The sequence below is a fragment of the Cupressus sempervirens genome, chromosome 4 (genome assembly GCF_028749045.1).
Source record: "Cupressus sempervirens isolate cs-2001-9-10 chromosome 4, ASM2874904v1, whole genome shotgun sequence".
NCBI classification, from domain to species: domain Eukaryota; kingdom Viridiplantae; phylum Streptophyta; class Pinopsida; order Cupressales; family Cupressaceae; genus Cupressus; species Cupressus sempervirens.
Genome location: NC_143121.1, coordinates 601,361,249 through 601,505,427, shown reverse-complemented (window position 1 = coordinate 601,505,427; position 144,179 = coordinate 601,361,249). Strand labels below are relative to the sequence as shown.

General features: G+C 34.7%; 1 protein-coding gene across 3 annotated transcripts; it reads right to left on the bottom strand.

The window, feature by feature from the left end:
- Positions 1 to 48,677: 48,677 nt before the first annotated feature.
- On the bottom strand, positions 48,678 to 131,126 carry FPA (RNA binding protein). Of its 3 annotated transcripts, none has more exons than XM_089826111.1 (7): positions 130,802 to 131,126; positions 130,080 to 130,379; positions 87,016 to 87,261; positions 86,637 to 86,795; positions 85,400 to 86,451; positions 83,887 to 85,314; positions 48,678 to 48,876 (listed from the first exon to the last, which is right to left on the bottom strand). In XM_089826111.1, the coding sequence occupies exons 1-6, from the start codon at positions 130,847 to 130,849 to the stop codon at positions 83,904 to 83,906; spliced, it is 3,216 nt and encodes a 1,071-aa protein (XP_089682237.1). In that variant the 5' UTR covers positions 130,850 to 131,126; the 3' UTR covers positions 48,678 to 48,876; positions 83,887 to 83,903. The 3 variants fall into 3 exon arrangements, with proteins under 3 accessions (XP_089682237.1, XP_089682238.1, XP_089682239.1); XM_089826112.1 differs by lacking the exon at positions 48,678 to 48,876 and adding an exon at positions 57,467 to 57,985; XM_089826113.1 differs by lacking the exon at positions 48,678 to 48,876 and adding an exon at positions 83,383 to 83,543.
- Between the last annotated feature and the right edge of the window lie 13,053 nt (positions 131,127 to 144,179).

The window sequence follows — 144,179 nt, the reverse complement described above, 5'->3', positions numbered from 1 at the left end:
GAACGAGAAAGAAGAAAAAGAAAAATTTCAATCCTCCTTCTTGATTGATAGAACACCATTTGGTTGCATAGTAGGGAAAGTTGATATGACAAGGGGATAAATGAAGGCCATTATTTTGATGCAATAATATATGCTATTGGTGCTCTTATTGTAAGTGTAGTTATTCTTCCTAGAGTGTGTTATTTTTGTGAATGTGTGTTCCTGAATAATAATGGAGCCAATGGTTTTATTATGTTGTTATGATTATATGACCTTTTAATTCTAGTTTTTGCCTCATGTTAACAAATTTCATTGATTTAATTCTAGTGTTTGCATGAGCACACTTTCCATGGCCTTGTGATTTGATGAAATGTGAAATATCTTTTAGTTTATATTGAGTTTCCATCGATGATTGCATCAGTGGAGTCGAGGAAGCATTGCTCCTATTTTCATTGGTTTTCTACTTGATTACTTTTGATGATTTAATTTGAAAATGAGGGTTTACCATAGTTTATGTCCATTATAAATTTTATTTTCAAGTTATTTTCTTTAATCTCTCATTACCCTATCTTTGGTATTTTACTTTCTAAGACTTGGTTAAAATAGGAATTCATATGGTTGCATCAATAAATTGTATTCGTCATTGAAATAGAAAATACCAAAAATATATTTCTTTTGTGGTTACTTTTTCAAATAGAAATAGATCATACAGATTATCTGAAATTATTTAGAAGTAGAAAAGGCCTCCCCATGATCATACACATTTATATTCAATTAAATAGATTTTAGTAGGTCACAAGATTACTTGGAACCTTGGAGTTGATCCTCGATTAGCTTTCAAGAGATAGATTTGCAAGGATCCACGTCATTCAACATCATCCAAAATGATAGCTCAACAATAACCCAACTACCAGAAACAACTTCTTAGGAACTCTAGTTGTAAACTGTCTTCTATAAGTCTCAAATAACTTTCACAAGTCTTTAACTTTTTTCATGAACACTTAGCCACATAATTAGGAAACTCTATAGATAATTTCCTCAACTATGCTTGACCTCATCTTCAATTCTCAAGTCATATGACCTCAAACATTGTCTATTGCTTTGTCATCCTTCAGTATGTCGACATCAATGACAAACACTATCATGAATGCAATTTATAATCACACTAACATTCTCTCACATGATCCAACATTTCTAGGATGCTCACCCATAGCAATAGAATCACTATTCATGCTAACAATCTCTCCCTTTGGTATTGATGGAAACACAGATGAAAAATATCTAGGTTCCAAGAATACCAAACATACCACTCTACTACAACTGCTCCACTATTGTAGTCAACTTATTTTCAAATCATCTTCATCAATCAAGTCTAAATCTTAGGAACAACTCTCCATCAATTTTTTCGCTCCCCCATTTCCTCATGACATTAGTATTTTCTCCAACTCTTTATGTACTCTTCTCTCCCATTCGTAGAAGATACTTATCTCCCTTTCTCAGGAGATGTTTTCCATTCATTCTCTCCCCTGTTGGCATCAATGATAAAAGCATCATAATGAAAATCTACTATTCAATATCTTTAATCAGCTCAAGTGTCCAAAGACACTAGTGAAATACCAATTACCTAGATTCCTTCATGACTCATCTCAAACACAAATACTCCCCATAGAGGAAGCATCATCATTTAGTCTAGATAAATAAAAGTGTTATGTACCACTAGACTAATGTAGTCTCTATATCATCTGTTCCAAAGTAGGAAGGAACATAACCTTTAGCATACCTCTCAAATACTCAATGTATCCTTTGGTAAAGGCTTTGTAAAAAAAAATTTATCTACTCCTTTGTAATAACATATTCTAGACTGGTTTCTTTCTCGGCAACCTTCTCTCTCAAAACATAATACTTTAGAGATGTCTTCTTTGTCTTAGAATGTAACACAGGATTATTAGAAATACTTATTGTACTTGTTTTATCACAATTTATGACAATAGGCTCTAAAAACTTTACTTCAATATCCTTAAATATTTTCTTCATCCACATAATTTTTGTTGTAATCATTTGTTTCTTCTACATACTCTACTTATGTAGTGCTTTGTGAAATGCAATCTTGTTTCTTGCTTAGCCAAGAAACTAATCGTCCTCTTAAGAAAAATACTCCACCACTTGTACTCTTTTTTTCATCCATATTTCCTTCCCAATCCACATGTATATATACACATAGATTAAAGTCATTTGATCTATCATACCACAACCCAAAATCTATTAGAAAGGACAAGGTTGTTGTTGCATCAAAATATTGACCTATCAATTCCTGATACAACCAATTTTCTTATAGAACCACAGGAGGTGGTTAATCCATTTCATGAATCCTATGAGTTACATTGTCCCACTTCCAACAATCCCCCTCCCAACATCACTCATTGTGGCCTGTGAGATTCAAACCTATGACCAAGTTCTAATACCAATTGTTAGAATATACAGTCCACCACTAAAATTGGGAGGGGGCATGAATCAGTTATCCAACTATTAAAACAATTATCAACCTTGTTAAACCTTAACCATGTGAGAAATATAATCAACAACCATAACAAGATTTTCATACATGATAACACTAGATATGTTAATTGGGGAAACCCTTGATCAAAGGGAAAACCCTAGTGGGGATGGTACTCACAAGATGATATACTAATATAAATATTCCTTGTTAGAGGATGGACCCTATTAAGAGTCTATGAAAATATTTGGTACATATCAGTCCATGTTAGGAGACTTTGAATCTCTATTAGGATACTTCAACTCTGTTAGGAGTTGTAGAAGGCAGATGGAACCACCATCCAAATATCTTCAAGGGCAAGACCAATGAACCTATTATCCAAATGATCTCTATATTATTACTTGTAGAATAATAAAATGAATTGTACTTGTTTTCCTCTTCTTCTATCCTATCAACTAGACTTCTGCTCCTTCTCATATCAATACCAGATCAGCAACTTTGCATCCAATAATATGTTGGATTGCTTACTCAAGTTTATCAATTACTCTACCCCTTGTTTACACACCTCACACTTGATTCTCATCCATGAAATACTTTACAATCAAGGCCAATATTTTCCTTTATACCAAGTCCTCAAAAAAATTCCTTGAGTCAGCCTAGAGGCTTTCCCAATTAATTATAATAGGACCATATTAAGATAATTAAATATTTCACAATCACACGTGCGGCTTCAGCACTTTTTGCACTCACTGATATCATCATCAAACTTTCCTCTGTCACTAGATAACTTTGCATATCATGATTATATCTATGTTAGAAGATACAATCTGGTCATCAAAAATCACTTATCAAGTATTGTGTCTCTACACTTCTCTATGTAGATCTCACATATCTTCTTCATGAATTTGACTTATGTTATTTGGACTTAACCTCATCATCAAGACATAGTGTGGAAAATATCCTTAACTGCACTTCACTTGAACATAAACACTTTATCTATACAACCATGATCTTTGTCTATTACTCTACCATTCTTCATAGAATTGCGACTATGTTGACATCAACGACAAACAGAGAGCAATGCTTAGGATACTCCCCCAAAGGAATATTGTTAACATTCCTACTAAAAATCTCCCCCTTTGGTATTGATGGCAAGATAGATGAAAAATACCTAGGTTCCAAGAATACCAAACAACACTATATTGTTGTTCTCATATTTTCAAATCCTCTTCAACAATCAAATCTAAAATCCTCTAGAACACTACTCTCTTCTGCATCTTCTTAGGATTGGCATCAATTATTCGCATGCTAAAAAAAATTAGCTTCTTCCCCATACATCATAACTCTTCATGTTGTGTATCTCCCATATAGAGATATTACTTCTCCTTACTTACATGAATCTTCCTTTTTCTCCCTAATATAGATATTCTCATCTATCTCTCCCCCATTCATCTAGAGGATGTTGTCACATTTCTCTCCCCCATATTTCACACTTCTCTACCTCATATTTTAGGATTTTTTTTCATGAATTCTCTCCCCCATTGATATCAATGACAAAGGCCTCATTATGTCAATCATCTACTCCAAGTCTTGAAATAGCTCAAGTATCCAAAGACACTATTTAAGACTAATCACCAAGAGTCCTTAGTGACTCTAATCATCATTGATACTCCCCCATATAGGAAGCATCATCATTTAGTCTAGTCAAAAATAGTGCTTTGTACCACTAGACCGTTGTAATCTCTGCATCATCTAATATGAAGTAGGCAGGGACATAACCCCAAGCATACCTCTCAAGAACTCAAATGTTTCTTTAGGAAAGGTCTTTTCAAAGATATCTACAATCTGATCTTTAGTACTAACATACTCTAATATGATCTCTTTCTCTACTACCTTCTCTCTCAAAACATGATACTTAATAGATATATTCTTAGTATTAGAATGTAAAAATGGATTCTTGGCCATACTTAATGTACTTTTATTATCACAATATATGATAATGGGTTCTAAAAATTCAATCCCAATGTCCTTCAACATTTTTTTCATGCACATGACTTGATTAAAATTATTCATTGTTGCTACATACTCTACTTCAGTTGTACTCTATGAAATACAATATTCTTTTTTGCTTAGCCAAGAAACAAATCTTCCTCCAAGAAAAAATGCTCCACCACTGGTGTTTTTTCTGTCATCCATACTGCCTGCCCAATCTGCATCAATGCAAGCACATAAAGTGAAATCACACGATCTGTCATACCATTTCCCATAGTCAAATGTTCCCTTAAGATATTTGAATATCCTATTTAATCCTACATAATGATACTCCTTAGGGTCATCTTGAAATCTAGCTACAATCCCAATGGCATTTGCTATATCTAGTCTAGTTTGAGTCAGATATTGCAAACCTCCAATCATGGATTTGTACTTCTTCTAGTCAATTGTAGGTGTCTCATCCTTGCTACATAAATTATGACCAATTATCATTGGTGTACCAACATGTTTGCAACTTTCCAAGCCTAATATTTTTAGGAAGTATTTCAAATAATTAGCTTGTGAAATGAAAATGACATTACTAATTTGTACAATCTGCAAACCTAGAAAGAACTTCATCTCACCATTCATGCTCATCTCAAACTCATTATTCATTTCTTTAGAAGACTTATCACTTGCTTCATCATTACCTCCAAAAATTATGTCATGAAAAAAATTACTATTATCATCAAACCATTCTCAATTTCCAATGCAGGGTGTTCCCCTTAATACCATAAACTCATAATAAAAACAAAGAAACAACAGCAAATGCAAAACAAAATATGGACTTCTTATTTGCACCAAAAATGTAGAATTATAGAATTCATAAGTACAATATGTTAACCCACATGGGTGCCTTCAGTACAATAATTTGCAAGACAAGTTGTGAACGATCACCCAGAGCTATCCTAGACAATGTTCAAGCCTTTCTTAAATTGGCAGTTTTATGCCACCCGTGAAGGTTCTAAATGCTTAAACTTAATACCTAGGGCTGATAGACCCTAATAGAACATATAGAGTCAGCCAAATATGTCTTTGACAATTATTTTAGAAATTTTGGGTAGCCCAACTTCCAAAGGCATAACTTATGAACCATTGCTCCAATTTGCTATTATAACCACTTTTTAGAAATGTTGGCTCCTGATCTATAGGCTTGAAATCATGTTAGTGCCCTTCCATCAAGTTTTCAAACCTCATCCAAGCACTCTAAGGTTTCCAACAGTGAGCATGAAGATTTTTCTACAAGTTTTTCCACCAAAGGTCTGCAATGACTTATATGATACTAATGCTTGTGCAATGAGATTTTTATGGTAGGCTTACAACTCTAAAATGAACCTTCCTATAAAAAATTAGAACATTCTAAGCTCATATGACAAACTTAATAAAAATAGCAAGTTCCCATAAATAGTAACCACCCTATCTACTAGTCCTTATTAAAATAGAAAAGACTAAAAATAAAATATTTTTGTGTGATGGAAGATTGCCTTTACACCTAGGATACTCCTACATCAGACGTTCAAGGTAAGTTGAGAAGTGACCCCATCACATCTTAGGTGTTCAGAGGAAAACCAAGATGGTAAACCTCCTCCTTTGCTAGCCATGATGAATCCTCAACTAGTCCCCCTTTCCATTTGACTAGATATTCCTTATAAGTTCTATTTCTAGTACTTTTTCCAACACGACTGTCCAATATCTCCTCAATCTCCTTTGTATCCAAACTAGCTATTGGAATGCTTGACTACACTTCTGCAACTTCATCTCCATAACCTCCCTTCATAATACTTTGTCAAATGTGAAATATTCAATTCAGAAAGCAACTCCACTTCATACACATTTCCAGATTCATGCATTTTTACTATCTTGCATGGTCCAAACTTCTTCATCTTTAGCTTATTATATGTACCCACTAGAAAATGCTCCTTTCTTAAATGAACCATGAATTCATCTCCAATCTAAAATTCCTTATATCTCCTTTTCACATATACCTTAGCCTTATACTATGTGTTCATATTTATGATGTGCTTCCCCACCTCCTCATGGACATTCTTCAAATGTTTAGCAAATTCTTTTGCTTCAGCAATACTTATCTCTCCTTTATCCAACTGCCTCAATTTGGAATCATTTCTAGGGAAACTCCCATATACAATCTGGAATGGTGATTTACCAGTACTCCTATTGATAGAATTATTATATGCAAATTTTTCCTATGGTAAAATAATATCCCATCCTTTTGGTTTATCTCCAACCAAGCATCTTAGCAAATTTCTCAAACTATGATTCTTAGCTTCTATCTATCCATCAGTTTATGGATGATGTGATGAATTGAACTTCAAATATATCTTCAACTTCTTCCACAATGTATGCCAGAAATACCCAACAAATTTGGTATCTTGATCTAAAACTATACTCTTTGGCAAACCATGTAATCTCACCACTTCTCTGAAAAACAACTCTGCTACATGAATAGCATCACTAGTCTTCTTGCAAGGAATAAAATGTGCCATCTTTGAAAACTTGTCAACCACCAAAAAAATAGAATCATGCCGACATTGTGTCCTTGGAAATCGAAGAACAAAATCCATGCTAACATCCTCTCATGGCCTCTCTGGTACAGGTAATGGTTGATACAACCCTATATTCTACTTCACTCCTTTCACCATCTGACATACTCTGCAACTTTTTACAAACTTCATCACATCTTGTTGTAACTATGGCCAATAATAATTTTCAGCAACCAAAGCTATGGTTTTATTTCTACCAAAATGTCCAGTCAATCCTCCACTATGCTTCTCCTTGATAAGATTTTCTTTCATTGAACTTTTGGGAATGCATAATTGGCTTACTTTGAACAACATATTATCTTGGATCATGAAATCCAACCACTTTTTCATATCAAGTGTAACAGGTTCTATAAAAGCCTACCACGCTTCACCAAAATTAGGATCATTTGGATACAATTTACTAAGTTCCATGAACCCAACCACCTCTATCTGCATTTATGTTAGCAAAATTTGTCTTCTACTGAGAGCATCTACAACTTTGTTAGACTTCCCACTCCTATGTTTTAAAACAAATGTATAACTCTACAAAAACTCAACCCACTTTAAATGCCTTTGGTTCAATTTTCCCTAACTATTCAAATATTGCAAAGCTTGATGATCAGTATACAAAATAAACTCCTTGGGAAGAATATAGTGTCTCCACTTCTTCAATGTTTGAACTATGGCATAAAATTCCTAATCATAAACAAAATATTTTCTTTTTGTCTCATTCAACTTCTCACTAAAATAAACAATAGGTCTACCTTCTTGGCTCAAAATAGCTCTTATTGTAGTACCACTAGCATCACGGTCTACTTGAAACACCTTGTTAAAATTAGAAAGTGCTAAAATAGGTTGCTCAGTAACTTTCTATTTCAACAGATTAAAACGGGTATTTGCTCCTATAGTCCACTTAAACTCTTTCCTATCTCCTCTCATTGTTTCAGTTAAGGGTTCACCAATACTGCTAAAACTTCTTATGAACTTTCTATAAAATATAGCTAGTCCATGAAAAGATCTTACCTTTGTTGCACTCCTTAGAGTAGGCTACTCAAGGATAACCTTCACTTTCTCTATGTCCATTTTCAAACCTTCTCTAGAGACTAAAAATTAGAGGTACACCAACTCTTTCTTTACAAAATTGCACTTCTTTAGGTTTATCAACAACTTTTCTTCCTTCAACTTTTCAAACACCTTGTGAATATGAATCAAATGCACCTCCAATGTCTTACTAAAGATCAATATATCATCTAGGCAAACAATGGCAAACTTACCTAGAAACTCCTTTAGTACCTCATTCATGAGCCTCATGAAAGTGCTCAGTGCATTGGTTACCCCAAAAGGCATGAATAACCACTCATATAGTCCTTCCCTTGTCTTGAAAGCAATCTTCCACTCGTCACCTTCTCTAATATGAATCTAATGGTACACACTCTTCATATCTATCTTTGTGGAATACTAAACTCTGATCAAACAGTCCATAATATCATCCATCCTTAGCAAAGAAAATCTATACTTGATAGTGATCTTGTTGATAGCACAAGAATCTGTGCACATCCTCCATTCTCCATTCTTCTTTGGTGCTAACACTACTGGTATAGCACATGGACTCATACTCTCTTGAATCAACCCCTTTTGCAACAACTCATAAACTTTCCTATTCAACTCTTCAATTTCTATTGGTGTCATTTTGTGTGCTACTTTGTTTGGAAAACTGACTCTTGGAACCAAACCCATCTAGTGACTGATCTTCCTCACTGGGGGCAATCCATCAAGTGCATTATCTAATACAATATTAGAAGACTCTACAAACATATCTGCAACTTCTAAAGGTAGCTCCTCTACTTCTTCCTTACTATCTTTAGGAGATATAGAAAAACACATATGCTCATGCTTCATACCTTTAAGAAACTCTTTTCCATCAAAAAAACGTATTTTGATAGCACTACATATCTTTTCTTCTTTATCCTTCAATGGCTTTAGCTTGTGTTTCACTCCATCCTTAGTTAGAGTGTAGGTATTTTCTCACCCATCATGTATAGCATGCATGTCGAATTACCAAGGCCTACCTAACAATATATGACATATGTCCATAGGTATGATATCAATAGTACCTCATCCTAGTAGTTTTCAATCTTGAACTTCATTGAGCACTGCTCATTACCTTGTGATCATCTTGCACCCAAGCAATATGGTATGGACGTGAGTGTTTCTATCTCTTTAGCTTCAACTTGGTGACCATTTGTTTCTTACACTAGATTGTTAGTATGCTCACCATCAATTATCACATCACAACACTTATCCTCACATCTACAGCTTGTGCAAAACAAGCTCCTTCTTTTTTCAGGTTCATTCTCACCACTCAGCATGACTCTCCCATTAACTAGGACTTCTCCTCTTTCAGCATCTTTAGAATGTGAGGATCTATAATCTTTGTCAACATGTGTAACTCTAGCTTGGCCTTTTTTTCTTCAATCTATCCTTCCTTGTCATTGGCTACATTCAAATGCTCTATGCCCTTCTTCTCTGCAGTGAAAACATTTCCCACTAAAGCCTCCTCTCCCAGATTCTTGTCCTCTACCTCTTCCTCTCTGATCTCTATAGTTTTGATCATGGAACTAATTGGAATTGTTTCCTCTTTGGTTTTGACTACTATTTCTAGACTCATCCTTATTCTTTTGATCATCATTATGACCATCATAAGATCATCCACCAGATCTTCCACCATGACCTCTTCCACAGTTCTTATTGTCAAACTTCTTACTCAATTTCTCCTTGACTCTTAGAGAAAATTGGCATGCCTCTTTAATACTTCTCATTCGAACCAGACTTAGCTCATCCTAAATATTGGGCCTTAACCCATTAAGATAATGGGCAACTTTCTCCTTATCAGCTTCTACATGGCTAGTTCTAATGAGAACTTGATAGAACTCTTTGGTATACTATTGAACAAATTTTCTTTCTTGCTTCAACCCTTGCATTTTCTTCAACAAATCAAGCTCATAATCCATGGGAATCAATTGTCACTTTAGTTTATCTTTCATCTGATCCCATCTGGTGATTTTATCCTTTCCCTTTCTATTTCTCTCCAACTGAACCTCCTACCACTAGATCTTTGCATGCCCCATCAATTTTACCTTCGCAAACTTGACCCTACTAGGATCTTCAATATCTCCATATTCAAAGTACTCCTCTATTTCATTGATCAAATCGATCAACTCCTCCGGATTAAGACATCCCAAAAATGTGGAAACTTCAAACTTTGATATTTTTTCAATCTTGGAGATGGCCCTAAAAATCCTCTCTTCCTCTGGATTTTGAACTGCCTTTGCTTCGACATTTTCTTCTACTTCATCCTCATCCTCTCCTTCATCTCTTATAGGAAGATTTATTCCTCTTTGCATTTGTTCTTCTAATGCTTTCATTTGCCTTTGGAGGCTCGAAAACCCTTAGGTATAGCACCTACAGCTCTTTTACCATGCTCCCTTCGTGGAGGAATTTTTGTGCTTCCACTAAAACCCTAGTGCAAACTACCTCACAATAGGCAATTTGTATACATAGTCAGCCCATACCACAGTCCTAGTGAAAATTGCCTCACAATCAGTGATCTATCCACACACTCAAGAACTCTAACTTTGATACCACTTGATGTAGGGTGTTCCCCTTAATACCATAAACTCATAATAGAAACAAAGAAACAACAGAAAATGCGAGAACAAAATATGGACTTCTTATTTGCACCACAAATGTGGAATTATAGAATTCATAAGTACAATAAGCTAACCCACATGGGCACCTTCAGTACAATAATTTACAAGATAGGTTACGAACTATTACCCAGAGCTATCTTAGACAATATTTGGGCCTTTCTTAAATAGGTAGTTTTATGTCGCTTAGGAAGGATCTAGATGCTCAAACTTAATACCTAGGGCTAATAGACCCTAATAGAACATATAGAGTTGGCCAAATACATCTTTGACAATTATTTTAGAAATTTTGGGTAGCCCAACTTTTGAAGGCCATAACTCATGAACTGTTGCTTCGATTGGCTATTATAACCACTTTTAGGAAATTCCAGCTCATGATCGACAAGATCGAGACCATGCTAGTGCCCTTCTGTCAAGTTTTTAGACCTCATCCAAGCACTCTAAGGTCTCCAATGATGAGCCTGAAGATTTTTCTGCAAATTTTTCCACCAAAAATCTGCAATAACTTCTCTGATACTAATTCTTGAGCAATGAGAATTTTATGGTAGGCTTACAACTCTAAAATGAACCTTCCTATAGAAAATGAGAACATTCTAAGCTCATATTACAAACTTACTAAAAATAGCAAGTCCCCATAAATGGTAACCACCCTGTCTACTAGTCCCTATTAAAATAGAAAAGATTGAAAATAATTTTTTTTGGGTGATGCAAGATTGTCTTTACACCCAGGATGCTCCTGCATCAATTTCTTTCAAATACAAATTACTATATGTCATGCCATTAGCAAATGCAAGCTTTGCCAAATACTTGTCCAACCTTGCATACTAGGTTCTAGGTGCTTGCTTTAAACCATATAGATTTTTCTTCAATCTTCATATCATATCCTTGTCTTCTATCAAAGGAAATCCTTCAAGATGCTCAATGTATACCTTTTCTTCAATTTCTCCATTTAAAAAGCCTAATTTAACATCCATTTGATACACTTCAAATTTCTTATTTGCTACATAAGGCAAAAATATTCTCACTACTTCCATTCTAGCTACAGGGACATATATTTCCTCATAATCTATCCCTTCTTGTTGTGAATAACCTTTACATACCAGTCTAGCTTTATTTCTTACAACTTCACCTTGTTCATTCATCTTTTTTCTAAATACCCATTTAGTTCCTATGACATTCCTATCTTTAAGCCTAGAAACCAATTCCCATGTGTCATTCTTCATAATCTGATCTAGTTCCTCCTTCCTTGCTTGAATCCAGTGATCATCTTTGCATACCTCATTTGTACTCTTCAGTTCATCATGAGAAATCAAACATAATTCCTCATTAACTCTATTTATTTTCATCACGCCTTTGTCTTTGCTTCCAATTATCTGCTATAGAGGGTGGTTCTTTGTCAAGTTCCTATTAGAAGTAGGAGTTGCTAACTCAACTCTTATTTCATCTCTTGGTTTAGATCTCTATTTTCCTCTTTGCTCAACAATTCGCACATCATTTTTCAACTCATTGTTAGTCTCAAAGAAAACTTCCACATTCTCTCTAACAATTCTAGTATTTTATTCTTCATCATCAAAATTGTCATCCATCATATTTTCCTTAATTCCAAACTTCTCATCAACTTTTACATTTTGTACACCAAGGTAAACTTTAAGAAAGCTGCCTCCAAAAAAGATATAAAATATTGGTGAATCTTTTATTATTTTGGAAAAATAAAATTATTTCTATTGGTGAATCTCTCAATTATTTATTCTAAATATGATTAATATTGGCAATTATTTTCAAATCATAAATTTTTTGTATAAAATATTGATGAATCTCAATAATAATAGGAAGTTCATTAATAACCATGGAATATTTCAAATTAAAATTGAACATTATTTAACCTCATGGAATATTATGAGGATAGTTACATATACTTTAAATCAATAGTGGAAACTAAATATTGGTGATATATCCCTAAAATAACTAATAATTATGATAATTATTGGTCAATTTAATTTAATTTCTCCAATAATATGTTATATTTAGGTGACTAAAATCTAATCATGTAACGAATATTGTGGCGAATATCTGAGTTAAAAATTTTCAATAAAATAAATTATTGAGTGATTTTAAAGATTCTAGAACTAAATTTTATAAAACTATGGCAAATTAGGTTGTATCAAATCTTAAATTATTAACCAAATTACTAGCCAAAAAAACCTAAAATTAGCCAATTTGTGAATATTATCCACTAAAATATACCTTGTTGTACACTCAACTATTATCTTTTTCTATGGTTAAAATGTCTATAAGCTTTTATTTTAGTGAATAACCAAGAAACATACCTTCATCACTTCTTGGATCAAACTTACAAACATCATCTTCTCTCTTTATATAATACTTTCTTCCAAAGATTTTGAAATACTTTACTGAACATGTATGACCAAACCACAATTCATAAGGAGACTTATTCATAAATTTTCTTATATGTACTATGTTCATGGTGTACACTATTGTATTGACTTCTCTCCAAAATGTCTTGGATACATCCTTCTCAAACTGATCTATTTCTAATAATGATATGTTTCTTCTTTCTGCAATTGCATTCTTCTTAGGGGTCTTAGGTGATGATAAATGTGTCTTAATTCCATTCTCTTCACAAATCATGTTAACTCTCTAGAAGTAAACTCTCTTCCTCTATCTAATCTCAAACATTTACTATTAACACTAGATTCATTCTCAACTCTATTCTTAAATATCTTGAACTTCTCAAATGCTTCATATTTCTCTTTAAGAAATGCCACCCGCATCATTCTAGTGAAATCATCAACAAAAGTCATAAAATACCTTTCTTCGTAGAATCTTCTTATCCTGTTAGGGCCACTTAAATTTGTATGAACCATTGTTATTTTCTCTATAGTGGTGAACTTCTTACTAGGAAATGATATCTTCTTCTACTTAGCCATGATACATTATTTGCAAACATTATTAGTAGGCTTCATTATCTTAGGAAAATATCTAACTATAAATGTGTTATTAACCTTCACTATGTTATCAAAGTTTATATGACAAAACCCTATATGCCATAACCAACAATTGTCCACCTTTGCAACCAAACATGTAATCTTAGTAGGATTTAACTAAAATACATTACCTCTTGATCTTATATTTGTATCTATCATCTTCCCATCTTTTTCTTTGATAGTGCAAGTCTTCTCTGTGAATTACAACTAGTAAACTTTATCCACCAATTGTCCAACACTCAACAAGTTATGCTTTAAACCATCAACAAATTAAATATCATCAATGTTAGTTTTTCCATTGATATTAATGGATCCTATCCCTATGATGTGACATGCCACATTTTTACCAACTCTAACAATACCTACATCATGATTCTTGAATTAAAAAACTTGTTCATATCACCAATCATGTGATGTGAACATCCAATGTCTATTATCTAGTTAGATTTCTTTTCTACCTACAAAACTAGAACCTTCTCTTCTCTAATTTCTATATCAAAATTATCTTCTTTTATGGCTAAAAATCCTAGCTCATCATCACTTTAACTTTGAACTCTTTCGTCTCCTCATCTTTATTTGCATACAAACAAATTCTAGGTCTTCTAGACTTAAAGTTTCCTTTATACTTTTTTTTAATCTTTTAATACACTTAGATGAATAATGACCAAATTCATTACATGTTCAACATTTAAATATTCTCTCACCATCTGGTTCTCTTCTTACAAGTAGGGCTATACCTTCTTCAATCTTTCTATCTTCTTCAGATATGGTTTTGTTGCTGCTAGAAAAATCCCCATGAGTGCTTGCACTTCTAGATAAGCATGGATGAATACTTAATTCACTAAAATCTATCTCCACTCTTGTCAATTCTCCAAATTGTCTCAAACCAGCTTTTTTTGCTTCCAATCTTCCAAGAAAAGTTTCCCTAGTGAGCTTCCCTATATAGGGTATCAAATTTCAATCATATCTGCTATTTTCTTGAATGGTGGTGTCAAAGATTTCACAATCTTCCATACAACCTCATCTTCTTCCTTGAATCCATAGTATGACTTGATTCCTGCAATAATCTCAAATATCCTACCAACATAGCTTCTTATAGATTCATCTTCCATCATTTTAGCATCTTGAAAAAAACATATCCAATTCTATATTCTTATCCTTTTGTATGTGTATTCTCTTCAAAAGTAGATTCTAAATCTTTCCAAATTTTATGAGATTTTTCTAGTGTCTTTACCTAATTGTATTCATTCTCAAGAAGAGCTAACTCTAAGGCTTCTCTAGCTCTCATATTGCACATTAACATATCTCTTTCTACTTTATTGCATTCCTCAAGCTTGGCTTCTTCCACAATCTTTTTGTTGTCCTTTGTCAAAAGCCAATATCTTGGACCCATACATAGTAGATGAGCCCTCATCTTTTCTTTCCAAATATCATAGTTAACTCCATCAAACTTAGGACTATCTTTTTTGAAGTGACTCAGCATTAACCTCCCAAAGTTTTGAAGCTTTCCCTTCAAGGTCTTGAATCTCTGATATCGATTTTTAGAAAGAAGGGTTTTTGTTGCACCAAAAGATCAACCTACAATGTTTGATACAACCAATAGTCTTATAGAACCATAGGAGGTGGTTAAGCCATGTCATGAATCCTACGAGGGATGATGGCCCACTTCAAACAAAATCAAGTGTACCCTTCAAATATCTAAAAATCCTCTATATTTTTGCATAATGTGCTTCTTTAGGGATCATCTTGAAATCTTACAATAATTTCAATTGCATTAGCTATATATTTTCTTGTATGTGTCAAGTATTGAAAACCTCCAATCATTGATATGTACTCCTACTCAATTTTATGTATTGCATCTTTTCTAGATAACTTATGACTAGTTACCATAGGTGTACCAATAGGTTTACAACTTTCTAAACCAAATATTTTCAACAAATCTTTCAAGTACTTAATTAGTCTGTGATAAGAAGATACCTTCACCATTTTGTACAATATGAAAACCCAAGAAATGCTTCATCTCACCAATCATGCTATCTCAAACTCCTTCATTTCACTAAAAAATGCTTCACTAGCTTCATCATCTCCTCCAAATATTATGTCATCCACAAATACTTCAATAATCAGCAAATAATTCTCAATTTCTTTCAAATACAAGTTACTTTTTGCAGTACCTTTAGAAAATCCTCATTTTTCCAAATATTTGTCTAACTTCACATACCAAGCTCTAGGTGCTTATTTTAATCCATATTGTGCTTTCTTCAACTTGTAGAACATATCTCCTTTTTTTAAAGGAAATCCTTTAGGATACTCAATGTAAACTTCTTCAAGTTCTCCATTTAGAAATGTTCACTTCACATCCATTTGATACACTTTGAATTTCTTGTTACCCACACAGGTCAAAAACATTCTAATTTCTTCCATTCTAGCAACAGGTACAAATTTTCCTCATAGTCAATGCCTTCTTGTTTTCAATATCCCTTACATACTAACCTTTCTTTATTTCTTACAACCTCACCTTTTTCATTCATCTTATTTCTAAAAACCCACTTAGTTCATATAATATTATTGTCCTTAGGTCTAGGAACTAATTCTCATGTATCATTCTTCTCAATTTGGTCTAATTCCTCTCTCATAGCTTGAATCCAAAAGTCAGCTTTACTAGCTTCATTTGCACTTTTAGGCTCTACCTAAGAAATAAAACATAGTTCTTCCCTTTTTACCTTGTTTCTTGTCATCACACCTTTATCCTCGCTACCAATAATCTAATCATCAGGATGATTCTTTATCAGGTTCTTACTAGAAGTCAATGTTTCAACTCTTACTTCAACTATAGGTTCGCTCCTTGATTTTTCTCTTTGTTCTACAATTTGTATATCATTCTACAATTCGGTATCACTCTCAAAAAACAACTAAACATTCTCTTGGTTAGCCTTTGGATTAGTTTCCTCATTAGAATCATAGTCAAGTATTCTTTCTTGAATTCCAAAATTTGCATTAACTCTAACATTTTTTCTCTCAACAATAGTATTAGTTCTCTGATTAAAACATCATAATGCTTTACTTTTCAATGAATAACCAATAAACATATCTTCATAACATCTTGCACCAAACTTACCAATATCATCCTTTCTCTTAATGTAACACTTACTTCCAAAAACTTTGAAGTACTTAACAAATGGTGCATGTCCAAACCAAACCTCACAAAGAGTCTTACCAATTACTTGTCTAATTTGAACTCTATTCATTGTATATATTGTTGTGTTGACTATTTCTCTCCAAAATGTCTTTGAGACATCATTCTCAAACATCATAGCTCTTGTTTCTCTTTTTACTAATTTGTTTCTTCTTTATTCTATACCATTCTACTCGGGTGTCTTAAGGTTTGAAAGGTATCTTTTAATACCATTTGCTTCACAAAAATTGTTAAACTCATTCAAGGTAAACTCACCACCTCTATCTAATCTTAAATAATTAATATTTAACCCATATTCATTTTCAATTTTTTTCTTAAACACCTTAAACTTATCAAATGCTTCATATTTCACTCTAAGAAATACTACCCACATCATCCTAGTAAAATCATCAAAAAGAATCATAAAGTACCTTCTACTATAGAATGCTCTTTTTCTTGTAGGACCACTAAAATCTATATGTACTCTCTCCAACATTTTTTTTGCTGTAAAATTTTTCCCTGGAAAAGAGATTTCCATTTGCTTTTCCATAACACATTCCTTGCACACCATGTTAGTAGGTTTTACTATTTTAGTCAAATTCCCAATAGCAAGTGTACTGCTCACTTGCATAATATTATCAAAATTTATATGACAACCTTTTGTTTCATAACCAATGTTATCAAGTTTAGCATCCAAGCATGTCATCTCTATTTGGTTTAGCTAAAAAACATTACTTCTTGATCTTGTGCTAGTACCAATCATCTTACCATTCTTTTCCTTGATAATGCATGTCTTCTCTGTGAAATGCGACTGATATCCCTTCTCAACTAGTTGTCCAACACTTAGAAGTTTATGTTTTAGACCATCAACAAAATCAACATCATCAGTATTAGTTTTACCATCAAGAGTAGTAGATCATATCCTCCTTATGTGACAAACCACATTGTTTTTAACTCTGACAATTTCTCCATCAAAACTATTGAACTCAACAAAATTATTCATATCACCAGTCATATGATGTGAACAACCATTGTCTATCATCCAATAAGATTTCTTCTTTTCAACTTGTGATCATAATTCCTTTTCTTCTCTAACTTCTTCCTTTTCAGGACATTCTTCTTAAATTATGGTAAATCCTAGTTCATCACTATCATTATCACTTTTACTCAAAACTCTTTCCACACTAGCTTCCAAATCTTCATCATTTGCATAAAGGCATTCTTTAGATCTCCTAGACTTGAAGTTCCTCTTATACTTCTTTAATTTCTTAGGATATTTAGAAGTATAATGACCAAATTCGTTACAAGTCCAACATTTAAAGATTTTCTTACCTTTAGGTTCTCTTGTCACAAGTAGGAAATTTTTTCTTCAATGTTTCTATCTTCTTCAATTCTTCTATTGCTAGCATAACCTTCACTAGTACTTTTTATCCTTGCCAATGTAGGTATATCACTCAATGTATTGAATCTTGTCTCAATTCTAGGAAAATCTCCACTCTATATCAGACTTATCTTTGCTACATCTAATCTTCTAAGAAGATTCTCTCTTGTAAACCTCTCTACGCAAGGTATGACCTATTCAATCATCAATGTTGTCTCATTATATGCAGATGTCTAAGTTTTCAAGATCTTCTATACAATTTCATCTTCATCCTTCTTCCCATCACAAGCTTTAATTCTTGCAATAATTTCTAATATTCTACCAAAATAGCTTCTTACAAAGTCATCTTCCATCATCTTATCTTCTTGAAACAAACATATCAAATTATGTAATCTAAACTTCTTAGAATCCTTATTACATTCTTAAGTATATTCTATATCTTTCCAAATTTCATTTGATACCCTTAAAATTTTTACCTGGTTGTATTCATTTTTAGGAAGGGCTAACAAAAGTGTTTCCCTAGCAATCATATTACACATGAACAATTAGCTATATCTTTCAGTACAATCTTCAAGCTTTTCTTCTTCAATCACTTATTTCTCTCCCTTAGTAATCAACCAATATCCTAGACCCATGCATAGAAAATATGTCTTCATATTCTCCTTCCAACTTTCATATTTGGTTCCATCAAACTTCAAAATATCCTTTCTAAAATGACTCACTGTAGATCTCCTTAAGTTGTGAAGATTTTCCTTCAAGGACCTAACACTCTAATACCAATTGTTAGAAAGTAAAGTCCAGCAAGACAATTAATAGAGGGGTGATGAATTAGTTGTGCAATCAAAATAACTTTTTTTATCCTTATTAAATGTAAAAGACATAATAAACAAGTACAATAACCACAAGAAGATAATGATACATAATAACATCAAATTTTTTAACTAAGGAAACCCTTGATCAAAGGGAAAATCCTAGTGGGGATGGTACCCACAAAATGATATACTAATTTATAAGTTCCTTGCAAGAGGATGTACTATATTAGGAGCCAATAAAATACATTCAATGCATATCAATCCCTTTTATGAGACTTTGAAACTCTATGAGGAGATTCCAGCCCTATTAGGAGTTGTGGAAGGTAGAAAGACTTGTTGTCCAAACACCTTCAGTGGAAAGACCATTGAACTCATTGTCCAACTAGTCTCTGTATTATTCCTTTTAGAAAAATACCAAGATATCAAATGTCCACTAGCACTCTCTACCAAATATAATATCTGTGCTCATTCACTATGCATCTTTTGCAACAAATACTTCTCAAACCTCAATACTAGATCCACAAACTCACATCACATAAATCGCTTAGATTTCTTACTCACATGTAATTCATACTTACAATAATCACACACACTTAATCATAAGGAATATAACTTTCCTTTATACCAAGTCCTTGAAATAATTTATTGAGTTGGTCTTGAGGCTTTCCCAATTTACTATTACAATAGGACATCATTAAGATAAAACAATACATGTTACATTATATCTTTCCATAATTACACAATATTCTACCTTTGTCTAACTTTTCTCAACTAGATTCTATCCTACGTAGTAGATATTACCCAATTACCAAAAACAACTTCTCAAGAATTGTCTGTCAATTATCTTTTGTAAGTCTTGAATACTATCACCATTCTTCAAATTTATGTATGTACACTTAACAACATAATAAGGACACTCTGTAGAGAATTTCCTCAACTACACTTGACCTCATCTTCAATCCTCAAGCCATATGAAATCAAACTCTATCTACTACTCTGTCAGTCTTAGTATGTTGATATCAATGATAAATATTGTCATTAATGCAATTTATAATCACACTAACATTCTCTCACATGCTCTAGCAATGATAGGATACTCCCCCATAGGAATATCATCAACATTCATGCTAACAATTCCTTGACAATATTCTTGATGATTATCTTATGTAGGAGCATCTTGGGTGTAAACAAAATCTTGTAACACCCAAAAATAATCTATTTCCATTTTTTTGTATTTTTGATAAAGGTTATTCATGTATAGAGTTTCTATTTGTGGTAGCTTGCTAGTTTTAGTAAGTTGGTATTATGTGCTCAGATTGTTCTAATCTCATATATGGAGGTTCATCTTTGACATATCAGCCTACTGGATGAGTTTTATTGTCATATCATGTGCATTGGTGTAGTTACTATAGATTTTTGGTATGAACTTTGTCTATCCAAGATTTAGGTCCAGCAGTAAAAGCCTAAATGGCTCTAAAATGAGGCAAAACCTTAACTAATTAATACTTGCCTCATCAGCCATTGTAGATTTCTAGTCAAGGATTCCAAAATGGGGTTATAATAATCCATCGGGTCAATGGTTTGCTAGTTATGGTCTCTAGATGTGAACCCATTAAAAAATGTAAATTTTTAATTTGTCTTGATTCGATCTTATGTAATATAAGTGTAATGAAATGTAATAATATGAGGTTGGTCAGCCTCAAGGATTAGGGCTTAGTGTCTAGAACCTTCTCATGTGGTCGATAGTTCCTATATAAGGAAGGCTTGTAGGTTGTCTAGGGAAGTTTGCAGTGACATTTGTAGCTCTATCTTACAACCTATTGTAAGGAAGACGCCCATGTGGGTTCGCATATTGTAATTCTATAATTTTGTATTTGCAAGAATAATAAGAAGCCCATACTTTGTTCTCACAATTTGTGTTATTATTTATTTATGTTGTTTGGTGTACTATTAAGGGGAGCACCCTTGATCAAGTGGTAATAGAGTGGGAGTTCCTGAGTGTATAAATAGATCACCGATTAGGAGGAAATTTACACTAGGACTATGGTTTGGGTTGAGCATGTGGACATATTGTCAATTGTGAGGTAATTTGCACTAGGGCTTTAGTGGAAGAGAAAATGCCTCCATGAAGAGAGTGTAGTGGAAAAGTCATAGGTGTTATGCTTGAGGGTTTTAGAGCCCTCCAGAGACAGATGCAAGCATATAAAAATTTGATAGAGAAATAAATATTTTTCATAAGAGATGAAAGTGGGGTGAAGAAGAAGAAGAAGAAAATTTTGAAGAAGAGCTAGTTTTGAACCCACAAGAAGAGAGGTGTTTTAGGGCCATTTCCAAGATTGGGAAAAAACCTATGTTTGAGGTTTCCACATTTTTTAGAAATCTTAACATGGAGTAATTGATCTATTGGATCAATGATTAGTAGGATTACTTTGAGTATGAAGATATTGAAGATCCATATAGGGTCAAATTTGCAAATGCCAAGTTGAAGGGTCATGCAAAGATTTGGCGGAAGGAGATTTATTTGGGAAATAGAAGAGGGAAGCACAAAATCACAAGATGGGACCGAATGATAGCCAAATTGAAGTGACAATTCATTCCTATAGATTATGATCTTAATATACTAAATAAAATACAAGGGTTGAAGCAAGCGAGAAGATCAATTCACGAGTATACCAAAGAGTTCTATCAAGTTCTCATTAGAACTAGTCATGCGAAAGCTAATAAGGAGAAATTTTCTCATTATCTTAATGGGTTGAGGCCAAGTATTCACAAGGAACTGAATCTAATTTAAATGACCAATATTGAAGAGGTGTACCATTTTTCCCTAAGAGTTGAGGAAATGTTGAATAAGAAGTTTGATAACAAAAATAGTAGAAGAGGTCTAGGTGGAAGATACAGTAGACAGTATCATGGAGGCTGAAATAACAAAGATAATGAAGGGAGTAGCATCTAGAGGGTAAATAATTCCAATCATTTCCATGATTAGAATAATAGAGATCAAAAAGGAAGAGGCAAAGGGTAGGGAGTTGGAAGAGAAGGCTTCTGTCAAAAAAAATTTCAATGTGGAGAAGAAGGGTATGGAGTATTTGAGTGTTCACAACACCAAGGAAGAACTAATAGAAGAACTAAAGGCCAACAAAGAGTAACACATGTTGATGAAGATTCCAAATCATCACATTTTGAAGATGCTAAAAGAGGAGAATCCCTAATTAATAGAAGACTCTTGTTGAGTGGTGAGAATGAACTCAATCAAAGGAGGAGTTTGTTTTGCACCAAGTGTAAATGTGAAGATAATTGTTGTGATGTGATCATTAATGGTGGGAGCACTAAAAATTTGGTGTCAAAAAATATGGTCACAAAGTTAAATCTGAATCATACTATATTACCTGTGCGTAGGATGACCACAAGATCATGTTCAATGAGAAATGCTTAGTGAAGTTCAAGATTCGGAGTTACTACGATGAGGTGTTAGGTGATATCATCCCTATGGGCATATTTAATATGTTGTTTGGTAGGTTGTGAAATTTTGATAGAAATGTTATACATGATGGGCATGCAAATACCTACACTCTAACAAATGATGGAGTGAAACATAATTTTAATCCATTGAAGGAGAAAGAAGAGAAGGTATGTAGTGTTGCCAAAATATGTTTTGGTGATATAAATGAGTTTCTCAAGGGTATGAAGTGTTAGAAAATATGTTTTTCTATAATCCCAAAAGATGGTAAAGTAGAATTCAAGGAGGTACCTATAGAAGTTTTAAATTTTTTGGGAGAGTTTCTTGATATTGTGCTAAATAATGTACTTGATAGATTACCCCTAGTGCAAAAGATCAATCACTAGATGGAATTGATTCCAGAAACTTGTTTTCCCAATAAGGAAGCACACAGAATGACACCAAAAGAAAGTGGGGAGTTGAACAAACTAGTGCATGAGTTATTACAAAAGGGGTTGATTTGGGAAAGCCTGAGTCCGTGTTCTATACCAACAATATTAGCACCAAAGAAGAATGGGTAATGGAGGATGTGCAAAAATTCATGGCCTATCAACAAGATCATAGACAAGTATAGATTTCTATTATCATGGATGGATGATATTATGGACTGCTTGAGTAGAGCTATATATTTTGCAAAGATAGATATGAAGAGTGGGTACAATTAGATTCACATCAAAGAAGGAGACGAGTGGAAGACTTCCTTCAAAAAAAGGGAAGGATTGTTCAAGTTGTTAGTCATGCCTTTTGGGTTATCCAATGCACTGAATGCTTATGAGACTCATGAAGGATGTACTAAAGGAGTTTCTGGGTAAGTTTTTCATTGTTTACCTAGATGATATTTTAATCTTTAGTAAGACATTGGAATTGAATTTGACACACATTCATAAGGTGTTTTACAAGTTGAGGCAGGAAAGGTTGTTGATAAATTTGAAGAAGTGTAGTTTTGTGAAGGAGTTGGTGTGCTTGGGATTTGTATTATCAATAGACAATTTGAAAATGGAACCTAAGAAAGTGAAGGCTATCCTTGAATAGCCTACTACAATGAATGCAACATAGGTAAGATATTTTCATGGATTGGCTATTTTAATAGAAATTTTATCAGAGGAATTGGTAATATTTGTGGACCCTTGACTAAAGCAATGAGAGGGGATAGGAAAGATTTAAGTGGATTGTAGGAGTAGATAAGATTTTTTATCTATTGAAATAAAAAGTTATAGAGCATCCTATTTTAGCACTTCCAGATTTGAATAAGGTATTTCAAGTAAAATGTGATGCTAGTGGTATTGTAATAGGAGCTATTTTGATCCAAGAAGGTAGACATTTTGCTTGTTTCAGTGAGAAATTGAATGATTGCAAAGAAAATATTACATCTATGATCAAAAAATTTATACTATAGTTTATGCATTGAAGAAGTAGAAACACTATCTTATCCCTAAGGAGTTTTTTTTTGCATACTAATCATCAAGATTTGTAATATTTCAATAGTCAAGGAAAATTGAATCAAAGGCATTTGAAATGGGCCAATTTTTTGCAATTTTTTTTTTTTTTTGAAACTTGTGAGTGGGAAGTCTAATAGAGTTGTTGATGCTCTTAGTGGAAGAAAAGTTTTGTTGACAGAAATGCAAATTGAGGTCTTTGGGTTCAAGAAACTTAAGAATTTGTATCCAGAGGATCCTGATTTTTGCTAAAGCTTAGAAAGCTTGAACAAAACTTGTTACACTTGATAGGACAAAGTGGTTGGATTTTATAATCCAAGATGGTATGTTGTTCAAGGCAAGTCACTTGTGCATTCCCATAAGTTCCATGAGAGAGCCTCATCAAGGATAAGCATAGTGGATGATTAGATGAACATTATGGTAGGGATAAGACTATTTCTTTATTTTTTGAGAATTACTATTGGCCACAGTCACAGTAAGATGTGAAGAAATTTGTGTAGTATTGCAAAGTATGTTAGATGGTGAAAGGAGTGAAGAAAATATGGGCTTATATCAGCCATTACCTATACCTGTATGGATTTTATTCTTGGTTTACCAAGGACACAGTGAGGGATGAATTGATATTTGTGGTGGTTGATGTATAATTTTAAATGGCTCATTTCATTCCTTGCAAGAAGAATGTAAATGCTATTCAAGTAGAGGAGTTATTTTTTAGAGAATTGGTGAGACTACATGGTTTGCCAAAGAGTATATTTTCTTATCAAAATACCAATTTTGTTGAGTATATATAGCATACATTGTGGAAGAAATTGAAGACAAATTTGACATTTAGTTCATCCCATCATCCATAGACTGGTGGAAAAATAGAATTTGTGAACCAAAGTTTGGGGAATATGTTAAGATGCTTGGTTGAAGATAAGCCAAAAGGTTGGAATATGATTTTACCACAGGAAAAAAAATCATACAATAATTTTGTTAATAAGAGTACTAGTAAATCACTATTCCAGATTGTATATGGGAGTAGTCCCAGAAATGCTTCTGAATTGAAGCAGTTGGATAAAGGAGAGATAAGTAGAACTAAAGTCAAAGATTTTGCTGAACATTTGAAAAATGTCCATGAGGAGGCAAGGAAGTAGATTGCAAAGATGAATACATAGTATAAGGTTAAAGCAGATGAAAAAAGGGGGTATAAGGAATTTTAGATTGTAAAGCAGATGAGAAAAGGAGGTATAAGGAATTTTACATTGGTGATGAATTCATGGTTCATTTGAGGAAGGATAGATTTGTAGTATGTTCATATAATAAGCTAAAAATGAAGAAGTTTGAATCGTGCAAGATAGTGAAAAATCATGATTCTAGAAATGCTTATGAAGTAGAGTTCCCTGTTGAACCAAACATTTCACCATTTGTTTAACATTTTAGATTTGGTAGAATATTATAAGGGAGCTGATGAAGATGAATTTGTAGAAGCAAAGTGGAGTATTCTAGCATTTACTTCAACTACATAGGACATTGAGGAGATATTGGATAGTCGTATAGGAAGAAGGAAAGGAACAAAACATATGAGGAGTGTTTGATCAAATGGAAAGGAAGCCCAATGAAGGATTCATCATGGCTAGGATAAGAGATTGGGCATCTTTTTTCTCCTCTAACTACCTAAGACTTGACATGGTCAAACTCAAATTACCTTGGGTGTCTGATGCAGAAGCATGTTGGGTGTAAGGAAAATCTTGCATCACCCAAAAAAAAAATATTTCTAGTGTTCCAATTTTTGTGATTTTAATAAGGGTTATTCCTATACAAAGTTTATATTTGTGGGAGCTTGCTAACTTTAGTAAGTTGGTATTATGCTCTTAGATTTTTCTTATCTAATATATAGAGGTTCATCTTTGACATATCAGCCTGTTGGGTGAATTTTATTGTCATATCCTATGTATTGGTGTAGTTATCACATATTTTTGGTATGAATTTTGGCTATTCAAACTTTAGGTCCAGCAATGAAGGCCTAAATGGCTTCAAAAAAAGGTGAAACCTAAACTAGTAGATGGTTACGCAAATAGCTTTTGTAGATCACTAGCCAAGGATTTTGAAACAAGGTTATAATTGCCCATTAGATCAACTGTTTTCTAGTTATGGTCTCTAGATGTGGACCCATCCAAAAATGTAATTTGTAATTTGTCTTGAGTTGATCTTATGTAATAACGTGTAATGAAATGTTATTATATGAACTTGGTTGGCCTCAAGGGCTAGGTCTTAATTTATATATAAGAAAGGCCCATAGGTTGTCTAAGGTAGTTCTGGGTGATGGTCGCAACTCTATCTTGCAAAATATTGTAAGGAATATGTCCATGTGGGTTTGCATTGCAATTCTATAATTTTGCATTTGTGGCGATAATAAGAATCGCATATTTTGTTCTCACAATTTGTGTTGTTCTATTTTTCTGTTGTTTGTTGTGGTATTAAGGGGAGATCCCTTCATCATTATCAACCATCATAAATATCTTTTGGGATATGTACAATTCCCCTGCTATAGACCCAATATAGTTGTACTCTAATTGGCTCATGAAACAACCCTTTGACAATATTTCATTATTCTATGACCATAGACCTCTTATTAAAGATGGTAAAACTAATCTACACATTGTTGACACTAGTGATCAAAAGTAAATGTGCATGGAATTTTTCATCAAATATATCCAAATAAATAGTAGTGATATCTAATTGGAACTTATGTTCATCTATGTCTGATCAAGTAGATTAAAAACTCCTAAGATGCAAAATGGCACACTGAGATCTTATTTTTGACTTGTATACAAGTGTATAGAAATCTAGTTTCCAAGGTCTATAAGCCAGTTCTTAGCTTCAGTACCATTGCCTGATCCATAAAAATTGGGTAGACCTATCCTCAAAATGTTTCTCATATTTCTTGCATAGATAGATTCCTCATATATCATCTCTCTCTCTCTCTCTCTCTCTCTCTCTCTCTCTCTCTCTCTCTCTCTCTCTCTCTCTCTCTCTCTCTCTCTCTCTCATGTGTTATATTCTAGAGTTAGTTAGGGAATGAGAATCTCACACTCTCTCCTCTCAATGTGATCACCACAATCATATATAAAAGACTCTCCATGGTGAGATAGCTCTTGACGAGGTCTCAACTAAGTAATAAGCTCCAAAATAAATTTCACTAGTTAAGTATCCTCATTATTTCCACCATAGCCACCCTTCTTGGCCTCCTGGAGATCCTCCTAACTTTCCTTTTACTTATGGTCATCCTTGCAATGTTCCTTAACATGGTTGTCATATAGGGATTCAACTCTATTCCTAAGAGGCGTCCTTTAAATAAAAATAAGATATGCATTAAAATTGAGGTAAAAATTTCTAAAGGTAATTCTAAGGAAATGAGTGTATAATTATAATCATCAAAAAATATACACGTGCATCACTCACACTGGTCATAATGGTTAAATATACACTATAGATCCTAGTATATTAACATAGGTGCTAATACCAAATGTAATGCCCCACCAAGGAATCCTTTAAATATAGGATAATACGTAAACTAGTTAAAAGATTAATAATTTCATATGCATCAATAACACAAGTGCACATACATGGTGTACATTATATAAGAAATGGTTGGAAGGACATTGATCAGTACACAATCATGCATGTCATGCCCTAAATTTAGCAAGGTAAAACACAACCAATTTTTATTTTTATTTTTGAAAGGTATATGTAAAGAACTATACTTGTTATGAAGTTTCTATCAAACTGTGAGGTGTCTGGATAACCCATTTCATGTTTCCATGAGGATGTTAGAAAGTTACTAATTCAATCATTGAGTTTAGAGGTTATAAAGTTAATTGGTGTAAAGGAACTTGTTTCATTTGAAAATTCAGACTTCAAGTTTTCCATGAGAGGCCACCTAGTTTTCTATCATTGGTTGAAATTCTAAATCATAACGACAGAGTTAGACGATGTTATTGTTTTGAATTTTCACCTTCTGTACCCCAAAGCTGAACACTTTATAAATATAATTGAAGTACAAATTTTGTATCAATGTAGTTGCAATAATTCAATGATTACAAATGCGGAGATGTTTCATAGTTTTCCTAAGTGTTCTATATACAAGTCACAACCTTATTACATACCTTGTCTATTTATCTTCAATTTCCATGTATTTGTACATATATACATCCCCTTTAATGAACTTCTTACATGTTACCCCTTTTTCAACTTCAAACATATTGATACATTACTAATTAGGTATTATAAATTTTTGATTTTATTTTATTTTAAGACTAATTATTAATTATTTATTTTATTTTATTTTAATTTAATTATTTATTTATCTATTATTATTAATTAATCTTTAAATTTACTAATTGCACCCTACAATTCCATGTCTATTTACTACAAATCTAATAATCTATGTTATGCTTTAATACACCCAAATACCATTTTTTAATCCATACCATCCACTCACATAGAACCTTACTCCTCCAAAACATTCCCCTAATCCTTTTAATAAGGACTTTCTCTAAATATCCTAATAATCCCAATTAATAAAATACACTCTCCCACCATCCTAATAACTCCATTTAATAACATGCTAGGTCCTTTTCTATACCTAAATAGGAAATAAAAAGAATAACAAAATAATTTAATACCATCACTATTCTACTTACCACCTACTCTTCCCTTATGCCACCTAAGACTTAACCTTTCTTCAAGGCATAAATACTTCAACCATAACATGTCATAACTTCCTTTATCCTAACCACTAACACATGACTCCATATATTCTAACCCTAAATATTAATACTTTAAAAAAAAAACCTACTTACCTACTATTTCACATTACCTACTAACTCCCACTTTATCCTAATCCTAAATAAAATGAAATTTTACACATCTACTTATACTTGACCCTACACAACCCAATCCTTAAATATTATCCTCTTAATAATATGACTTTTCCCCTTTTTTATACAAATTAATCCCCCTTCCTCATGATTCACGTACCCTTTTTGTACTTCCCAAGGTGGGGTAACAAGGGTCACATCATCCTAGGGGCAACATGTTAAAGAGGGCAGCTTGTATCCCAAGGCACTTCGACTAAGGCATCAAACAGCCTTGGACCACTTCCCCAAACTCCATCTACTCCTCCCTAGGCATGAGTTAGTGGATGAGGAATGTAAGTTTTATACACTACCTCATTTCAAAAAGGTAGGTGCCTAGGGTGTTTGCTAACATATGTCAGACATGGGAAGTCAAATGTATTACCTTTTTCCTAAGCCAAGGTGGTGACAAGGACATGATTTCCTAGTGGGGTCCACTATTTTCTTTCTCCATAGTAAGATTTGTTTATGTTTTGAACGTGGTGCCCTTCCTTCTTTAAAGGTGATGCCTAGGTAGCATAGATTCGTATATAATTAAGTTTGGTATAAATATTTTATCTTTTAGTTTTCTTTGGTTAAAGTGTTATGAGTTTATATTTTATTTTACTTGGTTCAAATTTAAAAGTGAACACCTCTACCCACGTTACCACACTTAGAGATGGAGTGCTTTATCACATCCCAAGGTGAGTAGACATAGTTTAGGTACCTAGGTAGGTCTTTAGATTAGTATATTATTATTTGGTATTCTTTCTCTAAAATAGTTATTTAATTTCATCTTTATAAAAACATTCTGGGTATATGCCTTTTGAATAAAATATTGATCTGTAATAAGTATCAACAAATTTTAACTTTCTCCATACAAATTCCAGAGAATAGAATATGCACCTACAACAACTTTCCTCTTAGATTTGGATTATGTATTTTTCCTCAAGCTAAATTTCTTTTAATCCTACCATGGTATTTAGTGAACATGTTTGGTAATGTGATGGTGTTATCTAACCTAGGGAATTATTAGATCTTGAAAACCCAAATGAACTAATTATCATACACATAAACTAAACAATCAAAATATGATAACTTTCTTCCATTACATAACATATGAATTTGTAAATCGATTGCCTATATTTGAATTGAGTCAACTATATCCATAATAATCTTCCACACAACAACTACAAAATATTTCTACCAAATGATTTATAATTAACATAAGAAGGAGGATCTCGTTACATAACTTCTTCATAATACGTCAAATCACATATTGTGAAACTCATAATGAATATTTCAAATATACAATTGCTCAAGCTTTCCTTACACACTTTCATCTATGTACAATAATAAGAATATCCTTCTTTACATCACAGTGAAATAACCATGAAGACTTAACATCCTAACACATTTAGGATGACATAGGAGGTTTATATCTCCACACACTTTTTTTCCAATATTGTCAAGACTAAACCCTAATCTCTTCATAGGAATCATCTTTTCAAAACCTGCAATATAACACAAGACTTGGAACCATGGAGGTTCACCTCCCATCCTAGGCTTCTATGAAGCCACCCACCGAGAAGGTGAAACAAGATTCAAACCAGGTTTAATTCCAATCTTACAAATTAATAAACATCACATTACAAAACTTCAACAATCCCATCCCAAGTTTATCTCACAATGGTTCACCAATGGAACCTTGAACATAGGGTGAAGGTGTGCTTTCAATTAGGAGACTTTCCATGTCATACCATATCTGCAATAACAATTTTCATGCCTTTTCAGGGCTTTCACAAGTCAACAAATTCCATGCCCTTTCGAGGCTTCCATAAACATCCCCCAAACATACTACCAACATCTATAGCTTCCTTGAAAACCCATACTACACAAACTTCCTTTCTTTACCATCATTCCCTTATCATGCCCAAAGCAAGATATGAATGAATATGGCATACCATGGAGCCCATACTCCAAGGTTCTCAACTATATTTCAAGCCCAACTAAGCCCTTCACCCTAGACTTCTCTTCCCTTCACAAAGGGTGAGTGAAGCTGTCACACCCATAAGAACACTCATACACAAAATCATGGAAACTCATAAAACAACAAGAGAATAATGGAAATCCAAACTTCATACTCATCACAACACAACACAACACAACACAACATGATACAAGGTGATACCACACATTTTCTTACAATTCCATTCTCCATACCTATATACTCTTAAATGCAATACCAAGATTCAACTTCAAAATGGAAGAAGTTAACTAAATGGTAAGAACACTAACCTTGAAATTCCTTAACAAAATGGAAATTAATTTTTTTTGAAGAGTTCCCTCCAAGATTCCAAACCTCAATAGTCTCTAAACTTAGAGAGTGGGTGAACACCCCACTAGTTTGTCCAAGACTCCCTAAAAATGCCTTCCCACTAACTTTTTTAGCAAAAAGACCAAGCCACTTCCTCTTACAAACTTGTCTCCCTCTAAGTTTTCTATATTTGACTTAGTGGGGACATGGGAGAAAACACATGTGACAACTCAAATTTCGAATTGATGGAAGAATGCATGGGTAAAGGGGCCCCCTAGGCTGTCTAGGCACTCACATGGTCAAAATTAGGTCCCTAACATGTTATACTATCATATGGGTGGCTCATTTTCACAAAAAAGGCACTTTGGGACCACCTAATGAGCCCTCAAAACCCTAGCCAAGTCCAATTTCGAATTTCCTTTGATTGTGACCCATCCTACCCCTTGTCAAGTGGGTTTACTTACTCATTAACAAGGTAATTAGTTTTAGGGTAAAATGCCACCATGACCAAAACCCTAAATGACATGTCATTCCAACAAAATTCAAAAGTGTCAAGTGACACATAAAAACACATTCCAAATCACCATGGCATGTCCTTAATGCATTTTTGTGATTATAATTTCCACATACAAGAAAACTTACATTTACAAAGCAAAATACTTTCACAATCAGGCTTTTGAATCTTCCAAAGATTCGCCTTGGTTCAACTGTGTTCACATAGGTTTGGAACTTGTTTCTCCCCAAAAATTTCCATGGTTCCACTTCCTATACATTAAACTCAAGCATCAGTAGTCCAAAGAGGTTATATAAAATATATATCATAAATGCATATAATTTCAAATGTTACATAACCTGTATTAACATAATTCAATTAAATTTCCTTTCCTAATCATTCAAAATGTTAGAATGTCAAAATTTGCATATCATAAATCATCATAATTAAATTAACATTTATCTGCATATCACAAATCATCATAATCCAATTAACATTTATCTGTATATCATAAATTATCATAATCAAATTAACATTTCACATCACGTCATAATCTAATTCTATCATGTCATAAAGTTGCATCTTTATGTATTCAATCATCTCATTCACAATATTAGGTTCTATTGCATAACAAAATCTATCCTTTAATGCTAACATTATAATTTGACATTTCAAGCATTTCTACAAATTCAGTTTCTGTTAAAGCAATTGAATTAATTTAGAACATAAAATGGAATCATTAATTATATCAATTAGGTCCTGATGTGTGGATCATCAAAATGCAGATATTAAAATGACATAACTTTATAGTCTCAAAAGTGTATCAAAATGTTGAATTAGGAGTATCATAATGCAAATATGTCATCTATACAAATATGTCATCTATACCATGACGGTCTAGATGAGGCCTCACAATGCACAAGAAAAAGTCTATAGACACTTTCAAGGGTTTCATGATAACACAAAAACTCTCTAATACACAAATTCCAAATGATGCCTCATGAGATATTAATCAACATCCAACAAGTTGCACAAGACAAAGCTAGACAATATTTCACAACTCACAATTGAGGAGACTAAGTTTGTCCTCAAAATCCAACCAGGAAATGTCTATTTTAAATCATGAAATAAAATTTGTACTTAACATGATCAATATAGGACTAGGAATACATTAAATAAATCAAGATAATAAAGGTTATGAATGCAAAAGAATGAATGTGTAGTAACAAATTGTGAATGTGTATAAATAAAGAACATATATACAAAATTAAGGGATAAATGCACCAAAGATTAAAAAATAATGCAAGAAATCTTGAAACTTAAATAAAACATAATGCCAACATCAATATAAAAACAAGATAAAGATATATTCACCCCAAGAAGCACTAGATACACAAAATTTTGGTTCATCTATATGAGACTCCCCATGGTGAGATGTCTCTTGACGAGGACTCAACCAAGTAATAAACTCCAAAAGCAATTGCACTAGTTAAAGATTACCATTATTTCCACCATGACCACCCTTCTTGGCCTCTTGGAGACCCTCCTAATATTCCTTTTACTAATTTTCTTCCTTGCAATGTTCCTTGACATGGTCTTCATATGGGGATTGCATTGATCAACTCTATTCCTAAGAGGCATCTTGTAAATAAACATAAGATATGCATTAAAATTGAGATAAACACATTTAAAATTTATTCTAAGACATTAAGTGAATAATTATAATCATCAAAAGAGATAAAAAGTATGTGTCACTTACACTGGTCATAATGGTTACGTAGACACCAAAGATCCTAGTCTATGAACATAGGTTCTAATACCTAATGTAATGCCCCACCAAGGAATACTCTAAACATAGGATAATACATAAACTAATAAAAAAATTGCATAAGCATTAACAACACAAGTGCACATACATGGTGTACATTACATAAGAAATGATTAGAAATACAATGACCAATACACTATCATGCACAAGGAAAAGTCTTTAGATGATTTCAAGGGTTTTATGACAACATAAAAACACTCTAATACACAAATTCTACATGATTCCTAACAAGATATTAAAAAAAATCCAACAAGTTGAACAAGACTAAGCTAGACAATAGTTTGAATCTCATAGTTGAGGAGACTAAGTTTGTCTTCATAATCCAACTAGGAAATGTTTATTTTAAATCATCAAACAAAATGTGTACCTAACATCATCAAAATAGGATAGAGAATACATTAAAGAAATCAACTAGAGAATAAAGGTTATGAATGCATGAGAATGAATGTTTAATAACAAATCATGAATGTGTAAAAAAAATAGCATATGTGCAAAATAAGGGATAAATGCACCAAAAGATTAAAAAATAATGCATCAACATAAATGACTTGAAAAATTAAATAAAACATAATGCCAACATAAATGTATAACCAAATTAAGATATATGCACACCAAGAAGCACTAGATACACAAAATTGAGGTTGAACTTATATGATATGATCAATCTAAATAAAAGTGTACTAATATACTAATCATATTAACATAAGAGTGTAATAAATAAAATTAAATGTATAAAGATAGGAATAAGATACCACCTAAACATTGCTCCTAATAGTGACATGTCACTCCACCCATCCATGCAGTATCCTCAAAGTCAACCCACCATACTCATAAAGATATTCATGTCAACAAAAAACCATGAAGCACATAAAATAAGCAATATTACACATACCATTAGGGTACAAAAATAAAGGAATGGCATACAAATACCAATGTAATCACTTAGACCAAATATTTTGAGTCAGAGAATCATCAAAGTTTCTATAGGCCTAAACAACAATTTGATGTTGAGACTCAATAATGAAGTATCATTAAATGGATTAGGGTGTCATATGTGGCATGGAAAAACCTTTCTCTTATCAAGGGAGTTGTATTATGTCAGCTCTACATCTGTATAGTACTCAAAAACAAAAGGGCCATATTATTTCAACCATGAGGGAAAGAAGAAATGATCAAAAGAAAAAGCATGGGTCCTTCAAGATCCTATCACATAGGTATAGCTCAAGTATGCTCCAAGATTTGGTATCAACAATATACATTTTCAGACCAAAATTGATCTCAACACAAGCATATTGTTATCCAATGAATAAGGTAAATGAAAAGTATATAGACACAAGGCCATAAAAGGTTCAAAGGTTTTAGCTACCTTTGTGAACGAGTAGTCCATTGGCCTCAACCAAGATTTTGGTTCTCTCAACATCCATAATAGTCATAATTCTCTATGCTATGGATGTCATCTCAATACAAACATTCATAAAATAATGATTGTAAACTTAATAATGAAAAAGCAAGTTATAGAACAAATGTAAAAGCTTATGAATTAAAGAATTCTCCCATGGTTCAAATTACAACAAAAACTCAAATCCTCTCACAAATCAAATTCCATTTATTAAATCCATTACTTCACATAATAAAAACACATAAAATATACCTTTTTATGAATTTTAAGCTTGGACCAAATCTACTCTTAAGTCATTATTGTCATTATTGTCCATTGATGAAGCTTCAAAAATCAAATTTTAAATTTTGAAAAAGCAAAACAACCCTTTGGTTTTATATATGCTCGACAATGTAAAAACATACTCGATCCAAATTTTATATTCTCCAAAAATATCTATAGCATAACATTGATTTCACCATTATTTTTAAAAATCTAAAATATATGAGGGTTGCTTGATGGTGAATGGTAGGAAGTTCTCTATCATAGAGGAATATATATCCAAGGTCACTTGCATTCTAATAATTGGAAAGAATTTCTACAGAGATAGAAAGATCTCTGACTCTTCTGTTGACACCTTCCCGAAGACACGCAAGGAGAGGAAGAAACTAGCTAAGAAAAAAAGGTATTACTTACTTTCATCCCAATTCCTTGAAGAAATTATGGAGGTTTATCATTAGGGCTATAGTTTCCCACATCACCCTTGATGTTAGGTTTTATAGGGTTTATTCATAACATTTGTCATGTTAAATCACCTTAGGCACAATGTGGATATTTCTATTCCTTTTTATCTGTACTCCTCATTGAACAATAGCATCAATGGGGTAAGAGATCAAAGCATCACCAATACCCCACTTCATGATGGCCTCATGCTCCTTATTTATGAGGACATTAAAGCCAATTATGTGGGGAAGTTCATTGAGACCAAGTGTGTTGAGGGAGAAGGAGACAATTCTGATGATTATGAAGAATCCTTAAATGGGGAGGATAGTGAAGACCTTGACTCTGAGGAGGAATCTAAACCTAGAAAAAGTACGAAGAAAATATCCAAAGGGAAAGCTTCCAAAGCCCAACTATAAAAAGGGTCTACCAAAGTTTCATCGAGTAACCCTAGTGAGTCTAACAAGGAGCTCAGTGCTAGTGATGATGATATGGACACTGATATAGAGGATTTGAATACTGCTAATAAAACTAGCTCTACTAAGAGGCAAAGGAAGAAAGGCAAGCCCAAGAAGCCCTTGAAGAAAAAAATGAGGGAGTCCTACACTAAGGATGAGGATAAGGAAGGAGAGGATGTGGAATTTGAAGAGGAGGAAGAGGTTGTTGTTAAGAGAAAGATCCCTAAACAAAGGGAGAAGTGGCCCATTCAAAAGGAGACTATTGGTTCTGCAAAGGACAGGGCACACAACCCTATCAGCAATTTGGGTCTAAGAGACCAATAGGGGAATGAGAGTCCTATCAATCCCATGGAAGATCTGGTGAAAGACCAAATAGTGTTTGTTACTACCTCTGCTAAAGGGAGGCTAACTACCTGGAAAACTATGAACATGGATAACATCTAGCTTGGGATGGCCATAGAAACTATCAACCTACAAATTCATGAGGATCTAAAAGGGAAGGTAGATCTTCAAAAGCTCATCGACCCTGCAATGTTACTCATGAGTGACTTTAGTAAGGAAGATAACATCAATTTTCTCAACAATGTTAAGAACAATATGATGGACAACTTCGGGTCCATTAAATGGTTGTTCCACTTGATTGCTGAGATAAAGGAAAGAATGAGTCCTCTAGAAGGAAAGAAGTCAACTGGGGAGGGGGGGAGCGTTGATTTCAACCAGTATGTGTACCTCATTGCCTTCTATGGTCTAGAAGCTAAAGTGTTGGATCTTACCAATAATGTGGATGCCACTCAGGCTACTCTGTGGGGCATAGCTAACCAGAGCTACCATGTCCTAAAGGCCTCTTTTAAAAACCTCAAGGCAGTTATTAGTAGGTTGGAAGGCACAGGAATGGAAAAGGAAATAATCAATTCAAAAGAAGGTAGTGTTGGAGCTAAGACTGAAGGCTTGGGGAAAAGGACTAGAGCTAGTAAGAAGAACAAATCCTCTGCGTACAAAAATAAGATCATTGAGATCAAAGAAGTAGATAGGAAGATGGACATATTGGAGAAGGAGGTTGTGAATCTCCTTATGAATATGGATTAATGTTTTACTAGTTTTGTTTGTTTCTATTTTTCTGGTTCTAGATGTCTTGTTGTTGATGGCCTTTTTTGCTAGAATTTTTGTTCGTTGTCCTTTTGTTGTTCTATTTTATCCTATTATGGGTTTTTGTTGAATATCTCTTATGATATGTAAAGGATTTTAGGGGCCCTTAAAATCTCATTTTCCTTATCAAAAACTATCATCTCATCCCACAATCTAATTTCTACAAGAAAAATTTTAAAATTTGAAGGAAAAAGAAGGATATGGTATTTTCCCTCTTCAAATGGAGAAAACAATCAAACTAAAGAAATAAATGTGGAAAATTTGAGAAATCCTAAGAGGCATTTTCCAAAGAAAAATAATTTTGGTGTGAATCCAACACTCCAATGCCCATAAAAAACCAAAAAAAGTAGTCACTCCCAACAACAAAGAGATCAAATTCTCACAAAGAGGGTTTTTGCAAATTTTGGAGTTCAAATTTCATATGTGAAAATGAACTCTATTTTTAAAATATAAAGTCATTTTTTTAGTAAAAACAAAATGGCTAAAATAAAAGCCACTTAAAACAATATATTAAAATCCTACTAAATAATCCCAAGCTCAACATGGATTAAGGTAGATCAAATTCCAATTAAATCAAATGTCACTATGAAAAAAGAATATTAAAGATGGAGCACTCCAAGTGGCTTATCAGATACACCAATGTCCATGTCAACAAACATGAGAAGCTCATTCCAATCATCATTGCTACTAAGAGCCATGAGACAAAATTAGAACAGGGGAAGAAAGTGAAATGATATTTCTCTCGCTCCTTTGTATTCTGATATGAAATTGTAACTGATAATTGGCTTCTTGTCATTTTTCATTTTTGAGAAGATAAACCAATTTGGTTCCTTTTTTTAACAATTCATCTTAGAATCCTATATGTACTAAAAAGAAATATTAATGAATGGTCGACTAAATTTTGGTGTGAAATACTTCAGATTGCAAAGACAACTTGAATGTGTTTTATATCAATTATTTATTGTTCCTTTGCTTGTCTTAGTTAGAAACATTTCTTTGAGTTGAATTGAAATAACAAACAAATAGAGCTTTGTTCCCCTATTTTAATACAACATACCAAAGATAGTCGTAGTATTGTTAGAGGTTAAAAGAGATTTTTTCTAGTATTATTTCTTAAGCTATTAGTTTCTTATGTTTTAGAAGTTAAAATATTTTTGTTAAGCATCTTGCTCATATAAATAGAATTCATTACTAAATCATCAAATTTTGCAGGTTCATAAGATGTGCGGATTCATAAATTTGGTTGGTATAATGACCCAAATTCTAGCCTAAGTTAGTTCCTGTCTAGGCCTAGCTTGGTTTTCCTTTCCTGTTCTCTGGTCAAGAAAAAACCCTATCTTAGAATTAGAAACAAACAAATTCATTGTGAATCACAGACTCAAGGGAGTTGTAGCTATAAATTTAGAGGAAAATTAGTCATTATATTATAGTTTTGAAACTATTGTAATCAATCATTGTTCATAAGTATTGGGCATATAAAGAGTTTATTAAAAAGGAACAAAATATTTACCAACATGCACCATCTTCTTCCCTTTAGCTAGGGACTTTCTTAACTTCTCTTTCAAGTCCTTAATCATATCCAAGGACTCTTCTAGCTATCTTTATATCAGTGTTATTTAATCTTCCCTTAATTTTTATACTTGTTGCAACAAGGATCTGAGCTCTAATATCAATTTTTGGTCCCAATTGGTACTTAGAGGGGGCATGAATCAATATTTTTCACAAAAATAATGCCTCTTTTTACTCTTTCTCCTATGCTTATTGTAATCCACCTTATACTTAGGAACAAGACAAATGCAAATGGATTAATTCACACACAAAAGTATTCATCAAGTTGACATAGATATTTGTACATGGAAACCCTCGATGAGAGGATGAAAACCATGGTGTGGATAATCTACCCACTAGAAATTATAATGCATGTAAAGGTATACATTGTTAAGAGCTATAAATGCTTCTACTAGAATTGCATCCTGTTAGGAACGCATGTAACCTGTTAGAGATACTATATCTTTGTTAGAGATACCTAGTTAGAGGATTTGCAAATCTCCTTCTAAGAGATACTTTATTAGAGTATTTTAAATTAAGCTTCACTATGAAGCTATCCCTATTAGGAGCCTCCAAGTAGATGTAATAGAAACAAAGTACACTAAATGTTTGACCTAAATGTGGCACCAATTTTTCGTATATATCTTCTCTCTATCTCCTTTGAAGATGTGTTGATCTCCTTTCCTGACTGGTAAGTACATTAACTTCATCTCTCCCTCCATTGCCTAGTTCATTTTTTCACCCTTTCTTTTCACTATCGCTCTTGCTACGGCCTTCCTTGTGATCATATTCTCTTGCTAACAACTTGTCACTCTATATCTCTTTTTTGTCTTTTTAAAATGGAAACTTCCCTCTCTTCAAACTTTCTAGATGTATCCCTCTTTCAATGTATGGGCACAGTTACCGATGACCATAATTATCTCACTTGATTTTGAATTCATAATTTGAATCTTTCTTTATTCATGGAAGTCTTGTGAGCCCTATGCCTAGAGTCTAGACTAGTAGCATTACCAAATCTTGGCTTCTTTATTACTTTTCCATTTTGTCACATCAAAGGTGACTCATTGCGATGAAGGCTCAGATCAGCTGATATCCATTTATGTCTTTTTGCCAAGTGTTCTAGAGTATATTATAATGCTTCTCAACTGGTAGCTCTAGACATCTTCCTCTTGACTGGTTGTCACGCATTAATATTTTTCTAAACACTCAACACTTCTTGTTTGGCCATCAATGACAACACTCAATTTTGTTTCTCTTCATGCCAATGATGCATGTTGGGTCAACAAGGGATATTGTGGTGGATGAGAAAGATCTAGGAATTTTTCCTACAGAATAGAAGGAATAATTAATTTACAATAGGTATTCTACACAACCATTGATCTCTACACTTCCTAAGTTAGAATTTGTTGAGGTAAAGAACTTGCAACCTCGTTATGATATTTGGAATAGATTAGAATCTTTTTATGAAGGTGATCCAATATGTAAAGAAACATAAACTACAAAATTGGAAGAATATACATGGAAGTGTTAGAATGTGGGAAGATTAATCAATAAGGTCATATTTTCAAAGGATAAAAAAAAGTGTTTTAGGAATCAGAGTTGCATGATGGCTATTATAGAAGATGTAGTATGGAAAATTTTGACGTCATTACCTCCTTATTAGAATAAAGTAATAGCTATAGAGTGTTGACATTTCAATCAAGTTTATTTATTAGTGATACACACACTTATTCAGACAAACAATAGTTACCGAGCTTATTTTATAGTTAACAGTGTTAACCAAGTAATCCAGGCTCTACTGAGCTCTATAGTTGCTACTGAGTACTAGGAATAGTATTCAGTTTGCACTAAGTAGATACTACCAAGTTGGTGATTATCATTATAAATTGAGCTTCATAGTGCTTACCAATTTTCTCAGTGCAAATTGAGTTATTCAGTTGTTACCGAGTTTGCAATTTTAGTGATGTGAATCCAGTGTTGATCGAGCTACATAGAGACAACGAAGTGATTTAGTTTATATGAAGCTCGTAGCTATAGTGTTGATCGAGCTATGCAATGTGAACCAAGTGATTCAGTTTATATGTCAAGTTTCCCAATATTCACTAAGTCACTAGTGCATACCAAGTTTGGACTACTTGGAAGTGATTAGTACGAGTCAAGCTTCTACATCTATTGAGTGCATGACAATGCCGAGCATTGACAATGGTTGTCGAGTATCAGAACCTCACCGAGTTTTTCTTCAAAACCTGAGTACCTAAAGTTGGGCCGACTTTGTGTATTTTAGTGAAACTTGTATTGTAGCCAACTTTTTTGATTTGTAAATTGGATTGGTATATATGTAATGTATTGTATCACATCCAAGGAAATAAAAAATAGGTATCATCAAAGTACAAAAGTGCAAAAATGTGAAGTAAAAAGGCTACAGTAGTATAAGGAGCAGCAAAGATTTATCTATCACAGCAAGGTGATCATTACACTCAAAGGAATCTCATTCAGCAAATCAAGTTGCAAATCAGAGATCATCCACTGGTTCATCCTAATAGGTGGAACAGTTAAATCCTTTCACAAGGTAGACTTAACAGTCTTTTGTAAATCTCTTTACTGATTGCATACTTCATTGTATGTTTGTAAATCCTTTTACAAGGTGGATCTAGTAGTACTTATTGCTCCTAACAGGGTAGATCATCAGAAGTGATCATTGTAAGCCTTAACAGGCCAATTTTATACTATAGTACTAAAGCTTGTGGGTATCATTACCACCCCAGCTTTACTTTCTATTTGGAAGGTTTCTGGGTCACCATATTGTGTGTCAAAGTGTTATGAATGTTTTAATGCTTTCAATTTTTTCCATGCATGCAATTAGATCAGAATATTCATGAAGGATTATTTGGTAAATAAAGATTAAGCTTTAATAGTTATTGATTCACCCCTCCCTCTCAATAACTTAGCCTATCATATATTTCCAACATAGAGGATATTATTATTGTCACCCCTTTCTTTAGTAGGGAAACATTAATTAGGAAGCTACACACATATAATTACAAATTAAATCATAATCAAAAATAGATCAAGAGAGAGATGGCCTTTAGAACCAGTATACAGAAGGATAAAAGAGCATTAGCTAGAAAAGCAAGCATTAGTGGAGATTATGCTACATAATGGACAACCATGCAAGAAGAATATAGGAAGACAGATGAAGGTATTGTACTACTCATGAAAAGTGAACCTAGTGGTAAAAAAATATTTTTCTTGTTGGGGTTGTAAATAATTTGGTCATTTTTCATATCAGTGTTCTAAGAGAGAAAAGAAGGTAAAACCTAGGAAGCCATATAAGTCAAAGATTACAAAAGATTGCTTATTTGTTGATGAAGATGATGAATTTGATTTCAAAGAGATAAATTTCCTAAAAAGTGATGATGAAGATGATGAAATTGGATTTATTTCTATTAAAGAACAAAGTCTCACAAAAGAAGAAAAGGCATTGGTATCTAATGTAGAAAATAAAAAGTTAGATTGGATCATTGATAGTGGATGTTCACATCATATGACTGGTAATAGAAACAAATTTGTTGAATTTATCAGTTATGATGGTGGAGTAGTGAGAGTTGGTAATAATGTACCATGCCATGTTAAGGGAAAAGGGTCTATTACACTTGATGGAAAAACTAACATTGAGGATGTCTATTTTGTTGACGGATTGAAATATAACATGTTGACTTTTGGAAAGCTTGTTGATGAGGGATATCTTTTTCAATTCAATGAGAGACATGCATAATCAAAGAAAAAGATAGTAAATTTTTGGTAGCTACAAGTATTGAGACATACTAAGAGGGGGGTGAATTAGTAACTTACTTTACAACCTTTTGAATACTACCTTTCTTTTTTTTATCGATAGTCATCTTGAACATATATCTAATAACACTATTCAATTTCTTCAATATACTGATAGTTAAAGAGTTCAAATAATAAGATGAAATAAACCTTCTAACCATAAGCATGAAACACATAACACACTAATTTTGGTAACACTTAAAATCCTTGGACAGAGGGTAAAGTTGTGGTGGGGATGATACCCACAACTCATCACTATAGTAATAAGGTGCTCTTTTAAGAGCTTCACAATAATGTCATTTTCTGAATGACTACACTCTAATAAAATTATCTAATACCCAGCTAAGAGTATCAAGATACTTCTTAAAGACTACTTTGTTACGAGACTTTATCCCACTCTTATAGTGTTCACCCGATTAGAGGATTTACATAATAAGTTCAAAATAGAACTTAAAAAGTTTTGAACTAAAGACCACCTTGTAAAAGGATTTCAAAATCTTGTTGATTAACTGATTAGGTATAAAATAAAATAAAAAATTGACCTATAATTTACTTTCCTCTAATTGAGAGGTCCATTTCTTCAACTATTCTTCTTCTAATAACTCACTACTTCTCTTATCATTGATAGTATCTTCTCTATCCCTTCTCCTATAACTTCTCATAGTAATATTCCTTTCGATAGCTTGTCATGTTTTCACCAAAACCTTGTCACTCTCTTCTTTTTTCTTTCTCTCCTTTTACTAATATATCATTCCACTTGATAACTTAGTTAGGGTTTCTAGAATCTTCCACAAATATCCCTTGATCTCTTGACTTGTTTCACACTGATAGATCTTTAGCTTCATCAATACGCTAGGTCTCAATATGTCACCAACGGTATATAGTACTCTAATAGAATTCTCCTTATAACATAATTTGGCATACATCATAACATAGATTTTTGACCAACAATGACAACATTATAAAAATAATACCATAGAGGGTATAGGATTTTGTCCTTGGTAACAATCTCCCCCTTTGGAATTAGTGGCAAAACTATATATCTAAAATTTCAACTTGACTGCTCCCTCTTTGTTGACTGCTCCCTCTTTGCTAACTGCTCCCCCTTTTATCATAACCTTGACTACTAAACTTATCTAGTCTACTTCTCCCCATTTTTTGATTGTCAAACTTCTCCCCTATTTTTACTTCTTGCTTCTTCCCTTTTCTACTTCTCACCCTTTGACAACAATGCCAAAGGCTTCATTATAGATTCATCATTTTTTTGTAGCTTCTATGTACTTCATTGTGCTCGTTATACTCAACATTGTATTATTTCATTTGTCGTATAAACTTGATATACTAGAAATATGTTTTTTAACTTTTATAATCCCTTAAAGTATATATGTGCTTTTTCCAATTGATAATTCATCCAAGAATACTTATGTCAACCCCATTTTTTGTTGCATGAGATTCATATAGAATGATAGCCTATTAGAATTCTCATTAATGTTATCATTCATTAATAGAATTGTTTGAATAACTTTCAATCCTTATGTTATTGCATTCTTCAAGTTCCTATGTTTCTCTTATAACAATTCAATAGCTTCAGACTATATTTCCTTATCTATTCCTTCTTGTAAATTTGTAATCAATTCCTCCTTAGTAGTTTGATCATTCTCCATTATTTCTATAAAAAAAAATTCAATTGTCTTCCACTTCCCATCTTCTTATCAATTTTGACCAATGGTAGTAGTTGAGATAATGGACTCAACATTCTCTTAGTCGTCCTTGTTCTTTTCTTGTCTTCCATTCTACTAAGAAAATATGTTCTCTCTTGTAATCTCTTCATGTAAAGCTTCATGTCTTCATGATGTAATTTTGTATACGGTCTTTTCAGTATCTCAAATTCAGTTCTAGTATTGATTTCATCTTCTTCTACTATCTTCCTCTTTCCTGTGACTTTGGTAACTTGTCTCATACCTTGCAATGTCCTTACAATCTTCTCTTCTAAAGATTTGTTCTATTCTTTCATATTTCTCACTTTGTTTCCTCATTCCTATTCACAGGTCATTCTCCTAATTGTGGTAGTATTTTTGGTATCTCTTATTTCAACTTCAGTTACTTTGTAGTCATTTCATTCTTTTTGCCTTCACTTTTTCCTTCAAATGTCTAAGTTTTCTTACCTTCAATTTTTTCACTTAATCCTTCGTGTCCTCTAATTTTGTCTTCTGATTCTTCTCTTGATTTTGTATTTAATATGATCTCATACTCATTTCTAGTTCTTTAGGGTTGTCTTCACCAGTTAGGTCAATATGCTCATCAAGTTTCTCATTCAAATCATAGATTGTTCCAATCGGTGGTTCTTCCTCTATGGTAGTGTCCTTCATATGAAATATGATATTCCATCTTCTCTTGCTTTCATTTTTAATATCTTCAATCATACTCACTAGGATTTTTGCCTTTCTAAAGTTGATAGAAAATTTCTTCACATGCTCTTCCAGTAACCCATCTATATCTTCAACCACTACATCTAGCTTCACCAAATGTAGCATTCTTTCTCGACTTTCTTTCTCCAATTGATTTTCATTATTCTACTTAACTAAAATTCTTTTCTATAGCTCTGTTGGAATTTTTCCTTCTAACTTATCAAATAATATGAAAAATTGTGTATAGAATACATTATAGCTTCCTAAAACACTAACTTTTCTTCTTCGCTCCACTTTCCAAATTTTTACTTTTATGTGGATCCATTAATTCCATACTTCTCTACTCTGTGTGCCAATTCCTTAATAGTTGTTTTAGGTCTTCTTGTTGGTTGTCTCAGAATTAATTGTGTTTCCATCATTTTCCTTTGTGTACTTGCATGAGATCTTCTACCAGTTTGACTTTGTGTCCTTCTTTTTGCTTTTTTTTTGCTAATCTTATTTGTCCGATGAGCTTTCGTGCTACAATCTATTTTCAATAGTCTTCTATCTACTACTTCCTTCAAGTTTGGAGATCTTTTCTTCCATGTGGATGGTTACAAATTGTCGAGCAAAGATGAATCTCCTAGCACAATGCAAATAAAGTACAGATCAATGATAGGGGAACTACAATATTTAACTCATACAAGACCAAATATAAGATAAGATAAGATAAGATAATGATAATGATATTAATGTCCAATAAGAGACCGACAAGGATCTATGGGACTGAAAGATACAACAATGCAGAGAAGAATAAAATAGTCGGAGCATTGAAAGGTGTCAAGGGAAAAAACACCAAATGGGAAACCAAGAAAAAGGGGAAACAACAAGAAGAAAGAGATAGAAGGATTGACAATCCTTACTCGGTACAAAGAAGTCTTGCACAGAACCTAGGACAAGAACAAAAAAAAAGATGAAGAAGAGAGTGAGAACCACCTCAACAAGGAGTAGGAATTCATTCTCAAAGAGGAGAAAAAGAGAAAGAAAAGGTCCAACAACAAACAAGATGGGGGCGACTAGGGGCACTGCGATTTTTTTGAGTGTTATAGGAGGAGTGTCACTGGCAAAGAGGTACACCGCAGGGTCATCTGGAACTGGAGAACTCAATGGTAGGCATGAATCATACCCCTAGCTAGAGATATGAGTGAAAATAAGGTCGTGATAGTGTGGCAAAAATGCTTGCATGTCATTTGGCCTTAGAGGCAGACCTCGACTCCCAACCTATAAGAAAAGTGTCTCAAATCATTGCCATGAGGCTTCAAATCACTGCCCGTAAATCATCTAGTTAGGCATCCATGACAAGAACCTGGTCCTGCTTAAGTACCTCCACCAAGGACGTGTCTTGGAATGCAGCCTTTAGGACCTGTTGGAATTGGTCATATAGGTCAGCCTCGACTCCCAACTAGCAGGAAAAGTGTCTTGAATCATCACCTTGAGGTTTTTGATGCAATTGTTACATTGGATATATTTTACATAGATCTCAAAGAGTCACATTTAGTAGTAGTAAAAAGGATATTCAAATATTTCAAGGGTACCTCAGATTATGGATTATGGATTATGAGAAACCATTTCTCAAGAAGATGATGCTTATGAGAACCTTGAGAAAATTAAAAATTATTCAAGGTATAAAGCTTCATGGTGTAATTTATGTTGATGAACTCTTGAGTCCTTTGGAGGAAGTTACTTGTGTCTCAAGGAATAGAAGTTATAATAGTCACTTGAAGAGTTCTATAAATAGTTAAAGATTTTATTATTTTCCTTTTGTATATTGTTTTTGTTGTTAGTGGGAGAATTATCAACAAGTTTCTTATTATCTCTATTCTTAGTTGATGGTTGATACAATTAATTAGACTCTTACCTAATTAAACTATTATCTCACCTAGAAAAATATGCATCTGTATGAACTCATTTATAAGTGTTTAGATTTTGTAAAATAGATATATAGTAACTGGCCCTACATAAATCTATATTACTAAATATATATTGGTATTATAGCTTTAACTTTCTAAATATAGTTGGATCGAGACATCAAATGTAAACCTCTACTTTTATAATTAAAAAGAATAAAATAACTATTTAAAATTATTGTAATTAAAAGTAACATTAAAAACTTCAGAATACCAAAACAAATAGAATTACACTTAAACTATATCTATAATCATAAAAATAACTAACATCCAACTTTAAAAGTGAATAATAAATCATTCATACAAGATTATCATAAATTTTTCCTATAAAACTAAATGTATATTTAATACACAAGTCTCTATTACTAATATATTTTGGTATTGTAGATTTAATTTTCTAAATATAATTAGATTGAGACATCAAATGTAAACTTCTACTATTATTATTAAAAAGAATTAAATGACTATTTAATAATTGTCATTAAAGTAACAATAAAAACTTCAAAATACCAAACAAGTAGAATTACACTTAATCTATATCTATAATCATAAAAGTAACTAACATCCAACTTTAAAAATGAATAATAAATCTTCATACAAGATTATCATAAAAAAAAATCTCTTAAAATAAATGTATATTTAAGAAAAAAAATTGGGAAAGAGAAGGTTATTGAACTTGTAGTAATTATAATAATTATTTCCTTCTAGCAAACTTTTGTCTAGAAGCTTTTATTAATCCTTTTTATCGTCCATGTACATCAACATCTAAAATGAAATTATAATTAAAATATTTACAATTAAAAGATAATAAGATTATTATTATTAGTTATATGCAAGAAAAATCTTAAATGACTTATTTATTTTTATAATAATTGTATTTTTAAATATAGTTTAGATCATTTAAATTCAATAATTTCAATAGTTCATAACTATCCATTCATTGAGAATTAATATATAACGTACCTTGATATCTAAGTATAAATAAAATTATAGGCATAACACAAAAATAGTGACATAATATTAATCAAATTTTCATTAGTTTAATAAAATCTTACACAACATCATATTAATGACATAATTTAAATTGTCAATAGCAACATGTTGTTGTGTTCTTATAAGTGAAGTTTAAATCTCATTAGAAATGAAGTCCCCTATTTATGATCTCACTAATTGATAACTTCAAATAATAACATACACCTCTTTTTTTATAATGACATTGTTTAAATTTAATTTTCATTATTTTTAAAATTTATTTTAAATATTTATTAAATTATCAAATAGGCATTTTGCACAATTTCTTTATAAAATGTAAAGATTTTTTCAAACTAATTTGAATATGAATTACTAAAATATAAAAGAATATTCTTAATACTAAAATAGTTGAATCAAAGAAGCTCTTACATCTTTAAACTTGTATATTAGTATAATTATTTAAAATTTATATTCTAAAGTATTTTAATATAAAAAATGTAATTTTAATAAACTAAATACAAAATATACCATGAATAAATGTTACTATCTTTTCTTCTTTTATAATATCGATAATAAAATTAAAGTAATATTTAAAGTGAAAAACCTAAAAGATAAAATTTGTATTATATTTTTAAAAAATTATAAATTGTCAAAGAATTAATAATATATGTTAACCTTCAAATTTTAAAAAGTAGCATATAGAAATAAATATTTTAATTACATAAATTCTTAAAACTATCATTTTACAATATTTTCAGGGACTAAAAAGTGCAAATGTGAAAAAGATAACTGTGCAACATCTACTTATATTCATAAGAGAAATATACATATTGACTATTTTCGATTGTATTCCCTTGTGTTAATCTTCTCTTACAAAGAAACAAAATTACTCCATCACCTGCAAGAAGAATACAATTTTAAAAATACATTAAAAGAAGTAAATTGAAATTTCAACTAGATCTTGCATCTTATTTTTGATGTAATATAATAAAAATTTCTAAAATAAAAATCAATGATTATTTCAATCAATTTTAACAAGTTTATTATTTATTTAAATTCCATTGGTTAAAAAAAATACTTGCTTTGCATTAAATTATACATCTTACAAAAGTATAGTATGTTATTCAGAATGATGTTAAATAAATTGAAAATTGTTAATGTTATAAAAAATTCCACCATCACTTTTTGAAAGAGGGAAGAAATTTTGGCAAGTTGCTCAAATCCACATTACACAAGCTTCTTAGTAAAATAACCACTAAACAATAATGAAACATCAAAGACCCATAATAAGTTTTCAAAGACTTTTCAAACTAGTACACATCGTGCTATAACAATGCCATTTTCGTGCAAATGTACACCCTCTTACTTTGATTTCCCAAAAGAGAATATAGAACATAGGACAACAAAGCTATGTCCATTGTAACAACCCCTAGGAAGCCACTACAAGAAAGTGAAATGGTCATTGATAAGGTAGGAAATGGAACCACAACCATGAAAGGGCCATGGATAGTAGAAGACTTTGTAGTTCGATAATCATAAAGATCATTCTTTCTAGTATATTATTTCACAATCCTCAAACAAGTGTAAGGACACTTACAAGCAAGATCTCAAGTATTAAATAACCATATGCACTCTAACAATCAAACAATGAAGTCAACTACCTATCCTAAACCGTAAAGATAACATACATGTAAAGGGCCTTGGAAATGTCAATACCCAATATGATATGGGAAAAGTTAGAATGGCCAATATTAGAATCCAACTTCAAAAATAACTAATATCACTATTAATCTCATCAACATAGCCGTCCTAGAAATTGAGAGGTGGATTAGGCAACCTTACTCAATTTGGCATGATATTGAGAAATTCCATTGTAAGGATTACAAATGAAACCACAATTTGATATTAGAGTTTGAGAACTTCTTCAATAAATTGGGCGTTCTCAACGGATGAAGTGTTTACAACACTAAGAGAAGACATGGTAGATTGGCTCTTGTAAACAGAAACCATTGGGGGGAGTTACAAATTTTCCAAGCATGGGCATCTTTTTGCTAATGAAAGAGATCATTGTGATAGAAAGTTTATTTAATAGGCTTCGGTAGAAGGAAGTGTACATGCAAAGTACAAAATGAATACTCAAAATGGAAGATATAGGTGTGAATTGTTGAACCAAAAAAATATACTAGCAATAAAGTTTTCTATTTAGACACCTTGCTACTAAATGACACTAGAATTTTACATTTTCATCATACACATGTTATCACAGCAAACTTGTAAATCCTCATCTAGGGGATTGATGTGCAAACAAGACATGTCTCGCTCTTATTTTGCCTTGAAGCAAGCCAAGCTATGATTGGTAGCACACAACCAACTCAAAAAGTTAGCAAACAAATGCAAATGCATCCTTAAAGGTCATATTAGTCATAGGCAATATTGCACAAGACAACCTAGATTGCAAGACAACCATTTCCGAGAGTAGGTCACAGAATGCAACCCTTTAAAAATCATCAAGAACCTTTCAGTGATTATGCTACAACACTCTAATCACTATTTCAAATCTATGCTTGATTTTGATCAAGTTACTAGGCATCAAAAGCAATATGTCCCCTAAAGCAAATAGATTTCCTATCATTCTCGTACTACTCAACGCTCTCCTTTGCTTTAAGTTAGATTTAATGTAACTATTGATTAAGTATTTGATTAGATCTACATCAGTATTCCTCTAAGATATAATGTATCCTAGAGATTAAGAGAAGAGAATGTTTTAATTTGAGTTATTGAGGTACTTCAAATTATTATTAAATTTACATTTATCCTCTTCCATGAAACTAGTACGCTTATTTTAGCAAAGCCCAAGTCTATTAGAAAGTGGTAATATTTTGACCCAATTGAAAAATGCGTGGAAAAATGGTAAAGTTATTTATACACCTCTATAAATAGTCATTTTATCACCTACTTTTTAATTACACACCTTTGTAGGTAGAGGTATACTCTTTTTAAGTTGCTTTAAGTTAGTAGAGAATATTTTTTCTTAAATTTGTTTCTTTAATTGTTCCTCTAAAATGAATGTCTAAATATTAATGACAATGGTACTATCATTTAAACAAAGAATATAAAATTTGAAAATCAATTGTGCAATCACTTTAAAGTCAAAAAAATATTTTCTTATTAGTATTATTATCTTACAATAGAAAATTATTATTATTATATGTATGTATTTTTAAAAAAAATAAAAAATGAAATTTATCTATCTGATACAACATAGAATTTGTCATTAAATGAAGTGGTCATAATAGATTTAAAACTTGAGTGAAAATATCACTTCATTATTTAACCTTGTCGTACACATGAAGTCAAGATAGCTAACCATACTAAACATGGTGAGATAGTTTTAGTCATTAGCATAAATATATGATAATAAAGGAATAGCAATTGTAAAAAGAGTAACTCCAACAATATTGTGTATAATACAGTCTAAGATAAATTGAATTATATACCAAAATAAAGTATTTTTTTAAAAAGCTCTACAAACCAATTGATCTCAAAGATGTTTAATAACATCACAATCATTGTAACTATTATTTTCTAGATAAGAATTGATATTCCATGTGATGTTTAATATGTGTATTCTTCTTGAATTAAATTCTAAGGCAAGCATTTGGATTATGCACATATATAACTGCCTAGGGTATAATTTTCTCCATAAATAATTAATAATAAAACCTTGTTGTTCTCTCACATAACCCTAACTATACACTCTACAAGATCCTTAATCCCCCTAAACTAGCTGAAAATTTGGTAAAATCCTCAAAATATGTGGAGATGTAGTCTTCCCCACTTTAGTTTTATTATTCATCAGCTTTTTGTAATTAGAAAGAGATATGTTACCTTCATATTTTAATCAACAAAGTTAACTCAGAAAAATGACAAATCAATTAAATAAGTTTAATGCTCATCGAGTATAATTCAAAAACATTGTGACTAGGTAAAGCACAAAGTATATGATAATTGAAAAGTTTGGCTAAGAAAGTGGATGCATTAGATGCACCAATATTTGAAATGTTGAAAAAACAATCATAACAAGAACAATAGCCAGACACTATGTGCATAAGGGAATCATACACACCTTTTCAAGAAATTTTGACTTTGTTGTTTGTTCATGATCAAACGTTCACATGCATTACTACACTAAATTGGTGTTGTTCCATCAAACACCTATACGAACATGTCAATGGCATCATCTTGTTTAGCTGGGTAGTTGATAAGTCTAAACATCTTTTGTACTTATTTAGGTACAATATTAGCTTGAAATGAACGAATTGGAAAATAGTCTAGCCAATTGAGATTGAGCAGTCCCTTTAGCCATATAAGCTTTAAAATGCATTGCATACTTTATCTTTTCAACATGTACTCGACATAGTAAAGCAGTTGGGGTGGAATCCCTTTCCTCTAATTTTGTTACAGGGATTACTTGCCTTTCAAATTGGCTAGACTCTTACAACAAAAAGGAAGTGCTTCATGATTGATTTGTTGAGTTCACGAACAACAAATCATGCAATATTAAAATCAATTTAAATGCAAATATAAACATTTTCCAAACAACGAAGCGATCATACGTAGAATATCATTCTTCCAAAACTCAAGTGAACGACTTACTCTTAAGACCTCATATGTCATGTCTTGATGAAACTTCCCACCTTAAGTAAAAGTACCCCAAACCCAAGGCCTTGTTCATCTATTGTGCATGAAAAGACTAGCAAAATGCACTTATTAACCACCATCATGATGTTAAAATCATCAAGAAGGTTAAGTACTCGGAGCCCATGCTTCTAGAAATGAAGGTGAAACCTTAATCCCCTTTAGTTTACACATTAATGCCTAATTACTTAAAACAAATAACCCATTTCCAACCACATGTTTACTATTGGAAAATAAAACCTTTATTCAACCCATCTAAATTCTTACTTACACGATCCATCACTATTGCATGTATCAAAGATAAAGGGTCTAACATTACCTAATAAATGACGTGTGTAACTCAAAATAAGGACAAAAGAATCACACACAATAGTGGCCCCCACTACAAATACACCCAAAAACACCCTCACATCTTCTGCAAGCAAAAAATGTATTGTAATGTCCCCTCTTGGAATTCACTCTTTGTTTTAAATTTCCAACTTAAGATTTAGAGTACATCTTATTTTTTAATATTATGAATATATTATGAGAGTTTCAATTATATTTTGCTATTGAAAAATCACATTGTGTGAAAGAAATCATGTCAACACTCAATCTTACAATGGCACAAGAATAACACTCTAAATTGTATGGCATTGAATTGGTTGACAAAAAAAAGAATTATCCTCTAGCCTACTTGTAATAGACATGGCAAGACCCATATCCTCACTCTCAAGTAGTGTGATACTAGTTGAAGACGTAAGCGACTACCTAAAGGCGAAGACCATGGAGTTGAGGTCAAAGTTTGAGGAGCACGGCCTCAACAATTAGTGGAACTAGGATTCAAATATAAGGAAGATACAACCCTAGCCCATGCGGTGGAAATCCCAAATTTCTTCAATGATGAATGGGTGAGATTGGTGTTGAGCAAGGTGCATGATGAGTACATTTGGCTCGACAAACCCTATAAAATCATTTATGAGGTCATTGAAAGGGTTACAAGGTTCGAGAAATCAGAATTAACCCAACAATCAAGAAATACAAGCCCCATGAACTAATTGGGTGCCATCACAATGGCAAGGTGTGTTCATTAAAGAACATCACCAATGAAAAGGTACAATTTGTTGCAAGTGTAATTGCCCATCGGCTATACCACTTATAGACGCACTTTTAGTACCCCTATTTCAAAACATCAATATTTGGTTGTCCTGGTCAGTTTTCCCATAAGTTGCCTAAACTCTCTTTAAATATGTTGTTGTAAAAGATGAAGATCAAAGTTCTAGTGCAGATGTGAAAGTTCCTATTCCTCAATCCAGAATTCATTGCATCAGTTCCGTATTACAGATTTCTTGCTAAGAAAGAGGTATTCGCAGATAAGATCACGTTCCATGGAAAGAAGGAGAGAGACTATCAGGGCAAGTCATGGGTTGCTCCTCCAAAAGGTGCGAAGACTACAAATGATCACTGCTATATTCCCAAGCGTATGGAACATACATGGGTCATGCAAAGGCAATCATAGATATATCATTTAGCAATGATGGTTCCAGGTTTTTGAATGCTGAGTACGACAGGAACATCAGGCTTCGGGACACAGAAACAGGGAATGTAATTTCAACATTTCTCCATGGGGAAAATTTCGTATGTTGTAAAGCTCAATCCCCGAGGATACAAAGCTATAAAATAGAGGACAATATTGTCTTTGGGAAACAAATGGAGAGAGTTAGGTATGAGTGCATACTCAAGGCCTGTGCTTTGAAGAAAGGTATTGAATCATTTGCTTATGGTGACCAAATGTAATTGGAGAAAGAGGTATTAATTTGACTGGTGACCAAAAACAAAGAGTACAGCTTGCACGGGCATTATACCAAGATGCGGATATCTATCTCCTTGATGATCCTTTTAGTGTTGTTGATGCACATACAGGCACTCACATTTTCAAGGAATGTTTTCTCGGCATTTTGAGTAAAAATATTGTATTTTATGTAATCCATCAAGTGGAATTCCTGCCAACTACAGATCTCATTTTGGTAATGCACGATGGAAAAATTACCCAAGATGGGAAATATAGTGATATTTTGCAGTTAGGTCCAGATTTATTAGAATTGGTTGGTGCCCATCAAAAGGCTTTGGATGCCACGGATGCTAATGAAAATTCCCATCATATAGTTGCATCTTCAAATTTTGATACGGTGGTATCATAGTAAAGTTGGTCCATATGACCAAATGGCAGAAAGCTTGATCATCCAAAAGCCATTCAGGCAATTTGAATAATGATCATATCTCATATTCTTCCTTTTCTATTTTGGGGTGTTCTATATGTATTGGGTAGGAGCAGCATTATATCTTTTGGCGCAGGTGGAATTCAACAAAATGTCTAGTACATAATGGAATATGAACAAAGGCAGTGTCCAAATTGAAAAATAAGAACATATGTGAATTCTGCCATGCCTAAATCGAGTTCCCTTCCATAATATGTCCTTCAACATACGGAGAAAGCTAGAGGTTATTTGCAGAGTGTGTAACATCCATACTACAGACCCAACAATTCCCAGGGAATCCGAATTTATGGTTCATCCAAAAGGAAAACCCGTGTTTGAACATAGTTATATTAGTTAAGCCATTAAATCGATTCCTCTAGAATATTAATCATTTGTTTAGATGAAGCTCAGGGCGGCGAGGAAGTCATGGGAGCTAGTGTTTAAGAGAACACTTTTTTTTTCAAGTAAGGTGCAATGCCCGAAGAGATGTTAGAAAGAAATAATGTTGTAGACCAGCAAGCATAGGCAGTATGGAAGCCGCGGGTCCCGTGGAAATATGAAGGAATCACCACAATCTTATGCCCAAACAAACCTTTGTGCTTGCATGATCAGTTGAACACCAGCAAATTAGAAAAGTAAGCCTCGACGCTCGAAAGCAAAGCTCGTGCAAGGATGATATTAAAGTGATCGGCATTTGGAGAAGTACTGAAGGTGCAAGTTATTCATCAAAACGAAACTAGTCATGTAGGACATATGCAAGTGAATGGTCGGATTACAGACCTGTAAACTATCTCTTGCAATAGCAATTCTTTGTCAGAATATTGACTAAGCTCTGAGGAAATTCCTTTAGCAATGGAGATTTTGTCTTCTCAGTTTCATGGAGTTCGCCACGCATCACGGTCATGGAACTATTTGTTGTCGAATGTAATCATAGCTATCTTCAAGGCCATTATATATGACTAATATGATTTAGAAGGAGTCTACATCAAAGTTTCCAAAATTACTAAAAGGGAGACTGACAGCGGCCATCAGATTCTAGTTAATCAAAGGAAATGGTTTTTCTCAAAAGATCGTTGTCTTTCCTATTCCACGACTGCATTGATCGGCATACATGGGCAACAAAGTGAATCTCAACCGATCTTCACTATTAGAGCACCAACAATGTGCATGAGTAGTTTGATTAGATGTCGATAATCTAGATGAGAAAAGAGTGAAGTTCACAATGTTCAGAATCGATCATGATTCTTATCATAAACTCGAGACCCGTGGAATACAAGGCATTATGTGGTAGCCTAAAGCAATCATATTGAGCCTCAAGGATACCGATTAGAATAGATGGAGATCATTTTCAATGATTTCTCTTTATCCAACACGTGGAATTAAGACATGCATATCTGAAGGCAACCATAGCTCGATGATTAATGGAGATTTCAGTTAAGTTGCAAATCATCATATTTGATCATTGTATTACCAAGAAAGGCAAATAATATTAAAAGGGGAACTAGAAAGAAGCAGTATATATTGAATGCATGAGTTTTATTGAACATCTTCATGAGTAACAATTCATGATTGATTTGTAATCTCATTAGAGCCTTTGGAGATCGATCTTCTTTGAAACAGAGACATTTGAAAAGATTGGTTGCAATCAATTCTTTGGATTTCTTGAGCAATGTGCAGGCTGTTATATTTGAATGCATCATTCATTTGTTGCTATGGAGATTTTCTTTGATGGCACAGAACATGGGTGGAGGCAATGATACTCTTCATCTATTCTGGCATCTCCAAGTTATGTTGAGTAGAGAGAGGCTATTCACTTCATGTTCTCAAAGATAAATAATGGGAAGAGACAGTCTCTATTTCCTTTTTTTGTTTGTATTTTCAAGAGTGGTAGTTTTCAATTTCCTCAAATTATGGAAGTTGAAGCACTTCATATTCTCATGAAGGCTTATGCTGGTGTGTTCTATATAAACTATTATAACCAGAGATTCTGGGTTCAGCATTTTCTAGATACAGTCAGAGAGCTGGAGTAGGAGGGGGGGGAAATTGTTGATGTATCAGACTTAATATTGCAAAGCCTATAAAGAGGATTTTATGTCAATGGTTTTCTGTTCCATTTAATTAGTCATTGCTTCTATGTGTCTTTCTTTTTCCAAATTACAAAAGGAGAGAAAAGATGTTTTGTTCTTTTGTCATGAGGATATGAATTAACCAAAATAAGAAGTGCTTTGGAGTATTCAGAGAAAGATTCATTAGAAGCCTTTAATCATCTCATTTATTTTTCTGTTAGCATTTGTTGTAGGTTAATTAGATGCTGAGTATATGGATTCATAAGAATTGTGAGTTCTATTGCTTGGTTTATAGATTAGAAAGTTTTTCTTGCCTGGATTAAGTCCTGTTTAGGCTTAATTCGGTTTGCCTCTTCTACTCTCGAGTTAAGAGCATACCCCACGTTAGTTTAGGAGAGAAACATAATTCCTTGAACATTATTCACATAGGGAGCTGTACCTTAATTTAGAGGGAAACTAGTTATTCTCAAAAACAATTTCCCAACTGTTGTGTAAAGTTGTTCTTCATTACAAATTGGGCAAATTAAAAGGAGAATCACAAGAAGAACAATCTATTTACCAACACCACTCAAACGAAATGTGCAGTGTGCCTAATGGATGAGTGCATGGAGCGCACCAAATCATAACTGAGCATACCAAACTTAACCTAAGTGGGTGGTTGCATATGCAGATGATGGAAAATCTAACAAAAATTGAGACGACAATGCACACATATTCAAGTATGGTGCAACATTGGTATGTCTATTCTTCTACTTCAAGGTAGAATTATCTAGATATGTAAAATTCCAATAGCAATCAAGGAATAGCATCACAACTCAAATAATGAGCATATACAACAAGTTGGGTAGAGGTGCCCCTAACTCGCTTGACAAATATTTCAAGAAGTTTCAATCAAATATGCACAGAAAGAGGATACCCTTAAATCTTATCATGAAGTTATCCAGCAAGAGGCATAAGCAGGTCACCACACTAGTCAAGGCGAAAGATATATTCAAGCAATTGGCACCTGCAACCCAACACAAAAAAGAAGATGAACTGATAAGACAAATCAAAGCTTTTGTAGATCATTTATATGACAAAGTTGTAAAAAGAAGGGAACTGACATTATTGAAGAAAGAAATGTTAGAAGCATTGAAAGACATAACCCCTATATATTCTAAAAGCCTAACACAGCACTCACCTTAATCGATGATCTAGAGCAAACGAGAGAGAAAGCTCAACATGAGCTAGATGAAACACCCAAAGTTATAATCCACTTACTAGATCAACGTCCAAGCACATCATAAATATTCAAGATATCGTGTGCTCGGTACATTAGCTGAGAGCAGACCAAGAGAAGAGAGTTATCTCAAGGATGTGGATGCTCATATTGCCAAGCCACTGGCAAAGACAGAAGATGCACTTGACAAGCAATTGCCAAAACTCAAGAGTGCAACACTAGCACTACTTACCTAAAAGATTCATGTGAGACTATTGATTACAGCAAGACAGCGTTACAAGAATATCTATGAGAAGTTATAAGCTCCAAAACCCCGCGCCCTTACTCCAAGGGGGAACACGTAATCTACATGTAGTCCTTTATACCCCTTTCATTGATGACAAAAAGGGGAAGATAACTAAGATAGACAAAGGGGGTAGATAACTAACAAAGACTAAGGGGGAGATGGATGATGAAGAGGACAAAACAAGGATCAAAGGCAGAATATTGTTTGAGTGGATATAAAAAGGGGGACACAAAACAAATTAACAAAAGATAAAGGGGGAGTTTGCTCTTATCTAAGAAGGATGAGACAATCTTCATGTAAATAAAGTCTATGGTCACAAATAGGCAGAGAGGAGACTTACAAGCCAAGTGACAAGCGAGTGTAAACCTATTAAGAGGTGTAAGTCTTGTTAACCACAACAAATTATATTATTGAAGAGGTTTTGCCGACAATGCCAAAGGGGGAGATGGTTAAACTAAAATACTCACTACAATGGTTGATCGGCAAATTGGTGAGAAGAGGACTCAAGTATCAAATGAGCTTTGAAGTGTTGTCATTGATTGGAAATCAGTTAACAAAAAGACTCAAGTGTTGTAAGAGAATTCAACCACCAGTAGATTGGCATACCAGTCATGACGGAAGCAAATACACAATTCAACCTATAACAATCAAATAGGTGTAGAAGTTAGATGGCCATAGTTGAGTTACCACTGATGTGAAAAAACTGAGATAAGGTATGATAAAGGCGTGACATGGACGCAAAGAGAAATGGTGGAAGTGATAGAAGGAAGCAAGGACATAAGTCTAGATGTAGACTTACAGGTGGACAAACAAGCCTACATGATTAGGCACCTACGTTAGGTAGTCATGGGTATTTTATGACTGCTAGCTATGCATTTCTAATTTTGAACCAAAGGATTTGAGAGATATAATTTTAAAGTTTCGACCCATCAATTAGGCAAGTGGATTTAAGATCACTCATACTTCATTTTCAAGTAGTTGTTGTATTGATCAAAGATCTGTGGAGTACAAATAGAAGCAGAGAGAACAGTGTGTTGCAACAGACTAGTGCTCAAGCACGTAAAGGAGGAAGTGAACAAAGAATGTTCATTGAGTTAAGCAAAAACAAGGGAAGGAGATCAAAGAATTTTCGTGTAGCATCATAGTGGATCTACAAGGCAAGTTGTGTCGCATCTTTAGATCTAATCTCTAGTTTGTTTTCTGACCATTGTAACTATTGTAAGCCTTTAACAAGGTAGACTAGTAACAAGGCTTTAAAATCCTCTCACAAGGTATCTCTCGAAAAGGGATCAAATCCTCTAACAAGATGAGTTCTCAGAAGGTACAGAGGTAAGCCTTAACAGGGCACCCTTTTACTTGCAAGGAAAGCTTGGTTGGTATATTACTCCCAGTGTACTTTTCACCCTCACACTAGGGGTTTCCACATAAAAATGTGTCATTGATGAATACTTCTCTATGTCATCTTTTATGGTTCTATTGTACTGCTTTCATATTACTTTTACTCGTTCAAAAATAGGTAACAAGGTCTGTTTATTAAGGTTGTTGCATTAACCTGTAGAATTGTGTGCATTGTTTTGCTTGTTGCTTGATTGAGATGTTGCATGGTTAGAAGCCTTGTTTGTATGAGATGTTTACAGAAGTTGCTTATGATCACTTGAGTGTTGAGGTTTAGACATGCTACTAGGACAAAACTCAAGAATTAGATGTATGTGACGACACATATCTATATACATCTTAGGTTTCCTACATGTGTTATTGCCTGGATATACTGCACCTACTTTATGCTTCAATATTGATCTTGACATTAGATAGGTTCTCAAGATTCCATCCTTTGATCTTGTGTGATTTTAAAAAAAATTTGATGCCCATATGGAATCTTTTCTTATCTCCTCAATTTGATTTTATTCATTTTAAATATGTTAATGTGATCAAAGGTTAAATATAGAGTAAATGGGTGTATTACAGGTACCTCAATGAACCTAAGTATATCACTTAATTCTACACACGCTAGAACCATGCATGTAAACACGAAAATAAATTGTATGACTACATTTGTTATCCATCAACAAGCATATATACTTTTCATGTTGACTTCATAATATGCACTAGAAAAGTTTGAGAACTTTAAGCCACTTCTGGTTAGCAAACTTGTCAAACACAAAAAAGGTTCAACTGAAACAAAATAAACGATCAATTAAGGAAGAGTTATCAAAGATTGGGAGGGAAAAGGTAATAGCAAAAAGCTCAATTAAACCCTGCTAGTTCATAAAGCACATGAAACATGACCAAAATTGACAATTAGAAAATGCAAGAATGTAATAGAGGAGAAGACATCAATACATCAAGCCAAATAAGTTAAAATCATCAAACCAATAGCACTCTGGATGTCTAAAAAGGTAGGAAAATATGAATAGAGGCAATGGAATGGTAGAATATGAGGTTTGAACCTATTAAATACTCAACAATTTTTCAAACCCACCAACCCAAATGTCTGTAACCTTCGGCTGAAACTTTGAACTTGTACTTTGGTCAAGCTTACCTATCAACTCGGTACATTTTGGTACTACATAAACTTCAAAAATCTCAAACCTAGTTTTATTGGCACTTTAATGATGACTCGTGCCAAACAAGGGAGCCTCAATGAGTATGACCTAATTAAAAGTATCATGTTGGAGGTAGTCTCAAACCACTTGCTCCAAAAGATTTATTGTTGAAAATGATCAAAAGTCGCAATAAACAAAATTCAAAATCATGAAATTTTACCTTCACATTTGGAATTTCAAGCTTTCGCAATTTATGGAAATTTGATGCATGTCCCCACCCATTAGTTCCAATAAATAAATTGTTTATCATACATAGCAACTAGCTCCTAAAAAGTAATTTTAAAAATTGGAATTTCAAGCTTTCACAATTTATGCAAATTTGATGCACGTCTGCACCCATTAAGCTCCAATAAATAAATTGTTTATCATATACACAACAACTAACTCCTAAAATGTAATTTTAAAAATGATATGCTCCTGCCCATGTCTCCATCATTATCTACCATTGTTGGATCTTACAAATGCCTTGGACTTGCTCTTATGTGATCATTGTCGATTCTTGCTTTAAGCCAATAATGATTTTGTTGGTTCAAGGGATTGTTTTTATTGTGCACTTGGTGGCCTACCCCTTGCCCCCTTCTAATTGTTGCAGGTAGTCAGTATATGACATTGGGTATTGATCTTGCTCCTATGGTTACGTCTCTAGAAAAGCAATCCTCTTCTCCCACAATTATTGCTTCTCTTAAAGAAATGTTGGTTCCTTACGTGCCTTACTTTAGTGGAAAGAAAGCTACTTCCTTGTGGTATTTTTAGTCCTCTCTTGTGTCACTTCTAGTGAGTGGTGATGTCTTTGTTGCTTTGTCTCTCTATTGCTTTACCTACTTCCTCCTTGAGGCCTACCTTGGAAAATCCTCATGGTATACTACAAAAGCATCTACCATTTTCATGTCTCTTAGTCCATTTCCATTACATTGGGCTCAAAGACAATGGTAGATATTGACCCTAATGTCTCTCTATTATCTAATCATGCTTTGATATGTGAGTTCAGGGACTTTTGGCTTAGTCTCATGAACCTACATAGATGGATTTTAAGACATTTGGATCCCCTTCCCGTTACAATCCACATTCTTCCTATGTTTAAAGGATTTTTTGCTACTAAAATTGAAGAGTCCAAAGACAAAGATATGATTTTGTGTTAACCTTTTTTTATAGCTAAAAAGACAAAAAAAAAATAATGCTTATGGTTAAACCTTGGTATCCATGTTTTAACCCTCCTAAAAAATTTAACAAGATTCATGGTTGGGTCCACCTCCCCCCGGCCCCCACTCGTGGGGATAGTTAATTGTGGATAAAGATTCATTTAATATTCTTCATTCCACATTCCCCTGTACCCTAATTGTTTTGGACATGTTGAAGGAGCTACATTCAACCCTAAAATTATGAGGTGATCCCTTTCAGATGTAGATGTTTTAAAATGGCTAATGTAGCGACCAATTGTGAGTTAGAGAAGATTAAAAAGTTTGCATCATAGTGGAAAGGTGTTTCTACCCAATATGATACAAATCAGAAGATCTCTTGCCAAAGAAGCTACTTCCAAGAAGTTGTGCAAGAATGCCTTGCATCTTTTTCCAATGATGTTTGATTATCAGTGTGTTGTTGTGTTGTGAATTGTCTCCCTTAGGTTGTTGGTGTGATTTTTTCTTAGATGGTTAGTTTTGTTAGCATTGTACATGTTGTGTCTTAGAATATTGATAATTGTGATAGTTTTTGGCTAAGAGTGACATTTGTTCTAGCCCTCTGGTTGTAATTGGCTCTGCCTCTCAATATGTTGATAGCCCTATTTTAGGTTTTGTTGTGGGTGAATCAATTCTCCCTGTCAATGCATTGAGCTTCCAACACTAGATTTTCAAAGATGGTTAGATGAGGATGCTAAGATGGAGTTGGGTTGGATTTCAACAAAAAGTAAAAAATCGAAGGTGTCACACTCTTTCAATATGACCCTTTTCTCTCCCAATGAAAGGATTAAAGGTAAATTTTAATTATCTCTTGCTTGTGGTACGTTGGGTTGGAGTTTTCTTTGGTCTTGGTCTTGATTAGTTTCATTTTGTGGGCTTCAATCTAACATATTTTGGTGACCATTCTGTAAAGGGTTTCAAGCTCCTTCAAAACCTATTTTAATCATAATCAAAAACAACTTACTTCTAAGATTACTAGTAGTTTTGTAAATGAAGTCCTATAAGATATCTATCATTAAAGAATATAGAACAAAGCTTTTAGTAAATTATAGATTACATAAGGAAGCTAATTGACATTAGACTTCATCATCAATTGTTGCCTTGATCAATAACTAGGACTACCACAACAATAACAACATTAATAGTTGTGAGAATTTTTTGATACGATGCTCCCGCCCGCGTCACAAAAACTCCCGCTTGCATCGTCGTTGAAGCTCCCTGCACAAAATGAGGACGGGCCAATTTTGCCTGCGCCTGGCCCTGGCCCTAGCCCTGTTGACTCTGCTTTGTTTTCTGGGTCACGCGGCTATCCTCCGCTTGTTCCTGCTGGGTCGACGGCTGAGACTCGTGGTTCCACCTTATCCTATGCGAACATTGCTGCCTATGACGCAACTTTAGGTGGTCGAAATGTGAGGTCGGATTCCCAGGGCAGCTTTGGGGATCTGAAGGCGCATTTCGGGTTTAGGGATTCGGTGCCAATTGCTGTTGGCAAATCGTTGATTCTAGAGTTAGATCTGTCCATTGTTGAGGATATTTCTGAACAGTTGGATGATTTCTCCTCTTCAACCGCTATATTCTGCTTCAAGGGTTTCTGGCCCTCACTTTTGGACTTGCATGCTTGGATTGGTCGTGTATGGGAACCCTTTATTTCTGGCACAACTCAGATTTACCCTGTTGCCAGGGGTTTTTTCATTGTGAAGTTTGATTCTTCTGATGACAAAAATGCTATTCTTCGTCGGCGTTTCTCTTGGGGTGAGAAATTTCCCTTGATGGCTAAACCCTGGTTCAAGGACTTTGACCCGTCGACGAAATCCTTTAACAAGGTTCCTCTGTGGGTCAGATTGCCAAATCTTCCCCTTCACCTTTAGGTGGATTCTGTTCTGGAGGCTGTGGGGGAGGCCCTTAGGAACTTTTTGCTTGTGGATACTGCTTCTTCACGTGTTTCGCACCACTTATGCTCGGATCCTAGTTGAGGTTGACATCTCCAAGGGTCTCCCAACGAAGATTTGTTTGGCTTCTCTAATTGGATCTTGGGTCCAGAGTCTTGATTATGAAGGAATCCCTTTCCGTTGTAGGAAGTGCCATATGACGAGTCACCTTGTTGCTCGTTGCTCCTCTAAGAAATCTAGACCTAAAAAGTCTCCTTGGTGGAAGAATGCTTCGAACGATATCACTATATTGTGCGCAAAAACCCTTCCGTTGGGGATGGTGAATCTTCTCTAGTCTCTCAAGTGGCTGCCACGCCTGCTATCCTGGATGGCTCTCTTGCGGCGTTAGTGCCCTCCTCTGTTCCACCCTTGTCTGCGGATGCTTCCTCTGTTGATGCTTCTTCGATGGAGGCGGACTTTGTTCTTCCAACTCCCTCTCCCGCCCTGGTTTTGGATGTTCCTCCTGGTCCTGTTGGGGGCCAGGACATTGTTCCTGCTCCTGCCCTTGCCCCTGTTCTGGACTTTCCTCCTGGATCAGTGGGTGGCCTACTGGCTTCAAGCTCTTCTAGGGAGTTTGTTGGTTTATCGGTTTCCCCTGAGCGTTCTGCTTCTTCAAGGGATTGGACTGCTAAGGCAGCCAAGGTGGAGGATGGTTGGACTGCGGTAAATAGAAAGAAATCTAGGCCATCTTCTGCTCCTTTAGAAATGAATCTTCGATCATGCAAGGGAGCCTCTAATTCAAAGGGCAAAACGTGATGTATCTGACCTTGCCTCTTTGCTAGATCTTTTGTTTTGGCTGGTGATAGGCTTTTTTGTCACCTTGGTTACCCTTAGTTTGGGGGGTGACCAGTTCTGAGTTTGTTTGTTGTGACTTTGGTCTATGCGCACATTGAAAATCCTTAGTCTTGTACAGGGTTTCAGGCACCCTTCAAACCCTGTTTATCTTATCAAAAACAACATTAATAGTTGTGATTCGACTTTCTCTGTGATTTGTTGATTTGACATCAAAATTTCCCTCCCCGTTGATGACAATTTGTCACTACATCTTTATATTCAAATGTAAGCATTAAATCTTTTTTAAAACCCTTTAGCGATTATATATCTTAAATTATTTTCCTAGCTCTCGAAAAAACTATACTTTATATTACATAATGGCGCTTATATGCGATGTTTTTCTTCTTGCCTAAAATTGAATCAATTACCTACAAATGAAATTGATTTTTTGCAACTTCCACAAATACAAGTCCCAACATGACCATCTTATAATAGCTTCCACTGAACAAATTTTCCCTAATGACAATGACCAACTCTTATAATAATAGGTTCTTGGCAACCCATAGAGATTAGTATGATTGAGCTTACCCCTTAGATTAGAGGATTCTTTATTATTGACTTTGTTTTTATAGATGACCATGATTCCCCTAAACAAACAGGAAGAAGCCACAATTTTTCAGCAAAATATTATTAAAAATCAAACAAGTTTTGAAGTAAATAAATTTATCAAAATTGAAAAAACAAAATCTAAAAAACTAATCAAAGAATCCAAAGCTTCAGTAAAACTAAATAAATAATTTTTCAAAAAAAAAAAACTATTAAAACTCAACCATAATATTTTAGGGTGAAATATATTAATCCGTCAAAAAAGCCTTCATGCAACAAGACAAAAATGTTCACATGCAACTTGACATGTTGAATCGAAAAAATTGCACAATCAAAACTCTCGAAAAAGCTTAAGATTTCCAACAAAAATCTTCAAAGACAAACCACAAATTTCATAAGCTACTAACCATTTTTATTTCAAAAATAGAAAAAAGATCTGAAATATATATATATATATATATATATATATATATATATCACAAAATGCTTGAAATTTTCCTGAAAATTGTGCCAAATTTTATGCCACCCAATTGACCCGCTCTAATACCATGTCATGCTACATCGATGATGTTGTTCTATTTAATAAAGTGCATAAAGATTCTTTATATGGTTTTATAAAGTTGGTGATTCTAAAAGAAACAAGCGTGAAATAAAGACGATACTAGAAACTACTTAATAAACTAAAGACTACGATGATCATTAAAGAAACATTATAAGATTCAAATACTCACTACTAGTCACTTGGCTTCATAATGAGTTGTATGATGTCACAAGGGTCTTGCTTCACAGAGGAAAAATACTTACGAAAATCATTTGAGTCTTGAGAATCTTGTCTCTTGAAAGCAATACTTTTTTCAAAGCTCAATAATGAGTGTTTAGCTTCTAGGATTGCCTTACGAATTCTCTTCCTACTTCTTCATTGATAATTGCTTTGATACAATATTCTTTATTAAGATTTGACCAACTTCCACCTTGTTTAGTAGTTGTTCCCATTTTATTTGTTTTTTGTCCTCCACGCATCATTTGGTTAAGGAATTGCACGACAATAGGAAAATCTAAATACTCGCATTCGCAAATGTCACGTTTGTTTGCAAAATTCCAAAATTAGAATTAGAATTCCTCTCCTAATTCGACACCAAAATGAGCATAGTAAAATTCCTTAAAAAAAGGTGGACTAAGAATAGCTTATTTTTATTCTTGTTTTTAATTCGACCCCAAAATGAGCATAGTAAAATTCTTGAAAAAAGGTGGAATAAGGATAGCTTATTGTTATTCTTGTCTTTAACAAATCCAATTTGATGGTTTGTCAAGTCCGTGCCTTTGTCGCTCAAATGCATTTTTTGACTATTTCCTATGTTCATCATAAAATATAAACTAAATCACCATTGCTCAAAGTTTATTACGTGATTTTTTTAAAAATAGCACAGTAGACTAATATTAGATTCGTCATCTTTTATAAACTTCCATAAAATTATTTTTACAAATAAATCTTGTGTTTAGGGTTGTAATTAATTCTATGTTGAATCATATTAATGACCTCGACTTGTATATTTTATTTTATTTTAATGTATTTAAAAATAGTTTTGATCTTATACTCAAATTTATACTTTTATTTAACATTTAAAAATTTTAGAAAATATTGTCAAATATTTTATAATTTAAAATATTAACTTTTTCATTTTTTAAATAATAAACATAAATATTTAAAAATCTCCCTTTAGAATTTAAGAAGCCATAAAGAGTATTGAATATGATTTTAAAATAATTTGATTTAATTTAGAATTAAAATCATAATTTACAATATAATGTCCTTTGAATTTCAAAGGTTTTGGTATACCTTTCATTGATAAAAATAAAATACAAACTACTTAAAATAATTTGAGTTTTAAAAAATGAATAAAAAATCCACTTTTATAAACAAAAAATCTTGTTTATTTGAAATATTACATTTTTTATTAATTATTAAAATATATATAAAAAAACATATTTCAATTGTTGCAACCAAACACAAAATATGCATTTTCCTTCTACTCTAGCAGATCAACCAAACGGGTCCAAATGATATTCCAAAACTTATTTTACGAATGTGTGAATACTAGAAGGGAGCTTATTCTAGCATAGATGAATGTCGCATTCGACAATTCTTGCAACCAAACGAGCCCTCAAATGGTTTGAAGTATATCCCTTTTTAGATTGTAGATGGTAACATTACTCAATTGTTGTCTACAAATGAAGGTTGACTCTTTCCTCCTCAAAACCCTTGATCTCATTTAGTTCTTAGCTCCAATAATTTTTTAAAAATTATAATTTGGTTTGTATTATTAATAACACCATGCATAAGATTCCTCCTGCTTGCCTTTAGTTTTCATTAAGGCTTTGTGACATTCAAACTCTCTAATCAAAACAACTAACTTTAAATTAAATAAAATAAAGTGATTGTCTTGTCACTTTCAATAAGCAACGTGGGGCTTCTCTCCATGTACCACTTGCCTCCTTGCCTAGGCTAGATACTTTGTGTTCTCCTTAAAGGTGCTAAAGATGGAGTTTCTCCTTTTGGGGTTGTGAATAGGGGTAACTGGACTGTTTCCAATGAATGTTGAAATATCAAAAGAGGGGTTTTACTAAGACAACTAACCAAATATGTTATTCAACTATATGTGTCCATTTCATGTTTAGAGAAAGAAGTAGAGAATAATATGAATTCATTGTACTCTCTCTTATATTATTTTTGCCTAATTTTAAGTTTTGCAACAAAGAGATGAATTTATTGCTTACAGAGCAAGGTATTTATTCAAGTGTTGTCTATACAATTAGGTCTCAAGGAAAGCATAGTCCTTGGTAGATGTTAAAATCTATATACTACATTTACCTAGATATATATGAAACTTCTAATATAAACTGGAAATTTGTAGTAAGTCAATTTAGATTTCAACACCATTTTTTCATTATTTTTCAACCATCAATGATCTTATAGTTTAATCCCTTTAAGGGAATAATGTAATTGCATGATAATTAGATCATTTCTCATATATGTTTTTTTTTTTTTTTTTTTTTCAATCTGATTAGTTGCAAAAATTCTAATTTATTAACATAGTTGGTTTGGAAGTTTTTTTATAACATTAGAATTAAGAAAAACATTTTTCATATTCTTGCATTTGTTCAAATAAGATGGCATAAGATGTTGTAGATCTCAAAATAAATTAGTTGGATTATGATTTGTAAAAGGACATTGTATTTGTAAAAGGGCCAACCCCATCATTTGGCTACAACTTTATTCAAAAACATCTAAATTTTTTTATTGTCTTTACTTATAGCTTAATTAATTGTTATGCATCATCAAATGATAATTTTTAAATAAAACTTAATCCATTGTTGCACATTATTAAAAGCTAATAAGATGTAGTTTAAATGGTAGTATAAGACTTGTAACCTTTATAACACGAAAATCTCCTAGATCACGTCAATAACATATAAAATTTGTAACAATGAATTATATATAATAATTTAAGGTTTATAAAAGAATTGAAGCAAAGTAAATTATAAAAAAAATGTTTACACTTCCCAACCTTTTACACAGATACAATTAAATTGTCCAAAAAATAATCAACCACCTAAAGCCATCTTATTATATAATAAAATTATATTACATGTGCAAGGACAAGAACCATTTTCCATATTATATAATTACGAGATCATTCCTTAGAAAATGTACATTTTAAAACTCATTAAAAATATATATTTTCCTCCCTTCGATTTACATTTCCTTTAAATTATAATTTCAAAAATGTATCTTGTCTATTTAAAAATAGCATACAACTCATCTATATTTATCAACATTGAGCATATAATATTTTTAATGACGTAAAATGCTCAATCACTAAGCACCATCCCTTCGAATTATTATCAAATTTGAATCATTCTCTCTTAATTAAGAACAATTTTATATTAAACTACATAAATAGGTAAAAAGCTTGATTGAAAAAACTACATCAAATCATGAATGTGTCAAGTTAGGAATTTATTTTATTTTACTTTGTACTAAAGAAGATTTGAATTCTACCCCATTTAGGTTTCTACAACATGACTATGTCATTAAATCAAATGCTTATTGGGAATTATTTAATTATGTTAAAGGTTAGTCAAAAAAGAGTACTTATAAAAGGCTTGGCATCAACTCAAAGATCATTTTATGAAACTTGTGGCTAGTCAAGGAAAGGGAGGATAGCTTTTGGAAGAGGATTGTGCAATCTACAAATATTATAACCAAGAGTGATTAGCATAGCCTTGATTTGTGACCACAATACTGTGTGGCAAGCAAACTTTACTTTTATTCCTCAATTTTAGTAATATTGTTAAAGGTAATTTAAATCCAAGTTCCAAGGAAATTAAGTCATCTCCAATAATGGGATACCTAAACTTCATTTCCTAACTACAAACTTCATTACCTCCTAACATAGACTTGAATTATTCATGTCATGCAAATGGTTCTAACACTTCTAAAAGAAAACTACATATATTTAGCAAAAATATGTGAATTATTCATTCACACCTTTTAGGTCTAGTCTTACATTTACATATTCTTAATAGAGTAGCACTTTAACATATTAGTGAATAGGCTTATGAACTCTAGATGGGTATTATATATAATAATTGATCTAGTTTTAACCTTCGTACGCAATGTTGGTAATTATAATGCATTTCAATATGCATATTTAAAATATACTTTACTAGCAATTTAAAAATTTAACATATTTACAATGTGTCCAAAAGATTGAATTTAAACCCCATAGGGTTATATATGTGAGAATAGTTCATTTAGCCTATAGAATATAACAATCAAGGAAAATTCATCTCTTCATACATTGGAAGGAAGGCCTAATTTTATAGCTTACTATTATATAAAACAAATCTACTTAAAAACTTAAATTGCAACATTAGTGTATCACACACCCTTGTAAAAATCCTACAAATTTGTTTTACCATTTATGACTAAGTAAATGCTTTGCCAACCCACTTAGGCTTTTAACAACACGCCACTCTAGCTTTTAAGCAAGTTCAACTTTAGGCATCTACAATTTTATCACTCAATAAAAGGAGACCATTTCACACACACACACATATATATTGCAGAATTGAACAAGAAAGAAATAATGTTACTCACAATAAAAATAAAATAAAATTATTGACTACATTGTGTTCTTTCTCATTGACAATAATGATTACATTATGCATGATTTATACAAATTAAACCCATCTTTAACATGAGCAAATTATTTTGTTCATGCCCTAGCCGTGGTTGTCATTGTCGATGCCCCGGCTGTGGCAACAAGTCGGCTCCCGCAACCCTTGTTGTGGCCTCTAGCCCATTTTTGCATGCTCTTCTCTGGTCAGAGATTGAAAGTTGACGTTGGTCTCTAGTTTGTTGCATGCTCTTTGCTTGTGATCCAGTTTGCTTGGGCGCTTCATGCCTCTCTCTGCTGTTTGTAGGTAGTTGCTCGTTGGTTGCAGGTTCAAGGTGTGGGAGTGCTATGCCTCCTATCGTTGTTGTTGGTTATGGGTTGGCTTCTACTATGCCTTCTGGGGGTAAATCTACCTCTTATGCCGATGTGGCTGCATTTAAGGCTGGTCTTCATGGTGCTCGAGCTGTTCAATCTGGGTCTTCCCATCCCCATGAAGTTTCCCTTGTATGTGTTTCAAACCCTGTAAGGGTACTCTTGGACTCTGAAACAGTCGATAATATTTTAGGTACGACCGATGAGTTCTCTTCTTTTGTTGCTATCTTTAGATTTTGGAGTTTCTAGTCCTCTCTTTCTAATCTTCATGCTTGGATTTCTAAGCATTGGGAGCCTATTTTAGATAGTGAGGTCCACATCTTTCCAATGGCTAAAGGTTTTTTCATAGTAAAGTTTAATTTTGTTAAAGATAGGAAGACTATTTTGTGCAATAATTGTTTTTCATGGGAGGACATATTTCCTCTTATGGCCAAACCATGGCATATGGATTTTGATTCGCTAACTGAATCCTTTAACAAGGTTCCTATTTGGGTCTGGATACCAAATCTCCCAATGCATCTCTGGCTGGATTCAATTTATGAAGCTATTGAGGCTGTCATTGGTGATTTTTTTATGTGGACTCAAAGAATTTGGATATCCTTCATTCGACATATGCTCGATTTCTTGTAGAGATGGATATTTCTAAGGGCCTTCATGAGAAGGTTTGTTTGGATTCTTTGAGGGGCTCTTGGACCCTACTATTGAATTATAAAGGTATCCCTTTTCGTTGTAGAAAATGTCATAAGACTGATCACATTGCTGCTCCTTGTGCTGTTGTGAAGACTAAATCTAGGCGACCACCTTCCTAGTGGTCAGGGGCCTCTTTTGAACACTACATGATGGTTAAGTCCAGTGATGCCCCTCTGGATTCCACGGTGGTATCTATGGATGTTTCCTCTGTTGATGATCTTTCGGTGCCGATGTTAGAGGAGGTTCATGTTCCTTCTCCTGCCCCAGTACTGGATGTTCCTCCTGGTCCTGTTGGGGGCCAAGACCCTTTACCCTCTCCTGACCCTTACCCTGTCCTTCCTCCTGGTTCTGTGGGGGGGCTAGTTGGCAACAAGCTCTTCTAGGAAGATTGTTGGTGTTTTGGATTCCCCTGGGCTTCATTGTTCTGTTTCATCTGGGGATTAGATTTCTAAGGCAATTAAGGTGGAGGATGGTTGGATTGCAGTAAAAAGAAAGAACACAAAACCATCTGCTCCTTTAGAAATGACCCTCGAATCGTGCAAGAGTGGCTCTAAATCGAAGGGCAAATCGTGATATATCAGACTATGCTCCCTTGTTGGATCTTTACTTTTGGTTGGTGATAGGCTTTTTGTCACCTTGGTTACCCTATGTTCGAGGGGTGACCAGTCCTACTTTTGTTTGTTGTATCTTTGTTTCAAAACTTATTGAAAATCTTTAGTCTTGTACAGGGTTTCAGGCACCCTTCAAAATCTATTTATCTTAATCAAAAACACGAGCAAATTATGATACCAAGTTTCAGTTATCACCTACCATGCATGAGCAATCAACAAGAGACTATATAATTAGCATCACTAGTTTGGGAAAAGTCATTGTCAAAATTGGAGGATCGTGTGTGTGTGTGTGTGTGTGTGTGTGTGTGTGTGTGTGTGTGTGTGTGTGTGTGTATATAGAGAGAGAGAGAGAGTTGACTGCTCATTCATAATTGGTGATAATTGTACCGTAATGTGCTCGTGTTATAGTTCAAAAATATGCATAATGTAATCATTATTATCAATCAAAAAGAACACAATGTACTCAATAATATTTTTATTCTGAGCACCTTTATTTCTTTCTTGTTCAATTCTACAATTATTATTTCATTTTCTTTTAGCTAGATCCTAGAGCTGTAAAAAAATTTACATAGTATGAGAGCTTAGAGAGTTGGAAGAAGCTTTATTCTTTTTCTATAGGTACAAAAGATCAAGCTTTCAAGAATGGAGTTTTTAGCATTTGTCTTTCTTATGCCATTCAGTTACCAATACTGCTTAGGCCCATAGTGAAAGGCTTGCATCGAGATGTCATGGCATCAAAGATAGGATCTAATTCTACATCAAATATAGGTCAAGGTCATGCTCTCTTTGCATGGATCTTGTCATTCTTCTCTCTAGTGATGCACTTCTTTTGTGGATTTGTCATGCCTCTCAATGTGAGTGCTTCCTTCGCTTCCATAGTTCATCAGATTAACAGAAAATTGACACTTATATTTTCAATCAACATCTTTCTTTCATGGTTGATTAGTGACGTTAGGATCACTCGTATAGAACCATGTGTCAGTTGCCTTGAATGATAGATATTTTGCCTTTGTTTTCCATCTATACTTTAAGGGAGCTATGTTGATTGTTCTCTATTGTATATTCGACAGAAGTTTTGCCCTTGTTTTCCATTTGTTCATTAATTGAGTAGTGTCGTTGAGGGCACTCATGCAAACTCATTCTGATCATCATCTTAATTCCAACAAAGGTTCTTCATTCGGCACTATCGTTGAGGGCACTCATGAAAACTCATTCTGATCATCGTCTTAATTCCAACAAAGGTTCTTCATTCGGCACTATGACAGTTGTCATTTGACACATATCTGCAATTTCTTGTCACCAAATATCATCTTTCCTCTTTTCTTGCATTGTTTTTATTCTCCCTATTTAGAACTAGGGGGGGGGGGGTGAGTGTTAATAATTTCAACATGGTTTCACAGCTCCAAATCTTCATGCCCTTGTTCTGTTTATGAGAGGTTTGGCTTTCAGTTCTATGTTTTTTCTTAAAGAGAGTTCCATTTTTCAAAGATTTGTTGTATTGACTCTAGGGGGTCACTTTTTTCCGATGCACTTTCAGCCCAAACGGACCTCACTGTTGGATTCGTGGCACCCAAAAACACTTATTTCCATCTAAAATCGTCCAACTTGTACACTGTTGGAATCTGAAGCATATAAAATTTGGGAGCAATTTTTTTTTGCCTTAGATTCCAACTGTCCAAATTGGACAAATTTTATATGGAAATAAGGGTCTTTAAGTGCTATGAATCCAACGGTGAGGTCTATTTGTGCTCAAAGTTATTTTCAATAAAGGGGCCATGCAAAAGGTTACAGAAATGGGGGAAAAAAGTCAAAAAGCACTGACATTGAAAATAAAATTGCTGACATCATTGGATTTGTGGGGTTGAGTTTTTATTAACTTCAAATGATCATAAAGAACATCATTGACGCATAAAGTTGCAAACACTGTAAAACCACTGATCTGAATAACCTCCACTATATAGAACATGACCAAAAGAAGAAGACTAAGTTTGAAGAGTTGATTAATCGAAGATGGAAAGTATCTTCATGGACTCCAAAAACAAGAGAAGACCAAGTTCAAAGAGAAGAGTAAGTTTGAAGAAGACTAATTTTGAAAAAGGAGAAGACTAATTTTGAAGAGTTGAACAATCAAAGATGGAAGAATCTTCAAGGCCTCCAAAAATGCGAATGAAAGGATGTTTATATGGTAAATGATCCATCTCGCCAAAATGCATAAGTATCCAACTAGTGCAATCGCGTAGTACATAGGATCAAATATTGAATACATAGCTCACTCCATCGAACCAAGAAAGCAATAGAGCAAACATAACACCCCTATAATGCTGAGAGGTAAGACATAAACATTGAATGCAATATCTCCTGTAGAAAGAAACATGAACATTGAGAGTGCAAAAGAAGTACAAACATCTATAGAGAAATAAGGTTGATACAAGAGATCGTACAACCCATGACAAATCCTCTGAAGCAGCAAAATCGATCCCTGGGCCTAAAACAACCAAGATATCCACCAGAATGCAAAAAAGCAAAAAAACTGAATAGACTATAGCTAGAGCAAAATCTAGAAAAACCAACATCAATGGGAAAAGTACAAAAAGACCTTTTCGACAATATAAAGAATTCTCAAATCGAAGATTGGATGCACAAGATTTGCCTCCCGGAGTGCAAAATAGAACCCCTCGCTTTCACAGCAAAAATAGGTACCATTCTAAAAAAATTTACCATTAAAACCTGCACAAATGCATCTAGCTCAAAATCAACTTTTTGACGATATCTCGTTTGCCAAAAATAGAGTTTGTATGCCCCAAATATGAGCAAAAACGTGAAGGTAGGTCCAAACAAAGTTAGAATAGCAAGACAAGATGAAATGCCTCGATTTTAGTGCCAACATATCTCGATTTCTATGCCAACATGCATTGATTTCTATGCCAACATGCATTGATTTCTGTGCCAACATGCATTAGTTTCAGAGCTCCAAATCTTCATACCTCAATTCTGTTTAATGTTTGGCTTGGCTTTCAGATCTATGTTTTTCTTTCAAAGAGTTTCATTTTTCAGAGGTTTTTGGTATTGCTAGGGTGTCACTTTTTTTCGATGCACTTTGAGCACAAACATTATATATATATATATATATATATATATATATATATATATATATATATATATAAAGAGATAAAGAGAGAGAGAGAGACGCGCACAAACGTGTGCACACATACACGAATATAGACCCGCGCACGCATTCAACTTAGTCATCGATAATTTAATCATACTCACAGAGAAAGACACGCATGCACACACATGCACATATATAGTTTTAAAAGGCAATCTTATTGTTACAAAACTAGCCCTTAAGTGTACATGTATGTTACATAATGTATACATTTGATATTAATGTCAAATACATAACGATCTTAGTTATAAAGGAGATACATTTGACATTAGAATCATGTGCACTAAGTATGCATCATGTACCACAAGCAATGTAATTATATTTTGACTAATAGTTTCACATTACATATTTAGACAAACATATAACATCAAGTAATGATGCATACATAATAACTTATATTGAATTTTACAAATATTTCATTTCCCTATGTAACTAGCATACAAGCCTCTAATTTAGATCATTTATATAGTTAAACCCACAACGGCCAAAACTATTTGTGTGGATACATAAATGTGTATATTTCTTAATGATGAACCACATGTGAATGCTTGCATGAATGTGATATAAATGTTTTGATAGAGAAATGTGTAACTATGAATGATGAATATGGCCAATACAAATTTGATAATATAAAACATTTCTCTTACATTTATGAAAATTTCAAATTACAAATACTAAATTGTATAAATTCATCTTAAAGTATATCTAATATCCATTAAATATTACTACGAACAACACCTCATTACTTTTATGTGCCTAAACATAAGCTACTTGTGTTGCTTTGTGGGGCAAATAAAACATACAACTTAGGATGACAAAGAATAAAATCTCTCCTCTGCTAAGAAGGGTGCAAAGAACAAAATCTACAAAATAAATTCTAACAAAATACAAACCCTGAAATGATCTCTTGATCAAGAGAGATCATTAGTTTAACAAACATGATCAAACCATCTTAAAACACTAAGAAAGTCACAATATTTGCCCTAATCCAAAATAAATGAAGTACCATATTCAATTTATGTTCTTACAAAGGCATTATTACCCTACTAATATTAATAGTTTGGACTGAGGCCAAATAATTTTTATTTTTTAAAGGTTAGAAGGCTTTGTTGAATATTAATAGTTTGGACTAAGGCCAAATATTATTATATTTAAAGGTTGGAAGGCTTCATCTGCAAGATCTATGGTCTAAAATATGATTATCCTTGTGTGAATAGTAATGATTCTATAAAAAAGTGTTAATCCTATCAACATAATAGTCAATTAGTTGTTTGCTTGTTCTTGCTTAACCTTCATTCTCAAAAATGTTTTGTCCAAGCTAAAAACACCCGAAAAATGTGTCTTGGGATTCTTTACACAATATAAAAATTCTTAGACTCGGAATAAATTTCACAATACACCACTCACAAATAATTATTCAATAATGATTTTAAATAATACAAATATTCTACAGTTTACTCTTCAACCTTACATATGCTTTTCAGCAAATAGGAGCTTCCAAACAGATCAAGCAATGGATTATTTACATTATATAATATCATGGAAAATAACTCTATGTTGGTCCAAGCTACAAATAGATTTGTAAAATGGATAAAAACCAAGGAAACTAACCACATCTATATCCTCCCACCCACCATTTGTATTAAGGTGGGTTTGAACAACAATTGATAGGAATCATTAATGTGGGTTCACAACCTACTAGTTGGCATCTAATTGCCAGAATTTTGGAATTAACATATAAATAGATGTATATAGAAGAAAAGACTACACGTTCATATATATAAATGGCATACACAATCATCCATCTAGTTGTTTATGTTTTTTGACTTGTTGCACACGCAATCATAGGTAAGCTAAAGTCGTTGTGACCTCTAATTGTTGTAGTACATACGAAAAAAAATAGAAATTCAAAAAAAATCATCGATTGTAGTTATACAACACCTTATATTTCTTAAGCATCATGGTTGATATGTTAACAAATGCCCAACGATGTCTCCTCCATTAGGGAACCCAAGGATAGCATTGTCTAGAAAAATTCAAAAAAAAATCTTCAATTGTCGTTATATAACATCCTATATTTCTTAAGCATCGTGGTTGATATGTTAACAAATGCCCAATGATGTCTCCTCCATTACGAAGCCCAAGGATAGCATCGTCTAGAATGTTATTCGACAACGTAAGAACTCTTGCTTGACCTCTATTGTGGCATGTGTGGTCTACATTATTATTATTTTATTTGTATTTTTATGGCTTGAATTTTTGCCTTAAGCCTTATTATTGTAAGGGTCACACCCTTGTTCAAGTTGCTTAATTAATCAAAAACAAACATTTACTTACATAATATCATATACTAATGCAAAAAATATTTCTTGAGTTGTTCTATATAGATACCCTTTTCCTATTTCTACTCGCTCAATATTTTACTAAAGATGTCAATAAAAGTTGCAAACTAAACTAGCCTATCTTATTTTTTCACTAATCATTAGCCTTACAATAGGCTTGGTAAAAAGGATTCACATTTTTGGCAAAAAAAAAATGAACATTGCAAAACAATAATAACTAAGCCAATTATATACATATGGTAAAAATAATACTTTGTATTTTATCTTATTATTCTAAGATTGATGAAAATTTCATTAGGCGCATTATAAATACATAACCCTTATTTGAGCTTACTTTAGTTGGATTTTCCTAAGTGGATGCACAAAATTTAATTGAAATGCATGGATACACTTGTCCACATTACAGGATGAATGTTGACCATTGTTAGCCACAATAAACACATTACCACCAAAAAATTCCATTCATATTTTGCATAGCATCAATTATTTTGATGGTTGGCATTAAAAAAATTAAAACCAAATCGCACCTTACATGGAGGAAACAAACCAAGTTGCACTTGCGAAGTGCTTTATTGTGTCTCGAAATACTCATTTGTGGGATCTAGGCAGTCCTCGGTAACCATGTATGTTGGCTACTTTTTTTGAGAATCCATGCATATCTTATCATGTGTATGGAAAGCTATCTCAAGCACATGCTTAAGTTCTTATTATTATGCCTAAATGTGTAAAAAAACACCTAGCACATCTTCACAGACCAAGAACTACAAGATCGCCTTTTATTCTAGTGTGACAGAGGGATAATATCATTCAAGTCTTTTCACACTTTTTTCTTTGCGTCTCTACAAAAAGTTGAGATTAAAAATTAACTAATGACATCCTTCGATACCCAAAAGTTTTTCAACACATGTTACATTCACTATCATTTTACACTAATTTGTGCATATTACCCATATAGCATATGTTTCTATATAATTCACAAATTGTATGTGTTATAATCACTATCATTTTACTCAAACATGCATTCACACACAACATATGTTTGTATGTTCGCACACGCGTACCAACACAAAGCCACTTTTTTGTGTACATTACCCAGATTGCATGTGCTTTAGTGCAGAAATTGTCCTTTTTACACAATCCCACATAGAGATCAAATGTGGTTTTTGTTGTAATCATTATCATTTTATACACAACCACACATACACAGAAAAAGGCAAACGTGTAGACACAAATACCCGCGTGAAGACACCCCAACACGCGATGATGAGAACTCGTAGGTGACACCCCAACACAAGTTTATGACTAGTAGGTGAAACCATCCATAATCAACGAGAGCACAATACAAAGTTATAGATTGTAGCATCTTATATGGTGGTATTTTGTTAAAAAATCATATTTACCTAGAAAAACATAAATTAACCATTGACTAACTACTCAATCCAATTATTAAGTACTCATACTCAATCCAATTACTAAGTACTCATACTTCAAATTACTAAACTCTACAATCCACCTTGTCCTCACTTAGTATCCTAGGAATTTTGTTTTGCTTCTTTTGTTTCCATGTAGATCGACACTTTGTCCAATTGTTCTCATTAAAAATAGCTTTAATTAAAACAAAAACCATTATTGTTTAGCATCCCACCCCTTTATTGTATACATAATTATTTTACTCAAAAGAAAAGTACCATTTTTGTAATGATCTTAAAGAGAATTGTTGATTAAAGTCCAAACACTAAACCCAACAAGTACATTGTTATGAAAACCCTCGTTTGAATTATCTTACTCGTGGTCTATAATAACTTCATCTTCAAATGACACTATTAACATAAATCGTGGACAAAACAGGTCTCTTGCATTGTGCTCTTTCAAGATGAAGTCAAGTGAATGTTGTGGTCCAAAAACTCATTATTCCACATCACGTCATTTCAATTAAATGAGGATCATGCTCTTGTTAAGTAGTCGAAATTTAACGCACTACCCATACCTCATTTGATTTGTAAAATTCATTAAAATCCTATTAATAAAGCAATTTTTTACAGTCATCTCTCATGTAATGTGATGAAAAGTTGGCAATTATAATTTTTTACACAAAAATATTGTATCTCTTGAAATTCAAAAGGACTTACATAGTCATCTCTCATGTAATGTGATGAAAAGTTGGCAATTATAATTATAATTTTTGACACAAAAATATTGTATCTCTTGAAATTCAAAAGGACTTGGCCATGTTAAAGAAAAAAGTATACAATGGCATGTGACGAAAGCTAAACCTTGTCATATTGTAAGCCTAGAACTCTTCAAAGGCCAAGAACAAATTAAACCATTCTCCAAAGAAAAAGAAAACATCATGCAAAATAAAATAAAATTGTGGAGTGACAAGCCCTAAGATTGTCAAAGGGTGGTAAGTAATGATGTACTCTATTGTGAAAAAAAATGATTTAATTCTTAACCAATCTTCTTGGCAAATGGATACTACTCAAACTATTCCAAGACCTCAATGACCAAAGCTATAAATGTAAGAACATAAGAGGTCGACCTCTTTGCTACCAACTTTTACAAACCATGTAAGAAGGGCAAGTTGTGATAGCCAAATGAAGCTAGATATCCAAAAGAATTACCATTGGTGAGAGAAATAAACAAGAAAAAAAATCAAGCTACTCTAGTTCAACAAAATACAAAAACAAAAATCAAGCACAATTTGACAATATCCCTATTGAAGAATTAGCCAACTTATAAGTAGTGGCTTGGTTAAGAAAACCAACCCATTTTGCTCCAACTTGTTATAATATATATATATTTATTTATTTATTTATTTATTTATTGAAGAATTAGCCAACTTATAAGTAGTGGCTTGGTTAAGGAAACCAACCCACTGTGCTCCAACTCGTTAAAATATATATATATATATAGCAACACGTCCAATGTCTAGATAGATATAAGTTAAATAACTAGGCTCACCCCTAGAAGCTGAATAATTTGATCTACATAAAACACTTGCAAACCAATGTGTGTAAACATGTATATGAATATATATAGACCTGTATGTGTGTGTACATATATATATATACACACACACATATATACACACAAGATCCACTTTCAAGGCACTTCCTTCTTCAAGTTGAACTATCGAAGCTCAATGCTTCATATCATTGAGTTTAAACGTTGTTGACATGCTTTTATTTGGTGCGAGTTTCCAATGGCTTTTACTCGACGTATAAAATTATTATGTACTACATCACTAATGTAAATATAACATGTTGGCAAAATTGAAATTCAAGTTGTAACAAACTCTAAAAAAAGTACTTAAAAGGATCATAATCATTGTCAACACTTATGTAGACATTTAATGCAAGTACTTTTCTTGGATCCGCTAGGGGCCTGGTGATTTTAACTATTTTCTCATATAACTAAATAATAGCTTAAGTCTTTTAATTTTATTAGGCTAACTTTTATTATAATCCTAACTTTTATCAAAATGAGAACAATTTTCGTATGACCTTTATAATATGGTGATAAATATAAATTCTAGGAAGGAAATAATTTGCATTAGGAGTGTTTTATGTACTTGAATTATTAAAATATAGTCCATATTAAGAGTGAAACAGAACAATTAAATTACACTAAACTGAAATGAAGTTAACAACTTAGGAGTACGATTGCAATTACATCTTGAGCTTTCGATCAGTTGACTACAACGCAAAGAACTCCCCATTAGATATCACTACACACAATCTAAACCGCCTAAACAGTATTCTCACCTATTTTTTCAACACGTTTGTTTTAACAATTACATTGATCATTCTGAGCAACATATGAACATTGATATCCAGAAAAGACTAATAGACTAATACATTTTAATTCATTGCAACCTCGGTTCAAACTGCTGGACAAATAATATTTTGACCCCTTATTTAATAGAATAAAAGTTGTCATATATTTCATGCTTAGTGAATAGATTTCAACAAATTAATTATATCAAACATCAAATTGCTCAATAATTTTATTTTCAAAATATTGAAAATTTATTCAAGTCGTTGCATATACAGGGCTCAGGGCTGTGTGTGCCACACGGTTATTCGTAAGTTTCTCAAAAACAAAACAAAAATAAAAAGAAAGGGACAACATAATCAAATTACCAAATATTTAAAGAGGCAACCAGCAAAAATCGATTCAACTCTGGAAACATGCAATTATATTTGATGTCTTGCTCAATTGAATGAAATTGAGGTATTTCATTATAGAATAACCGCATTTCATATATTAACAATGGCATCAGACGAAGGATATGTTCAATGTTTTAACGAATTAATATAACAGGCTGCTTCCCTGTCCCATATATCATTCAGTTTTAAACAGTTAATAAGACAAAATGCCAAATTGCTTCTAAGGAACAGGCTACAGAACCAAAACAGGAAAGGATCGAACTTGTTTTGGCAACAGATCACACACAAATATGATGTGTGGTAAATGGCAGCTGGGCACGATTTTGCACAAAAAGACAATCTTGCTAAGAGTAAAAGTGCTGTCAAGAAATGACTCTGAAGCGTAGCAATTTGTTTTAATGTCGATAAATTAGACGATGGTCATTGGCTAATGTACAAATTGTAGAGCCAAGACAAAATGTAAACATACCGTTCTTAGTATCAACTCCTCCCTAGGCGAGCATCACACAACAGCAAGATATTGCTTGCCTTATTTTAAGGATTTCTTATAAAAATTCACCCATCACGGGCAATCTCAAGGAGATTTTATAATTTCTAGTATGTAATCATTATCATTGAGCTTGATATGTATCTTATTATTATTATCATTGTGAATCTGTCACGCTGCAGTTGGTACACTCCAACTAGTAAATTGCTTGCAAGCCATAAGTGGAATGATTGCACTTTATTAGGATACATATTATCATATCATTTTGTCTCTTATTCTTGCATTGACCTATTTGGTGAGATCCACAATAAGATCATAGGTGTAACTTGAAGTTTATTCTTACTAGCATCTTAGAGATTCATGATCAACACTGCTTTTTTATTATTGTTTTCTCTAAAAGGGTGTCCAATTTTTTAATTTGGTACGAAATTGGATGTATGTGAACCAGTTTTTTATTAAAAACATTGAGCATCTTAGAGTGATACTACTAAGCTTTGGTTCTTGCCTTGAAAAGTTTACATTTAAAATGATTAGAACAGGGCATGTAAACATTGCTAACTTTATACAAACTATCCAATACATTCGATACTGCCAAAAGCTATTGAGGCAACTAAATCTCCCACAAGAAAGAAACAGGCAAATACTATATTCAATGCCACTTGTAAAGTGAATTTGCATTATTTATCTGTTTCTTGATAAAGTCATTGTAAAGAGTTATCCAAAGTAAAAAATCTAACCATAAATTTGCATAAAAATACCATGATCTAAGTAACTTGACATTCAGGGGGAACAAAATTGTCAGCTATTGAAACTAATAAAATAATGGAATAGATTACTAACGTCTACAATTAAGCAGTTTATAATATAAAGACCAAATTGCTTGCAATTCTTTTATTTTCTGCTTACTGGGCTTGAAGTTAACCTCCTTGCCTGCATTAAGTGTCCTAACAAGTATTCTATCCAAAGCGGCATACAAATCGTCATAGCGAAAACAAAAAATAAGATCATTTCACTATTTATTCAGGGATGTTTTTACCACATGGACTTATTTTAATGCTCATGTCATCACCATGATGAATATTTCCCACAGATAGTCAACTCTCACCTGTTTTTAACTTGCGTAAAATAATCATCATAGCAATGACTTGAGTATTAATAATATTTCCATGTACCCAAAATCCCAAAAATCGATCATACCAAGTAATAATCCACTGCAAAAGTCCCACACACTTGAAAAAAAATAAGAATCATGATTTGCATTCTAATTCATTAAAAACCTACTTAGAGGAAAAGGCATACCTGTTAGGTGCACATCTTTATTGCTGTTGCTGAGTACCTCCGACAGCATTCTTATTTGCCACTTGTTTCTGTTGAAGCTGTTGTAAGAGGTTGGCAGCAAATTGCAATGTTGACTGATACCTAAGATTTTTTTCTGCCTCACTTTCCGAACTCACTTGATTATGGCCCAGCAAAGCAGCTCCAATACCTTGAAGTTGTTGCACCTGACTGGAAAGTTCTGAGCTCATTTCACTGTGTCCTACCTGCATATTTGGTAAAATTTGGGACCCACCTCCTGCCTGATACTGGTCAGACGACCTAGATGTCCTTGTCTTCTGCTGAGGTGAAACTAATGATTGAATATTTTCAGATGTCCCAGATGAGAGCATTTGAGCATAAGATGTCTGAGAATTTACGGGAATTTCTTGTTGATACCTTTCTTGTCCACAAGTCATTTTAAGTTGTGCACTATGCGGATCCATACGATGTATAAGCTCATTTGTAGTGGTTTGATACATCATAGAAGATTGATGCACCTTTGTATTGGGATCTTGGAATGATGGGTTTACTTGAGCCCCTTGTCCACTTTGTTCAGTTGCATTATTAGATCTTGGCATGGAAATGGTAGCAACTGGTGAAGAGGATGATTGATATTTAAGTTGAGTAGGGTGCTGATAAGTGCCTTGCTCTGGCATTGATTGATGTGAAGGTAATGGTGGCAGCTGCTGATGTTGCCTCCAAATGTCTGATGATCTGGGAGAAGAATCCTGCCAGCTGTTGTTTGAGGCGTCATTACTGCGATTATAATCATATGTATCTTGCTTCATTGAGGAAGCTTGAGCCAATGAACCAGAACTGGCACCAGAAGCTTGAAAAGCGTTAGGAATAAGGGAGCTTATCGTGGCAATCAGCTCAGGTGTCAGAGCGACTGTCGACTGTGGAGCAGACAATTCATTTGCAGTCTGCAGAGTTGCAATTTGTCCTGTGTGCAAAGGTGAGAATGATCTGGGAATGTCTGTGTTATATTCAGCTTGATCCTCTTTTAATACCATCGTGCCATGATCCACTTGTGAAATGGGAAAATGCTGTTGTTGGACAAGCTGCTGTGAAGGCTCATGTGGTAATCTGATAGATTGATTTTGATACAGAGAATTGATTGGTAGGTGATGAAATTTAAGTACAACACCAAAAAGACGATCAGTACCATGAACTTTCAGATAATTCTCTGAAAAATCTGATGGAGGCACCAAAAACAATGTTGTACCATCACTAAATTTGGCAACGCCTGCCCGATGCTTTGAACCAAGATAGTACAAAAATTCTTGATAAGTAGGCACATCTTGGCCTCCCGCAGGTAGAAAACATACCATCCCAAAATCACTTGCTTGTGAAAAGTGATCAGCAAGTTTATCAAGACCTGTTCTTGCAGAGCAGTTTATTACTTCAGGACTGCAGAAATAAACAAAATTCAGATTTAGCTTTCAATATACAACACAACAATGATGTCTAATACACAAATAAATTACACACTTACAATTTGGCATCAATGCCTTTGCCCATTGATATGCACCGTGCACGGCACACAGGAGTTCCACCTTTAGCTATTATACCTTGCCATGGCCTATCCTGATCTACAACTTCATAATGCTCTCCATGGCCTCCACAATTCCCAGCACTAGCTGAAGCAGGTGGAGGTTGCATATGACCTGGACCAGATACAACCTGTTTGCTACCATTTACAGGTGATCCTTGACTTTCTCTTAAGCCCATAATATCTTCATTGTTTCTCATGTTTACAAAATTTGAGTTTGTTCTATCAGGTTCTGGCCCATAATAACCTGGAAGAGCCCTGGTGGCATCATTCTCCAGTTTCCTAAAATCCAAATGTCCGGCTTCTGGATAAGTCTTATTGACTCTCGGCCTCTTTGTTTCCCTTAGTGAAGTATTTCCATCAAATCCATCCCGTGCACCTGGCACCGGACCAAGAGGCCTCAATCCTGGAGCTATGAGAGAGGGTGGTCTATTCCAACCACCACCAGGTCTAGGACTATTTATGCTAGCATCTGTAAATTTGTGAAAAGGCTCTGACCTTGAGAAAGGAATTCTGCTCTCAGTTGTGTGCTGCTCGTGAAAACCCCATGGACCAACAGGACGTGCATTGATGTTTATTCCTTGAGGATTACCATGATTAATAGGTCGTAGGCCTTCAATTGAACCAAACTGTGAGCCACTCCTATAAAGGGTATCAGGAGGGCGCATTCCTCTCAATGGAGTCATTAATGTTGCACTGTCTTTAGTGCTGTCTACAGGCATAAAGTCACTGTTTGAATAAAGAATTTGTATCCTAGGATCATTGAAGAGCCTTCCTTGAACCCCTTCTTTAGCACGCCTTGCTTCATCAACACTTCTAAATTCAACAAGCGCATGGTGTCTTGATGGATAACTTTTAATCCGTTCTATCTCACCAAAAAGTATCAGAGCATTATGAAGCCTTTGGTCATCAATGTTAACAGATGGAGGGAACCCTATCCATAAAATATTGGTTTGACCACCTTGATTTCTGCCACCATCATGTCTATGTGCAGTCTTCCCCAGAATAAAAAGGAAACACAAACAGTACGAGTGTAATGTCAGGAAACATAAACATTAACATGAGAATTTTAAACAACCACCTATTCAATGAATGGAATGGTTAATTTCCTGGGGCCACAAAATAACTAGCACATTCATAACAAAATAGTAAAACTGAATCTCTTGTATAGAAGATCCACCTGTACTTTAGGCAAGATGCTTTGTGAAGATTCAGGTGGACGAATCAACATGTCAAAATTCTTCCGTCCTAAGTCTGTGGACCCCATAAACATTCTCTGGTCAGCGAAGCGGCCATTCCTTGCCTCTATTGTATGCCCATGAGAATTTGCAACACTTTCCTAATAACAAACAAGTTAAACATGTTAAAAAAAATTAGGCAGAACGAGAATTCATTAATCATGGCTGTCCAAATAGTTAAAGCCAACATTACTAATTGCAAGGAGTCCTTATGCTAACAAACAAATGCTAGCAAAAAAATAGATATTGATGTCTATCGAATCAAAACAAACCATGTTAATTTCGAGAAATGCCCTTCAATTGAATTAAACAGTTACATACTCGCTTTACTGGTTGAGACCTTAGATAATCAACACGAAGGGAATCGCCACCAAGCTGTTTTCCATTTAAAAACTTGACAGCTGACACAGCATCCTCTAGCTTTGAATAATCAACAAGTGCAGAGTTCCCATCACGCAATAGCTTGAAATCTTCAAAATGGCCAAACTTTAGAAACTCAGCTTCCAACTGTTCTTTCGTAATATTCTGACTTATACCACCTATCCATAGGTGCTTGCTAGGTTTGGCCTACAGCATATAAAAGATGTGAATGAGAAACATGTTGACATGACTTTGAATATGACCTAATTGGGATTCCAATATGAACTTTGACAAAGAAATAGAACTGCAGACACTAATAAAGTTTTAAAAAAATAGAATCCTTATGCTAGTATGTCAGATGTTACAGTTGGATGTGAAATGGCACTACAGAGCTGCTTTAAAGTTCTCAGTGCAAGGGTTTCTGGGGCAGCCCATGGCAGACGGCCTGGACAAAATGAATTTACAGGCCCCTGATGGCAATAGCATGGTCGGATTCAGCCGATCTGAGGTGTGGACGCCGCTGAAAAAAACAGGGTTTTGTTTTTTAGATGGAGAGCCATCCTACAGAGGCAGATTAAGGCAGAGAGAATTTGGAGGGGGGCCCATAGTCAAGGTCTCAATAGGGATGGCAGCAGCTATCAGTTAAAGGGGCGCTCAGGAAGTGGAAGCCTATGGAATGAGTGGTCTCTGTCCATCAAAAATGGAAGATGGAGGCAGGTCCAAGGTGTGGGGCATGTGGAGAAACGGCTGGGCATTGTTAATCATGGACAGCATGAGGTAGGCAAGGATGAGCCCAGAAAGGGCATGCAGAGAGGAATGGCGACTCTTCCTAACAGTGAAAACAAGCAAGGGGATGGATGGGGTTTTGTTTTATACCTTAGTTGCCGGATTCGTCCCTTGCTGCCTGGATTCGGGTTCGGGTCCATACGGGTCCGGGTTCGTCCCTGGGTTCGGTTCGGGTCCGGGCAGGGTCCTTAGTTTTGACTGTGGATTCGTCTGGGTCCTTGCTGAAGCGAACCCAGATGAACCCACAGCGAACCCAAGGCTAAAACAATATAAAAGAGTGTGTTTTTTTAATTGTTTTCTTATGCAACTCTCAAAGGAATTTAATAAAAACCATTTCACTCATCTAATCCCTTATGTCAAGGAGGAGGACGATGATATAGCAGCATATGGGACTAGCGGAACCAGTTTGGGTTCCAATGATGAAGATCTATATATAGTTGCAGTTGGAGATGAAGCCATTGATCCCTCATTTTGTGATGATCCATTTGAACCTTGAAGGGCATTTGATACTATGATTATTGATAAACTACTAAAAACTTGTCATCTATCATCATGTTTCAATCTTTATTACTTGATGAACTAGTCTTTCTTTTGCAATTTAGTAATTCAATGTATTATTTGATGAACTAGTCTATGTTTTGCAATTTAGTAATTCAATGTATAATTTTCTTTACAATCATGAAGATAGATTAATGAGCGAGTATTTAATGCTTTTAGATTCAGGTAAAAACAGGTTTTGAAGGGACTTGAAACCCTTTGGCATTTGGCATTGATCAATGATCAAGCAACAATTGTTCATATTGTGAAATGACTTTTTTTTGCAACTATGCATGTTTCTCTTGTGTGTGTGTGTTTATATATATATATATATATATATATACACTCACGAACCCACCCACGAACCCAAATGGGGAAATAAAAAATTGCCCGAATCCACGAACCGAACCCCGAACCCGAACCCGTCCCCGAACCCGAATCGGCAACTTAGTTTTATACTCATCATCAAAGGCAGTTACAGTGGATGTCAATGCTGAGGCTGAGGATGAGATTGCTCCCAGTCTCTCAGTTTTTTCAGAGTTGGATGTTATTGAACGCTTTTGGGGATTCTGACCAAGTTTACAAGCCCTATATTCCTGGGTTTCAGAGCAGTGGGAACCCATTCTTGATGGTTGCGTTCAGCTATATCCAGTTGCAAAAGGGTTTTTCATTGCTGTTTTGTGACAGTGTTCAGGATAAAAATAGGGTTTTGTCTGAACAATTTTGGTGCTGGTAGGATAAATTTTCATTTGTTGTTGGAACCATGGCACTCGGATTTTTGTCTCAACAGAGATATTTGACAGCGTTCCTATTTGGGTAAGGCCTTCAAATCTGTCCTTTCATCTCTGGTTTGATTCTATGTTAATGCTTTGGGTGTGTTTCTGATGATTGATGACAGATCTCAAATCTTCTTCATTCTACCTTTGCTCGTATCCTGGTGGAAAAGGACATTGCTGAGGGTTTTCCGGCTGAAATTTCAATTAAATCCTTAAAAAGTTACTAGACTAAAGTGGCGGATTATGAAGGTTTCCCTTACATTGTAAAAGATGTTTTCAAACAGGGCATGTTGCTGCAGATTGTGAACTTGGGGGAGCTTCTAAGACATCTACATGGTGGAAAAATGTATCAAACCAGCACTATACAGTGGAGAAGAAATCTGAGAAGCATAATAGTTTCTCTCAGGTGGTGGCCGAATATGGTGATGGTGAGGTATCCCCGGTGCAGGTTCTCTTTGAAAAATATGAAGAATAATGAGACTTTATCTGGTGATGCAGTGCAAGTTACTCTAGTGAAGGTGGGTACACCGGATGGAAGGGAGAAATCTAGATTAATGCATCAAAATGTACCAGAAGGATTAGTGTAGGATGAACCTTTAGTGGATGGTGAGGTATCAGGGGATGAGGATTGTGGGAATGACCATGGTGAAATTACAGTTAAAACAGGCAAAGGTTGCTAGATTAGAAGAGGTGTAGCAGGTAGTCAAGAGAAAGAAAGATAGGTGTCCAAGGAAATTGGATATGCTTCTTAGGTCTCACAGAAAACGGGGGGTTAGCTGACGTATTTTTCCTTTCACTGATTTTCTGATGTTTGGATTTCTTCTGTGGTTCCGAAGTTTATGTTTGGGATTGTGGAATCCATGTTTCCACTCTAGCTTCAAGGCGGGCTACTTCCGGCTTATTTTAATAGATAAATATCTATTACCAACTCAAATAAAAAATTTTAAAAATAAATAAATGTCAGATGTTAATTTCCTTCAATCAAAAATTGTCAATAAGTAATATAACTTGGTGTTTTTCTTAGAGTATGGATAACAAAGGCTTAAACCACTATTTCATTTCTTTGAGGCAATCCTTGCAACCCTTCTAAAACTATGGACATACGGAGATGATCACAGTGATGGTAACTTTGCAACTATTCAAAAAATGGGCATTTTGAATGTAAAGCTATAGGCTGTAATATACCATCACAAATTTAATACCTTGGAGAGAATATTTTGTTTTCTATTTCTATCACCATAATATATACACCTCAAAGTATATTATTTCCAGGTGGCATCTCTGATAATTAATCAAATTTGCACAATTAAATGTCTCTCGTAAACATAGCAAACAGATTTTCTGAGAAATAGAAAATTTAATAACTTGAAATTTTAAAAAATTTAATTAGAAGATCAGTCTACTTAGCACAATGGTGATTTCTGCATGAAATCACTCCTACAAATTTGTGGGTTTCTGTCCTTCAATTCCAGCCATGAGGAGTTTTTCCTCTGCTTAAATTAACTACGGCTCCATATTCCAAAGGAGCAATAAACAGATAATAATAGATGTACTCTTTTTACGGTGAATAATTCTCCTTGTTTGGTGTCTCTTTTATTATTTTATATAGTCATGATTCTTCAAATGCACTTGACTTTCAATAAAATTAAACTTTAATTTTATGTTTAATTATTACATTTTGTTTTTCATTTAACACTATTATTATTATAAACCCATTTTGAAAAGAGAATACTACATAATCTTAAAAAGATGGATCAAAGAATAACACACAAGCAGGTGTCCATGTAGATCAAAATTTGTCCACTAGAAAAAAAAAAAGGTAAACTAGAAGGGCTTGAAAATTAAAATAAATTTAACAACCTGATTCTCAAAAACAATTTTAGGTAACAACTACGCCAATAGAACGGATACAAACACAAAAATAAACCCTTTCCAAGATATACCACGCAACAATGCACTCAAGCAATACAACAAAGAGAGGTTGCACAAGGCGGAAAGGGCACCAAATTGACAGATAGCTTGTGCATTGTGAACACATGAAATTACCAAAATGATTTAAATAAATGGCATAAAGACTAAGCTACCAAATCCCCACACACGCAAATCAATTCCAAGCACAAAACATCCCAGAATCAGATTCTGAAATGTTTTCAAGATTCCCCTCTCGAATCCAACCAAATCCAGTGACTTGTTGATAATTCCATAATTGATCTTGACTTGGTCAACCTGTAAACATGATTCATGAAGGATTTCTTCCGTCAGTCTTAACTCTCTAGACATTTTTGTGTCACAACTTCATGTTTTTCTATTGCATATCAAACAAAAAAGGTAAGCCCATGAACCAAACAAACAAAATAGAATTTTTGTCGCTCCATTCTCTGTAGCAATCCTGGCCATGATGCCCATATAATACAGGGGCTCTAAGACCAAGGTATCTTTGCTTCAAGCTCAGAGCCTAAAAGCAATCAAGAGGTGGCCTCTACAATTTAACAATGGATAAATGGCTTTCAATATATTTCCTAAGTGCCCTTGAGCTTCCTTTCAGTTGGAAATATTGCGGTTGCCTCCTTAAGCTTTCAGTGACCTCTAATAATGTAACTTAAGTTTTGTGAGGGTCATGCCAAATGGCTCGCACAAAAAGAATATAAGAAATGGCAAGCCATATTTATCCTACCTATGTGAATGATGAATTGTTTCCGATGCCCACACATATTAAGATGAATTTTGAATTTTGAATTTCTTAGAAATTTATTAAATTTATTACCATCTATTAATAATTAATAATCTTGCACTCAGTTTAATGAAGCTTATTATTAAATGTCATTAAATTAATATTAAATAATCAAACCCGACGATGTGCACTTGGCACAAAACCCACAAGTACCCAATGCGGGAACATCCCTTGGACAAGTACTAGGAGTACCAAAGTACCCTTGTTGCAAGCACAATCATCATCGCCCAATGGCCACACCAGTTGCTGCACTGCCTAGGTGTTTGGATACTTGGGGAGGTCAAGTGTTTGGGTGTTTCATCCACTCTGTTAAGAGGAACAAACTTACCTCTAATAGAGTAGACAAGCTAGTTTAGTGTCTTGCTTATTGTAGATCGAAAGACACACATGTCCGAAGAGAGCCCAGTAGGATGATGGGATGTAGAGCCAAGGGATCCATCTCAGATTGATGAGGATGAGATTGCACCAGAAACAAATGTAGGGTGGGTTGTCGTTCCTTTGGCAAAACTTGAGCATGAGGAGTCAAGTGGTTCCAATAATGAGGACCTTGGCTTGGGGATGAATAAAGGCTTCCCATCACTACATTTTGTCATTTTCACATGATTTTGTACTCATTTTGATATTGATCATGATTCATATCATGCATGAAGGTACTCATCGTAATCATCTTTATGATATAATAGAAATTTGATAGAACTTATATAAATCTTATTTGCTGATAGTTTGGATTTCTATTTTAATTTTAATTTCTGAATGTTACTTTTGGGTATGTACTATATTACAACATTGAATGTTCAATAGTGCTGGTTCACATTGCAACTTTGCTATGTTTTGGATTGTGTTGCAATTTTGTTGTGCAAGTATTTCAATTTGGTATGTTATACTAAAATATCATTTCATAACTAGCATTTCAAGTTCTATGCAGCACCCCACCCCTCCCCTCCTCTCAAGTTAGCCAATGGGTATTATTGTCATATAGAAACATGTTTACAAACACATGTTGCTGTTACAATGCCTTCTTAACTCTTTATATCTTTGTCATCTTACATGGCATGATATATAAAATTAGAACCTTTGTGGCTTGAATCTACAATATATACTTCATGTTTGACACCTTCAAGTTAAGAGCCAACATTGGAAAACTCGACAATACCATTAGCTTTATCGTCAACTCATGATTTTGCATAGGTAAAGGACTACTGTTCCAAATCAAGGAATCAATCCTTTCTTCCTGTGTTTGTGCGATTGTCTTTATAAAACTCTCGAGTATCAACAAGAGTTAGTTCACTACATACTGAAAATTTTTAATTGCTTCCACATGGCTGGTTTGGCAAACCCTAGGACAGAATTTTGAACAATATGCGGTTCCTCTTTGCCTAAACCATCACATATCTTAAGTGAATTTGTGGCTTCCTTAATCTCTTGGACAAATTTATGCCCAATCAAAGAATCATGATGGTATGATGTAAAAAAATATATAGACTCTTTAATTTTCCTTAACTGATTAAGTCTTTCCTCATATCTTAAGCAGTATTGTACTTCAGCACACGATCTTCAATGGCATCCATTGTTTCCCCTCCTTTATTCATGTCTGAAACATATGTAGATGCATGCTCAAGCAATGGATCATGCAAAATTGATGTACCACAATTATTATGCATAACCAAATCAGAATTAACTTTATCCCTTCCAACTGCATTAGCATAGCTGCTGCAAGTCTCATGTGCTTCTTCAAATTAATTTTCTGCATTGAAACAATCTATAAGCTCATCATTAGTGACTTCAATGTGTTCATCGTTGTTATGCCTCGTCCATCATTTTAGCTTCTTCCAAAAAAAATCTCTAACAATAATTACATATCCAATTGATATTTTTGAAATGGTTAAAAGAAATTATTCATACCATTCATAAGTTTTTCCATATGTTAACCATTTATTTGTGACTTTCACTATTTTTGCTACCCATTTCTTTAGTTGGTGAGGCAAGACGGAAAGTAGGCGAAAATCTCACACCTCTTTTATTTTAGCCATTGATGTAACCTTTTATGTTGAGGATTATAACTGTCCTAGAGATCTTTACCTCTGATATTGCTGTATGTTAAAATTGAGATATTGCCTCTGCATTGCATCAGCAACTTGAGAAGAGACTTGTGATATTTCCACCATCAAGTGAGCACGGTGTGGCATCCAAAGAGTGCTAAGTGTTTCACCAAAAATATTTGACTTTTTATTATGTGAAGGGATGTGTCATGAAAAGAGAGACATGTTCGGAAATATGAAGAGTCTAGCATTTGAAAATTGAAGAGACCTTTGGTTATGATATGACGAGTCTCTCAATTCAATATATATATATATATATATATATGATTGCTTTGTGCAATAAGTATGGCATCAAGTTGAGCTCGTACTTGGACATTTTATTAACAAAAGAGAATTTTTTTCTTGTGTGGTTGGGTTTTTCCCTCAAATTGGAGAGTTTTCCTAGGATAAGTTGTTGTGTCCTTATGTACCTAATTTATTCTACTTTTTCTTATTGTTGATTAAAAATATTTCTGAGCTATACATTAACATGGTATCGAGCTAGGTTAGATAACAGCAATTAAGGGAGTTTCTCTTGTTCTCTAGTTCACGTATCTCTTACAATTCCCATAAGTACTTTGTAAGTAATATACAGGTATTAAAACAGCAGTAGCAACAGAGCTCTTATTATCTAAGAGGTTGCTATTGTGAATTACTTTTTCATTTGACTATTTTGGGAATGTTGGTCTATAGTATACATTTGCTTGTGCAGCTTAACCTATGGTAATACTCATCACTATTCTTTGTGGCAGTGTTTCTATCTTCTATGTGTTTGTTTTGGTAGCATACAACTCTCGCCTGCCTGTGTATTGCTCTTTGTGATGGTTTGTAGCTTGAATTCATTGGGTTATGTTCTTGATGGCATCTCAATATCTATGTAGAGTCACTTGTGATTCTCATCAGCAACAGTTTTAATGTTTTTGGTTTGTTATTATCCATATGCCTTCATGATCATGATTTTCCAGCAAGCTATATTGTCGTCAATATCTCATTCTTCATCGTGTTCCTCTCTTCATTCAATGGGGCTTGAATAACGTCTTGATTTATAATTGGGATTTATTTATATCATTCAGCAAAGCTCAACCAAGCTATCTAACATCTCTTCTATGCAATTGATGGAATATGTATCATCCTGGATTGTAATTGGCATGATATGCCTCCATGCCTTTTGCAGTGTCTTTACAATTTCGTATCTTCAAACTCTGTTAATTGTCACAAGCTTTCTTGAAGATTGCCTATAGCTCCTATTCAGTGATGATTCTTGATTTTGTTTTCTTATATTATCTTCACCTTTACTAGACTCACAATGGACTTTCAGTTCCTCTTCACCATGATTATGTCTTATGTTGTACAATGCCTACGCTATTGTTTTTTGTTGAGTTTAAAGCATTATCATAGATGAAGAGTATCCTACTTTATGTGGCTATGCTGACTTGGCAGCCTTGTGTATTGCATATTATGATTTGGTATAGAGGCAGAACCTTTGATTGTACAAATCAGTTTACACTAGAACTTAATATTTTGTAGATATCGTTTTATTATTAAAAGGTGTTGGTTCAGATACTATGGTCGATGGTTCTCATTATGGACATGTCAATTATTCTACTGCTATATTTCTTCTGTAACTGTCATCTCTTTAGCTTTTTTTATGCCTTTTTTTTGGTGTTTGACGGAAGAGACTTCCTCAGTGTGTGGCCTCTTTTCTGCAATTCAACGATTATTATGCAGTGAGTAAGAATTGTTTGCCGTATTGTGTATTAGCAACAATTGCACTGTTCCACTCATTGTGCTATTTATGTATTAGACTCTTTTCATATTATATTTTTCTGTAACGGATGTGTAGCATATTTTATGCATGCTGCTTCTGTAAATTCAAGTGTTACATCGGGTGGTTGATTTTTCCAACATTTTATTAGCCTAGCATTTCGAGAAAATGTTGTGATCATTATATAAATAATGATTATTGTGTATTAATTCATATTTGCATGCATGCGGAGGAAAACTAGACTACAAAAAGATAAGTATTCTATGATTATAACTTTGTATAGATCATGAGTTTTTGTTACATAACTGGGAATAGTGTATGCTTTTAGCATTGATCTCTATATTTCTCTTCATGAAAGGCTGATTTTATGAGTCTTTTCTCTCTTGGTTGCGGGACGGGTCAATGGGATGATGAAAGATTAGGTACAAAGTCATGCAAATTGGAGAAATGGACATGAGAACATTACTTGCAATCATGAGACTGAATTGATGATATATATCTTTCATTAAAAGACGAAGACCGTATACAAGAAATGATATTCAAAGGGAGACTATTCAAAAATGAGAGAGAGGTTACATGACAGAGGGAGATGTCTAATTCTTTGAAAGCATATGTGGCAGTTAACTGCCAAAGCTCCATGTTTAGTCAACTTGGAATCACATCTCTTTTTGTGGTAATCAAAAACAATGAATGCTACTCCTACTAAGAGGGGTCTATGATGAGAGATAATCTTAGTCATTCTTATACATGTTGCTAATGAGTTCTTTGCAAGAAAAGTTCGAGGTGAAATCCCTTGTTCCACCATTTGCGAGTAGGTACAGTAGACCCACCCTCTATGAGTAGGCATGGTGACAATACATTCTCTAGGAGATGTTTGAGATGAAAGCCCGTGACTAACCCTTTGTGAGTAGGCACGATGAAAATGCATTCTTCTCTGGGAGAATTCTAAGGTAAAAGCCCTTGTTCCACCCTCTGCGAATAGGTATGGTAGAGCCACCCTCCACCAGTACGTATGTTGGATCCACCCTCTGCAAATAGGCATGGTGGAAGTCGAGTAACTCCATGACTTTAATTTTATGCTCTTTTAAATTAACTATGGCGAATAATGTTATGCTGAGACAACAATGTTTTATTGAGAAAATCTATATGATGAGAATTTGTTATTGACATTTTTTATTGCAGCTATGTGTATGCTTGTAATACTAAAGTTCTCTCTCTTGTTGCTATATGTTGAAGTTGAGATGTTGCATCTGCATTGCATCAGCAACTAGAGAAGACACTTATGTTGATGTTCCCATCATCAAGTGAGCACGACATGGCATCCAATGAGTGCTAAATGTCTACACCAAAATATTTGACTTTTTATCATGTAAAGAGACATGCGTCATCAAAAGAGACATATTTGGAAATATTAAGACTTCAGTATTTGGAAATTGAAGAAACCTTCAATTATGATATGAAGGGTCTCTCAATTCAATATATATAATATATAATTGCTTTGTTGGATATGTATGGCATCGAGTTGAAAGCATTGTACTTGGACATTTTATTAATAAAAGAAATGTATTTCTAGTGTGGTTGGGTTTTCCCCTCAAACTACAAGGTTTCCGAGGATAAGTTGTTATGTCCTTATGAACCTATTTTGTTCTACTTTTTCTTATTGTTGTTTATCATTATTTTTGGGCTAAACATTAACATTTTATACCCCTATTGTATGAAAACTTTAAAAAAGGGAATTGATTATATTAACAATTCATGCTTTTAAATAGCCTTTATAGATACTATAAAAAGCATAATAGAAAAGAAGAGTTGTATTAAAAAAACAACATATAAAAATAGACTAAACTAAGAAAACTCAAAATAAAGCATGACTGACAATTAACTAAGGTTCTCAAAGAACAAGCCAAATTTAGCAAGAACCTAATATACTACAAATAATATAATACCCTCCCTTAATGGTCATTCTATCAACTACCCTACAGAAGATCGTACATGTCTTGTAATTACCCATATCGTTGTAAAAGTTAGCCCATTAATTTGAAAGCTCTAAAAACTTCTCGAGCCCAATATTCGTGATCTCCTAAGACATGGATGTATTTATGCTCAAGCGATTTTTTTTTCCACCCCTGAGATCTTGGATGGCATACAAATATGGACAACCCCCTAGGTGAGGGTCAAGATTGACCTTTACCTTAGGTAAGGGTGAGGGTGTCCCTTACCCGAGGAGTTTTTCCTTAGATCCCAAGCCTATTTCAAGGTTTTTTGTCTTTCCTAGCCCAAGATTAGATAGCCCCTTTTGGATTTGCTCCCAAAATCAGTATAAAAGGAGGCTTGTTCACTTCATTTAAGGATCCATTTTGATATGCACAAAGTCCACCCATGCCATCGACTTGAGAACAAAATTCATACTTCCATTCAAGCCATCAATTGCAAGTAAGCTTTCTAGGTGCATTCAAGGAGTTCAAACCCAACAAGCAAGGATTCATTGGAGGCCTTCATGTCATCTTACCAATCATGCATCTCCTTCTCAAGATCTACCTTCTTCCTTCCTAGGAGATAGTAGAGTTGGCCATCAAGAAAGATCTACGTTCAACAACATTGCACAAGCATTCACGCATTCATCCTTCAAGGACTTAAGAGCATACTTACATCCATGGATCCCTAGAGGTTTGGCTAGTGAGGTGAATATTTACATTTCTCTAACTTTTACATGCTTTTTCATTTCAAGGCTAATTCCTAAACAGAGGCTTGACAAAAAGCCAAAGCCTCTAGGGTTTCCATCATAGGGTTTACTGAATATTAATGATTTATAACGTTAGTCAAATAAATCATAGTGTAAACCTAATGGACATCTCCTTGATCAAATGTTTTCATAGATATAACTATGTAGATATATTAAAATCAAAATGATCTGCAGTTTGCATTGTCTTGCTATATTGGATCCTTCAAAGTTCTTCGACATTATTACATACCATTATCTGTCCTTTGTTTCCAACTTCGATCTCAACCCACATATTGCTGCTACACTCCGATAGCTCTATCTACAACCTCTACTCTTCTTCCTTTTTCCAACCACACTTCTTCCAATTACTATATCAAACTTGTCTTCTTTCCTTAAGTATATCACAAATCATGAAAACCCTAAATCTAGATCCAACGATCAAAGTTCCTTCCTTTCATCCTTTTTTCGATAAGTTCTCGAATCTTTGATGCTCTAATGGGCAATATCATCACTAATAGTGCTTCCCATTGCAACTATTACCCGATAAGTCTCTTCTCACTATTCTTTCTATGTACCCTTCTCAACTTCCTTGTATACTTTCTAAAGATATGGTAACAAGTTAAAATAATATGCCAAACATTTTCACATCAATGACAAACATTATAACTGATGAACATGCAATCCATCGGTTCCTTTCTTCATTAGCAACTTGTAGAGCAGTTATGGCAACAGTCTCCCCCTCTGCCATTGATGGCAAACCATAATGATAAGCAATTGGTAATTTGCCAAAATTGATCTCCCCCATACAATATGATCTTTCTAATTTGCAGCTTTGCTTCATTCTATTCTCTCTCTAATAGTATTCCTATCTCCTTTTCCTTCACATGTTCTTTCACCTTCTCCCCCTTTGACAGCAAACTTGTAACAAACTCTCTTCATGATCATGTTTTGTCCTGCACTCATGTACTCCCATGCTAGACTACTCTTCCTTGAGCAGCCCACTCCGATGACCATGCAAATGATATGTTGTCACACACTTCATGAACTGTTGCACTATACAACTTCCTAGTTGATTTCTAATAGGGGTAGGACCCCTAACTTGCTTCTCAAGTACTCAAAGCTTTCCCTTGGTAGCAGTTTTGTAAATATATCAGCAACTTGCTCCTTTGTGGGAATATACTCCAGTCTGACTTCTTTATCCTCTACATGTTCTCTTAGAAAATAATACTTGTGTTTGCTATATGTTTGGTTTTTTAATGCATTATCAGGTTCTTTGATATATTGATAGCACTGGTATTATCACAATGTATAACAACTGGTTCTTCAACCATTTCCTGTATTCCTTTCGATATCTACTTTATTCATGCAACTTGCTAACAATTGATTGACGGTACGACATATTCAGCTTCCTCAGTTGATTGTGAAATGCAATTCTACTTCTTACAAGTCCATGAAACCAATCCATCTCCTAAGAAAATACTTCTTTGCTTGTCCTTTTTTATCATCAATGTTTCTTGCCCAGTCTACATCTGTATAGACTTTAAAATCAAAATCTCCTTGTTTTTCATACCATAGACCCTATTCTTGAGTACCCTTATGATATCAAAATATTCTTTTAACTGTTGTTAGGTGTGACTCCTTTGGTTGTGATGAGATTCTTACAACGATTTCTACTACATCAATTATGTACAGTTATGTACAGTATGTTGTGAATATTACAATAATAGATAAGACGTCTATTATTAGTTAATGGTTATCTTGTAAATATCTTTAGCTTTAGTTTGCTTTCGTTTTTTGCTTTCTCTGGAATAGAATGTTTCTATTCTTTACGATCGTTTCCTAAGGAAACATCGTCTCTTCCTTTTGTATAAATTGACCTCTCGGTCTCTGTTATTAATAAGCAAGTATTTACCAATTACCTCGTAATATGGTATCACAGCTAAATACTTCAATTTTTTCGAAAAAATTTATAATTTCTTCTTGAAATTATTTGTTTAAATTTTTCCAAAATTATTTCAGCTAATTTCTCCAAAACCCACCTAGGGTTTTTCTGCTTGGAGAAATTCCCGAATTACAGGTCTGCAAATCGCGTGGAAATCGTGGCCATTTTTTGAAGACTCGCGTTTTAGGGGTGAAAATCTGCATGTTTTTGTATCAAATCTTCATGCTCTTAGCCGTCTCACTCTGTCATCGTGCTCTGGGAAGCAGATTTGACCATTTTTCATCAAGAAATCTGAAATTTTTTCAAGCTTTTTTCAGCTAGGGCCGTTTTTTTTCGAAACCCTAATTTTTGGGTTCGAAAAATTTTTTTGTTTGCAGATTCTTGGTGGGTTTTTCGAGAGCTCAACTGGGTTGTCGTCCGTTTTTTCTGGGTGCCTCGATTTTTGTGCCTCAATTTTAGAGCCAGCGGATTCAAAAAACGACAGCAGATTCCTTCTGGTTTTTTCGAGCTCTCTTTTGGGTCATTCTCTGATTCTTCTGGGTCTTCCGTATTTTTGCCTCGAAGAACGTGCCTTCACAGATTTTCACAATTTTTCATTGAAAAGGGTGCCATGGCATCTCTGACAAATATTCTGCTCGAGCATAATTCCAAATTCAATGGTCGCAATTATGGAACCTGGAAGCAACGCATCATCGCAATCTTCGAATATCGAAACACCGATCAACTTGTTCTGGGTGTTAAGCAGCGTCCGACTTCTCCGGGTCCTGATCAAGATACATGGGATCTGAACAATCGAGAGGCAGTAATGCTTCTCAAACTCTCCGTAGCTGATGACCAGCTTTCTCAGATTCCATCCGGCAAGACAACGGCCAAAATCTGGACACATCTCAAAGGTCTTCATGAGACTTCCGACAAGAGCAGAGCCTTCTTTTTGAAAAACACTATGTTTTCTATTGTCATGGATGAGCGCACCTTGCTCCAGGCACACCTGAATCGGATTCAGGAAATCCGTGATCAGTTACTTGCCATCGGTCGCAAGATGAAGGAAGAGGATATTGTGGTAATCACTCTTCGGAGTTTACCAAATTCCTATGAGCATTTTATCGAGACTCTCAACATCACATCTACTGGTGTTGATCTAAAGTTCACTGATCTCTGCACCCTGCTACTTCAGCAAGATCGGTGGAAACAACAGTTCGGTAGCAGCTCCAGTTCCACCTCCACTGAGCAAGCCTTTGCTACGAAATCCTTTCAGAAGGATAAGGGCAAGTTTCAGCAACCATCTCAGCAGAAGTCTTCTGCTCCAGCATCCGATGGTACCAAAAAGAAGAACATTCAATGCAACTATTGCCACAAGTATGGTCACATGAAGGTTGCATGTCGGAAACGCTTAGCTGCCTAGTCTAAGCAATCAGGTTCGCAACCCAAAGCGAACAGTGCAGAGCACACTGAGTAGGCGGAATCTGCCTTTTATGCCTTCATGGCTAAAAGACCCGCAGATCATGTACAGTCATCTGCCTGGTACATTGATTCAGGTGCGTCTCGACATTTCACTCACCGCAGAGACTGGTTTATTGACTACCAGCCTTATTCAAATTCTGTTATCTTTGGTGGTGGAGAAGAGTACACGGTTGTTGGTAAAGGCAACATTCAAATTCAATCTGTTGGGAGGAAGCTCATATTCCTCGATGTGTACTACGTTCCAGGGATGGAACTAAATCTACTCTCGGTCAGTCAGTTGCTGCGACATTCTCCACACTTGGCAGTCACCTTCAGTTCACATCAGTGCACCATCACTGATCGGGTGACTAAGTCTACTATTGCAGTTGGTCTTGAGGATCATGGTCTTTTCAAACTTACTGATTCTGGTGATTCTCAGGACTTAGCTATGGCTGCTCGGCGATCTTCCATCAGCACACTTTGGCATCAGCGATATGGGCACTTAAATGTGCATTATCTCTCACAACTTGCTCGGGATGAGCTTGTTCTTGGTTTGCCAGAGATTCAAACCCAACACCTTGGAGTTTGTGACGCATGTCAGGCTGGGAAGCAACATCGCACACCTTTCCCCAGTGGCGATTCTTGGCGAGCTTCTCAAGTACTTCAACTTGTTCATGCTGATATCTGCGGCCCTATGGCCACTCCTTCTGTTCTTGGGTACAGGTATTTTCTGTTGTTTGTAGATGATTTCAGTAGAAAAATGTGGGTGCATTTCCTTAAAAAGAAATCCGATGCATTTATTGTATTTCAGAAGTTTAAACCCTTAGTTGAAAAAGAGTCTGGGAAATCTATTATTACTCTTAGATCAGACAATGGGGGGGAATTTTGTTCTAATGTTTTCTCCAGCTTCTTGGATACACATGGCATCCAACGCCAGTTCACCACACCCCACACGCCACAACAGAACAGTGTAGTTGAACGTCGGAACAGGACAATCACCGAGATGGCAAGTTCCATGCTCGAACACAGACATGTTCCGAAGCGTTTTTGGGCAAAAGCAGTTAACACTGCAGTTTATCTGTTGAACCGGTCACCCACAGTGGCGGTCAAAGGTAAAACTCTGGAAGAGGCCTGGTCAGGTCGCAAGCCCAGAATCAGTCACCTGAAGGTTTTTGGCTCTCTTGCTTTTGTTTGGATCCCTGATGCTTCACACACCAAGTTGGATGCCAAGAGTCAGAAACTGATGCTTGCTGGATATAGCAGTCTTCACAAAGCCTACCGCCTTATTGATATTGAGACATCTCGTCTCATATACAGCCGCGATGTAGTCTTTGATGAGCAGCGAGGACCATTCATGCCTGTTTCTCCTGTTCCTGATCCAGCAGACCAGCCTATGTAGGTTCATGATTTGGGAGTTCGGCTTCCATTAGGTCCACCTGATGGGAGGGCTCCAGTAGCTCCTACAGCTCCAGTCCTGCCAGTGATACCTGTACAGACACCTTCGGCTTCTCCTGCAGGATCACCTCGTTTTGAAGATGCTTCACCTAAGTTTGATCCAAATTCTTCTGATCAGGATCCTGTTGATCAAGCATCTCCTAGTACTACTGTTGGTCATTCTCCTCTCCGGCCTAAGTGGTGGGCTAAGACACTTGCTGATCTTCATGATGATGAGCTCATTGATGGGAGAACTACTCGGAAAAAGAGCAAAACTATAGACTTTGTTAACTTTGCTCTTATGGCCAACATTCACAGTGTGTTTGAACCTCAAACATATTCCGAGGCTAAAGGAATTCCAAAGTGGGAACAGGCCATGCAATCTGAACACCAGAGCCTGCTGAAGAACAACACTTGGGTCCTTTCTGATCTTCCCCCAGGGAAGAAACCCATTAGCTGCAAATGGGTCTACAAAATCAAATACAAATCAGATGGTACTTTGGATAAGTACAAAGCTCGTTTAGTGGCAAAGGGCTTTTCTCAGCGTCAGGGCATTGATTATGAGGATACCTTTGCTCCTACTGCAAAGATGAGCACCATCAGATTAGTCCTAGCCATGGCAACACAGTTTGGCTAGAAGGTCCATCAGATGGACGTAAAGAGTGCTTTCCTGAATGGTGATCTCCATGAAGAGGTCTACATGACGCAGCCTCCTGGTTTCAAGGTTGCTGGTAAAGACCATCAGGTTCTCAGATTGGTAAAAGCTCTCTATGGTTTGAAGCAGGCCCCTCGAGCATGGTACATCAAGATTGATACGTACCTCAATGATCAAGGCTTCAAGAGGAGTTCTTCAGACTCAAATCTGTACATCAAGACTAATGACAGTGACATCATCCTTCTGGTTATCTATGTGGATGATCTGATCATCACTGGCAGTTCGGCATCTTTGATTCAGGGAATCAAACAACACTTATGCCAGTCTTTTGATATGACTGACCTTGGGCTCATGCATTATTGCTTAGGTGTTGAAGTTTGGCAACAGTCTTCTGGTATATTCATCTCTCAGTCCAAATATGCCAGGGCCTTGTTAGACAAATTCCGAATGCAGGATTGCAAACCTGCATCTACACCTATGGAGAAAGGTCTCAAGTTATCAGCCAAGTCTGATTCTCCTTCCGTTGATGATACTACGTATAGGCAACTAGTAGGCAGCCTCATCTACCTATCTGCTACTAGGCCTAATATCAGCTTCGCAGTTAGCTATATTTCACGCTTTATGACAGCTCCTAAGGCTGATCATTGGATGGCAGCAAAGCGTGTGCTTCGTTATGTGAAGGGCACTTCTGATTATGGAATTCTGTATTCTCGGAGTTCTAATCCTAAACTCAGTGGGTTCACAGATTCAGATTGGGCAGGCTCTGTTGATGATAAAAAGTCAACATCTGGATATGTGTTCAGTTTGGGATCCGGTGCAGTCACATGGACCAGCAAGAAGCAGCAGGCAGTTTCTCTCTCTTCTACAGAGGCTGAATACAGAGGGACTGTTAAAGCAGGATGTGAAGCTGTCTGGCTTCGTCGGATGCTTGGGGATATGCAGATGTCACCAGCAGGACCGACTACTCTGTTTGTTGATAACGAAGGCGTTATCAAGTTAGCACGGAATCCAGTCTTCCATGAACGAACCAAGCATGTGGATGTTCATTGTCATTACATACGACAGCTGGTTGAAGACGGGACTATAGATCTGCAGTATGTTCCTACCTCAGATCAGACTGCAAACATTCTCACCAAGCCTCTTGGTCCTGATAAGTTTGTCAAATTCAGAGGACAGCTTGGTGTGTTAGATAGATTAACCATTAAGGGAGGGTATTACAATAATAGATAAGACGTCTATTATTAGTTAATGGTTATCTTGTAAATATCTTTAGCTTTAGTTTGCTTTCGTTTTTTGCTTTCTCTGGAATAGAATGTTTCTATTCTTTACGATCGTTTCCTAAGGAAACATCGTCTCTTCCTTTTGTATAAATTGACCTCTCGGTCTCTGTTATTAATAAGCAAGTATTTACCAATTACCTCGTAATAGTGAACAACATACTGTAGCTTTCCAATCAAAGATATGTACAATGTTTTATTCCCTTCCTTAGCTTCATCTTCCTTAGATAACTTGCAACCAGTAACCATTGGTATACTCACAGGTTTAGATTCTTCCATTCCAAATGTTTTTACTATCACTTTTATGTACTTTGACTAAGTGATGTAGATCCCATACTTCAACTCTTGTAATTGGGAGTCCAATAAAGAATTTTATTTCTCCAATCATTGACATCTCAAACTCATTCCTCATTTCTTCAACAAATGACCTACTTAATGCTTCATCTCCTCCAAAGATTATGTCATCCACAAAGAGATATCAGCAAACAAAACTCTACTTCTACTTACAATCTTAAGATATAAGTTGCAATTATCACTGGTTCTTACAAATCCTATTTTAATTAAGTAAGAATGTAACCTTTCATACCATGCTCTTGGTGCTTGTTTTAGTCCATATAGTGCCTTGTGTAACTTGCACACTCAAATCTGTGCCTTGTCCCCTAAAAAATCCTTCAGGTTGTTCAATGTATACTTCCTCTTAATATACTCTATTCAGAAATGTTCATTTCAAATCCATTTGATAAACTTTAAATCCTTCGTCAATTCCATATGCCAATAGTATCCTAACTCCTTCCAGTCTAACTACTAGTGCAAATGTCTCTCCATAATCTAATCCTTCCTCATATGCATAACCTTTGCAAACTAATCTTGCCTTGTTTCTTATTAACTCTCCACTTTCATTTAGTTTGTTTTTAAAAACCCACTTTATTCCTATAAAGATTTTGTTCCTATAACGATTTTGTCTTTAGGCCTAAGAACTAATGACCAAGTTTTATTCTTCTCAATTCGTTCCAATGCTTCCTTCATTGCATGTTTCCAATCTCATCTCTTAAATGCATCTTTCACCACTTTAGGTTCCATTTATGATATTAGACATGTTGTATTCCTTGCTCTTAGTTGACTTCTATTAATACTCCTTCATTTTTGTCTCCAATTATGTCTAATGGGTTGTGGTTGATTCTTATGTGTCTTGGTGTAACAAGTTCAATGCCCCAATTTTGTTCCTCATTTTGCTCTTGTTGAGGTGTTGTTGGTTGAATATTATCAGTTCCTACAGTCACATGTTGTGCTTCTGTCTTCTCAGGTTCAAAGTATATCAGCTTGTTGTATTCTTCTAGTTTCTTATTGCTTTCTTCCTCATTTTGTTCAAAGAATTTGTCTATCTTCACATTAGCATTTTCAACTATCTTGTTTGTCTTCAAGTTTTATCATTTGTATGTTGTGCTTCTATCCTTTTGGGTTCAAAGTACATCAGCTTGTCACATCCTTCTGGTTCCCTGTTGTTGTTTCCCTCATTTTGTTCAAAGAATTTGTCCATCTTTACATTAGCACTTTCAAGTATCTTGTTTGTCTTTGTTAAGGTTGTAGCTTCTATCGGATTGATTTTACCTTGAGATACCTTGTTGATGGAAAATCATCTTTCAGATAAACATCTTATATATAATATATTATATTATATACTATTGTATTATATACTATTATATAATATTATAATAATATATATTATATATTACATATTATTGATTATTATATAATAATATAACAATATATTCATATATGGTTATTTATATTACTATTATATTAATATGTTAACTAGTGATGATTAACCATAAAGACATGAGACATGTCTCCTCCTCTCATATTTATAAGCCTTCATTTGCATTTGGAACACAATTAATACAATGGAAATTGTTAGTACATTTGCGGCGATCCTAAAAATAACATGGTATCAAAGCAGCGTTAGATCCAAGTTTCGCCTATAGTGGATAAAATGTATGAAATGTATAAAAGTTGAGAATTGTGTGTTCCACACATTACATCTGTGTGTATTAATTGTTGGTGCAGATGTATGATTAAAGCATTAAAACGAAATGATTCAATTATTTATCGTAGAGGAAAATTATAAAATCAATGGACAAAATGCATTGAGTTCATTAAGTGGAATTGATATCGAGGCTAAAGACAAGGTGCCAGTGCGCCATTGTTATTTGACAAGATAAATTTTATGTTGGCATTATTCTCAACTCTGTTAAAGCCCACAATATGAAATTCTCCGCAAATAAGACTTTGAATTCTATGTCAATTCTACATGGTTTAGATGCAGATGTTGCAATGTTGTAGTTTGATGATAATTGCAACATAGTGAGAATGAGTTAAGAGTTGCCGAATTTCACACGACATTGTTTGTGGAACAAAGATGGAGGGAAAAAGACATAATCTTCGAATATAGACAAACCAAGAAAAGATGACAAGGGCAACCTGTTGAACTGTCGTTTTGCACAATGCTTAACGGTGGGAATCATTTCGAACTCCTCTCTTGAAAAGCTAATCTGAGATCAACTCCAAGGTTCCAATTGATCTTGCGACCTATTGGAATCCGCTCAGTAGAAGATAAATATATTTGTTCACAGGGGGGCCTTTGCTGGTTCTAACTGATTTCGGATAAGATATTGAATCTGCTTGCTATCTCAAAAGAATAACCACACAAAAAGAAATATATTTTTGTATTTTCGTTTTTTTAATGAATGCAATCTAACAATGCAACTATATGAATTCCTAATTTAACCAAGTGCTTGTAAAAGCAAATAACGAAGATAGGGTAACAAACATAAGCTACAGAAAAAACATGTTTGCGAGTTAAGCATTTGAAAAAATTAGTAGGTAACCAATTAAAATAGGAGCAGCGCTTCCTTAATTCCACTGATGCAATTGTCGATGGGAATTCGATAACCGTAAGATGTTTCACTTTTCATCAGATTGCAAGGCCACGGAAAGTGCACTCATGCGAGACAAAAAGCTATGCAAGAACAATAAGGTGATCTCTTCTAAGTACATCAGCGGAATTTGTAAACCCATAGCAAACACCAAAATTAAAAGATCGCTCAATCAAAATAACGCAATAAAACCATTGGCTCCATGAACATACATTCACAAAATATAACACACTTAGGCAAGAATAACTACACTTCGAATGAGAGCACCAATAGCATATATTATTGTATCAAAATAACAACCTTGAACACATATTACATTCCTAAATTTATAAGAAATCTTCTCCTCAATTTGTGTTGAGAGTGAGAATCTCTTTATGCAAACATATGCTTCTAAACTAATAAAACAAATCTATTTATGTACAAACTAACTCTCTGACTGGTACTAAGTAGGACTCCATCCTTATTTATATCATTAAATGGATGCATGAGCCTTTACATGTCTTAAAACAAAAAAAGCATGAGAAAATAAGAAGAAAGCCATTAAATGACATAGGAGTCTCTAGAGGTGCCAAAAATAGAAGCTCAATGTTCACTGGATGTTTGTAGGAGTTAAACCACCGTCAGAATGCATTTCTGGTGCATGAAAAGCTCTAAATTTGGAACTAGGAATTAACTGTCAACACACCTTTGAATTCTTCAAAAACTTTCGGCCCACCTCTAAAGCAGCGCACCTCAGAAGCAAGTCCAAAAAATGCAAAATTTACCAAGTGTCAAAATTGAAATTCTAGCTTTTGAGTTTTGTTCCCCTATATACCAGAGCTATGTCTGAGTATTTGCTCTTGAATTTCTCTATAATCTCTATGACTTGGGTTGCATCTAGCAAATCTAAAGCATTATATTTATCCCTTACTTTTTTTGCCTACAGTTGCTTGCCTCGATGCAAGTCTCTGCAAAATCTCCCAATTTCACATCGAAATCTAGCAATACCTCTTCAGTCTTAAATGCCTATCTAATATCATCATTAGTGGAAGCTTCTTCAGAAGTCTTCTGAAACTATTCAACAACTACTTCTACAGTCATCAATTTATCCCTTGAATCATCTTCAAAAATGTCTAAGCAAGCATCACTGTAATGCCTCTCTACCTCCAAAATTTGCTCTTGGGTTTGATCCTTGAGCTTATGAATATCCGCATGTAATGTTTCCATTACTTTATTGCTATTTGCAATCTTCTCTATCCAATCATCTATCTTATCTATCTCATTCATTGTATACACATCCATCAACATCCGATGATACCTTTGACCCTTAATTGACTATAATGCTTGCAGGTCTTTACCCCAAGTATGTACTTTGTCCATTAACCCAACATCCAGATTCAAAATAGCAACCAGCTTATCTGCATTATTCTGCATATGGTGTAGCAGTTTGAGATTTCCTTGTATAATATGCACACATTTCTCTTCAAGACTTTCTCGCCATTGCTGACAAGCCTTCAAAAACGAATCTAGTTTTATAGTCTCCTTATCCCTCTTTTCAAGTACCGCATTTAGAGTCTCTTCGGGATTTTCAAGATCCAACGGACCAACTACTTCATTCAGATATCCCCTTAGGATCTCATTCTGCTTCTGAAGGGTTATCAATTCAAACTCATCTTGTTCTAAGTGATTCCTATAGTAACCATTAATTTGACAGTATTCACAACGGGTTTTCCTAGCACGATGTCCCTAATTTGATAATCTTTTGGAGTCAAATCCTCAATATTTGCATGCGAAGGAAGAATAGCAACATGGGCGAACAAGTCCTAATTTTGAGCACTCATTACAAAGGCTAGTGTTTGTGCATCACCTACAAGTAATTCAAGTTTCTTAAGAGCTTCAATTAATTCTCTCATTCCCTCTTCCTCAGTAGAATACTACTGCCTTTGGTTTTCAACCATCACTTCTTTCCTCAACCATCTCGGAGTATTTACCATCGGAGATTTACCTTTAGGAGTTTGTTTTGTTAGGCCTTTCCCTTTATCACTCCTCTTCGGAGTCTTCTCCTTTTGTGAGAGATCCACATCGGGCGTCTCTGTATCTACCAACTCCACAATCCTCACCTCTGTATCTTGGGAAGTCTGTTAAGGCTCCTCACATATTTGTCCTTCCTCTGACACTTCATCAACAGGTATTTGTTGTGGCTCTTCTTCCTGTTTGGCTTGCACTTGTTCTTCATTACCCGAAGGGAGAGGAGTAGCTGAACCTTTATCCAAGCAAAACAAATCTTCACTTAATGATGGTGGAACACTTGAAGGTCCTAGTGACTGAGGTGGCAATTGATTCCTCTTGTGGAGGTTGATTTGTTGGAGTATACCTTATCTTGTCGCCTACCAACTCAGTACCTACCGGCATGAAATCAAAATCTGACATTTTAAAGGCATCAGCCCCTCCATCCTCCTACTTATCAATCCATTGTTGCAACTCATCCTTAGAAGTTGTAAACTTAATAGGCTGTGTAGGAATGGACGGTGGTGTAATAGTGGAGCTTCTTCTCCATTCCAACTCTGTAGCCCTAGCAAGACGAGTCCTCTGACGCAAGGGAAGGTTAGCTTCTTCATCTTCATCATCCCCTTCTTCCTCTTTTGGAATAACTCATGGAACTGATGGAAAAGGAACAACCTTTCTTATCACCTTTTGTCTCATTTAACTGGAGTTTTGATCTTTCTTCTCTTGGAAGTGGATGGGGATGCTTCTACCTCTTGTGCAGGCTGAGACACTTCTTGGACTTCTGCTTCAGTTCCTTGCCCTTCTTCTAGTGATGGCACTTGAGGATTATCCTGAGTCTGTGTGACTTCTACATTCTCAATTTGCGGAACCACATCTAGCTTGAATGGTCTTTTAATCCAATCCTTGGTCAATTGCCCTATGATTAATATCTGAATTTTCCTCTTTATCAATTTCTGCATTCATAATAGGTCGATCAAAGATCTTATCTCTGTTGTACAATGGATCTAGGACCTCTTCAGTATCTTGTTGTACTATCTTTAAAGGGACCTTTATTTTCAAGGCATTGCCTGCCAAATAGAGAGTCATCCTACAATAATCCCTTATTCGGATTTTGTAGTCATCCATTGCGTTCATCCAATGGTCCTCTATGGCATCTTTATGTTGGAACTGTTTCCCTACCAAGTACTGAACTCTTCCAATGTTATCAAAATAGGGACGAGGAGAATTATATTCCTCCAAGGGATACTGATCCCACTCAGACTCAAAAGTCGAAATATCATGCTTCACTTAAATTGGATGTAATAAGTACTGATCTCTATAATCTTTGTCGTTGCCTCATCTGACATTCTTTTCACATAATCTCCCTCAATGAATCAAATTATTGCGAAAATGAAGGCATCATTCACTATTCTATACTCTTTACTGTCCTCTGAAAGATTTTTCTTCACCAAGTGGGGATACACTATATAAGGCCATGCGTTTGCATCTTGCATCTTGCCTTTTTTGAACAATCCCAAATAATATGTTGCTCTTGCAACTAACAGGTACACCAAATAAGATGTCATATAGAACTTTAGGTTGTTCTTGACTGCCACCAATTGCTCATCTAAATTCTCACTAAGAATTGATGCCCAATCAATTGGCATTTTCGTTGTTCTGATGGTCTCGATGAAGTGTACCATCCATATATTCAGGTGTCCTGATGCTGGTAACCCCATGACTCTACTCAAAGTACTATAGAATATCTGATATCGTCTTTCATATAACCCCTTGTCATGTCCATTTTGGCTGCTTTTCGTCCAAGAGGAGTCTTCTCAATGAGATACAAGGATTGAATGATTTCAGATGCTTCCTCTCCATGCTCTCTGTACCATCTTTCTGCCTGATGATATGTCAATCTGATATACTGATATGCTCTCGAAAGATGGAATACCTTCTATATGTTCTTAGGTCTCAAATCTAGCACGATCTCTCCAGTTATACTTTTCAGAACCCTTTCTTCTGAGACATAGTTCTCCGCCAATGCCATGATCAATTCTGCAGACAATATTGATACTGGGTGTGACACTGCATTGACTAGCCTTGATCTGATAAGAGCAGATATCATTGGAGACCTCTCGATTGGTTTGTTACATAAAACTAGGAAGGTGTTCCAATCAATATGGCACACCAATCAATATGGCCGAGTTCAATGTCCTGGATCTCTAAATATTCATCCTGGAAGCATGATTTTGCTAGAACACCTTGAAATTTGAAAACTATTGGTTTTGGTTGCATCTTTGCAACGAGGGAAGACAATGAAGAAGCCATTGAATCTGCATACAATCAACATCCATTGGTCCGGAGGTGGAGAAAACTAATTCAACTAAACCCTAATTACTAAAAAGTTATGACCCAAAAACCCTAATTACTAAAAACTATTAAAAAACACCAAAAAACCTATTTTTTGTCTCTAGAAGACAAGAAAAAAAGGCGCACCTTATGCACCTCTGAGGTGAGCTAGGTGTGCTATATCCTACACAAAACCTTAATACTAAGGGTGCACGCCTAATATACCTCATAGGGTGCGCTACGTGCGCACCCTTATGACATGCTAAGGAATACAAGTGTTGAAAGGGGTGTGTTATGTGTGCACCCTTTTCCATGTTTGTTTATGAAGCTTACCTTTTGAAAGGTGCGCATGTGTGCACCTTTCACTTGGTGATGCTTTGTGTTAGCTTTAGGTTTTTGTTTTTGTTTTGTTAAAGTTTTGAAAAAGGTGTGCACCTTTACCTTAGTTGTTTTTAACGTATGAGTGCTTTGTATGTTGGTGACGGAGCAGAGTGGCACAACTAGCGAGGTGCACAGGTGTGGTAGCAAGAGCTCGGAGGAAAGAATGAGTACAGAGAGGGGCAAAGTCCCGAGCTTTACAAGCCCAGGGTTCAGCGCACCTCTTGGAGGTGCGCAATTGTGCAAGTGTGCGGCTGCACACTTACAAGAGTAATGTGCTTTCCTTAAGCAAGGAACATTAGTGCTCTCCTTTATTAAAAATAACTTTCCTCCTTCAGAACACGGTTTTCGGGAATCTAGGTTTCTGGGTAGACGCCAAATTAGGTAAAAACACTAGGTAAAACCCCAAACAAGACTCAAACTCTAGACTAGGGATCTACAAAGCTAAAAGGATTAAAGTAGGTGGTCCCCATTTCTGAGTGAAATGGGGTGTGCGTTGTGAAACCACAACACAACCCATGATTCAAGTGGAACCTACCATGTGGAAAGGAAAAACCTAATCACCGAATATATTAGGAGGATCCCACAAAGTACTATGCCACCTATATAGGATAAGGAGGTACGAAAATATTGAGATATAGAGGATTAAGGAAGAGAGTCATCAGTCTCTGAATAAATAAGGGGAGGAGTACAAGGGGTTTAGGAAGCTATCAAAACATTAGGAGGTACATCTTGACGTTCAATACGCAGATGTGGAGCAAGACAAGTTTTCTTGTAGAGGAATATCATCTTTTATTGTCCAAGTGGAGAATATGTTCCTTTCATAAGCAAGTAAACCAAACACACATTTAGCATACTTGGTGTTACATAACCTGCCAACCATAGGTTAAAGGATACATAATTAAGAAGTAGGGGGATTCATCATGGAGAGTCAAAACTAAGTGAATTCATGTGAAGAGGTGGCGTGGATCAATAAGTCTTTGAACATTGCGGACAGGGAAGATGGTTAAGTAGATGATGCACCAATATATTAGTGCAGGTCTAACAAAGGCCATGAGCATCGAAGGTGATTGAGCATTGAAACCCTCCATACATGAGCTAAATAACTGTGCCACGATAACCAATAACAATAAAGGACATCATGTTGCATGTATAGAAGATATTTCTTACAAAATGATTAAGAACCTATGGTGCTAGTATAAGGAAATTGCTTGTCTCTATATAAATGATTTCGTGCCAATCTAGAGTTGGGAGTCGTCTTTACAAAAATGGTTAAGATGGATTGGTGAAATCTTGTAGTGCCAGTACTTGAGGTTTGTTCCCTTGTATAAATAGCTTATAGTGCTAACGTATAAATGGCTAGATGAGTAATAAATGGAATCTCAAAGTGCCAATACAGGAATTGAGATCCTCGTATAACTGGCTATCGTTGCGGTGTGACAGATGAGTAACCCTATATAAATGGCTAGATGTGAATGAGATAATGGCCAAAATAAAGGGAAGAAGTATGCATGAGTGGGAAGATATCGACGATAAAATAATGAGCCTGCCACATAAGTGCATATAGAGTCAAAAATTTAAAATGATAGAAATGATAATGAAGATTTCTCTTTAGTGTTTATGGAGAACTCGGCACCTGCTAAATTTGATTCTTTAATATTGTTCAGGAAGATAATCCAAGAACTATGTGACTAGCGTTCACCATTGAAACCTACTCCACAGATATCAGTGACTCAAGGATATCTATGCTTGAGTAAGGAAAATCATTGGAAAAGTGTGACAATAAGTCGAATGCCTTTACACACATCAAATGCAAATCTTGGGACAAATATGCAAGTTACTTATCCCAACATTACATAGCAAACAAAGACACTGTCCACGTAGAAAGTTAAAAACATAGGGTAGGTGTCATATAAGAAAGAAAGTATAGTGACATATTCCACCCGACATAGAAAAGGAAACATAAATAGTTCATATTTTGGGGAGAAATGCATTGATAAGACCACCAAAAGGGATAGGAGAATCTGAGTCTGACCAAATCTAAACACACTACAGGTACTAAGAAAGGTATGAATTATACTTTGTGAAATAAGGAAATATATGAATGTCATTTTATTTTTTATTTTAAATATTTTATTAAACAAGGTATGATATATATATCAAATTCTTGTTTCCATTACTATTAATTATTTGAAGATGTTGTGGTATAGTTGCACATATATATATATATATATATATATATATATATATATATATATATATATATATATAAATTTGAGATAGGGATTAACTTAAAGTCATTTATGATTAATAATTAATAATATCATTGCTTATTATGGGTACATTTTTTTAGGATAATTGGTGTAATCAAAGGAAAATTTATAAATTATTATAATTGAAAAGATAATTTTAATCTATTTAAATGGATATATATATTATCTATGTTATTATTGAAAAGATCTTATTTTGAGAATTGAAAAGATCTTATCAATATTTTTTGATAAGAGCTATGTGCCTTGATCTTTTCCTCCAAGAATGTTATTACAGGAAAAAGAGGGAGATCGAGAATCAGAGAGAGGTTGATATTTCAGACGATCTTGAAAGAGAGGAAGAAGACTCAGGATGTTATTTAGTTAATCTTCAGTGATCTCGGTCTTATTGATTAAGAGGGAGTAAACAATGTTGAGATGGATTTCTCTAGTAATTAATAAATTGCCACTGTCATGAGGACCATGATTCATACATCGTGACCATGTGATTTTAATGGGCCTACCTCTTGTGTACATCATGAGGAAGTGATGACTTCTAAATGATGTCACTTGTATTTGCAAGAGTTATTGTAAGGAAATTTGAGTTGTTGTGAGACGTTAATGAAGTTTTTAAGAATTCATCTAAACCATGTACAAGTCTCTCCTTGATGAATGAAACTTGATGTAGGAGTTGTAGAATCATTCATGTGGCACAATCATACTTAATCAAGATATTGGCATATTGTGGATGAGTTTGATAAAATGGAAGGACATGTTTGCTTCTATTGTTAAACTAAATAAATGTTTGGATGAAAAGAGCAAGTTGGAACTCAGAAAGGTGTTGTCATATTTGATACAAAATTGTTCAAACAATATAAGAATCAGTGGAAATTTTACATTGTGGGGGAATAATAGTCAATGTTCCATTCCCACTTGAACCTTATTTAGAGGGGAGATGTTCCATTCTCAAATAATTTAAATCTTCTTGTGCAAATAAGTATTTTTATCTTTTACATTTATCTACTCTTTGTAGTCTCTCTCTTATTTGTAATTCTATACATACTATAAGGGTTATTTGCTTTGATTTTTTCCTTTATGTTTGAGGATATTCTTACAAGAAAAGAAGATAGGTACTTTACATATGCTACCAAATATTGTGCAAACTCAATCTAATGATAGTGGCTCCAAAGACCCTAATGATCAAGATGGATAAAGTGAGGCTCTTGAAGCAAACATTTTTGACGATTGAGATTATGAGTATCCTTCTACATTAAGAGGGAGTATGACACTTCTCCTAAGGCAATGCAGGAGCTCAGAAGATTAATACTCAGAGGCAGTCTAGAAATACATGTGTGTGACTGCATGATTTTGAGGGGCCTATTCTTGAGTGCATCATGGGATGTATTGACTTACCACTAGCAAATCAGAAGATTGATAGCAGACTCGAAGTGAGTGTGACAAGAATCCTTAGGGGAAGAGAGCCTCTAATGGAGTAACTACTAGACCTGACTTCTTAGGATCATTGTTCAAAAGAAGAATTTTTTAAGGTGCAATCTTTAGTGAATGATATCTTCTCTATGAGGAGCAGTCCCAAGTAAAACTCCTTGTAATGCATTCTTCTCTGTGAGAGAAAATTAAGGTGAAAACCTTTGTACCACCCTCTAACTAGGTTCATGGTGGTTACTATTTAACATGTGATATATAATGAAAGGTGACAATCTTTCATTGACATATATAAACAGAAGGTAACCATTATAAGATGACGATCTTATAAATGGTAGACCTGTTATCATGATAGACTTTATTAAATTGTTGTCCCAAAGTGTTGGAAATTATGATAACGAATAGACAGAAGGTACCCATTGTAAGGTGGCGATCTTATAATGGTAGCCCTATTATCATGGTTCTTTGGGCCGAATTTTGCCAGACACCATGATAACCAACTTGTTATGGTTCTTTGGGCCAGATCTTGTTGGACACCATGACATAGTTACTATTCTAGACCACACTTAAGGTGGTGTTTAAGTCTATATTAAAGTTATGAAAATTGCTTCAATTGTGTTATGAGAGGTGAGAAATTTAGCCTCATAGAAAATTGAATATCATACTGAGATGATATCTCTTCATATTCCTAGGAGCATAATTTGTTCTATAAATCCTCCCTAGCTAAGAGGGAGTGTTAAGGTTGTAGCTTCTGTCGGATTGATTTTAACTTGAGATACCTCGTTAATGGTAAATCATCTTTAAGATAAATATCTTATATATATAGTATATATTATATATATACTATTATATAACAATATAATAATATATATTATATATTATTATATAACAATATAATAATATATTGATATATGGTTATTTATATTACTATTATATTAATATGTTAACTAGTGATGATTAATTGTAGAGACATGTCTCTTCATGAAACATATCTCCTCCTCTCATATTTATAAGCCTTCATTTGCATTTGGAACACAATCAATACAATGGAAATTGTTAGTACATTTGCAGCGATCCTAAAAATAACAGTCTTCAAGTTTAAACATTTGTCTGCTTTACTTTTGGTTGAGTATCCTAGAAAAATCCCTCCTTCGCTCTTTTTGTCAAAGTTTCCACTTCTTTCAACCTTCTTAATATAAAACTTGCTTGCAAAGATTCTAAAATAGCTAACATTGGGTGCCCGACCATAATAGACTTCATAGGGTGTCTTGTTTACTCCTTTTCTAAGTTATGCTCGATTAAGTGTATAGACTGCTATACTAATGGCTTCTCTCCCAAACTTGTGTGATACCTTGCTCTAACTTTAAAAAGTTCTTGCATATTCAACTATGGATGTGTTTCTCCTTTCTACAAGACCATTCTGTTAGGGTGTTCTCTATGTTGTCAAATGTCTTTTGATTCCATTTTCCTCACAATATTTGTTGAGCTCGTTAGATGCGAATTCACCTCCTCTTTCTCACCTAAGACATTTCAAAGTTCTGTTGTTTCTTTCTCCACTCTTGCCTTATATTTTCTAAATGTATCAAATGCTTCTAATTTTGTCTTCAAGAACATAACAAACATCATCCTTGAATAATCATCAAAAAATAGTATAAAGTATTTGTCTTCGTGATAGCTTTCACGACCAATAGGACCACAAAGATCTGTGTACTAAATCCCATATGTTTTGAGTTGAATATTCTTTGCTTGAAAAAATTGAACAAGTCATTTTTCCAAACTGACACTCCTTACATCAAACATTTTCCAGTTTATTCACTATCATCTTTTCTCAAACACTTTTCTTTTTACTCACTTTTTCTAGATTATAAAGTTTACATGACACAATCCTTATGCCATAACCAACTTTTCTTCTATTTTTGCAAACAAATAATGACCGAGTGAGATGTGCCACTTGAAAAGATTGCCTTTAAAATATGTTCATTGGTAGCAACCAATTTTCCATTATTTTCAGATATTCTACATTTTCCATTACTAAACTCAAATTTAAAACCTTTGTTATTCGATTGAGAAACGCTTAAAAGATTATATTGTAAACCATATGCCCAATAAACTTCATCACAAATGATATCATCAATTAGATTAATTGTACCTTTTCCTCAAATTACGCAAGGTGATTTGTTTCCAAACTTTATTGAACCTCCATTGCATTACTCCATCATTCAAAATTTATCCTTATCTCCACTCATGTGGTGAGAGCAACTACTATCAACGATCCAATCGTTATTTTTGTCCATGCTTGAGATTAATGTCTTCTTCTCTCCAATAACATCTTTGTCGGAAGATGACTCTTCTTTCACAACAACAAAAACTATTCCCTCGTCATTGTTTTCTCCATCAACATCAACTTCATTCTCTTCATCCTCAGCTATGTAACACACCTTGCCTTCTTGTCCAAAAATTTTGTGCTTTTTGTATTGGTTCACCTTGTCTTTGTTTTACCCTTTCCTCAATTTGTTGGGACATCTATGTTCAAAATGATTGATTTGCCTACAATTCTACCACGCAATAGGGCTATTTCCTTTGTATATACCTTTGCCTTTCAAAAATCTTTTAGTGATCAAGGCTTCCAACTCTTCCAGTTCTTTCTTTTCGGTTGGCTGCTAGTCCTTTATATTTATCATCATCATCAAATCTTCTTCTTGGTGTTGCCCTTCACTCACTAAAGCTTAAAAGGCCACTTCACTAGTAGATTGGCTATTATCATAGTTGCTTAATTCAAACATTGTTAGCCTACCAAAAAGAGAATCAATTGTAATTTGGCTCTTTTCAATTGTTCTCAGCTCTAGTATAGCAAAAACTCTAATTGCATATCTGTTAGGCAAGCTTCTCAGCATTTTACTTACAACTTGACTTGCTTCGATTGTTCCACCAGCTTCTTTGATTGCAGCAACAATCTCCTTGATTCTTGTCTCATACTAAGCAATGGTCTCATTTTCATGCATTCTCATAGCATCCAATTTTCCTTTCATTCCCTCTACTTTTGCTTCCAGAACATGCTCATCTCCACCGTGTACTTTTAGTAGGTTGTCCCACATCTGATTAGTTGTTAGTAGATCATGAATATCAACATACTTAGAGTTTTTCAAAGCACTAGCCAATTCTATCACTATTGTTTTGTGTACTAGTTTTGCCTTGTTCTACACATCATCAAGAGTACTAGTTGGTTCCGTATATTCTGCAATAAGATATTCTTCTACATTGTCTCCAACTCCTAATAGGTGCAATTTCATCATGTTGGCCCACATTCCAAAATCGTCTTCATACTTATTTAACTTTGGGGCATCCTTCCTATACATCTTGAGTTCTTTTCCCTTAGCAATTAAACTTCCAAATCAAGGACCTAAGCTCTAACACCAATTACAGGTATAGGATTAACTACTGAGAGAGGGTGGTGAATCAATAATCACCAAATTCAACTTTTTAACAACTTTCAATATTGTTATCGATAAGATTCAATTGTGCCTATAAACATCATTATCGATTAAGTGCTTTAATCATTCATACATATCAATAAAAGCAATCACACAACAATGACGCCTATATTTATCTAGTGGAATCTTGATTTGTGTGAAAACCATGATGTGAGATCAGTGCTCACAAACAATTGTACTCTTCTGGAATACGCTCTATTAGGAGCTTGCCCGATTAAGGGTTACAAAACATTGTTAAAGGATTTTCCTCTACATCTGTTAGGAGTAACCTTGCTAAAGGATTTCAACACTCTAATCTAAGAATGCTACCTTGTTAAAGGTTTTACAATAGACCAATTAGGGCCACCCTTTTAAGGGATTTTGACTACCACAATGATAAGAAAGTAACAAAATTAGAATAAATATGTTCAACACAATTACATACCATTACTTGTCCTTTATTTTCAACTTCGATTGCCACCCACTCACTACTGCTATGCTTCGATAGCTCTGTCTACAACCTCTACTCTTCTTCCTTTTTCCAATCACACTTCCTCTAGTTACAATATCAAACTTGTCTTCTTTCTTTCCTTAAGTATATCACAAATCATGAAAACCCTAAACCTAGATCCAACGACCACAATTCCTTCCTTTTATCCTTTCATGTATTAACTTCACGAACAATCTTCTTTGCCTTAACCTAATTAAAATTTGGGTTCAGACATCTATGCAAAACGGCCAGCATAACGATGTGAAACCCCAAACCCTCACCCCAGAAAACAAGGAAATGCTCATACCCCAATCGGGTAGAGCTAGCATACAAAAACAAAGGGGAACACTAGTTCTCAGCCTCCTAACAAACAACTACCAAAAAAAAGCAAAAATAGAGCCGAAACAATTTAACGAGAGAGCCCTACCTCACAACCAAAAGGGCAAAACGAAAATCTGAACCATAAAATAAAAATTACGCAGAAGTAGTCAAAAATCGTGACAATCCAAGGTCTCCCTGAGTTGGATACAATGAGACCAATCTTATTATGATCCCACGCCCGTAGCTCCCACAACGAACAGAACAGTAATTCCTCATGAAGAGGATTTTGACTTTCCCATTACTCCAATAAGATATTCATTATTCTGATAAGTCCTTGAGTCTCTAATAGTTCGATAGGAAATACCACCACTAACACTGCTTCTGATTGTTCATTCCAATAGTTACCCGACAAGTCTCCTCTTACTATTCTTTCTCTATGTCCTTCTCAACTTCATTGTATAGTATACTTTATAAAGATATGGTAACAAGTTTTTATAATATGCCAAACATTTTGACATCAACGACAAATGGTATAACTAATGAACATGCAATCCATTGGTTCCTTTCCTCATCAACAACTTGTAGATCAGTTATGCCAACAATGTGAGGTTGCATTATGAATCACAAAACCTTCAAGTTGTTCTAAAGAGCTTTTTTCTTTGATAGTCCCATTCAAGAATGCAGTTTACACATCCATTTGTTGAATGTTCCAACTTTTTGTTGTTGCAATCGCTATGACTGCTCTAACAAAAGTATATCGTGCAACAGGTGCAAATGTCTCCTCATAATCAATACCTTCCTTTTGAAAGAACCCTCTGGCAACAATACATGATTTGTGTTTCTCTATACTACCATCTACATCATGTTTAATTTTGAAGAGCCATTTCTCAGAGAACAAATTTTTCTTTAAGTCTAGGTATTATATCCCATACATCATTTTTCAAAATGGATTTATACTCCTTTGTCATGGCCTATTTCCATACTTTTATGTTTGACAGCTTTTGTTAAACTAGTAGGTTCAGAAAATATGATTTCACTCATTAAGGCAACATAACTTGAGAATCTATCAAGCCTCTTACTTTCATTGAAAGTTCCTTAGAGTGCTGCAAAGTTTTCAGCTTCCTCAAACATTTTTCTAGCCCAAAGTGATCTTTTCTTGTTGTTATTATTTTGATTTTCCTCTTGATACTCCCTATGATTCTCAAAGGCAGTTTGGTTTTCATTTGTAATTTCTTCTGAGTACACCCTTTGAAACTCAAGAGTAGGTTCCTCCTCCATATCTTTAGATGAATTATGAAGTTCTAACTCATTAGAGGCTCTTTGCCCTTTTGAAGGCAGTGTCTTCCTCAAACATGACATCTTTACTCGATCCTATTTCTCTTTGTCCAGGTATGTATATCTTGTAGGCTTTTGAGGTTTCAATATAGCCTGCAAAACTTCCTTTCCTTCCAAATGGCTCTAATTTTGACCTCTTCTCTTTAGGCACACGGATATAAACAAAATAACCAAATATCCTTAGGTGGCTTATGTCAGGTTTTATACCAACAAAAGCCTCTTCAAGACTTTTATTAAGGTGAGAACAGGGACATCTATTTTGGATATAAACAATTGTTCTAGATGCTTCTGCCCAAAATGAGGTATCTATGTTTTGATCATACATCATTGATTTGGTAACTTCTACAATAGTTCTATTTTTCCTCTCAGCTAACCATTTTGTTGAGGATTATAGGGTACAATAGACTCCCTCTTAATCTCGGCATTAACACAAAATTCCTTAAAGATTTATGTGGTGTATTCTTTCTCATTATCTGTTCTCATTGTTTTAATTTTCTTTTTAGAAGAGCTTTCTATTAGGTTTTAAACTCTTTGAACCTTTTTAGGATCTCTTCTTACTCTTTGCACCTAAGAAAATAGATCTAGGTCTTTCTAGAGAGGTCATCTACAAAAATTACAATATATAGGAACCCTCCCATGGTGGGAGCAGAAATGGGTTCACATAAGTCAGAGTGGATTAACTCTAATATATCTTTGGTTCTGCTCAAACTATTTTTAAAAGTTCCCTTAGTGTTTTTCCCTAAGACATGCCCTTTGCATGTCCCACTATAGGTTTGATATAGTTTGAACAATCTTGTTACCAACTTTTTCATGGAGGTTAGGGCATGAAAGTGAATGTCCTAACCTTTAATGCCAGATCTCATTTGAGTCAAAAGTCTCATGGATGAGGGTTTGTTTTGTCTCAGTGTAGGGTTTGTATAAGTATCCTTGCCCTATACCTATAGTTTTAGCTTTCTTATATGTAGATTTATTTAGCCATGCCAAAACCTTTCCATCCATTAAGGTGACCCTATATCTATTGTCTTCTAGGTTCTGCTCAAACTATTTTAAAAAGTTCCCTTAGCGTTTTTCCCTAAGACACACCCCTTGCATGGCCCACTATGAATTTGATATAGTTTGAACAGTCGTGTTACAGACTTTTCCATGGAGGTTAGGACATGAAAGTGAATGTCCTAAACTTTAATTCCATATCTCATTTGAGTCAAAAGTCTCATGGATGAGGGTTTGTTTTGTCTCAGTGTAAAGTTTGTAAAAGTTTCCTTGCCTTATACCTATGATTTTAGATTTCTTATATGTAGAGTTCTTTAGCCATGCCAAAACATTTACATCCATGAAGGTGACCCTATATCCATTGTCTTCCAAGGCAAATATGGGGACTAGATTTATCTTAATTCCAGGTACAAATAAGACATCAATCAATTGACTAGAGATACATAATTCCAATTTAATGGTTCAAGTTCCAACCCCTTTTACAGGACGTGAAGAGTCATCCCCAATAGTTACTTCATCATTTTCTTTCACCATAGTGTTTAGGTGACCTCTGAATCTTGTGATGTGCCTTGATGACTCAGTATCAGTCACCCAAGTGTTAAATTTGTTTGATAGGCAATTTGATAGTGTTGAGTGGAAAACAAACTTCTCACAGTGATCTTTTGCATTTGTTTTTCCAACCTTAGCAAATGACACTTTGTTCTTTGTCTTGTCAAGGCACTTGACAGCATATTGTCCATATTGATAACGTCTAAAACATTGAACTTGAGAAAAATCTTTCATTTGCTTATAAGAACCTTTTCCAAGAAAATATCTTTTTTCTTTTGAAATTCTTCTTCTTACCTTTCTTATGGGAGTTTGTGTTGAGACACATGAATATCCTCATCTATAGATTTTTTTTGTTTCCTTTTGACATATGTCTAGTTTCTTCTTGTAGGCAATCAAATGTTAACCAGTCAAATTTTGAAAGTTTTGATCGTGCACTTATTCCTTGAACAAATGACTTCCATGAATCTGGTAGGCCACCTAAAGCTATTAGGGTTAATTCTTTACTACCAATTTCATATCCAGCAGTCCACAGTTGATCCCTCAACTCAATTATTCTCATGAAATATACATTGATGGATTATCCTTTCTTCGTGCTCATGTGATTGTTTTGCCTATTTAGTGCAAGCGTTTTACCAATGTTATTTATTTCAAATGTACTCTCAAGGGATTTCAACATAAGGTATGCAATCACCTATTTTGCTAATATAGGTACTATGTGATCACTAGCTGCATCTACTATTAATTTCATAGCCTTTTCATTATTCTCAATCCATTGAGATTTTTCTCATTCAAACTCAGGTTCTATCTTCGTGTATTTCAAGAATGAATCTAACTTATTATAACTCTTAACTTCAATGATGTGAAGTTGTTTGCACCTTCAAGAAGATATCAAATCTGATCATGTTTGACATTTTGAAGAATGGAATGTGACTGCAATATCATGGCAAGTTATCTGATAGCTCAAATTTAATTTGGGTCTTTTTAATAAGGCTCTGATACCATGTAAATGTAATTAAGTTTATATCAGATTAGATAGGGTTTATTATAGAGTTGTCTAAATAATAAATACCATGTAAATGTAATTAAGTTTATATCAGATTAGATAGGTTTTATTATAGAGTTGTATAAATAATAATCTTCCTTAACTAGGAATAGCAGTTTCAGATCCAAGTATGATGGTTTGAATCAATCTTGTATTGTATTTTCATTATTTAGAAATACTCAATATTGAATTCTAATTATTATTGGCAATGGTCGATCTACTATCAGAATAGAATATTAATAGATTTCGATATCTATTTGGCAGGTCGGCCATATATATATATATATATATATATATATATATATATATATATATATATATGAGTGGACTTGTCCATTCAGAATAAGTCCCTTAATTGCACCGATTCAGATCTATGAACAGACCCAATCACTACTCAAGGATTAAATAACAATTTTCCTTAACAATAATCATGCTTTATGAGATCCCTGATCAGGGGAATATAATCAATCTTAATATGATTTGATCCTTGCATCTCATTAATACAAAGAACATGAAATGATTATTGTAAGACACTAGTAATCTGCCAAAACAGATTCGATAATATACTTGGGATTTTAATAGTATGCAAATGATTCAAATTATCCTTCAAATTTCTGGCCATAGCTATCATACTTTAACAGTCAGGTGGTGAGGTGAAGAAAATGCTCCTTCCTCATTGGAGCCACTGCATTCCAGTGCATAAAGTAGACAAATTGCCACAATATTGCCTTCTTGAAGAAACTAGAGGGATTTGATGCTTTTGGAAAGGATGGTTGAAAGCGAGCCTATAAAAGTTAAGGGACTAGTCAAAAATGGTGAATAGGAAGAAGAGGACTCCCAACTTGAAATTTAAAAAGTGGATTCCAATGGTTGACCATAAGAAAAAAGTGCATGGAGGTTCATGGGGATCGTGGCCTCAACTACCCAATTAAACATAGAGTTGGAACCCAAAAATAAGGTTCACTCTCAACTTAATCTCCATCATTTCTAGCTCTATAATGCAAAGTTGTTAGGGGTTTGCAGGGAATGTTAGTACAATAATGACTTATGAATGTCTGTATTTTGTTATCATCAAAGACCTAATAGGATATTAGCACCATAATGATTTACGAATGTCTGCATTTTGTTATCATCAAAGACCTTATAGGATATTAGCACTGGGTTTTGGCAATATCCTAGTAATCGAATGATATGGGAGAAGGGTGCTATCTAGTTTGTGACAATCTAAGCATGAATAAGTCAAGTGGCAATGTAAAAATTTTTATCAATTATTTATATTTATTTTATTTTATTTTATTTATTTATTTAAATGTAAAAGTCAACAAATTTCATAACTTTAAAAAATATTGTAAATCACATAAAATATATTAAATAGATAAATGTTCATTAAAAAAACTAAAGCCAAAATTTTGGAATTCCCATATGAAATAAATGATTCTTTGATTTCAGCTTTTCACACAGCTTGGGACATATAGGTTGAGGTCCATTACAAACAAAGATGAAACATTATAATTCCCATATGGAATAGATGAATTCTTTAAATTCAGCTTCACACTCAACTTGTGACATATAAGCTGAGGTCCATCAATGGAGTAGCCTCTAGGATGCTATACAAAGGAGGAAAGGAGGGAAAAAAAATACAAGGCTGGAGGCGAAAAATTCAAGTTACAAACATCAAAAGCAGCAATACCAATTATGTTATGTAAATGATTCTTTAATTTCAGCTTTTCACTCAGCTTGGGACATATAGGTTGAAGTCCATTAGAAAGATGAAACATTATAATCCCCATATGGAATAGATGAATTCTTTAAATTCAGTTTTGCTCTCAGCTTGTGACATATAAGTTGAGGTCCATTAGTGGAGTAGCCTCTAGGATGCTATACAAAGGAGGAAAGGAGAAAAAAATACAAGGATGTAGGAGAAAAGTTCAAGTTACAAACATCAATAGCAGCAATACCAATTATGTTATGTATGTGATAGTAGCAACCACTAGGATGCAACCTCAACGCAATGTGCAAAGAAGTTTGTTGGTTGGTTATGTCTTCCAAACGAGCATGACTAAATTGATATGCTTAAGAAAAATCCAACTTTCCATTGTCATTGTTCATTCCTTTTGCAAAATATCCTCCTCCTATGTAAGTGATGAAAAAAGAAGGGTAAATAGAGCTTATATATGAAGGATTTTCAAATGCTTTCACCTATTCTCAAAAGGCCAAATGTAGATTTTTTTGACATAGCCCTAAAACTCACACAATTATAAGTACAAGTGGACACAATTTCTAAGCTTGTTAGGTTCGTGTCTCTACTAGGTACACCAATACATGTAAGCGAAGGGGCTCACATATCTTGCAACCTTGACGAACAACATTACCAACATTTGTGCAAGTATGTCTGATATTAACCATTCTTTACAAGTTACACTATATTGTCTCCATTCAAAAAATTTACTCGAGAAATACCAAATACAACACTAAGATGGCATGCACTAGCATCCAGTTGTGCTTCCAAACCAATTCAATGATTCTTGTTTTTGAAGCGGCTTTAATCCAAAATTTTGCCACCACCTAAGATAATATACTCGGGAATACATTCCCAATATATTTTTATGGTTCTCGTTTGTTCATCTATTTCTCATTTGAAATAATTGGTCTCCTCTAAACAAAAGGCCATCGTTATTAATACCTTGGATGCTCCAAATATTTCCTAATTGACCTTCCATAACTCTTCAGCATATTCATTGCTTACCAAGTTGTGATTGCTAGTTTTAACACTTTGCATAGATTAGAAGTTAATCAGCTCATACCCAGCATATATATATATATATATATATATAATTTTATTTTTATTTTTTGCTTTGATTTATGCTTATTTTATAATTTTATATTTTATTTCTATAATTGGTTATCTGATATACTTTCATTTTATTATTTTAGCTTTTTTAAATACATGTGAGTTGTTTTTTATTTCTATGTACACAAACACCACATGAAACTCTATGCCCACTGCCATGGTAGAACACTTCTTTGAATAAGATTTTTTAAGGTTTGTGTTTACAGTTGTTAAAAAGCAGATAGCAAAAAATCTTCAGGTGGTTCAATATGAGAGCAACAGAATCATGACTCTACATTCCTGAATTAGTTGTCAATTTAATGCATGTTGGTCAAGATCTAGACATGTTGATGCGGAAGGATAAGATATTCGGCTAACAAACTCACTCAGATTATCAAGACACACAAACAATTTCCAGATGGATTATCACACATCGCCTAGATAAACCCAAGAGGCATCAACTAAGAAAATTCGGCAAACCATAGTGATGATGGAGGCAGTGCTTTTATCGGAGGCAACCTAGTCTCTGTGTTGGCTCGATTTGCCAGTTCAATACAGTTCTATTTCCATCTAACTAATAGCAGGATTTTTTATCTGAATAATTTAGTTTGGTTTAGTTTTACTTCTGTTAAGTCAGTTTGGAAATGACACTTAAAGATGCCTCTACATCCCTTGACAAGCACCTTTACATGTCAAAATATTGTTTTATAATCTTCTTTAAATATAAAGATCTAGATTATAAAATTTTGTACAATCTCCAAATAGACACATCATATTCAGGAACCACAAGCAAAAGTCAAAAATCAACACTTCTTATAAAAACCTAGCTTTTAAAAACAATGCTGTTTAATATAAATTAACTAGGCTGTTGCATAACACTGAATAAGAAAACCAAAGGTATCAGATGGCATGGTAACAGTAGATGCCAGGCATACCGAAAATCAAAATATGCATTATCATTATTTTGTTTTAAGTTAAAAAGATAGAGAAAAACACAAGTATTGGGATTGTACTAAGAATGCACAACAAAATTTATCTTTCAGCATAACAATTAAAGTAACTTTACTCAGACTTAGCATAATTATTAATTCAAATATGCAAACTTAGAGTGCAAGTCATATTCAGATCCACCACCCTAAATATGGTGGTATCATAGTCCAGTGACCAAGTCACAAGGCCATTACATAATGATGAGTCGGTACATTCAAAAATAAAACTAATCCATTTAGAAAAAAACTAAAAATATGATTATGGTGTTGACTTGGGGATGGCTTATGTTTGCAAATTTTAAGGGGTTATTCAGTACATAACAAATGCTTATAGATATTTAGGATATGAGTAATGGGACATTTAAACATGATCCATGTACAAATCTTATAATCATGGCAAAAGCTTGCCTAACAACAATAAAAGTTGTCCATAACATTAACCCAGGCCCACCACCCAAAAGAAAGGAAAAAAAGAAAAAAATAATAATAATGAATAAATTTAATTCAAAGATACTAAAAAGGGTAGCAATTCAAAAGTATGTGAAATTCCTCATACAAATTAGGGTGTGAAATTCCTCATACAAATTAGGGTTCGCAAGGCTAAACAATCACCTAGATGCAGCAAATATTCCAGATTGAATCCAGGATTTTAACACACTTCCTTCGCTAAACAAAAGTTTAAAGCCAAGGTGCGAGCTCAGGCATTGGGTTGTACTTTCGCAAACAAATCCTTGCTACTGACAAATATACACACACACACATACAACATAAAAGTACAAAATGAAGTACAGACAACAGCTTGACTATAGGTAACTCATGTCGATTGTCAAATTTTTATATTAAAACATAATGGCCTATATCAGCACAACAGAACATGAAAAATCGATGCAACTGCAGACCTAAAACAACATCAATTCCCAATCCAGGGTCGTGTACCTGGACCAAATTCCCAATCCCCAAGCAAGGCACTAACCCAAACCAGTATCCATACCTGATCAGAACCAACCAAGGTTAGGTTATGGTTCAAACACAACCTGGTAACAGAAGGTAAAAGTAAATTTAATAAAAACAATAGATCAAATTTGATTGTGTAGAGGAGCCAAATGGTACAGAACATTATGGTCGAGGCCGGGTTCAAATCCCTGAAGCCATATGTTAAGTACCGAAATAGTGTAACCCCATGTTTAAATCCCAAACAGATAAAAGATTTTTGAAATAGTCTTAAATACCAAACCCGACTTTCCGGGAGCGACATATAAGTCTTGATGAAAGTTTCGGCCAACTTTGTTGAGATACCCAGACACGGTGGCATTTGAAGCAAAGGGTACCCAACAGTAATAATTTACCAAAGCAAAAACAGAAAAAATTAATTGGTCATTTAATTTAAAGGGAAAAATTTGTGGGAAAGTGCTTGGCATGAATTTCTAATAGTTCATTATGAAAATTGATTCCCTGCAAGCAAAGATACCGGAAAATAGAAGAAGAAATCTTGTCACAAAACAATGCTCGGAGTAATTCGTTAACAATTAGGGTTTTATGTACTTACGGCCCGGGAAAACTCGATTTTAAGATTGCTGACGCCCAGAGAGACACCTTGCAGGCCTTCCTTTGCAGCAATGGCATGCTCGATATGCTTAAAATACACAAACGCATAGTTTCGTTGAGGGTATGCCGTTATATTATCAATTTCTCCGAATTTAGCAAATGTTTCCATCAGCATAGTCTCCGTAACGTCGGCGGTCAAATTGCCCACCCACAAATTCTGTGATGGCAGAGATTCTTCCTCCTCCGCCCTCATTTGGCGGGGGCCTTGATCCATAAACCCTCCACTCATAGGCGGGGATGCCTTTAAAACAGAAAACATGTCAAATTACGTAAGAAGAGTCTATTCAAAGAATATATGTAAAATAGAGGGCAATGCATGGAGTGCGGCGGAAAAGCGTGTATCAAACTAATATACACCAACGCAGAAAGCATGTAAAATTAAGCTAACTGAATGCATACACCATGGACAATTCGAAAAAAAAAAGGAGTACATACATTGAACATGTGTCGGAATAAACGACGAAAATAGACCAGAATGAACAAGAATGGACGCAGGCACAGAGATTTTAGGTCAAAATGAGAGCACGCAGAATGAATAATGCAAAGAGAAGCATGTGCATCGCTTATACATCAAAAATAAGACTAACGCAATGAACATCAAACTCTCATGGCATCGAAATATACAACATTTACATATCTTGAAATTAGGGTTTCAGCCCTTACTGAATGAAAGAATCCGTAACGCGTAGGGGCGCCTCGTAATTCCGCCATCGCTTCCCTCGAGGATTCAATCCGCCGACTCTGTGCGCGGCAATTATCCGCGCATATAAGTGAATGGAGAACGAGGTATACACAATGAATATACCTCAAAGGAGGGTTTTAGAGGGAATATCCACGTATATAGGTTTGGTTTACAGCTTAAATCGATCGAGGTTATGTCTCTGAAATTTGATGGAAAGGGATCAGGAAAAATTGTAAACACGTGTTGGGCTTTTACTTCTCTATTGAAGCAGTGTGAGATGCCTTATCATTTTATAGATGTTTGAAATGAGACAGCTCTCCATTGGCCTGAACTTTTCCATGGTCCTCATTTTATGGGGTTGCGGCAGCTGGCTAATTAATCAACAAAAGATTTTAGGGATTATTGAGTTTAGTGAGATTGTGATAATTTCAATCGTGTACAGATTTAAGTGTAGTGTATCAATATTGGTTGTGGGGTACTCTATCTATCGTGGTTGTGTGCTTAAAATCTTAAATGGTCTATTGGTGCAGCTTAACTACTTATAGCTAGGTTTTTGGCTTATAGGTATTTACAATACATGTGTGGAAGGGTCAAAAAGTGGTCATTTCAAAGTGGCGTTTGAAACTTATTTGAAAACATTTCGATAACCATCCTTTCAAAATTACTAAACTAGTACTTGTAGACAAATATACCAATATTGGAGCATAAATGGACCAAATAAGCTAAAAATGAACGAATTGGTCGATGTGAAACTTATTACTAAGCCAAAAAAAGATTGGTTATTACAACATATGAATAATTATTGGAGCATGATTTACTACTAGTGCCCTTCTCCTATAAAATAGGTGGTTTTTTTTATTTTTTTATGGAAGGGTTTATACCCAGACTATAGTAGTGTAGCTATTTGATATGAGAGTATGAGATGTAGCTAACGTACGGGTGTATTCCATTAAGGAGTAGACCAACAACCCACTGATTTCACTTGTAGACTAAGGTATATTTGTAAGATGGCCCCCACTAGGTCCATGTGGGCCATCTGCACTAGTTAACCATCCATCCACTCAATGATGTTATTTTTTGTCACTTTTACATTAATATCATTCACGAGATTTGAGGTAGTGTGGTTTATCTACCAACACATCTCTATCGTCATTTCTATTTATATCAATTATTGGCTTAAGATCTCAATAGAAAGGAAGATGACCTAGTAGGCTCAAGTAGGACTTTGGCACTAAATGAGTGCAATGATCCTTTGTTGTTAATGATTGAGAATGAAATGGGTTTAGATATCTAATGGTGCAAATAAGATTACTAAATAAGCAAAATTGTGTTGTCTTAGAAAAATTAAGACAAACAAAATTGGATATAAAGTTGTACTGACATAAAACAAAAGATCAAGAAATAACTAGCCTGTAAACCAAATTTGGCGATGTTCTAACACAAATAGAATTGCCTAGGCATTTTTCTCCTAAGAACAAGAACCCTAGGGCATTTTTGTAGGTTTTTATGACCATAAATAAGATAAACAACATTAAACACAAAATAGATAACACAACACACAAAAGATACCCAAGGAAACCCTCCAACTTGAGAGGAAAAAACTAGACACAAAAACCTCTCTTCATTGAAAAAAATAAACATAAGTTTGAATTGTAACGCATACTACACAAAAATTGAAGTAATCATCAACAACTCTATGATCTTGCATACAATGCTAAAAATTCTATGCAGACAATTTTCCAACACCTGAAATAAACTAAAAAATAATGTATAACCACATACAAATGCCATCTAACGAAATAAATGCAAATAGATAGACTCTTCATTATCTCGGTTATTACAAAAGTAATGGACCTCTTCAATATCTTAAACTATTTGCCTTCATCACACATTGAGCATATGAAAGGATAAGTGGACCACATGAAAGGATAATCATTGATAATAAATAAGAGATGACTATCTAAGAAATAAGGAGAAAGATGTCTTGCAAACCTATATCTTTAACACTCCCTCTTAGTTAACGAGATATCTTTCAAGATATTCATGTCACAGAATCTCTCAACATGACACACACAATGGCTACACCCACATGTGAAAAGATTTTATCATTGAATCTCTCAACGTGATAATTTCATAGAAACACTCAACATGATGTCCCCCATGGATACTCCCTTGTGTGGAAAGAAACATATGCACATAATTACATCACAGAATCATCAATGTGATATTGTCATGGAATCTTACAAAATGGCATCCACCATAGCTACTTCCATGTATAGAAAGAAGCCTTTACATAGGTTCTCATTACTAAATCACTTAATGTGATGTCGTCATGGAATATCTCACCATGACATCCACTATGGCTACTCTCATGTGTGGAAAGAGCACATCTCTCAAGAACTTTCACCTCATATTTCTCTCTCATAGATAAATTTAAATTACAATAAGTCTTCATGATGATGTTGTTGAAATGTCAAAGTATTTATTATTCTATTCTAATTTTGGTTCCATTGTCTCGTCTATCCGTATGAGATCACCTATCTCATTATATTAGGTAAGAGGTGTCTTTCACCAAGGGATGCCAATGTTTTATATTAATATAGTTATATATTAAATGATTATATTAATATAAGATAATATTACCAACCACAATTATTATATTATATAATTATATAATATAACAATTATACAATGTATTATGTTATAGTTTAATCATCTCATAATAACGTAAATAATCAAAACCTTTGTAACTTCTAGTTTGGCTTGTGGATTATGTTCACAACTACAATAGAATCAACACTCCCTCTTAGCTAGGGAGGAATTCATTTAGATTGTGTTGCAATGACTATCCTTTAATAGGTAGATTGAATAGATTATTTAATAATGGATAAGTCGTAATAAAATACAATTTTAATTAATTGATTTATTAATGTCTCAAATAATACTTTATTTGAGACATCATTATGAACCAGATACGTAAACTTCCCAAAGCTAACTTCAACACTCCCTCTTAGCTCACGAGGCTTCCATATTAGGCTAAATTATATTATTGTTGAACATAAATATCACAATGATATTTAGATATCTCCATATGACATATTTTTGGATATTATCTCGTGATATAATCATTTTCGATATATTTTGCACATGATATGTCCTTAGACATTTCCTCGTGTAATATCCATCATCAATTATTTTGAAAGTTTTTATGTTTAGGGCATTTCCTTGAAAAACACCATATTTGGTATTCACCATTAAGGATTTTAAGATACCTTTCATTGTGTCCTTGGATATTGTTGTATGTACTATCCTCAATGATGGGATTAAAATATTTACCTTTAGGAAACAACTTGGATATCATTATATGCATCATCCATCTTAAAGGATTTAACATATTTACCTTTATAGCACAACTTGTATATTGTCGTATGTGTTATCCACCTTAGAGGATTTAACATATTTACCTTTAGGGAACAACTTGGACATCATTGTATGTGTTATCCACCTTAAAGGAATTAACATATTTACCTTTATTGTACAACTTGAATATCGTTATATGTGTTATCTACCTTAAAGAATTTTAAGATTGTTGATCTCGGATTTGTTTTGATAAGCGAGTGTTTATACACTTAAGTCATTTACTTAGTTCATGCCAAACAAGTAGTATATGTCGAGCACAACATGTATAAGATAGAGCATGTCGAGTCCACAGCGAGTGTTGAGTCACTCATGTGTCAAGCCACTCAAGTGCTAAGCAGACAATGTATGCCGAGTGATACAGGAGCTGAGTAAGCAGCAAATGCCAAGTCATTCAAATGCCGAGTCGCAGTATAGAAAGTAGTATATGCCGAGCATCAGAGACTTCATATGCCGAGTAAGATAGTTTTGTCATAGTTGTTTGCAATGGCACAAACTACTATGTAAACCATTTTTTAGCCAACTTAAAGATTGAATTACAATATTTTGGAGATAAGGACGAATCTTAAGTTGGAATCCCTATGCATTACATGCATCCACTCAGAAAAAGTGAAGGTTTAAGAGGCAAAATGGATGAATCATAGCCATTGATTCATACTTGACCCTAAGTCACCTGAGTCTTCTTAAGGAGGACAAACCCAAAACTTTGCATGCGTGTGGAAGGAGTGAAGAGAAAAGTTTGCATGCATAAACAAAGCATTCGTGGCGGCTAAGGAATTGTGAATTGAAATTGCATTGCAGAATCAATTAAAGGAGAACAGAGGAAGGGACTAACATACAACAGAGAGACATCTGATCAAGAAGGATCAAGAATACATCATTTTAGAGGTGATCCATCATCAAGCAACAAAGTTCTAACTACAGGACCAATGCTGAGTCATTCTGACAGGTGAATTAGTTAAATCTCTTAATAGAGTAGTCCTAAATGGTTGTATTGAAATCTTTTAACAAAGTGCTTGCTTAATTGTGAGTTGAAGTCCTTTAACAAGGCACACTTCTAACAGGGTATTGAAATCCTTTAATAGGGTAAGACATAACAGTCTTTGTAAGCCTTTAATAGGGCAGACCTTTCACAAGGTAGATCATGTTTCATGATAAAAAATTGTAACCTTCACTGGATACACTTTATTATTGCAGTGGTGAAGATTTGTGGGTGTCATCTCCACCCCAGTTTTACCTTCTCATTGGAGGGTTTTTGGGTAATCATACCTAGTGTCATATATGTGTGAATGCTTACTTGTTTACATGATTTAGATGTACATGGTTTACATGGTATTTTGTAATGATCTGTACCAATAGGCCACTAAACAAAACCCTAATTTTAATACACTGCTAAAATATATTGCTGAAATAAGGAAATAATAGTGCCAAAATATTCATTCAATGAAAAACCAAATATTTTTACAAATGATATGTCAATTTTCAGTACTGAAACATTATGACCTGGCACATTACAAACAACCCTAACTAGCTGTATACAATTGAGAACTTATCACAACTACAAACTAAAATGAGAACCTGGATTGATCAGATACTAGACACTGACTACTGAAGATGATATGGTGAAAGTGTAGCTCCACTTGAAACTCCAAATCAACAATTAAGCACAAGTGAAAGGACTGAAATATCCTTCCCACAGCTGCAATAATTCAGGTGATCTCTCACACTCTCAAAATTGCATACCAATTGAGAGTTTTCATTCTCAATGGCCTATTGTGACTACTTGCAGAAACCCGAGGCTCCATAATGCACATAAACAAAATTCAATAATAAATCTCGATGATAGGCAATGAGCCCTCAATGCCTATTTATTTATTTTTTTCTCGATAGGTCGACCTCCTTTTTATTTATTCATCGCTTCTTCCAACAACCTCTAGAAGATTGTTTTATTTAATGATTTTATAAAATATCACTTTATTGAGTTAATTAAATATAAAGTTATATTGTAATATATTTTTATTGATAACTTTATAAATAATTTAACTCCTCCAAAAAACGGGGACATTACAGGTCTGCCCCTCCTAAAATTGCTTGGCCTCAAGCAATCTTAATGCTGGATGCTGCAAAATCACTTCTCCCTCCCAAGTAGCATCTTCAACAGGTAAATCTTTCCACTTAACTAAATACTCTTTGATTACTCTCCTACGAAGCTGCTTCTCTCTACTATCCAGAATGGATTCTGGCACTAAGATCGATTTCCCCTCATCATCCAAGGGAGGTAATACTGCAGAAGGCATCACATTCTGACCCAACGCCTTTTTGAGGCGTGATACATGAAACACATTGTGCACTCGACTATCTGTGGGAAGCTCCAACTCATAAGCCACCTCACCAACTCGTTTGATGATCTTGAATGGTCCATAATAGCGTGGCTCTAGTTTCTCTGTACCACTCTTCTTGAGAGTGGACTGCTTATATGGCTACAACATGAGGTAAACCATATCATTTACCTCAAAACTACGCTTAGTCCTCTTCTTGTCTACATACTGTTTTTGCTGGTTCTGAGCTCTAGCAATGTTGTCTCTGAGAGTAGCAACTATATCCTTACTTTCCCGTAATATTTCACCTGCACGGGGTACTCGACTGTCTCCCAACAACAAATCTAAGAAACTAGGTACCTCATAACCATAAAGTGCCATGAAGGGTGTCATTTGTATAGTCATATGATATGTAGTATTGTAACAATACTCACAGAGATATATCCATTTGACCCAAGCTCGCTATTGATCTACCACACAATTCCTCAAATACCCTTCCACCCATTTGTTTACAATCTCTGTTTGACCATCAATTTGTGGGTGATAACTAGTACTAGGTGTAAGCTCAGTGCCACACAACCGAAATATATCCTGCCAAAAGTGACTCATGAAGCGGTTGTCCCTGTCACTCACAATGCTCTAAGGTAAACCGTGTAATCTAAAAATCTCCTTGAAGAAAACCTTTACCACCTGAGTTGCTGAGTATGTAGTAGCGATAGGGAAGAAGTGAGCATATTTTGTTAGCCTATCCACCACCACATAGATGCAATTGCGCCCCTGGGCCCTGGGCAAGCCTGTAATAAAAGCCATAGAGATGCACTCCCACTTCCTGTCAGGAATAGGAAGTGGCTGTAGGAGCCCTGCTGGATAAGTGTGCTCTTGTTTGTTTTGCTAGCAAACATGACACTCTCGCACATACTACAAAACATCAGCCTTAAGTCCCTTACAAGTGAACTGTTCTCGTACTAACCTGTAAGTCTTGAAATACCCAGGATGGCCTGCTGTAGGTGAATTATGGAATGCTCTCAAAATCAACTGCTTCACTTTCGATCCTGGGACTAAGTAAATCCTGTTCTTGTAAATGATCAAATTATCTATGAGAGTGTATCTGGTGTCGATTGTTGTCCCCTCCACTATAGCAAAGGCCCACGTGTCTTTGGCATATTCTGCTACAATCAAGTGTCGCCAATCCTCTGATATCTGAATCATAGAAGTGAGGTGTGGTCTACGCGATAAAGCATCTGCAACAATATTCTGTGTCCCCTTAACATATGTGATATCAAAATCATATGCCTATAACTTACTCACCCACTTCTGCTGACAATCATTTAGGTCCCACTGTCCCAAAAATTGCTTCAAACTATTATGATTAGTTTTAATACAAAATTTGTTGCCCACAAGATACTGTCTGAATTTGGCCAAGACATGCATGATGGCCAACATCTCCTTGTCATATATGCTAAATGATCTCTCAGCCCCTCTGAGTTTCCTACTCTCATAAGCTATAGGATGCTTGTCCTGCATGAGTACAGCACCAACTCCCTCTCCAGAAGCATCACATTGAAGCTCAAATGGCTTTGTGAAATCAGGTAATGCTAATACTGGGCATGTAGTCATTATTTCCTTGAACTGCATAAAACACTCCTGTGCCTCCTGAGTCCACACAAATGCCCCTTTCTTCAGCAAATTTGTCACAGGCGTTGCATGTCGTGAGTAGCCACTAACAAACCTGCGATAGAATCCACATAGACCAAGGAACCCCCTTAACTGTGTAAGGTTCTCTGGTGGTGGCTAATCAACAATAGCACGGATCTTTTCAGGATCCATTCGCACTCCTTTCGCACTAATGATGTGTCCAAGATACAACAATTATGTCATCCCCAAATCACATTTAGACTCCTTGGCATACAAGGACTCACTTTGTAAAATGCTTAATACCGTCTCCAAGTGCTCTAAATGTTCCTGCCATGTCTTGCTATAGATCAAACTATCATCAAAGAACACTAGCACAAATTTCCTCAACTGATGGTGGAAGACCTTGTTCATAGTGGACTGAAAAGTGGCAGGTGCATTAGTCAAACCAAAATGCATGACTACAAACTCAAAATGACCGCAATGACATCTAAAAGCAATTTTTTCAATATCCTGCTCTCAAACTCTAATCTAGTGATAGCCCGATCTCAAATCATTTTTTGTGAAATAACAAGCCCCATGCAATTCATCTATTAGCTCATCGATGCGTGGGATGGGATACTTGTTCTTTATAGTTCTCTTATTCAACACCCTGTAATCAATACACATTCGTAGAGTACCATCCTTCTTTTTTACCAAAACAACAGAAGATGCAAAGGGTAACTTACTTGGTCTGATGCGTCCCATTGCTAGCAACTCATTGATGGTCCTCTCGATCTCATCTTTGAGTTGTTTTGGGTGCCGGTATGGTGTGATCATGACAGGCTTAGCCCCTTCCTCCAACTCGATAATGTGCTCAATACCTCTGTCTGGTGGCCTGCCTGGTGGAATCTCACTGAATACCTTCCCATACTTGATTCTCAATTTCTGAATATCTGGATGATATTCAGTCTTATGTTGCTCCCCCTAGGTAGGCATCAAGGCACATATTTTTGCCCACTCTATATTATTATGCCTGGCTAATCTCTCCAACCGCCTAAATGAGATAGTCCTAACATCACCATTATGGATAGCCTTCAGCACATGAGTCCTGCCATCCACCAAGAATCGTATCTCCATATCCTCCAATCTCAGGGTAACCTCCTTCAAAGAATGTATCCATTGCATCCCAAGTACTATATCCATGTCGCCCATGTTGACCACATGATAGTCCGCCTTAAACTCATAGTTGTTCAGGCGCAAAGGTAGATCTTGCACCATCCTATCACAATGAAGAGTATATCCATCAGCTACCTTAACTCTCAATCCCTCAAACTCCTTAGTAATGAGCCCATGCCTCTCCACAAATCATGCATCAATGAAATTATGTGTGGCACCTGTATCCAACAGAGTAATAATCTTTTGTCCTGCCAAGACTCCTCGAAATCTGAAAGATCCCTCTCTTTGAATACTAGACAGACGTGCCTCCTGTAAATGTATCTCTGGAGTCTCTTTTTTCTCAGCACTATCTACCTCTTGTTCACCCTCTACCTCATTAGGATCCTCATCATGGTGCTCTGAGATGTCTGAATCTGAACCTTCATAATAAGCCCACATCATCCGGTTAGCCTTCCCCTTAGGCTTCATAGGACAATAATGACCAAACTCATAGGGACCTTTGCAAAAGAAGCATAGTTTCTTTCTACGCAAGTCATTAAGTGTTTCCTTATCCCAAGGTGCAGCTAGCTTGTCTTTTGAGTCACTAACCTTCTCTTTACCCTTGCTAAATTCCCCTTTGTTATCTCTAAATGATGAAGAACCCTTTGAACTAAACTCGTTTGCTGGAGCTGCAAGTTCCATACTGCAGGCTTTCTTCATGGCTTCCTGTAATGTAGGAGGATCAAAGGCCTTTACCCACCCCTTGAGTGGTTCAATTAATCCCTCTGTGAATAAAATGACTAGCCTCCTTTCTGAAATTTCAGGCACCATCACTGCAAGCTTTTGGAAGTCATTGATAAATTGTTCTGAGCCTCCTAACTGTCTCAACTGGGCTAACTCCCGGAAATAAACTTCAGGATTTTTTTTATCAAACCTTTTTATCAATCTATCCAAAAACTCCTGATAAGTGGTTACCTGATTGTGTTGCAATGTGATCATGCCATGTGTCCACCAATCATGTGCTGCCCCATCTAAGTGTAAAGTAGCATACTTGAGTGCTTCAAATTTTGTCATCGTTTTCAAAGATAGGAAAGTATCCACCTTATGAATCCAAGCATGAGTAATCATTTTTCCACTGCCATCAAATGTGGGTAATACCAACTTGTTGGTGACCTGTTGCAACTCACTGTGTTTATCTACTTGCTTCTGCCTGGCAGCTCTATAGTTCAGGTACCTGTCAAATGTTCATCCATCCAGTACATATTTTGGTAATGAATCCCACTCATTCCTCGCTTGTCGGAGTTCATCTACAATATCTGTTACCATAGCATCAGGTGTGCGTGTTGGAGTTTCTTCTTTGAATGTAGGATGTGTGGGTCTGTTAGCTGTTCCAGATCGTGTCCTATGTTGTGATCCTGCTATGCTCCTATCATCCTGGTCATTATTATGATTATTCCTCCTATTTTCCCCAATCAAATGTTGCATCATAACCATCATTGCCTGTGTACTTGCCTCTATTGACTATAGAAGCCTCTCTTGTTGCTGTAAAGTCTCATCATCTCGCATAGTTTTGGATGGGCTTTGAGAATGTCTCTCAGCCATATTCTTAGTTATGTTGGTTCTTTTGTAAACTAAATTAAATGGTGGCTGGGTAACCCTATTAGGCTGGCAGGAAATCGCTTTGATACCACTGTAATGACCCGTACCAATAGGTCACTAAACAAAACCCTAAATTTAATACACTGCTAAAATATATTGCTGAAATAATGAAACAATAGTGCCAATGTATTCATTCAATGAAAAACTAAATATTTTTACAAATGATATGTCAATTTTTAGTACTGAAACATTATGACCTGGCATGTTACAGACAACCCTAACTAGTTGTATACAATTAAGAACTTATTACAACTACAAACTAAAATGAGAACCTGGAATGATCAAATACTGTAGACTAACTGCTGAAGATGATATGGTGAAAGTGCAGCTCCACTTGAAACTCCAAATCAGCAATTAAGCGCAAGTGAAAGGACTGAAATATCCTTCCCACAGCTGCAATAATTTAGGTGATCTCTCACACCCTCAAAATTGTGTACCAATTGAGAGTTTTTGTTCTCAATGGCCTATTGTGACTACTTGCAGAAACTCGAGGCTCCACAATGCACATAAACAAAATTCAATAATAAATCTCGATGATAGGCAATGAGTCCTCAATACCCTATTATTTATTTTTTTCTCGATAGGTCGGCCTCCTTTTTATTTATTCATCGCTTCTTCCAACAACCTCTAGAAGATTGTTTTATTTAATGATTTTATAAAATATCACTTTATTGAGTTAATTAAATATAAAGTTATCTTGTAATATATTTTTATTGATAACTTTATAAATAATTTAACTCCTCCAAAAAATGGGGATATTACATATTTCAATTTATTTATTGCATGTATGAGATGGATGTGGGGTGAATTGAAATACAACTCATTCTACATCAACTGAATGAAGCAAGAGAAGACCTAAAGAAATCTTTGAAGAGAAGGAAGGAAATTGCTATTGAGGAGAATGACACACAATATAGAGAGATAGACACTACTAAGCTATTTGCTAATGGCGACTCCAATGAATTTGATGCAACAGTTGTAGATCTAATGGAAAATAATAGAGCCCAAGTTGAAGAAATAATAAATCTCAAGTTAGAGCAAGAATCACATGTTAGAGTAAATAATTAATTATTTATTATTTATTCTATTACTTAAGTTTACTTAGGTTAATGCATTCATTTATTAGTTGTAGTGATGAGTTGTTGACAACATGGGAGTTTGTTCCCTTCTAGCATGTTCCATCTTTTGGTGAAAGTGTGCTTAGTTGTCAACCTTATCTTCTACCTCGTTCCATCTTGTTCTACAAGCTTCTATGAGGTCTTTATATTCAGGCTCTCTCATTGTATTTTCTCATCCCATTTTCATTATAAATACATTTTCATTGTTTTGCAATATATTCTCTCTCAAGTTTGTTTAGGGCTTTTCCAAGCTCCACTTCTTCCTTCTTGGTTTCCCTTCAACAGGTTATTTGCATGCAAGTGATTTTGGTGAGCTATGGAGTTAGATTTCATCAACTCCTACATGGTATCAGAGCCTCCCTGCTACTGCTTTGTTGAAGGTTTTTTGAAGTCGCAATTCAGAGACACAAACCCTAGTTTATTTGTACATTTTTCTTCAATCCAGGGGAAGAGCATTTTTTGGGGGCACTTTGGGCCCAAACGGACACTACCATTGGATTCAAAAGGCATTTTTCAGTTAAGATCCATATAAAATTTTCCAATTTTGGAGACAGGGTTCCGGGGGGCAAAAAAAATTATACAGACGGCTTTTTCGTACGAATCATATGGACGTGCAGTGAAAAAAAATTAAAATTTTTTTGGGTACACCACCGTGGCATTGCCCAGCGGCCACCGCAGGGCCGCCCGTGCTTTGCTCATCCGACAGCGCCTCCTGCACTTTCCCCCTCGGCGGCTCAGTTTTCAGTCGTAGCTTGCACCACCTCATCTTTCCGCCACGGCAGCAATTCACCACTGGAGTTCACCGCCAACAGCCTCTATTTCTCCACTTGGTTAGTGATCTCCTCCAATGTCTGCAGCTCAGCCGGTGGTTTCTGCCACTCCGCTCCATCGGCACAGTCACCCGCTGACATGTGTATAGTCAGTGCACTATTGGCGCCTACATGAAACGTTTTGCTAAGTCAGCGATAAGGCATAGTCATCGCGTGTTTTGCAACACATTTGGCACCGCCTGCAGGTGACACGTAGCATGGGTGCCACATGGTACTTTGCCACGTCACCTACCACGTCAAATTTTGCCATGTGGCTTTCTTTTTTGTTGCAACGACGTTTAAGCCGTCAAATTTAACATAGTGATTTGCTGACGTTAGCATGATGCTAGCACTACATCAGCATGCCTCTTGCACCTCTCCAAGGTCATGTTGGACCTACTTGTGGTTTTTTGGCCATAATTTGAGCATACGAAGGTATTTTTTCGATCTAAAAGAAGCACCAGAAAGCTGGTTCCAAGATAGAGACATTGGTGTAGGTATTTTTAGGTTTTGATGTAGTTTAGTTGCCCATTTTTTCAATTGAAGTTTGAATTTTTATTTTTGACTCTGGCATGAATATCTTTTGTGTCCCATGTTAGTTTTTTGAAAACATTATATTTTTGGAAAGCTAGTTTTGTCACCTTTTCAAAAATGTGGTCTTTTTCCTTAGATTCTAGCACATGCTCTTTCTATCATGTTTTTGTCATTTTTGCTCTATGGTGGATATCTTGGGTGTTTCAAGTCCAAGGATCATTTTCTTGGCATGGTTTCTTTTGTTTTGGGTTGTACTACCTTTTGAGTCAACTTTTTCCCTTTTCCAATCATTGTAGACATCATTTGTAAGCACTTTTATGTATACACACTGAGATAAAGTGCCACTCTTGCATTTCGGGTTCATGAACATTGTTTTGAGACAATTGTACTTGCACTTTTTTTATAAAGCACCATGGGGGGATAGTTGTTGCCATTTTTGTGCCCTCTTCCTTTGTCAAGTGAGTGTCCCTTCCATGACATTAGCCCCATGCAGAGTCAGTGTGACCATGTCTTTATAGGTATTTGTACCTCTTCCTCTCTTGTCATTCTTGGTTCTGTCTGTAGAGGATTTTGGCCCACCTTCTTAGTTGCTTGTTATCTCACCCTGTTTGCATTAAGGGGGGGTTATGTTGTTCTAATGCTTTTGTGGTTCGATGGTTTTATAGTGTGAGCTATGTATTTAGTGGTTGATCTTATATACGAGGTGATTGCAGTGGCTGGCTACCTATGCATTTC

Coding starts and splice junctions, on each gene's coding strand:
- FPA (XM_089826111.1), bottom strand. CDS start 130,849: ATGGCGGAATTACGAGGCGCCCCTACGCGTTACGGATTCTTTCATTCA. Junction 87,262..130,079: donor AAATCGAGTTTTCCCGGGCC/GTAAGTACATAA, acceptor TATATGCTGTAG/GCCAAACCTAGCAAGCACCT. Junction 85,315..85,399: donor AAAGGCATTGATGCCAAATT/GTAAGTGTGTAA, acceptor TTATTTCTGCAG/TCCTGAAGTAATAAACTGCT.